Consider the following 136,838-nt stretch of genomic DNA (forward strand, 5'->3'; position numbering starts at 1 on the left):
CAATGTCGATTTTAGAATTTGGTACTTTTGGAATTTTATACGTGTGATATCATTCAGCCAACAAGTGTAGAAGACCGTGAGAAAATTCTGAGTGGTGTAAGAATGAAGCCTGGCCTTGCCCCCTCCCGTCCCTAAATCAGTGGATTAAGGTTTGCCTGTTTGGCCTTAAAGTCGCCAATTAATCGAAATGGACAATTCTTTTTTTTTATGGAATATTGCAGTTTTTATTATAAATTTCAGACCTTCATTGTGACATTCAATCCTGCTCAGCTACTTCAGGATGGAGAGGTGAGAGAGCAAGAAAAGAAAAAAAAAAAAAAAAAAAAAAAACCAGAGAAAACTAGTAACCATGTGACAGCTTTGTTATGTTTTGAAATCCTCTCTTATGCTTCCTTTCTTGCTTTCATCCATGACTCCCTTGCTTTTACCAGCACAGTCCAATATACAGGCAAACAAACACACACATTCGCAGGTACAAGTACTCACTATACAGCCTAGGGCAGGCAAAGGGGTGTATTGGGTTTCGCCTGTCTGAAAAATAGCCTGTTTACTTATAGAATACTTCAGACATCAGACAAAAACTGTGATGGATGAGAAAGACAGTAGCCTTGCCTTACACATACAGCAGTCTCTGTAAGACACATACCTTCCAGACAAACAGAACAGAGACATTATTTCATAGCGCTTACTCACTCCAGTCTTCAGACCATTGAATAAATAGGGTTTCTGATCCACACTGCAGCTTATACTGGCCAAGAACTGCCCACTTAGACAGCATGAGACTGTCTGACCAAAATGTAAAGCGACCAACCACAGTTCAGTTTTTACATATGTGACCCTGGACCACAAAACCAGTCATATGGGTCAATTTTTTCAAAATTGAGATTTATACATCATCTGAAAGCTGAAAAAAATAAGTGTTCCATTGATGTGTGGTTCGTTAGGATAGGACAATATTTGGCCGAGATACAACTATTTGAAAATTTGGAATCTGAGGGTGCAAAAAAAAAAAAAAAAAAAAAAAAAAAAAAAGTCAAACTATTGAGAAAATTGCATTTAAAGTTGTCCAAACGAAGTTCTTAGCAATGCATATTATGATCAAAAATTAAGTTTTAATATATTTACAGTAGGATATCTTCATGGAACATGATCTTTACTTAATATCCTAATGATTTTTCTTATTGAATTTTGACCCATACAATGTATTTTTGGCTATTGCTACAAATATACCCCAGTGACGTAAATCTTGTATTTACCTGAAATAGATAATATCACAATAACGCTGGCACTGAAAAATGTATCCATATTAGCACATGGATTTACCTGAAATAGATAATATCACAATAACGCTGGCACTGAAAAATGTATTTAAATAATAATAAAATCCACATATATATTTAAATTATTATTATTATTTAACATTTATTTTTCTTAATTAATACTGTCCAATAACAACACTAGAAGATAAAGTTTAAGGACGCAGGATCAAAAGAAAAGAAAATAAATTAAAAGAAAACTAAAGAAAAAACACAAATCATCTTTGAATGAAATGAAACAATCAGATTTTGAGAGTAGCCTAAATGCTGTCTTTGACGAGAAAACTGTGTGAACAACATCAAATGAAAACTGAATATTCAGAAGTCCACCACACGCCACTGCGGTGGATCATATCCACTGCTCACACGCACGAATGCACACCTGCACATATGCACAGGAAATCCCCCTGCCAAGTAGGAAACTCAGACTTCTCCTTTCCCCTTTCTGTCCCTCTCACATTCAACCACAATCTGAGAACACACACATAGACAAAAGAGAAAAAAAAAAAAAATTATAACACTTTTTTTTTCATCTCACCCCAATGGAGGATTTTAAAATGCAGAGCGGTAAGTAAGCAGAGTGAGGTTTCATGGTCACACTCATATTATCACAGAGACAAAATACAGGCAGTGCATGCTGGTCCGTCTGACGCCCCTAGTTACTGCTTGAGCGAGTAAATGGGGGCGAACAGTGTCTATCCAAAAAGGAACCAAATCATCAAAGTTGCACTATATTTCATGTCTTCTGGAGCTATAATTTGGCTATATGTGATTAACAGAGCAAAATAAAACCAAAAAAAAAATTATTAAAAAAAAACAATTTTTCTTCTACATTATTATCCCAAAAATTAAATTTAAATCAATGATTAACATAGCCAAATGTCATTAGTACTTGCTGGTTCTTCAAATCTATCATATGGCTTCAGAAAACTTTTTGTTTGTTTTATTTATTTATTTATTTATTTATTTGTTCCTTTTGGAGCTTGAAATTGCTTGACATGAATTGAAAAAATAGTAAAATGAAATAAATATATTGTTTAAATGTAATAAATAATTAAAACAGTGCAGCATCATTTACACATGGTGATCCAAACTTGCATTACCTTCTTTCTTTTGCAGAACACAAAATAAGATGGCTCAAACAATGTCAAATGTCAATGGGCTCTGCAAAATATCTTCTATTGTGTTTCAAAGAAGATTGAAAGTCATGCAGGTCCGTAATGACACGATTAAATTAAAACTGAATGTTCATATGTAGGTGACCTATTCCTTTAAGAATAATAAGCCTATATGCATTATGCTTATGTGGTTACTTCTCCAAGCAGAGCTACTAGTGTCTCTCCAGGTGTCTGCCCCAGTTAACACATGAGCCCCTTCCCCCTTGTTTCCCCTGCGTTGTCTCTGCGGGCCTTGGACCTTCTGCCTGAGGGACATGGGTAAATCTGCATAGCTGGCTTGTCTGACAGACAGAGATGTGTGTGTTGTATGTGTTGTTTGGCCAAAAGAGGTATGCATGAGAGTGAGTGCTCTGTGCCATAGCTGCGCTATTGCTGCCCAACTCTGCCAGATCTTCCCTTCCTGCGGGACGTCCACCTGATTTACAGCACCCTGCAGGGATCCCCAGCTGCTTGGCGCCCACCCTGACACCAACACACCTGCCCGGGCTCCATATGTAGGAGCAATGCACCTGCTAACATAAAGTCAATGTAAAGATGAAGTAGGCATGATGTTTACAGCAGGTGGATGCATTATATTTATACATGCTTTTTATTATCAGAGTTGTTGGCAGCAGTAGGAGTTATGATGGAAACCATACTGGGTGCGGGGCGTTTAGAGGGGAATAGTCTTGGGTTCCTGATGGACACTGTGCAGGTGAAAAACCAGTGTGGTTCGAGCACAAGCATTCGCACACATACTGATAAATTACACTCTTGGTCTTGCCAAGAGTCTTACTCTGCCTTGGAGACAGCAGGTGAATATATATTTATAAAGACAGACTGCAAAAACTGTCTGCCTCACACTGACACATTCACCAGCTACATCTTAAAAAAGATTTACAGGGTGTGGATTCAAATACACCCCCATAAAATGTCCACAGTAAAACTGGTTCACCTGGAGTCAGGCAGCATTGAACCGTCTATCAGATCATTTTAGGCAGCTTGACTCTGGACCCCTTACACTGTTTTAAAAAACACACCCCTCTCTTTATATCACATCTACACACAAAAAAAAAAAAATTCCCCCCCGGTTCTTCTCAACTGGTAGGTCAGACTGGGCAAAAAACAAAGTGAAATGCAATTAATAAGATAAATTAATAGTGACTTGTGGAACTTGTAATGTTAATATAAATATATATTATCGTACATAAAACTGAAATACAGTTAAAAGTAATACGATTTTTTGATGTTTTTGAAAGAAATCTCTTCATGGCTCATAATATCTGCATTTATTTGACTGAAAATACACTGATTGTAATGTTGTGAAATATCATAACAATTTAAATCAATTTTGAAATGGAATTTATTTCTTTGATGGCAAAGCTGTTCATTGCCTCATGATCCTTAATATGCTGCTTTGCTGCTCAAGAAACATTTCTTATTATTAAATGTTAAAAACATTTTTGTTGCTTAATATTTTTGTGTAAACTGTGATATACCATTCAAAAAAAATTTTAGTTATCACTTTAATTTTAGTTTAAACTAACTACACTGTTTGGTTATGTGCTTTTAAGTTATTGATCATTTGTTTTTTCCCCTAATATTCAAATATTAGTTTTATGTTATATTTATTTAAGTTTAAACAACTTTAACTTTATTTGATATTTCTAACGTTTACATTTTAAAAAAGTCTAATATTTATATTTTATTTTAATTCAGCTTTTTCTTTCTTTCTTTTTTTTTCTTATATAATTTTAAATTGTTTTATTTAACAATAACAATACTGGTTTTCACTCCAATTTAAATCTCTATCCTAAACAAAACCTGTTCAGAACCACTGCTCTATCCCGACTTGCAAGCAAATCTCATGTGAAAAACTCACAATGGCATAGCATTATCCAAAGGGGAAAAGATAGAGACAAGAAAAAAAAAAAAACATCAACAAATGCAGTGTTGCGCAAGGGCAGAGTGCAATATAATCGCTGGCATGTCGTTCCGCGCATTGACCTGAAAGCTCACACTGAATGTGCTGTGGATGGATATGTTTTGTGCACAGGGGCCCCGGCTGTAAGAGGGATAGATGGGGTGAGCTGGACGGGTTCCATGCCCTTAATCCCCCTACTCAACCTCCGCGGCATTGGTCTGGATCACCATATCCAGCACTTTCATGCAGCTGACAGCCATTCATTTACACACGTGGCTCATAGAGTGATGCATTGAATTTAGAATGTAAGTGGGGTTAGAAAAAGAGATGCAGTGTTGGGAAATGTTACTTAAAATACACCAAAAACACATTCTACACAAAAAAAAAAAACAACAAAAAACATAAAAAAACATGTCCTCCAGCTGGTCTTTCATCCAGGCCATTTTAGACTAAATTCCATTTAAATAATAATCTTTAACAAAACTATAACATGTACACACCTTTAAAACATCCAAAACCAGTTATGAGACAACCATAAAACAATCATACACCAGAAAACAAGCTTAGGCTGGTTTAAAATGTTTTTCAGAAGCATATGGTTTAAACATAAAATGTTCTTCTTTCTTATAAACGCTGGTGATGTACAGCTGAAGACATCTTGTCCTTCCCAAGCATTTCTGTTGGGTCAACAAAACGATCCGTAGATAACACCAAGTATTTACATATCAATGTGACTGCCAACATAAACTAAAAGACAGTAAAACTAATTTACAACAGTAGTCCCTCTGTAACTGTGTTAAAGGGGTCATATGATGCTGCTAAAAAGAAGATTATTTTGTGTATTTGGTGTAATGCAATGTGTTTATGTGGTTTAAGGTTCAAAATACACATTATTTTCCATATAATGTACATTATTGTTTTACCTCTATGCCCCGCCTTTCTGAAACGCGTCGAGTTGTCTTATCAACAAAGCTCATCGTCCTGTACAAGCGAATGTGTGCTCTGATTTGCAGTTATCCCAGTGCGTTGTGATTGGCCGAATGCCTCAAGGTCACAGTCAAGTCAAGTCACCTTTATTTTTATATATCGCGCTTTAAAACAAAAAGATTGCGTACGCAATAGCAATCTGAACAACATTAATTATGGGAAACAGTGTCTCAATAATCAGCAAAATGAAAGTTAAAGGCCGATTCATCATTGAATCTCAGTGGATGTAACATCATGCAGCTCAGTTCAGTTTAAATAGTATCTGTGCAATATGTTGCAATCAAGTCAACGATATCGCTGTAAATGAAGTGTCCCCGAACTAAGCAAGCCAGAGGCGACAGCGGCAAGGAACCAAAACTCCATCGGTGACAGAATGGATGAAAAAAAAACCTTGGAGAAACCAGGCTCAGTCGGGGGCCAGTTCTCCTCTGACCTGACGAAAACCAGCAGAGGCCAGCAGCACTAGACTCACATCTTTTTCCTATGGTCCTCAACCTATTGACCTAAATCTTACTCACCTAAACATTACACCACTCAACATCCAATACCACCACCACCAGACCAACGATATGTGGGCTATGCCGTTCTCCCCAGGCCAGCCAGCACTAGACCTCAGTCCACAGCTGATTCTACTCGTGCACATCCGGATTATCGGTTCTCTTTTAGCAGTTCAGTCAATGTACCGTTAGGAGTAACTGAATAACTCAGGATATTGGTTTATTTTGCATCAGAGGGAGTGTAAGGCACGTTTATAAACCGAATAACTTAAGTAATTTGTGGATTAGTGTGTACTGGAGATGCGAACCATTTCAAACGATTCATTTTGATTTGGTGAACTGGTTCGACCGGTTCACAAATGATTTGAGCACGATCCGCACATCACTAGACGAGACAAAAACAATAAAACCCACAAACGAGGCATTTGTTACATCCAGTGGGGACATTATCATTGATTATAATGACTTATATTTTCTTTTTACGTGTTGCATTGCGTATCGCGCTGCATAAACATAAAACCATGTCTGCATTTGTGATCTGAGAAACAACAAACAACAAGCCTACTCTACTTATTTAAATATAAAAAATTTACTTACAGGCTGTGAGTCAGAAGCGCCAGACTGTCCTTGCAAAGTTTGAACTGCCCAACTTTATAGAAACAGCCGTTGAGCCACAGATGCATTGCAGGCTACTGGTTCAGGAAACAGTCCTCGTCCTCCATAAAATGTGCAGCACACATCTAATTATTTGGGTTGAACTGTTCTGGAACAGTGTTAAAATACAACTTAACCATTGATTTCTAGTTGTGTCCTTGGCTTTCACCACGAAGCACACAGCGACTCCACAACATTGCAGCAGCAGCAATAGAGAGACTAAAAGTTACACCTTTTTTCTTTGTGTGAACATTTGGGCGGTGTTATGCAAATCTTCCCTCATAGTGACGTAGAGGTGTTAAAACGAGCCTTTTTAGGGGTGTGTGGTTGACTCTTAACTTTGTGTTAAACTTAATGTTAAATATGAGCAAATAGCTCCAGATCATGTATTACACCATAGAAAGGATGTCTATTCCAGCATTAGAGAAGATTTTGCCAGTATATCTGTTTGGGAAACTGCCTAATCCTGTGTAATTCCAGGTTAAAGCCATCCTCAAATCCAGTGCATCAGAAATTCAGTAAATGTCAGAAGTGATAAGTAGCAGGTGGATAGTGGATTTATATACATAGCAATTAAATGAAAATCAGTTAATCTATAAGCGCACAAAGACAATCTATAATCACCTACAAACAAAACTTATATCAACCTATACAGATGTTTTTCAAGCTATAGAGTGTGCAAAAAAAAAACATAAAAACATTACACTAATACACCAATCTAACTAACTAACATGGTATTTTCATGCCTTTGCAGACTGCTAAATTCAATTCTTAAATCCCTAAATACCTAAAAATTTCCTTGATTACATGATTACAGGAGCCTAATGGCATAATCTATACATAAATCTCATTTACTGTCTCAGTGTCTGCTTTTGTTTGTGTTAGCTTGAGCACTGTTATTTATCTGCCTAGTATTTGCACTTATCTGGATTGCAACAAAATTAAGCAGTATATTTTATAAAAGCAAACCAAACAAGTAATTCCAGCTAACGTGGCAGCTTTCAGAAATTATTAAAAATTATTAGTCTTTTATGCACAGCAAGGCTGCATTTATTTGATCAAATATTGAGAAACACTAATACAATTTAAAGTAACTGTTTTGCATTTTAATATATATATTTTTTTAACTTATTCTTGTAATGACTATGGTAAGCCACTCTTCCAATGTTCAGTATCATATGATCCTTTAGAAATCATTCTAATATGATGATTTGTGTTCAAGAAACATTTCTTACTATTTGTATTCTGGAACAGAAAATTTACAAACAAATTCATTCATGTAAAAAACAAAACTTTATACATAAGAAATAATAAATAATAATAAAAAAAGAAATAAATAACACAAGAGCAAATTTCAATTTCTTCTTTTTATATTAAAAGTAGGCATCCTCCTTGGCCTGGCGAAGCTAATTGAGTTTTGCACTGAACCAAGGTTTGTCGTTGTTAAATGTAAAATAAGTCCTGGTTGGAACACACATGCCCTCACAGAAACTGATGTAGGATGTCACGTGTCTGTGAGCACATCCAGATCAGTGGCTGCAGGCTCAACAATCCAATCAGTGCAGTCCAAGCAGGCTTGTAAATCCCACTCTGCTTCAATAGTCCGTCTCTTTACAGTTCTTACTACAGGTTTCGTAGATTTAAGTTTTGTGCTTGTAGGCTGGTAGAAGATGAACCAAACAGTGATCAGAGAGTCCCAGAACCGCTTGGGGGGCAAAGTGGTATGCATCCTTTAAAATTTTGTAGCAATGGTCCAGTATATTGCTGTCCCTGGTAGGGCATGTGATGTGCTGTCTGTATTTAGGCAGTTTGCGAGTGAGATTAGCTTTATTAAAATCACCGAGAATGATAATGAAAGAGTCCCGGGTTGTTCTTTGTGTGTGATCTGATCAGCCAGCTGTTCTACCGTCATCCTCACACACGTGTCAGGAGGAATATATGCACTAAAACTGTGATTTCAGAATTTCACAAGCGCTTCCTTGGGCTCTGGTCAGTGTGTGTGCACGGGCGCGCTCTTCTGGGTGAAATGCCAATTCAAGGAGTTCCATCCTTCATTATGTCACGAAGAGCCAAGCTCGAAAAAAAAAAAAAAATCGAGGAGTATATCTGTCACAGGAGTAGAACTTTCATATCGTTTTTTGAAACTTTTGCCATGTTTAGCATGAGAATCCAACTCTTTAATAGTGTAAATAACTCAACATGCATGAAATAGCATTAGACCTCCCCTTTAAAAATATACTTACCAAAATATTATAATACATAACTTAAGAAAATGACAACATATATGTATATACAAATATACAATATATATATAACAATATATATATATAATATATAATAACCCATTTTATTGTCCACCAGGTGTCCAGACACAGGCTGTGCTGCTAATACACAACAGTCCTTGATTTCCATTAATAAGGACAAATCTGTCTCTTTTTGTTTCTCTGTACTTACTGGTATGGTAAATGATGGTGTATGTGTACTGCTAAAACAGTATCAGGTTAGACTGTCTATCTCACACACAACTCCATGTACAGTATGTGTCTGCTCTCTGCTCGGGCCTTTCATACACTGACAGGTTTGGGACCCTAGAGCAGCATGACATTGCATGATGTATGAGCTCTCGGACCTTCAAACCAACCCCACCATAGGAGGGGTCTGTGTGCGCTCTCCATCTCCTCACCAGCACCTCATTCAGAATGCCAAACCCTCACCCCACCCCATCCCGCTCCACACAGTCTCCTCTCATCCTCCTGAGAGCCACTCAGCAGGCGGGCCAGAAGAGGTCATGCTGAGGGCAGGACATTTATGAGGTGTAGATATTTGCCTTCCCTAAAAAAAACACACTGTGGCATTGAGACGGTCTGGCTTCTGCTCTTTCAGCTTTTCAAGTTTCAGGTTCAGCAAGTTGCTGGAATAGTTGTCCGTGTCTGATACACCTAGCAAAAACAGAATATTTGTTTATTTGTGTCAGTATTCGTGTCAGTGAACAAAAAATGATCGAATCCTGGAGTATTGCCCAAAAGATACTGTAAACGTAAACTGCCTTTACAGTTAAAAAACTGCTAAAAAAAAAAAAAACATTCCACCCTCAGTGTTCACATGCGTCTGATGCATGAACGGGCCTCCGGCTCCAGGTTTGACTGATGTGCACTCATTAACTCTGGTTCTTCGGGTCAGCCTCTCCCTCCAGTACTGAAGTAGTCATAAGCATCCCAAACATTCCTCTCTCACCGAGGTGACATGGCAAACATGGAAACCTTGCCTGAAAATAAAGGTTAAGAGAAAGTAACTGAAAAAAATATACATCAATATTATTAAACATTAACATACATCAATTATTAATGTACTCAATTACATGTTGAAAACAGTTTTTGCTGCTTAATATTTTTGTGGAAATCATGACACATTTTTTTGATGAATAGAAAGGTCAGAAGAAATGATTTTAAAATGATAATAATAAATGTTTATTAAGCACCTAATCAGTATAATAGAATGATTTCTGAAGGTTCATGTGACACTGCAGACTGGAGTAATGGCTGCTGAAAATTCAGCTTTGCTAGGAATAAATAACGTTTTAAAATATATTACAATATTTCACAATAAAACAGTTTTTGTTATATTTTTGACCAAATAAATGTAGCCTTGGTGAGACTTCAACAACATAAAAAAAAGAATTTAATTATTCCAAACTTTTAACAGGTAGTGTATATAAAATGTTCAAATTAAGAATAGTTTTTTTTTCTGACTTCATAACGCATAAGATAACACTTTGAGGAAACACAATTAGACATGAAAGGGCAGCAAAAAAAGGAATTGTTACAGAAGTGTTCCTGCTGTGTTTTAAATATTAATGTGCTGTTGTCTCCAAAAAGATTAATAAATTTTGCTTAGGAAAAAGCCCCTTTTCAAAAATAAGGAGTTATGAAGAACGTGAATCACATACAGGATGCAGAACAATCTTCTACTTGTTACACTTTTAGCTTTGTGCACAAACCATCTTCTTCCTGCATTGTGAAGGTGCATAATACAATAACATTACAATTACATCTCTCACACACACACACACACACACACACACACACACACACACACACACACACACACACACACACACACACAAAACCTTTCAAAATGGTTTTACTGCCTGATGCGCATGAAAACTTTTTAAATGGTTCTTTTGAAAGCCATCTATAATGCGTCAAAGAAATTAAAGAGGCTTAATTTATCCGGAAACAATACACTGAAGAACCTATAGCCTAATGCAACATCAAGACCTTTTTTTTTTAATCTCCAGAAAACCGTAAAGCCAAGTCATTAATGATTTTTGTTGTACCTAAGGTACTACAAAGAGCCTTTATTTTTAGTGTATTAGTGAATCCATACAAATACTCTGTCCAGGTCATTTTTCCCAACAAATTTAAAACAATGAATTAAATTTTGCATAAAGCCTTGCATATAAAAAAATATGAGTAATTGTCATGATTTATGTGTAATTTATATGAATATATGAACATATAACATATTCCCAACATTCACCCGTCTATTCTTTTTTACTATTCAAGCTTTTTTTTAAATTATCTTTAATAACCTGTAAAATTTGTAGTGTACCATTGTTTGCAGACTTTATATCTCTATATTTTTCCATGTCCTCTGTTTCTCCTTTCTACATCTCTCTCTATTTATCTCTCCATTCTCAAAGGGGTATTGGAGGAAAATGACCTGCATGTGTTCATGACCTTAGTTAGTCAGCTGTCTGCTCTTGCTGCAAAACTGCTGAGCTCAAACTGAACAACAATAGATCAGTCGATACTCTGGATGACTTTTCAGAACATAATTTTTAACATTTTTTGGTGTTTGCAGATAGTTAATCAGGTTGAAAAGTGAACATGTAAATAGAAAATTTAATATACATTCAAGTAAATCAATGGTTTCAATATACATTTAGCAAACAAGCTTGAGTAATATACACTGAGCCATGGTAATTTAGATTTTTTATTTTTTTTATTAAATGCAACACGAATGCAATAAAATTAAGATAAATAACATGTTTTAACAGTGGAAATATCTTAGAGTTATATTCCCCACAAGGTCAAAAAGAACATCCACCATAAAAATCAGTTACAAGTGGGTCTTAAATTCAGGTTACACAATGATTCTATTTCCTTTGAGGCTTGGCCAACTTTCTGGCATGCTGGTGGTGCCAGTGCTACCATATCAAGCGTTGAATCCAGTGTTTGTTTACAAAAATACAATTTTTCTTTTTCTTTTTTTATAGACCCAGAAAGTGACATTACATTTATATTCACATCAGATTCCTTAAAGCTTTAGCTTCTGCAGTGTAACAGCAACAATGTCATTAAAAAAGTAAGTCATCCTTTAGGATTGAAAGGCATATCTGTCCTTTTTCACAATTCCAACACGGAACAATCTGTACAGGCTTGCATATTGAACAAATAAGAGTACAACATTGACAATGGAAAAAAAACAAACAAAAAAAACAAAAACAATTTTTGGCAAAGCAGAAGAAAAAGTGACAAGAGGCAATATTTTAGATTAGATCTGTTTTAAACTGCCCTCACTTGCATGTTATGATTGTCCTTCATGATCATGTGACACAGGACAGCAGGAAACTTCAAGTGCTGGAAGCATCTTTTCACTCTTTGCATTTCCATACCCACTCCTTGCAGACATAAAATCCTTGGCCGACACTTTGCTACAACATTACTGAAATGTTGTGAGAACATTTCAGCAGTTTTCAAACACAAAAGCATTTAGAACGCTATCTGCAAAATTAGTTGTCAGTCATCTAAAGTACATCAGGCAAAACATTGCAAGTGCCCCTTGTTTATGATTCAGTCTACATATTTATTGCAGCTGGAAGTTTAGTAATTCCAAGGAAATACTTTGGTTTGACATTTTGGAGGCCAGATTCCTTCATATAGTATTTAAAAAGAATGTCCGGATGGTAAAACCACCTCCACATGTGCTATACGGATCTGGGACTTTTAACTACAGAGTGTTAGCTTTTTACACAAATTGTTACCAATTAGATCACACAAAGACGATGAAATGCAATAGAAACAAACCATTCTTTCAAAGCCAAAATCAAACTCCAAGAGAAAGATGAAAGAGCGTACACAGACAGCCTGTTTCCACTGACTGGACTGCATTGTGTCAGCTCTACTGTTTGCTCCGTGAGCAGAACATCTCCCAACCCTCCCTTCTCTCCTATACAACAGTAAAGAGGGTATTCAGTAACTAAGGTCTCACAAATCAAGCCTGTCCCTAAAACAAACCTCTCAATCACAACAGTTAATTCATTATAAAAAAATAACACAATCAAGAGCAATAAAGAGGAATAGAGTTCTCTCTTCATTTATATTATATTTACAGTTTGTAGTTTTTAATATATATATTTATATATTTACATACATTAAATAAATCAGTTGTACAACTATACACCTGAATGAGAAGATAAGCAAGAGGTACAGAAGTGTATGGCTTGACTGGAAAATCATTCCTTTTGTTTTTGTCTTTGTTTGTTTTTGTTTGCTCATAAACCGACTTACTAATATACTGATAGTAATCATTAGCGCCAAAATAAAAATAAAAATCCCTGGTATTGTCAAAAGAGGTCATTAGACTGTACACATGTGAAAGCATCATTCAATTTAAAACACCAGTTAGGCCTCTAATCTCCAGGTTAACGCCCATTCCTGTTGGTTTTGTTTATCTATTTTTTGTGGCTGATCTCTACATACAAACATGGTTGTTCACATATTTGCATACAGCAAAAAATTTGCCCTCTCATTCACATCTCCTCTCACGCAAAGACGCAAACAAACAAACAAACAAACAGATCATACCACAGCTCAAAGTAACAGTGTATTTGGTCCTGCTGGGATATCAAAAAGTCCTGGGAACATCAGTTTGACGTTTAACCAGTGAAGATCTTTCTGAAAGAACTTTCCACAAATCCAAAAACACAGTCAGTGTTTTTCAGCTCTGATTCATGTTCGTCAGTCTATATATCCTACTCTGAACGAGTCCAGTGCCTTTTTCACTAAAAGATAAAAAAAATCATTCCATGTCTGTGGAACCTACATAGAGTAATCACCACGAGTTGTCCTCACCACAATCCATTCAATAATCTACTGTTTCTCCAAGAGCAGAGATGAAAGAGGTTGCAGAAACCCATGGCTGTGGCTTAAACTCACTTTCCACATCATGCTAGTTTTGTAAGAGGGCCCTGATTATCAGCCATTTCTTTCATCTCACAATTTCAGTAGTGCATTCAGCCATTTTCTAATGTTAACAGATGATCGACTCTCCCTCGGCTGTCACCAGCTGGCCACTGGTGGGGTCGTAGGTTCCAGCCAGGTAGTAAAGATTTTGACTGTTGCTGTTGGGTTTCCTGATACGGCTCAGGCGCTCATATTCAGCTCGGCTTACCACCTGGCACTTATGGGAGATGGTCTGGACATCATTTTCATCCTGATGGGAACTTTGGTACAGGGCATGCTGTGAAGAGAGAAGAAAGGTAGGTGTAGGTGTGCAATATCTACTGTACCTAAAGTCAATCAAAACCAAACAAGACTTCTGGTGACTACTGTACCTTGCCATCCCGGTGCCTTTTTCCAAGCTTAGTCTCTTCAGGGTGGTAAAACCACTTTACTTTGACTACCATGTTGCTTGACCAGGATTCCCAAAGACTCTCAATGCGACCAATGAAAGGGAGATGGGGTCGACCAGCTGAGAGGAAAACTGCACAGTCGCCAACTCGGACGGTGTCTTTCCCCCGAACAATGGCCTTGTAGAAGAGCTTCCGGGCTTTTCCTTTCAAACCCCGTCTCTGATGACAGAAAAAGTAAAGTTTAAGGGACTCTTTCAGAAACTACAACCATTTTAGACTGGCATTAAAACAGAAAAATTGGGACAAGAAATTACCTGAGTGGGGTTCCCAGACCACCTCCACAGTTGCCGTCCTGGCATGAATGAGGATGAGTTGGGTGGGCCCTCTGAAGATGGTATCTTCTGTTTTTTAGGGAAATCTTTGGAAGATTTGGACTGCACTACAGAGGAAGAGTTGTTGGCAATCTCCTTTCTCCTCTGAGATTTTCCTGTACTACTACTGACTGCAGTCTTTGAATTAGAGATAGTCAAAGTTTTGGCTCCGAAAGTATGTCGTGGTGGGGCGGTCGGAGGTTCAGGATGCTGCTGTTGTTGTTGAAGCAATGTGTGATGAGAAGAAAGGCAACCCTGAAGCAGAAGCCGTGATGCCTCCTCTTCATCTGAACTGTAGGATGAGTCATTGTCAGATGAACATATACTAGAGCTAGACAATGAGCCTGAACTAGATGCACTGGAGGACCCCGAGGATGATGACGAAACAGAAAGACGAGACAGAAAGCGTCCCGATGTGTGCATTGCTGCCCTTCTGGAATCTTCATCTTCATCTTCATCCATATCTGAACAGAAGCTTAGGCAGTCGCTGTGGCAGTTTGGCCCATAATCTGCATATTCACTAAGCCTGAGACTCTGAGGGTGTTTACGCATGTCTGAGGAACTTTTGAGAAGATGGCAACTGTTCCTTTTGGCATCTTTGACTAGAAGAACAGACTGGGAGTAGCCCATTGTTGAGCTTAGTTCTCCTATTCCTTTGGCTCCAAAGCCCTTTTCCATTCGTCCACCTCTTTGTGCCTCTGGGTTTCCAAGAAGCAACAATGCTTTTCCGTTCTTAGTCTTGGGGGACGTTACCCCTTCGTGGTCCAGTTTGACAAGAAATTCCTTCCTGTCTCCTGACTTTCTACCTCGTAATCCAGGGACGCCCTTGTGACCAAGAGGCAGACCTGTTGCCAACTGCTGATTTCCAAAGGAAGTACAACCATTCGCAATGCTGCTGAAGGAGTCCACCTCAAAGGAAGTGCTGAATATGCCTTTGGCTGGAGTGGTCATGGTGGAGCTAAGTAAGGGGAACATGTCTGACTCCTTTCCCCTTAGAGCTTTCTTTGTTAACCCAGTAAACTGGAAAAAATCCATGGAGGGTTTCCTCCTGGACATGGCAGCAACCGGCCAGCCAAGAAGAGGGGAAACAGTTCCAGGCACATTCTCAGATGCACAGCTCTTTGATGATGCATTGACGGATTTGGGCCTTCCTGTTGAGGGAGACAAACAAAGGTATTGCTATGGGGATGCAGGAAAACAACCCTTCATTCAGTGATTACTTATTTGCATTTTCCAAGCTCCACTTCCTAAGATACTACCTTTAGCCCCTTAGAGAAAACAGATACAAACAGATATGGCTGACAGGGGAACGTCTGATGACTCCATGTTGTTGTGTTATTGCAGATAACATCTGATGAGTTAGAGCTGCTGGACTGGTAGTTCAGGGCTTTAAGTAGGACTCTATAGTTAAGTGGCGTTCAACCTTGATGCCAGTTTCCCTCATCCATTTGTTCATTCAAATACATCTCATTCCATTAATCAACCAAGCACTGATCTCATCAATGCAGATGTGTTAATTGCACAGAGTCATTAAATGTAAGGAGCAAATAAAATGTATACAGATTATCCAACCTTACATCTGATAACACTTTTATGGCTCTTGACAAACATTAAAGAAATATTTTTTTGGGAGTGTTAGTTCCAGGAACAAGAACTTAGGGACAAACAGGTTGAGAAACATCTACCCAGCAAGTTTCTTTGACAGTCCCTGTGATTACTGTGTAAAGCAATAAATCACAAAAACCTGCTATGGAAACTTGTTTAATAGATATTCCTTAACATGCCTTTTGAAACAACATTTTTATTTCTTTCATTACAGGTCAAACATCACACCTTAGGGATGTATGTGAATTATGAGAGATTTTAATCTTAGAATGCAACAAGCATCAGTTTAAAACATGTAACTCAAAATAGTTTTAATCCAATCAATGTGGAATGTGGGAAACTGTAAGAATGTGAATGATGCAGCTGTCAACTCGCACCTGACTTGGCTTTCATAACAATCTTCCTGGGCTCTGTGTTAGTGGAACACTCTGAGGACACATCAGCCTGTTGAATCATCTTCTCTAGAGTGGAGGTCTTCCTCCTGCGGCAGCTAGGTGAGACCAGGTGGACTGGTGATGGCTCTGCACCTGCAGTATATCAACAATGCCACAGGCTTAATGACAAGCATGGAAACTTGGCACAATGTCTAGCATTACTAAACACTAGACTCTTTGTTTATATTGGAGATCAAAGGTGTTTATCTGCAGAAACGTACAGTGGATTTGGTAGCCTGGTGGAAGCAGGCGAATATTCGAAAGAGAAATCCATCCCCGGTCTCCATCATCAAACTCTACCATGATGCTGCCCTCCTTCTGTTCCTCACCTGGACCACCTGTGAAAAAAAAATTTACAGCTCTAAACCACATACATAAAAAAACAGTAATATTATCTATCTATCTATCTATCTATCTATCTATCTATCTATCTATATAGATATAGATATAAGTATCTAGGTTGCTTTTAAACATTGATGGAGATTTGTTTCGTGTGTGTGGGTGAGAATGATCTCACCTTTACGGACATATCCAGGATACAGACAGCGGGACCGTTCACTCCAGTAAGCACACACTCTTGTTCCAGGCGTCAGAATTTCCACCGTATCTGGCTGCACATCTAAAACCTGAAACACATAGATGACTTTAAAAATTAACCTACATATCTCACAGAGAGGCAGCTTATAAAGCATAACAAGTTGATTTAGCTAAAACACACACATTCAGAACATGAGATATCTTTGCAAAAGCATAGATATCTTTGAGGCCCTCCCCTTAAGGCAGTTATAACCATGGGTATACCTTTCTCAAGAGACTCTGTTGTTTGATTTTGTTCCCATAGTCAGTTTCTCATACTGAACCAGAATAAAAAGAGAGGAAATCAGCATCACTGAATGGGGCGTCTGCTTTGAAATAATAGAATAAAAGAGCAGAGAGGTGAAAAAAGCCTAAATCGATGACTTTATTGTGAGGCTGCCAGCTCCCCTCCCACTATACAGAGCACATGCACCAAGGGCTCTTTCAGGCCCAGTTCAAACGGGTCTGCTGTAGATACGGCCTTTCTGGCAGACAGAGCAAATGGCGATCTGGGAAGTTTTTGGCTGGGATATGCAGGAAGTGGTGTTGGAAGCAAACGACTGATAAGAAGTCTTAAAAGCAGCACAGGAAAAAGTAGGTATCACTACACTGGGGGACTAATGCTAGTGGTTATATAGCAGTGTCTCAATTAAAGTTTTTTTTTTTTTTTGTAGCTTGATTCCCCTGAAAACTATAAACAATTGTAGTCTCCATCAAAACACTGCTATTTGAGAAGACCAGTTTGAGTATTTGAGTGTGCAATCTGGCCCAAATTGCTTCAACCAATGACATGCATTTGGGACATCACTGTTTATCTGTTTATCTGACTAATGGCAATGCTTAGGCAACCTGTTTGAATACAGTCATTATATATGTAATTCATCTGGTGCAGAAATTACAAATTTCATCTTGAACTCCAGAGAAAATGCTCAGTAATACAGAAGGGGAACATGGGTGTGAAATCCAATGTAAAAAATAACATCTGTTTGTGCATGAAAATGTGCACATTTCACACCAAAACAAAAATTCTGTCATCATTTACTCGCCCTCAAGTCATTCTAAACTGTATTCTTCTGTATTTCTTTCTTCTTTAGAACGTAAAATATGATATTTTGAAGAATGCTGATAACTAAACAGTTTCGATCCCTATTGACTTCCAGTGTATGCACAAAAAATACAATGGAAGTCAAAGGAAATGCAGAAGAAAGATATGCATACAGGTTTGAAAACAACAGGAGGCTGAGTTTCATTTACATTTTGGGTGGACAATCCCTTCAAAGTCAACATCATCAAGAAAAAATAAAAAATAAGTTTTTTTAACGGACTGGACTGTGAAAAGTGGGATTTACACACCAAAATGGAGCCAGACAAAATGACTTTGAATCAAGGAAATAAATAAGGAGAATTTTGGTTTCATGTTGACTTTAAGTTTATGTAAACCTGAGCTGTGCTTACTTCGTAATTCCACACTAGTTCCAGTAATGCTGATACACAACCATACACATAGGAACAATGCTGAAGGCTTATGGGCGAGTGAATTGTGTTCAATGTCAAAGCTTTTACTGTGTTAGCCTTCAATGTGAATATAGCATTAGCTCTCTTGTTCTTTCTGTTCTCCCAGCTTTATCTTTCCCACAACTATGCACAAATGACATCCAACACTGACACAAATGACAACCTCCTCTCTTTGTTTTGCAGCTTGTGGATTGTATCAAGAAGAGATATCTTCAGATGTTTTGTGTACTGTACTGAATTTGAGAGTTGCACAGAGCATGCTCATTAATACATCTTTGAGGGAAATTGGGGATGGGTGGGGAAAGCTTGCAATAGGCGGTCTCTAGCCAGCGAGACACTTTTTTTTAGCCTGTGATTTTGAGAGAGATGAATGAGAGAAGTAATGCAAGTAATGTATTCAAATGAATGCATGCCGACAAAGAGCTGTTGGTTTACGGTGTGTAATCAACTCCCTTTTCCCCCGTCGGCTTAGATAAACTATGCGTGTAAGTATAACCCGCAGTTCAGCCCTAAAGATGTTCCTAAATAAGAAGATAAATAAATAAAAAGGGATAAAACATGCTCTTCTGTACATCCCCCAGGGGGGCCACGCAGAACTAATAAGTAACAGCTATATACAGTCACAACGTGAAACTGTATATGCAGGAATCTAATGGACTGCTGGACCGCATTGGGAGCAGCTAACGAAGGGTACTGCCTAAAAAAAATGCTATATTAGCTAGTTCCTTGTGTTGTCTGCTTCCCTCTATCACAACCAGATGCTGAAATGCTCCTTTAAAGATGAATTTGATGCTCAATGAGATAAAACAATAAGCAATAAAAGACACAAATGTGAAAGAATGCCTAAAGTTGGACTATAGTCCCGCACACACCCATCATAGCAGTTTACACGCTTCATGGGTAAGTAACTGCCTATCGGAGGACAACCAACTCACACACACTCACACAACCCCAGATGCTATGTTCTTAACTGCTTTTGCAGAAAGTCACAGAGCTGGGCTGGATCCAGCCTTGAGCTGATGGGGCTCTGGGGGAGAACAAGGGGTCTGTGAGAGCCTGTGAGGGTGGCCTGAGGAGCTGGTTTTACCCAAGGCCTGTATGGGAAGATGGAGGAGGTCTTCGGGGGAACGAGCCACTGAAGAAGCTTTTTAAAGGGTCTCACCGCTTGCTGAAGCAGCTGCTCCAGAGAGTAGATCCTCTGCCTGTTTCTGCGCTCTCCTTCAACAACAACACTAAAGCTGAAGAAAGATATAAATAAAGACTTTTTAATTATGTTAAATTCTGAATGTAATCAACCATCCATCCATCTCTTCATCATTCCATCCATCCATCGTTTCATCCAATATCCCATCCATTCATCCATCCATCCATGTTTTATTGAAAATACAGGGTTATTGCCTTACATATCAGGCGGGTCCAGTGTATGTACATAGGCAGCGTACAGTAACTCGTCCTCTTTTGATATTAACACTTTCAGCCCATCCCTCAGGATTTCTTTGGTGAGAATGCAGTTGGGCAGGGCTGGTTGTGACAAAAACAGATTAAAGTGAGAGGGCATCCTCTTTTTACCACATGCATATCATGTCTCGACATGCATCCAGTTGCATGTAAATGTAACAGCATTATGCATGTCTGTTTCTATATATCTTACTCAGTATTGCACTGCCCATCGGCTCTGGTTCCTCCTCCTCTTCTTCTTCTTCCTCTCCCTCTGAAAAGCTGCTGTTGTCATCTATCCGGAATCCCTCATCGGAAGCAAAGCTCTCCAGCAAACGACTGACTGCACGCCCCTTAGCCTGCTAACAGTCACGAAATGGCATGTGAGTCTCTTTCTCTCCCTCTCACACACACACACACACACCCATAATGGCCCCGGAGAAAGTGATTCAGGGCTCCAACATTCATTCAAACTCCTGTCCAAATATATCATAACCTCTTGCACCTTAACAGGTCCATTCTTGTGCACAGCCCTTGGTACTTATATATTGCTCAAAAAGCTGTCATATATTAATGTGATGGAGGTTTCGTCACTTGGGGTGATGCTGTTCGGTTTTCATTTTACAAGCGTGTCTCTAGGGTGAGGTCTTTGAGCGGAGTGTCAATTTTCCCTGCTCGCTGATTAGGCAGGCAAAGTCCGCTCACATGCCTCGCTGATGACCTCACAAAGGGCCGACGGTGACAGCCTTGATGCCTATGGTGTAAATCCTTTCAAAACTATTGACTGTTTTATTTAAACAATGCATGATTCAGCCTGTGAATTAGCAGGCGGATCCCATCTTATCTTTATTGTGAGCAGATTTATGAGAGCCCCTGACAGGACAAACCACGCAAGATTGCATAATCCTTCTCGGAGGGGTGACTTTTTATGGGTGCCAAGGGGGCAAGGCAGACAGATCTAGGCCTCTAGGGGGGTAATTCGCTATGTGGCGCTGCAGCCTTGCTACATCACACCAACTTTCAGTAAAACTCTAATAAATAAGCTCAGAAGTACCTTGCAATGCTGTTCACCAGTAAATATTGTGTTTGGGCTGCAAACTAGATGTTTTAACTACCTTAGACCAACCAAAGAGACCATGCTGGTAATCCAGTTTTCATGGAAAGTGAGCACATTCCATACCTGCTTGTTTCTGATTCGTCTGCTCCATGTGATGTTATCATACTGAGACGACAGCGCTTCTAACCAACAGCTTTTCCTCTGAAACAACCATAGGGAACATGTTAGCACAGTAAGACCTCCACAAGGCCTTGTTTGTAGCTTATTTACCAAAGTGTTGCGAACAAAACATAGATATACCTTTCCAAGAAACACAGCGCTCTTCCTGGTGGTCTTTTCTCGTGGAGTAGGTGAGGTCTTGAGAACCCTAGTATGATCAAAGGTGTTCTCCCTTGACCCCTCTCTGCATTTGGGGCCAGTCAATCTCCTCTCCACCTCCTGTCCTGAGTGATAATGGTCAGCACTGACCAGGGCCCGCCTACAGGGGGCCTGCCTTCTCTTCATCTCTTCTTTATTGACAGACACATTCATAGACCCTGGAGGGAACACAAAAAACATTAAGTGTGACAGTGAAAAATTAGTGTTTGTGAACTAAGGTGATATCTGTCAATCCCTACTGTCTAATTAAATAAGGATGTAACATTTACCGAATCCTTGTCTTTCCATTTTGTTCTTGGATTTGTGATTGGCATCAAGCTTCACGATGGAGCACTGTGAAGGACGGCCAAATCCAGACAGTTGCTCTTTAGATAATAGATTCCTGATGCCCTCTGCCCCTTCCTCGCTGACATAGATGCCATCATCTTCCCCCTCTGTGAAAATGATAGATCGATTGAATGCATTGATATCTTAACTGGACTACAGTTCACAGCGGGCATCTGAATCAGTCATGGTGAATGCAGCCTGACGATTTCTCTCACTGTATGATTTGTTCGATATTTAGCAAAGTTCATGAAATGGGTGCCAAATGTGGCTGTGACTGTCAATGTTCACAGGAACTGTGGCGGTCAGAGAAGCCTAGTCACTGACAGGTTTGACCACCAGACCTCTGCTTCCCACAAGTGTCTGATTCCTGTTTACAGCCACACATACACGACAATTCACAGGTTTGGAATCACTACAAAACTATGTTTTTGAAAGAAACAGCAAAAGTCAGCAAAGCTGCATTAAATTGATCAAAAATGGCAACTGATTACACTTATTTCTATTTCAAATAAATTCTGTTCTTCAAACATTCTGATGAATTTTGGGATATTACACACAAATTGCTAAATGGAAACACAAAGATGAAAAAAAAAAAGAAGTATAACATTTTCTGAAACTTGTACACTGACTTGAGAAGGATACATTTTTATTCAGTAAGAATACATTAAGTGATTTATATACATTTTTAATTATAAATACTAGATGAAAACCTTAAAATTATAAAACTGGAACTTGGCAACTACCTGAAATAAAGTGTAAGTAGAAGTGCTAAAATTACTAAAGCTAAAATTACAAAATGACTGAAACTAAAATTAAACTGAAAACTGAAAATATAAAAATTAAATAAGCTAATTCAAAATATTAATAAATACTATGATGGTATATGAATAATCTTTAAAATAACACTATTTCCCGAATGCCTAAAAAATTCTATTTCAAGCTTGTACCAATTTCCCCAGAAGTGATGATTTTGCTCTCTTGATATAAGTTTGTAACATGAACGACACCTTATGCATTCTAACTGTCAGTTAATTAAGATATTCAGATAAAGTTATATCTCATGCTTTCTGTGGCACTGTTTTTGTATCATTTTGTAATTTGTACTGTATTTTTGATCACCTAAATTTGAATTTTTTTCAAAAAGATATTAATAGCTTTGTGATTCAAATTTTTTTGACTTGCAGTGTATGCACACAAAGTCATACACGCATGCTTCGGTGTCACAGATACGTATTGGCAGATGCCGTCTGTGGGCTATGTGTCTCGCATAGAGCGGAGATGGCACGGTGGCAGCAGTGTCGAGTGTCAACACAGTGCTGACACACTTGTCACTTACAAGGCGCTCGTCAACACTCTCGCAAGCTCGTGAAATGTGAAAAGGATAACTTTCAGGGCAATTAACAGAGCAGCGTCAACAGCCTAGCTCGACCGCAGGCATAGCTCACATTAGCGTTCATTACCACCGTTATTTCATCTCCACTTTGTTCACTTACAGAAGTGTGTTTGCAGGGAATGTGAACTAAAACATGTAGCGGAACTGGGGCAGTGGAGGGAGTGTATCTCTTTTTTCCCTGTAGGTGTGGCATTCTTGAACACAGCATGACGCAGGCTAGCATTACGGATTAGGTTTTGCCCAATGCATGTCTGAGGAGTTGTCATTAATTTTTTTTTAATCCCATGACAGTTGAGCAGGGAAATGAGAGGATCCGCTGATTGTCATGGTGAGATGCATCTCTCTCAGCCCATAACTCACCTGTGTCGCTGTCGGAGGGAGAGATGCCCTTCTCGGTAGCTTCTAGCTTGCTATCGGTCACAGCTGTATTGCATAGCAGCTGCTGAGTTCGGGTTGGCAGGAGTGAGGAGCACAGGATGGCCTTTGACATCGCACCTCTTCTCATCACAGTCCCCTTCCCATCTGATTCCTGTTGGACTGCTGCCCCACTGCCTGCTGGGACAGAAAAAAAAAATTCATCAAAGCCTTTGTACAGCAAAAATTTCTAAATAATCTAAAGTCATCTACATATTAATGCAATTAAAATACCTGTGTCGCATACATCTAGCATATATTATTGTTTACCTGTGTCACTGTGCTCTCCAGTTTTACTATTATATGTGTGTTCTTCTCTTTCACTGTGCTCTCGGGACAGATGTTCTGTAATAGTGCATGGTGTATTGGTTTCTCTGTGACACAATAAGTTCACCAGTCTCGATCCACGATTGGCTTTGGCTTTCTGCTTCAGCTGTGAGCAAGCTTTCTGTTTAAACTTTGTGCTCAGCAGTCTTGGCCTGCCTCTTGGTCTACAGTGAGCCTTCATCTGAAACAAAGATAGGAAGAGAATTCAACCACACGCAAAATTTGAGTTGACAAAATTTGACTCATAAACTGTGATTGGTGTCTTTCTTGCATTGATTTGAATGCTAAATTGTGATGGGTCTTTATTTTAATAGATATTTAACCATGGAAGATGGGAGATAACTGACCAAACAGATAACAGAAAACAGTGTGGAGTTTCATGATAATAGCAAAGTTAAAGGTTACATTTCAAAAAACATCAAGAATTCACTTTACTATTTAAAGAAATTTTAAATTCAAGTTTGAACATTTAGAATATCTGACATTCAAAATCTATCTGACAGTAATTACATAATTGTGATTTTACACACAATAACAACATATTTAAGACTAGGTTTTCAAAAACATAACACATTTTTTTCAGCATTATAAAAGCAATTAGCTACAAACCTGTGTGCTACTGAGATGGTGGTAAGGGCTACTGGTCATCCTCCTCTTCCTGTCTCCGCCTCCAGTCAAATCCTCTGCTGTAAGCAGGCCCGGCCCTGGCCCCACCCCCGCTCCAGCCGACCTGTCCATCACAACAGAGAGGTATTCATGAGGGAAGAGAAGAACGAAGGATGAAAAGGAGAGATCAGAGGCGAGCGAAGGGCTTGCCTTCCCTCTCTGTGGCTCTCTAATAACCTTCTTTTCAGGCTTTGATGAATGGAGAGGCAGGGGCCTGGTTCCCCGCTGCACGCTTGAAAAATAGGGATCTGATGCCAAACCGAGAAATATCTGAGAGAAGTGCTGGTAAAGCAACCTCCCACTCATAATTTTGTTTGTTCTTTTTTCGCTCTCCCTCATCTAAGTCTCTCTGTCTCTGCTTACTCCTTTTCCACTCTGTGCCAATGGTTTCGGGGCTGTGAATTCCAGCATTACATTAATAAAAAAACCCTTCTCTTTCTTATTACCATATCAATGCATCTGTTCCTGCACAAAGCAGCACAATGCACAGGCCTTCAGGAGGGCAACAAGAGTGAGTATGTGTGTGCAGCCAACCATCTAGCAGACCTATTACACTGAAATAAGGCTCATACACTCGCTCTGCGGCGATCAGCCTCTGTTTTACAGTGTGTAAGCATCAGTGTTTTTACTCTGGAGAAGCAGACAGCTACTTCAAATCCCGCTACAGGCTGCCTTAGTCAGTGCTCGGGGCGGGGGGATGGCAGAGCAGACATCAGCTGGCCCGTCAGTCACTGGGATGATTGGCAGGTGAGTGTCGGAAGCCGTGTCGACGTGTGCTTGGTGAATTCCAGCCTCCCTTCAGTGTCCTAGTGACAGCTATAGTCAGTCACTCGCAAAGTGACTCCCGAATCAAGCCATGAAGACATTTTTAATTTTTCTTGCTAATTAAGGTGCCACATCACCAACTTGACCCCATGATTTCTGCAATGTCAGATGCTGGAGTGTTTCCCAGCATGCATAAAACAGTATGCATAAATCAATTACTGCCTCATTGTTTACTGTACTTGATGTTTACTGCATTTTGCGCAACTACATTTAAAATGTATTTTTTACCTTAATGATGTGTATGATGTTAAGGGCTATAAGGTTGAAAACATATTTTAATATGTTTTAGGGTGGAAACATTTTAATATACACTTGTCACAAGGTGTCATGTTCCTATTCTGCAGAAATTCTGATTTTAAGAAATTGCTCATGGCAAAATCTCCTCATTTATATATCATATAATTCTGCACCATAAAATTTGCACGACATGTCCCAACTGGGTGGATTGTTTACTTGCGTGACCCACTAATAGTGCAGCACTGGCCAAATTGATCCACGCAGAACAGATCTGCACTGCCCACTGGGTCACACATGGATAATTTGTCATTAATAATTTATACAAAAATAATTAATTAATGAATAATGAAATATTGAATAATTTTCTCAGCTGAATAGCACAGTCTCGTCCCACTTTTGGAGCATTTGGCTTTCCATACACCTCGCAGCTAAATGAAAAGGCTGCTGAAGAACAAGAAGAAGAAAAGTTTGGCATGCATACGCGAAGGATAAATACATCAAACCAAAATCAATGCATATGATATTTCAGGATTACTCATCCAATTAGAAGAAGACCTGGCAGAAATGTATGATTCATATACACGTGTGAAGACATTTGCTTACATAGACACACATTCATATATACATTCACTGCAAAGGCCCAGCACTGCCTGTGTTGTGTTCCACTCTTCCTTTCAGCTGTCTGAACACTGGCTGTCTGCCCTTTACTCTGGCTGGTGCTGTCAGAAAGAATCAGTGTCCCCAACACATAGACTCCAGCCCTCCTCCTCAATACAAAGAGCTCCTGCTTTATCTGGAGATGGAGGGAGGATCCCGCAGAGACAGAGAGGCACAGATACATGACCAGGACAGATGGGTGGAAAAACATAGACCATGATCCAAAAACCTTAGCAGAAAAGTTCTAGTCTACAAACATTTTGGTTTGTAAAAAGTCATTCAGATTTGTAGACTTTCTTAGAATGCATTACAAATTCAGATATAGAAATAGGCTTTTCAGACCTAATATAACATTATATTCATAATGCTGACCAAAGTTGCCAAATACACATCTACAAATTTAGATATTTAATAAATACACTTCTTTGAATAAATACATTTCTTTTATGATCACCACACATTTACTTGAATCAAAAATACAGTAAAAACAGTATTACTGTGAATTATTAATACAATTTAAAATATCTGAATATTTGAGTTGGCAAAATTTTCCAACGGTTAAATTTTCAGCAGCCATTACTCCAGTCTTCAGTGTCACATGATCCTTCAGAAATCATTCCAATGTGCTGATTTGGTGCTCAAGCAACATTTCTTATTCTCATCAAACAGTTGTGCTGTTCAATAGTTGGATTTTTTTAGGATTCTTAGATAAATAGAATGTTTAAAAGAGCAAAAGAGAAAGAGAAATGCCTCAAGATCAAAGTGGACACAAATTAGAACAACTGAAGTGAAAGAAAGAAGAGAAAGAGAGAGCGCGCAATCCAGAGAGAGTCACTCTACTGACCAGAGCTAGATCAATGGACACTAACCTCTATCGACCAACCATCACATGCAACGTGAACATGCCTGTCTACACCCCATTCTCCACATCAGCATCCGATAAATTCATCCAAAAACATCATATTACCATATTACCCACAATCCCTATTCCAAACCCCCTTCAGAAGACACCTGGAGATTAATTATTGTTTTTTGAGAGACAATGCACTGAGCACAACAAAACTGAGGGGAACTGTAGAAAATATCTTGAAGAACAAAAGCATTACCAAGAGTAAACTCTTCAGCTCTGAAGGAAGTAAAGAGAGTGTTGAGTGCACTTCCCTTTCTCCTCCTTCTCCTCAAATACAGCCTTATGAAGTCGTTAAGGGCCTTAATAAAGGCCCTGTTTTTGTCAAAACAGAGAATAAAGCTTTGGTCTGTAGCAGAGAGGTTTTTTTTCTCCCAGACCGTGTGCATCTCAGATTCACTTCTACTGCATTTAAATGCCACAGAGTCTCAAAAACCCCCAAAGCTCGGGGGACCAGGTAACCGTGGAAACCTGATTAGTAACCCGACACCAGGTCTGAGGCAGGGTTTGGTGTGCGGTTGCTTCAGCTTGATGAGGACTGTGGATTGGGCGTCTATTAAAGAGCAGAGCTCTCCGCTCTGTCTGTCGCCACCCAAAGGTAACCTTCTGACCTCCTGACCCCGAAAGGCCCCTCTAGTCCTTGTGTCAACTCCATGTCACATTCCTGCTGTTGAGAGAGAGAGAATGTGTGTGTGTGTGTGTGTGTGTGTGTGTGTGTGTGTGTGTATGTGTACTTGTGTGAGTATGCTGGTAGGAGAATTCACAGTCCTCTAATCACAAACCCCTTCCACTCAGAGAGGTCAGGATTACACAGTAATGCTATTCAGGGAAGGGCATTGATTAGCAAGACACAATCATCAAGAAGAGAGAGAAAAAGGGAGGGGGAGACAGTAAAAGAGAGCAGGAGAAAACGGTCATGTGTGTGTGCGTGTTCCTATCATGGTCTCCTTCACAGCCCAATAATCAAATTCTAGCATTCTTTCACTGGAAAAGATGCTGAATGTTGCTACCATCGAAACCCTCAATCATTCCAGCAAATGAATATATATCAGCATAAATCCCAGCATATGAGCACTCTGCTGTGTTTTCATATGCAGGAAACCATTTGACAACCATTAAGTGACCAAATATGATTTGTTTTCATTTTGAACAGTATATGTTTTGTAATTTTAAGCCAAACAAACTTGCTTATAATGTATACATATCCTAATTTTCTTTAAATTCCTATAAATTTAATTTCCTTAAAATAAAAAGTCATTTGGTTTAATGTTGTGTCAGCTAATGGAGCAATATTTACAAATTTTTAAGTGTCCTAATATATTTGTAGTTCATGTACCATTTAAAAGATGGTACAATATTTTATATATTTTTGAAAGAAGTATCTAATGCTCACCAAAGCTGCATTTATTTGTTAAAAAAAATACAGTAAAAACAGCAATTTTGTGAAATATTATTGCAACCTAAAATAACTGATTCAAATAAATAAATACATGTTTTAAAATAAATAAATAAGAATCTTTGAACACAATAAAATTACCTGAGATGCAACACTACATAAGACATATGACTTATTTTCCGGGAATGTACTTTTAATCTAATCTAAATGTGCAGCCAGACAAAACACACTTACATTCAAGATATAATCTATGAAAAAACAAGTCTTAATATTTTCACTAGGGTTGCATCTTAAGAAAATTTGTTTTTGCATTTTCTATTTGTTTGTTTTAATGATTTTTAGACATTTTTACTGGAAAAGTGGTCAAACAAGCCTACTCCCATGGCCTCTTGGGACAGTAAAGTGTCTTTCAAAGGAAACCAATGATATTCGGACACATGGTTAGGTGTGGTCTGGTCTAAAATCTGCAGTACATGCAGGTCTCCAACACATGCTCCCATGATGCTCTGGTGCAAGATACCCAGCGTGCTCCCAAACACATCACTAAACAAGTCCTCTCCTAACACTCAGATGGGATTTGATCCTCTTGGCAATGCCACAACGACCCATCAACACCCTTAACCTTGTCTACTGAACTTTGACCTCAAACAGATTTGCCCTGACACCGAAGGATGTTACACGTTTTAGTAAACAAATGTGAGAAGTGAGAGACTGAAAAAAAAACCACATACCAACACATAACCTCAAATCGAATAATGCTGACAAACATCACAATAAAAGTTATCGTTCAATTGTTTGACAATTCATGTTATCTGCCATCAAACTGATGTAAACCATGATGAGAAAGTCAAACCTCTGCGTCTCTCTGCCATTCCCTAAAGGGACTCTAAAAATTACTTTTTATGACTCGGATAAATTTTAGTGGCGGGAAGTTGTCATTTGTTTTATTTGGCAGGGGAGCTTTATTAACGACAGGGATAAATGTGCGCTGGGTATAGCATGTGTAATTAAGCTCTGGCTCCTGCTTTTCATTAGCACCCTGCTAATCAACCAGGCTAGTAATAAAATGGGAGTTTTGTTAATCAGGAAGGGTAAACTTGATTTGATTGAGTTTATCAAAATGTCTAAGGCCTGGCATAAACAGAGGTGTATCTCAGGGGAAAATGCTCATCCATCAGAGTGATAACTTAAAGCCCTGACTTGGTGCAGGCAATTGGTCTCTGCGCTTTATCAAATTAATATCGCAGACGCGTCAGAAGGGAGTTGCAACACTTGTAGATAATCAATGGAAGTTGTAAATATGATTAATGACAGCTCTTCGCACTGATTAAGTACTTAGTCTGCCTTGTATGAACTGATAGGAGCCATCTAGACTTATTTACATACACATAATACGTGGTAGAATCGGACTGCGCATACACGTACAAAATGAGTTCACAAACATAATCTTTCAAAACATCTCCTATCTAGACTGTTATTACAGGTAAAGAATTGTTTCCTGAGCTAAGCTTATTACTGGTCCCAGTAAAGTTCTAATTTAATCCCAACTCTCTTGCTCCAGAAACTGTGGAACTGTTTTCATTATTACTGTAAAAGAGCAATAGAACAATAACACTTTATTTACTGCTCTGCAGGATTATATGATTCTAAATGTAAACAGTACTCATAAAACGTATACATCTATACTTGTGAGAACCTCACATATACTTATATAGGACTTACATAAAGCTAGTTATAACAACATTCTTGTTTACTAGTAACGAATACTCCAGTATTTGCTAAGCCATTGCTTAAAGTCTCAATAAAAGTAGTGGCAGATTTATTTTATTTGTATTTATTTTTTGCTGTGTTGTGATGAATGTAACAGGTTATCCAAAAAAATAAAAAAATGTAAACACATGGATACAGATTATAAGATGTATATATCCTGTTCTCATCTCTAGATATGGCCCTCTGTCACTTTAAATCTAAGTTCATTTTTATCATTTGCCAGGGTAAAATCTCAAGTTCGACTTCTTAGAAATATGAGGTATCAATACATTAAATTAAAACAAAATCTGGCCAATTCATGAACCTTTCTTCTATCAAGGAAGGTTTCTGCAAGTCACTTGTACTGCATTTCAGGATTTTGGCCCGAACAAAAATGAAAAAGACTGTAGAAAAGTGAAACAAGCACAAAAGGAAACACTCACTTGACTTTTTTAGGGGCATCATTGGGGACAAGGGGTGCCAACATGGATTTGCGCTTCCGTGGCCTTCCGGGGCCTCGACGAGCTGGACTGCGTGAGGTCTCTTCTTTCCTGTAAACACACAAACATGCACACACACAGCCTGTCAATCACTCTAATTCACATTAACGATGCTGAATGGAACAAAACACTAAGCCATCCTAATTGTGAGAGTGGACTAGAGGAAAGACTTAAGCACAGCTCAGGCTTATGCAAAAAGGACTCAGCACATACTGGGTGGTCTCAGCAGAGTGTTGCGAGGGGACAGAGAAAGACCTCGAGAGAGACTGTGAGAGTGTGTGTCCTGAAGGATCGAAAAGAGTTTGATCTCTCCGTGCATGTGTGTAAATGGGTTTTGAAAGGTGCATGGTGTGCATTTATATGTGGAGGCTGTGTATTTGTGAAAGTGGTCTGTGGTTTGCTCACTGGTGGTCATGTTTTCTCTGTAGCTTGGCCAGCTCCCTCTGTTTTTCCTTGTAACGCCGCTGCAGTTCTGCCAGCTGTACACGCATCGCTAACTCCTCCTGGTCCAGCGTTTCCATGGTACCCTTAACAGGGCACACCTACACATGGAACGAATAATCTCCAGTGAGTTTAGAGTATCTAAATTGCAGTCAACTTTGTGCCTTTTCGTAGGATTGTGTTTCTTCCGCAGAATCTAAATAGAGATATTTTGAATATTCACAATGCTCTTTTCCATACAGTGAAAGCATACAGTGAGACCTTTAAAAAGGCCTAAATCACATCAAAAAAATATCATATAATTGTTCCATACGACTAATGCTTTGTTTCAAGTCTTTTGAAACCAATACAACATTTTTGTAGTTCTTAAATTATATTGCAATGCAAGTAGGGCTGAACAATTTGAAGAAATAATCCAATTATGGAAATGTTAATAAATGAACACGAGTTACGTGTACCGGTTCGGGACGTGGCGTCCACTTGCACTTCCTACGCAGATTGAGGATTCTGCGAATGGGTGTAGTTGAGTCTGTTGGTATGGGTGGGGCCAGTTCCAATGCCCGGGCGGCAGCTAGGGTTGCCAAACTTTGGAGGTCAAAGGTCAACATGTCTTCTCTGCACAGAATGAGAAGAAATAAAGGAATTCAAGGATAAATCACATCATCTGATCTTACAATGACAGAGAAGAAGAATAGATATTTATCTAGGATGGGATGTCCGGGCCTGTTCCTAGAAGGCCAACTTCCCACAGAGCCAAGCTCCAACCTGGAAGCTTCTAATAATTCTGAAGACCTTGATTAACTGGTTGAGATATATTTAATGATATTTAGAGCAAATTTGAAGTTTATTTGAAGCCAAAGTTCCAAACCCAAAGCACTATTATTCAATGGATATTTCACTTATTCACCTTCATGTCATTTCAAACCTGTATGACTTACTTTCTTCTGTGGAACACAAAAGAAGATGTTTTGAAAAATGTTGGTAACCAAAAAAAAAAAAAAAAAAAAGAAAAAAAGAAAAAACACTGAGACATTTTTCCAAAAATATAGTTTTTTGAGTTCCACAGAAGGAAGCAAGTCATGCGTCTGAGTAAATGATGACAGAATGTTAGTTCCTGGGTGAACTATCCTTATGGTGTCACGTGTTTTTTGACCCTTATAAAATGTGTTAATGTCAGGTGTAAACAGAAGCCTCCGTCTCTCTATGTATATTAAAAAGTGACCTAGCAAAACAGACACCAAGCCTGTTCCCAGAAGATGCAAGCGGAAAAACCTGTAAAGGAGCAAAAATAAAAAGAGATTGGAAGAGAGAGAGAGAGAGAGAGAGAGAGAGAGAGAGAGAAAGCCTCAAAGAGTACAAAGCCGCCTCTAAGCACGCCGCTGTTTCCTGACAGCACTTTGTGCTTTCAGAGGCTGAATGAGCAATGATGATAGCTATTAACCAGAGAGCTTATCTCTGTACATGAAGCTTAGATGCCAGGAGCCATGTTACAGAGAGAAAGAGAGAGAGGGAGAGAGAGAGATGAAGAAGGGCGAATTCTCAACATTTATCACTGTCATTAGGGCAGGCCACATGCTCAGTCTCCACTCAGCCAATGAGGCTTGAATATTCATGACAGCCAAAGCTGGCCTGGGGATACTGAGAAGACTCCATGTGTGTGTATGTGTGAGCGGCTGTGTCTGTGTCTGGGCATCCACAGCTCGCTATTTTGTTGCGTCACAGCAAGGCAGGGGCACAGTATGGGATCGGCGAGGAGAGAGACTGAATAAGGGGAGAAAGAGGGAGGGAGGGGAGACAGGCAATAAGAAGTAAAGTGTTTATTGAGCTATCTATTTATTCGCAAACATCTCCTCATTACTAACATGGAAAGAATCCAATCTTCTCCTCCGAGGGGAAATGCAAGGCGCACGAGCAGACCTGCGCGCATAGGGCAGAAAGCAGAGAGCAGGAGGAGATCAAAATCAAATGAGAGGACAGGAGAAGTGAGGGGAGAAAATGGTAAATCTCGCAAAAATCATCAGATCACATTTCAACACAAAATAAAAAAAAATAAAAAAAACATTTACAAAGAAAGATGTGTCTGAACAGCCCCTGAAGATTTTTTTAATGACAATTGAGCAGATTTTCCCCACAAATTCTCAGTATCACAACTTTTCACACTTTATGTTTTTCCCCATTATTCTCAATGGTGATTCTATTTATAAACAGTGATATATGGAATCATCAGGGTACAATTTCTTTCATTTACACTTATTTAATACAGACTGAATAAATAGATGTTTTTTTTCATGACAATTATACACATTTTCACCCAAATCTCACATTATAACTGATATATTTATATATTTAAATAAATAAACACTTAAAGGCAAATACTTTATATTTCAAAATTTTATTATTTTCCTTTAATTAACGCTGATTTAACACTTTACATACTGAATCATTTATAATTAAAAATAATAATAATACATTTTAGCATTACATTAATGAGAACTGAAGGAAAATATTCTCAATTGTCATAAAAATAATGTAAAATGTTAATGTAACCAATGTTTAAAAAATGGTTCTAAAATAGGCTTAATTTTATAAATTAATTTGAGACAAATATATATATATATATATATATATATATATATATATATATATATATATATATATATATATATATAATAAATAAAACACTAGTACATTTTTTTCTTTTTGAGTTTGGTCTCTAATGTGACCTAGACAAGTTCTTGACAAATTCTGTGAGATTCACTTAAAAAAGGAAGAAAGACAAGTTGTACAGGCTTTAAAAGAATTATAGCTGCATGAAGGAAATCTCTCAGCTGAAACGGAAAGTGAGAGAGACAAGTGAACAGAAAGAAAAAAAGACAGAAAGACAAGATGAGGAAAACTGGATTATGGTGGTCTGAGAGAGTCTTCGGTATCCCACCTGGCTGAAATCATCATGCCACTTTTAGTCCTGTGGTGGTCTTTTTGAAATCAATGCCCATCGGCCTGCCGTAACGAGGCCAGTGGGGACCGAAGCCACGGAACGGTACATGGATAGAGTGATAGCATGAAAGCAAGACGTACAAGGGGAATGGAAAATCTGAGGCCCGAAAAAGAATTGAAAATGAGAGATGGAAGAAGAGAAGACAGATAACGCTCTCTGAGAGCATTTAGCCTAGATCTGTGGAAAAAAAGAGCAGGAACGCTGTGGTATCACTGACCAATCAATAACAACTACCAACAATACTTCAAAGAACCTTCCAAAAATCCATATGATTTTATCACACGTTATTTGTCCATACTTCACAATGCCCAAATCACCACAAGGAATGTTAGAAGACCGCTTGAGACGTCTGCTACAGATAACAATGCTTGAAATCAAATCTGTAAATCACTGAAGAGTAAACCCAATCGCATATGAAATCTTTAGCCGGCTAGAGACCCTGTCCTGACAGCCCGCGCGGCCGCCTCACCTCTGGTTCTTTAATAATTCAGCAGCGGGCGTGCTTATTGATGACTTCGTCCCAGCTGCAAAGAGCGTCATCCTATTCTCTTATTAGTCCCTTTAGTGCAGCTTGCTTAGACAAGAATTACACAGCATATTACATCCCTATTTTAATATGGGTGGACAACACACACACTAACAGCTAAAACGATACACGCAGCCAAATGTGGTTAGATTTGTTTTTCCCCATGTGGTGTGAGCGTTGGGGATTTCTCAGCTGCTAGAGGATGCTGGTGTAAATAAAAACATCCTTTGGCAGGGAGACTCTAAACGGTTCCTGGAAAAGCTTCAAGCCTTTAAAACAGTGCTCACAACAATAGGGCCTAATTAGCTGACAAAAACGCTATCGTCCTGAGAGGAAAAAGATCCGCTGTTTTTACTATTTCATCAACTTCACACTGAGGGACTCAGAAAGCTGTGGGAAAGCGCCGGGGCTTTTTACCATCTAAAATGAGGCATATAAAAGTGATCAAACAGGTTTGAGGAGCAGGGGCAGGGGAGCCGTCCCTCAGGATGAGTGAGTGGACACAGTCCAATCCGGAGGACCCGGGGGGAACTAGCTATCATTAGAGCTGCCTTTTAAGACAGGCTAAAGCCCTTTAAAAACACAGCCCCCTCCTCACCGCTCCATCTTAGTCTCTCCCACAGGAAGTGCTGAGCCCCAAAAGGATGGGAAGCATTTGATCTGTAGGCAGGAAAAGAAGGCAAGAGTGCGAGCTTGTGGACAGTTGAGTGTGTGTGTGTGTGTGTTCCTATGAAAGCTGGACAGTCAGCTGAGAGTAAGCATTTGTGTGTATTTCGGTTTGTCTCTGCACGTATTGTGGGGATGGTGGTATGGGGGGGAGGCTTTGTTATCTTTCCTTCACACAAAGCCTGGAGATCTTGCTGGGCTGAAAACCCTATTTTTTGCACCTCTTTTTGTGAGGAGAGAAAAAAACAAAATGAAAGCCTCTGTTGTGGTCTTCCCCTGCTGCCTGTATCACAGCGCTACAAGACCGCTCATGCAAATCACTGATGAGGAATTAAATCATGTGTGTGATTGGGTGTGCTTTCTATTGTGATAAGAAAGAACAGAACGTCTGTTTCACTGTCTTTTTAACTACCTTTTCAAAACCTGTTGGTGCTGGAAATGTTACAGGATGGACAGTCTTCTTTTTCAACACATTTCAATAACCACAAATGTTAGCAAGCAAACTGTTAATTTTACTATCTTAGTAGCATAGAACTAATTGGTTAAAGCGGCATGAAATTAAAAATCTACTTTCTAAATGCTTGTTAGTGATCTTATAATGAGCGATTCATCCATGCTTATGTTTCATTTTTGCATACATGTAATTTTTAATCAAAATTTCATAACTTGATCTTTCAGGGGAAACAGCAGACTTTTCTCTGGTGACGTATGCTAGACTTATCCTATCATTTAGTCTGCCTAAACTCCCTTTCTTACAATCCACAGCAAACTTACCTTCAGATCTGAATCCATCCCATCAACAACCAATGGGTATAATCAAGTCCCAGTCCTACATTTTTTTTTCTTATTTAAAAGTCATTTCACTTGGATGTACATAACAATATGTAAGAAAAGATCTGTTGCTACTTCTGTTCTATAAGCTAGAACATAATATTGCAATCATATGCTTTGTTTCAGCTATTACAAACAGCTTCCACATGGACAGGATCTTGCACAACAGCAGTAAATAGATGCTCATGAACAGAAATTGTTTACCTGAGGAGGTAACCGTAGCAACAGCTGACCGTTCAAGAACTTTTTGTTCTTTTCAAAAATAACTTCTAAAGGGAATTTTTGGGGATTCATCTTGTGCAACTCAAACAGTCTTTTGGCACCTCAAACACTTTGTGTCCTTTTCAAATTATTATTGGATGAAAAACATTCAAATGCATATTCACTGACATTATCACTTCATAAATGATTTTCATAAAACTTCAGTTTAAAAGTCTTTCATTTAAATATTTGGCTAACTGTGTTGGGACAACACAAGCCATTTTGCCAAGATTAACCTTAGCATTGCCAGCCAAATATATCCTATACCAACTCCTTTACAAAAGCTGACATCCCCTGAAAGTCATTGAAACTTTGCACAGAGAATGAAAACATAGCAAGAATCTATGAATTTCCCATTGAAAACCTTGATCAACTGGTATCCTGAATAATGGGGGGCTCATGCTTACCTCTGTCCTCTTCTGTGTTGCTCCTCTGCTGTTGGCATCGCTCCAGCTCTGCCAGTTCACTCAGTAACTCTATACCATAATTTGGGGCCACTGCGTTCCCAGACACAGGCACAGGGGCCGCCATACAGGCATCTCGAGTGGCACACAGTGCTGCTGCGATGAGCAGCTCCAGGCTCCAAATGCAGCTCCCAGAGTACTGACTTCCCAGGGCAGAGGGCACGGGGCAGGGGGAGAAAGATGGCGAGGATGAGTCAGTTGGTGACGTGCACTCATCCTCAGCAGTCCTCTCTGGATCCTGCTTAGTAGGTTCCACAGACTGAGAATCCGAGGTGGAGGTCACAGCTGAGCCTTGTAGCGCCTCAGCCTGCTCCTTGTTGTCTTCAGCTGTTGCTGGACTCTCCATTCCACTCGCCTGTCTGTTGGGGATCATAGTCGCTCCTTCTGGAAGGGGGTCCACTACGGTAGAGTCAGTAACAGGGCAAAGGGAAGTTTGCGAGAGAGTGGCATCCACCTGTCCGTCCGATTCTATTACTCCTCCCACATCCTCTACATCATCTACTTCCTGGGACGTTCTAGAGGGAGAATCCACTCCAGTGTGGCACACAGGCTCCTCCCCTTTGGGGGAAAGGAGGTGGGGCTGGGGCGCAGGTTCAGCAGGTTCCGCTTGCTCCGCCTCCAAGTCTGCATGCTCAGCCAATTGGACCTCTTGAGGGGAGGGGCCACCTTTGTAACCCATGGCGATGGCGGGGTAAGTGTAGCCAGGAGGGAGATCTACAGGAAAAAATTGGAATAAAACTGATTGAGTGTTTCCATAAACATTGATGTTGGTTTGGGCTCCTCAACCTTGTTTGAAATCACTCTATTACAAGCATAAAGATTTAACTGCTCCTGAAACACACGTCAGCGCACAACGAACCAGCAAGCCATTACCATTCATTTGTAATACACATCACAATATGACCTTGTCAGTTAAGGGGCATGGCCCCCTGCTGCTGAAGTGCAGAAAGGGGTGATATATATGCTGTATACAGAAGCATTAGCGACAGTGTGTACCATTCGCTGCGTTTATCTAGTATAACTCACACATAATGGAACCGGCGCCATAAAGGCTATGGTGCAGGCATGAGCAAATTTTCCATGAATATTGAATTATGTTCAAGTTGTTATGGATGCAGTGTGTGCAAGAGAGGGAAAGAGTGCATGGAGGAATGTTTTTGTATAAATTAGTCTTTAAGTGAGAGTGTGTATTCGTCTCGTCGGCTGCGTGAGTGAAAACGATAGCGCAGGACATATTGCTTGCATGAAAGGGCGAGAGTGTGTTTGTGTGTGTGTGTGTGTGTCTATATGAGATCTGTAGCATAGCCGTGTATATTGATGACAGCATGGTATCTGGGTGTGATTGCACAGCCAGACCTGTCACCTCAGTGCTGTATTATTGATGTTATTCATCCGCCAGATGAATGCATATCCCTCCGCCAGCCAGCACTCAAGGACCTCTGAAGGATAAGATAGGCCCTGTCTGCTGTCTCACTGACCTTCCTACTGTTTTCTGTCTGTCTCTCTCTCTCACACACTGTACGGCAAGCTGCTCCCTAAGGCGTCTATGCTTTCTTGCACATACAAATGTGTCACAAATGGATACAATGGTGCAAAGACTCAAACACAAAGTGAAAAGTCAGTGCCTACTCTTCCATTCACATTAACAGGTTGATTTTCTTGATTGTAATCAAAGGGCAACAAGTCCTTCAAAGGCCCTGTGCATCTTATCTGCAGAAAAATATCTCTGTTTTCTGTTCACTGTCCCTGTGGTCAGGGTCTTTTTTTCTATTCGACCATCTCTTCTCTTCTTTTTTTTCCTTCTCTCCTCCACTTCACTCCCTCTCCCCCAGGGGTTTGTGGAGCCAGACGCGATGGCAAGATCCTAACCTTGAGAATGAAATGAAATGTTCCAGCCTCTTTCCTCTAGTCACTGTTTTTTTTATACTCAAATTCGAGGGCATTGGGATAGGAAGCGTGTTAGAGAAAAGCACTATTCTGTTCACCCCTTTTTTTCATACTGGATTATTAGTCCAAATAAACCAATCCACTGCCTTTTTATCATTGGACTCATGTTAGAATGTGTTCTGATTCAAATACTAAGCCCATACAGGGGCATAGCAAACATTATTTTAGCCATTTCAAAGTATGTTCTCCGTCTTTTTGGGGAAATAAGCAGGGCTGCATCAATATGGAAATTTTGTCAGAAACTGATGCCAATAATTATTAATATTTATATGTCAATAACTGATTGTCAATTGGCTGATATTAGATATAAATCTGTTTTAAAATTACAGATTTCTATGTGATGATCATTTAATTTTTGTTTTTACTTTATACAAGTCAAATAGAAAATAGAACTTACAAAATACTAGTGAACCATGGGTAAAAAAATTATTACAGACTCTGAGTAAACAACAGCTAAGCCAATTAAAAATAGTTGAAGTCCCATTGTCTGTTGGCTATAATTTATTGGGTTGTATCAGCAAATTTATCAAATGATACCGATATGACCATGAGCATATCCTGCATGCCCATAAATAATCATTATTTTTTTTTGTTATATTTTATATTTTGTTATTCTATTTTTTTTTTTGTTATATTTAATTTCATTTAATGCTATGATATGTTATGGCTAACGTTAACTTACTAGCATTTGCCTTTCAGTAAATAAGTTGTGCCAACATAACAAAACCTAATTAATATTAATGAGCCCAGCTTATAGGGCTTATATAATGAGTCTTCCTTTCACTTTTTATTTAATTTCTACATCTCGGTCGCATTCAAAATTGCACTTATTTGAGGTAGAAACTACATTTCTACAGGTACAGGCTTCTACAATGCATGTTTGTTTCTGTATGTACACTAAATACATTTACCATTCGTCCTACTGAAATAACAGACATGAATGCTGCCATTTTCGCACTCACCAGGTTCCAACGACTGAGGGTAGTCCTGTGGTGGCTGGCCCTCGCTCCTCTTGTCCTGGGACTCTGCAGGTTTTGGCAGGTGGCGTGGGGTGGCGTGGGGGGGGCTGAGTGCTGGGGAGCGAGGGGCAGCAACAGCCGGGCTGGGCTCAGGGCAGGGTGTGCATGGGGTACTCTTGAGGTGGGACCGTGGGGCGGGCGAGCGACAGCAGGGTGAAAGGCGAGAAGTGCAGCCCCCTGGGGACGAGGAGGAGGGGGGCAGTTTAGCAGAGGGGCCAACAGAGAAAGGCTTAGTGTGCTTGGACCTGCGGAGCTCAAACGATTCCTCAACCAGATCGATGGGGGGATCCTCAGGTTTCCTCTGCAAAAACACAAGAAATTCAAACAGGCTTCAGAGACTGTATAACACAGAGTCCTATACCAACACTGGGAAGTCAAACATTATGCATATCAATATTATTCCCAGTTTCCTCACAACTGAAATGCATTTATAGTGGAAAAAGGATGCTAACATGGAGCTAGTTATGATTTAGTCATCTCAGGTTTCTTGCGTAAAGACATGCATCAGGAAAGCAGTATAATGAGTGCTAATGATCTATCGTACACTTGCATTCTGCTCTGCTTCTTTGTACAAAAGCAGTCAGATAAAAGCCTGAATCCTGCCCTGTTCCTGAGAAGAATCCCACTCTTTCAAATCTTCCAACATTAAAATGTGCTTTGAAAATGAAAGCCGTCCATTCTTTGGCAATAACTGCTATGAATTACTGAGAGCAGGAATAACAGGCCTTTCACAACCTCAGGCACCCTGGGTAGGTCTGCTGAAAGACGCCGGGCTTCTGTAGAGAAATAGCTGTTGGGAAATCACCTTGAGGGGTATGAGGAAACGTTGCTAACCAGATGTATGTGCACTTTTTCCTTTATGTGTTACCTGCGAGTGACTGTGTCTGTGCACCAGCTCCATTGCCTGTGCCGCGCGGTGTTGCTGGTGCTGATGTTGCTGCAGCGCATAGAGTTCCTGTTGCCGTAGAAACTGGGAGCGGGAATAGACAACAGGATGCTGCATGTGTGAGGCAGGCCCTCGGGCTCCGTAAACAGGGGGCCACAGTCCCTGCTGCTCCATTACATCTACAGAGAGCAAAAGAGAGAAAAGAATGAGAAAAGAATGAACAAAGGTTTTTCTTTTGCCTCAAGGCAAGTCTCACTTATCACTCTGAAGGCCTATTGATTTACGGCTAAAAGATTCCACTCCTTTTCTGTCACTCTATTCTTCCACTCTCATTTTTCTTTCCAAAAGTCATCCTCCATCCTCAGGGCAAAAAAGCTTCACATTTCAACAACCCTTTCCTCATCATGTAGCGCACTCAACCCATGGGCAGAGAATGAATGCAAACTGCCTCCTTTTTACATTGTCTGTCCATTGCACTCACCGTTAGCCTGGTCATACCTCAGCGGATTTACGCAAAACGACGGTCACCAGTGAGCTCACCAGCCACACTTGCCTGATCTCTGGCTTGTGCACACCGCAGTGCCAGTCAAGACGATTCAGCGCTGCTGTCTCAAACTGTCACATGAATGTGGCTACTCTGACAAGACCTTCCTGACAGCCTGCTGAGAGCGGGCAAGAAGGGTCTTCTCCCAAATGGCTCACTCATTCACAAGAGCTGAGGCTGAGTTATTATGCCTGGAATAAGGGTTAGGTGATGGTGTTGGCCTTAAAAAGGAGCAAAAATGTTATACCCAGAGATTAACTCTTGAGGAGGGGAGATAGACACGGAAGCGCTGAGGTCATCCGTTGTTTCAGTCTCACAAGGCAGTGCCCACTGGTCACCTGATGCATATTGCATGCATGCTTTAACTTTAAATAGCCAGTTCTAATCTAAATTAATGATGCAAAATAACTTAACTGGAAACAGAGTTGTTTACAGGGTACAAGGAGCATTTTTGTTTTGAGGATGAAATAAATCATTGGATTTGGCAAAATTTGCCATGTTAGTGACATCAAATATTTGAAAAATTCACCAAAAATTTAAAATCTGCCATCATTTACTCCCCTTCATGTTGTTCCAAACTAGTATGACTTTCTATTGTGGTACACAAAGGAAGTTATTTCGAATAAATACAATGAAAAATCCTTCATTATATGGATAAAAACAGTTCTTCAAAATGTCATCTGTTTTTTGGAATGACGTGAGTGTGAGTAAATCATGTCAGAACTCTCACTTTTATGTGAACTATCCCTTTAATTAGATAAGCTAAAAGGTGGAACAGACTTTCAAAGTCTGCCTACATGTGACTAGGCAACTCACAGATGCACTTTTGTGCCATTTAATCGCTAAGTAAGCAGGATATTTGAAAGGAGTTGGCCATTTCTGAAACGAGTTGATCAGATAGGAAGGATGGAGGAAGAGAGAGAGAGAGGGAGAGAGTGTAGAGGGATGAAGCGCAGCTGTGCAAAGCACTTAGTCTCAGCCTTGAGCCTCAGCCCACAGAAATTTCAACACAATATGTTTTTCTTTCAGCCATTCGGTTTTGCATGCTGCATATTCTCTGCCCCTCCTTCTCTGATGTATGGCAAGGACCTTTGTTTGGGAAAGATTACTGGGACAGGGTTATGTTTCCCTAGGGAGGGATCCAATGGATGCACTTCCCTTCTTTGTTGTGGAAAGGGGAGTGTGACGCTAAGGAGCAGAGAGCTAATTAAATTTCACAGCCAGTGTGGGGAGGAGAAATGCCGAACAGAGGCGCACAGCACAAGACAGCAGAGCACAGCACAGCACAATACTGCAAAAAGCCATGTGATGATGCACCACACAGCAAGGCACAATATAATAGGGTGGAAAGACATTCAGAGATGCACAACAAATCAAAGCACAATGCTAGAACTGTGAAGACACGATAGAACAACTGAGCACAGCATGGCATGACAAGGCACAGCGCAGTATAGTTTAAAACCATTAAAGAGATGCTAAGAATACCACATCCAAACTTTGCTCAGATGGCATTGCGCATTAGAGAATGACACAACCTGCTGGCATGAGCTGATTATATTCCTCTGGTTTTAAAGTCCATAACAACTTATTCAAAAAAAAAAAAAAAAAAAAAAAAAAACCTTTGCCTTCATAATCTTTCTAAAAATGTAACTACTGTAACGACTAAAATGATTTTCCTTTTCCATTGACATCATCTAGACCACTCAGGCTATTAAATAATGTTAACCAAGAGGCAAATCCAAAATCTGAGAAAAATAAAAAGTAAAAATCTGGCTCTATTTCAGTTTGTAAGCCACTTTTCAGGTAGAGTAGGTATGCATTATAAATAAAATTCAGTTTGAAACTGATAAGCAAATAATTAATTTCATATTATGTCTGTTAATCAATAAATAAAATTATAATTTTGTCTAAATCAATAAAAAATAAAATTATAAAAATCCATTGTTTAACTGTAATAAGTGAATTTAGGCATTTAAGTAATATAGGATACAAGATCACATTAAGATTACAGATTACACTTAAGAATACATTTAACAGTGTTATTAAATTATTTGTGCTTTTAAAAATTAACTTAGTGAGGTTTTGATGTCTGCAAAGGTAATATAAATGGAAAATAAAATAGAAGAAATGAGCATGCACTATTAAATATGAAACGGCCCAATACAAATAAATCCATAATGTTGGCCAATAACAAATATATTGTGGCAATATATTGTGTGTCCTTACCATAGAGCAATTGAAAAGTAAAAACAATGCTGTGCCATTGTGCATAACGAAAAAAAAAAAAACAGTTTGATTCCTTTAATTGTTGTTTTTTCCTGTGCTCCTTACCTCCTCAGGTTCCACACATTGACACAAAGTAGACAAATTCCTAAAAACCCACCTGGGCCAATTCTGCTGCTGTGCGAGCACTAACGTATTCATACAAATTTAATCTAAACAGTCCCTGAAACCTACACCCACACAATGACTTTAGATCTCCATTTCTCTCACTCGCACACGCTTATCTATGCATACGCCACCCTCCTCCCTTACACACTCAAAGTCAAATACGCAAGCTATCTACTTGAAATGATAATTTGTTTAAACAGTTTGAATATTTCCACTTTGTGCTTTCAGAGTGTGCATTAGGGCTGCTTATGAAACTGTTCCCATTAAGTCCATACTACAATGTGCTGTAAATGCCTGCTTGGCTTAGTGAAGCGTTTCACAATAATGATTACAGAATGATACAGGGGCAAAAGGGGATGAGATGGAACTGTACAGAGGGGGAAGGGACATTAGACCCAAGGGGAAGGGAATTCAGTGTCGAATTCCAGAACAGAAAAAGTGGACATAATGACTATGGATTAAATTGCTGTAACTGTCTGCCTGTAAAAGTAAAAGCTCACCCAAACATGAAATCTCTATTTATTTCTAGTTATTAATTGATCATTTTATGGGGGGAAAAAGCCTGGTGAAGATTCTTCAAAAATCATATTTTGTGTTCCACTGGAAAAAAAATTGACTGCACCAAATAATTAAAAAATATTTCAGAGTGAAAAAAAAATCATGAAAATGAATATGAATATGTCATTGAATATGTGGAGCTGACTTTAAATATGCTATATGATTGTGCTCAAATAAATGTTCACAATAAATATAAAATGGGAAAAAAAAGAATATCTGGAGCTGAATACGCTCCATACTCCTCCATACTTTAACCTTTTAACATTGTTTCTACAACAGCCAAATAAAAAGCAGTAATTTTGGCCAATGTACCAAGGTGATGGGTGGCAGGGTGGGCTGCTGGCTCAGTAGGCAATACCACCAGGGCGGCAGAGGGGTCCTGAGGCAGGGGCAAAACTGGTTGCAAGGGGCTGGGCATGGTTGCAGAGAAGCCCGGGGTCAAGTTCTGGTGCAATGCTGCATGACTGAGACCTGAACAGAGACATGGAAAGCTGCTTAATGATGAAAGATTTTAGCTTATGTTTCAGTACTAATGGGCAATTCATTGATTATTTAGTAGGGTAAAACTAATTAACCAACACATGCAGAAGTTCCACAATCCAGTGAAGTATATTGTAATCTAATATCATCAAAATAGCAAAAACAGATGGCATTTGCTTACCATAAGAGTGTCCCATCCAGAGGGAGGGACTTCCTGTCCGAGGCATCCAGTGATGATGGGCGGGATGGGCGTGAGCAGATGGCTCAGTGCCTAATTGGCTACCGCCTGGCACAATAAGGTGTGAGGTCAAATCTCTATGGCAACTACTGGAGGGGTGGATCCTGGCAAAGTCGACTCTGTCTTTGTTTTCCCTGAGGGGAAGCCATCAAAACGGTACAAAGTTACTCTCTTTGGCATTACAACTACAGTGCAGCATGCTTACACTTCAGGTTGGTCTTTGTTTATTTTCAACTAATTGTGGTAAATTCAGAAATTCAACTGAAAAGATTAGTTTGACTAACAGCCATACCTGAGGAGGAGTTCTCGCTCTCTGTCGTATGGAGGCATTCCAAACTGTTCCTCACAGACTCTTTTCATGTCTTCATCCAACTCCCGCTCCAGCGGGTACATTGGGCGTCCAACACCTAACACAGAATAGTTCAGCACCACAATCTAGAAACCTGCCAATGATTAAACTCATTTATTTGCTAATTTGACTGGTGCACACACCATTTATATTCTTTTTAATAAAATGCTAAATCAAACATATAGGACAGCGGGATATCAAAGGTACAGAAAGATACACTTATTAGATTCAGATGCATGCCTTGTTGCCATTCTGTCTCTGTATACTGCCTGAAAAAGCAGCATTTTCAGATATCAGATACAGATTAGGTGTTAGCTACTCAGCTACTTAGCTAATTTTAAACAGGTGGCTATAAGAGTATAAGAGCAATTTGGCAGTCATGGTAACACCTAAAATACCCAATCTGGTAAAGTTATACCTACAAAACATCAAGGGATGACAAATAATTTGTATAAACAACCAAAAATGTCTTGTTTGTGACCATTCTCTTAATCAAAAGCTTGTTTTCCTATGAAGTTTCCAAAAGTTCATCAAGTATATCCAGTAAACTGAAAATTTATATATAGCTTGTTAGAACACACACACACTCTCAACCTCCCGTTGAGAGTCGCTTACCCTTCATGCTGGGCATCACTCTGCTATGATGGCTGTGGGTGGGATGCCCGTCTGGCAGGCGGCACGGGGGCTCTCTCTGCCTGGCAACGGCCACTGCTATCCCTACAGGGGGCTGTCGCACCTCTCCCTCCCCCTGAACTTCCCCTGAGTCCTTGCCTGCCCGCTCCGAGCGCTCATTCTCCCCAGATGACGAGGCTCTCCTGGGGGGCAGAGTCTGCTTCACCTCTTGTAGAGCACAGCTCAAACCACTTCCACTTTTGTCATTTCTCTCATTCCTTTCACTCCTCTCCCCAGTAACTGTCCTCTGCTTGAGGCAGCCAAGGCCACCAAAGGGGCTCTTCTGAGAGAACAGCAGTGGTTGCTGGCTGCTATATTTCATCAGACTCCTCATGGCATTGGTTTCAGGTCCCTGGGGGCCCATTGTGGCCTCCTGTGGGGCAGTTAGAGAAGGAAGAGGCCCTTGGTCCCCATGTGAAGTCTGGGAAGCAGCACCCAGAGAGTTATAGGCCTTGTGCGGTTCTTCATCCAGTCGAGTTGGGTGTCCTCGCACCTCCGAGGAGGTATAAGTGCCGGTCTGATGCCCACTGTATCCCTGTGATGTCGACTCCATGTCCATCTTCCTCTTGTCTTGTGTGCCATTGCCAGGCTCCAGCTCTGGACCCTGTCCACCAGTGTTAGCCCTGTTATTGTGCTGCTGATGACGTATCCGTGCAACTCTCTGACTGTTCCTTTGAAGAGTACACTCAACATCTTTGGCACCTTTACCTTCAGATGATGCCCTGTTTGACGGACCTGAGTGGGAACAGTCCTGGAAAGGTGGAGTGCTGGCATAAATGCTACTCTTAGCTTGGTGGCCACCCTTTGTCCCCTGTGGCAGAGAGGGACGGAAGGCATCAGATTCCTCACTGCTGTCCAAGCTACACGAACGGGCCGTGTGGGGATGCTGATTCTGACTGTGTTGAACCTCGTTTGTGTGTGAATGGGGGCCTGGGGGCCAGTCTGGGCTCTTGTCTGCTTTGCCATATCCATGTTGCTGCTGGGAAGATATTCTTTGGCAGCTACTCGGAGGAGGCAGTAGGGTAGCTGCTTGACTTCCACTGCTACTCCTCTCAGGAGTTTTCGTTTCTTTCCCCGCACTTCCCCCAACCGCAACCATCCCACCTCCCACACCTCGACAGTGAGGGTTCCCCAGCCGGAAAGGTCCACTGGTTTTGTCTCCCTGTGGCCCCACAGAGGGCACAAAGGTAGGCCCCGTCACCTCAGAGTCCCTGCCAAAGCTCTTTTCCTGAGCAGTAGGCATGGTTAGTGGAGCAGGGGGTGGTGGGCAGAAAAGATCAGGGTGGGGATGATGAGGATGGGGATGGTGTGGATGGCTTGGGTGCAGCCAGGATCCTCCCATGGCAGAGCCTAAGCCCAGGGGAGGGGGCATGGAATAGGGCACTGGGTGGACATGGCCCATCATGGCACTGTGGCGAAGACAGTCTGAGGGTGGCTCGCTAATTCGCATCTCTCCACTGACCCCCTCCTTGCAACAGTGACCCTCTCCACTTGTCTGCCTGCCAGTCCCCAGAACAGAGGCCCCCGGCCCCACACAACTGGGCAGGGAGCCCCTGGTGGTGGCTCCTGGATCAGAGCCATTCTGGGTCTTGGTGCTAAGCAGGCAGGAACTAAGGTGCTTGGGGTCGTCTTTGTGCCGGAAGTCCTCTTCTAGGCCTTGAGGTTGGTGCTGAGGATGGTGCTGGTGCTGGTGCTGGTGGTGAAGGGTGGAAGGACCATGATGATGCCGATCCTGCTTGGACTCTTGTTTACTCTTTTCTTTTTCTTTTCCTCCGGGTGCTACTCTTCGCTCCGCTACACCTATCTCTTTGGAGCTCTTTTGGGCAGCTGTGCTCCCAGGCTCCCTCTCACGACTGCAGGAGTCCAGCGAGTGGGCAGGGGCAGTCCTAGATAGTGGCGGGAGGCTGTGATTTGTGGAGAGGAGGTGGGGCTGCGACGGGAGGCTTCGTAGATAGAAATCTAGAAAAGAAATACATTTACACAAATACTTTTGCGAAGTCTGTTGTTGCTTGACAGAAGAAATGGAACCTCACTCACCTTTCTGAGAATCATAAAAACAGTGCTGTCCATAGAGTACGCTGCTGTTGCCATGGTGATCCAGGGGGCTCATGGGCAGGAAGGTGGGGGCTAGACTCCCTGAAAAGCGGGGATACCCTGGGGCCGAGGGAGAGAAAGTAAAGAGGGGAGAGAATATTGTCAGGATAAACAAATGTAACAAAAGAGAGTGACAGTTCTGGCCTTTTGCTGTGGCTGGATGCAGGTTCATGAAGCCCTACAGCACGGTACAACCTTTCCCAGAAACCCCTGCACAAACAAGTTCAATTCAGTTTTACTCGACATTTATGAGTATTTCAACTAAACAAGAGCTTTTAGAACTTCCTTTTTACAATTATTTAATATTACAACCTTTAAACAGCTATGTATGCACATCCCACTGCTTCAGATGGAGCTAAATGGCCACTCAGTTTGACTCTGCATCTTCAAGGACACTGAACTGTAGATAGTGAAGGCTACAGTGGGGTGTATTTATGTGTAAACTAAGCACATGGCTGAAACCCAACCACAGAGCAGCAGAGGTCAATGGCCAGGCACACAAGGGTCATCGCTTAAGCAGCCCACAACACAGAGCTATTATAGCCATCTGTGTGTGTGGGGGGGGGGGGGTTGTGTGTGCTTCTGTTTGTCAGTAAAATAGTAGTCCAAGTAAGAGTAGAGTATCCTGGTGTCTTTTTGAGTGTGTGTTCCTGGGTTTGTGCATTTATTTGTTTGAGACCCTGTCCTTGCACACAGTTTAATTGAATGCAGTTAAATTTGTCTGGGGCCAAAGTAAGCAGCAGTCCATAATGCTCATCCTCAGCATTCCATAGAGCCATTGTCCCATAGCCTACAATACACACACACTATCATGAACCTATCTGTTCTGATGTCCTGACACAACAGAGAACTTTGGAAGACAAATGGACAAATGAATGCACAATATATCTGTACCAATGAATCTTCAGTCAATATTAGAGATTATTATTATTATTTTTTTTTTTTGTAACTGTCAATATTGGATAGTTAATTGTGCATGTTCTTTTATCTTTAGTATTAACCAGCATGAACCAGTCTAGGCTGACAGTTTTGTGGTTGGTGATACTGTTGAATGGACATGTTCTGAACCTTAAGAATTTCATTACAGTAACAAACATTTAGCTCATGAATTAAACCTTTGTGTAACACATATATCAATAATGAGCAAGAGGGAAAAAGTGAGAAAGAGAGATGTGAACAACGAAGTGCGAGTGTGATAGAGATGGAGCATATAATATCGAGAGGCAGATTATGAGACAGACAGATCGTAAGTGTCTGTAGGTACATGTGTGAGTGTGTCTGAAAGAGAGAGAGAGCGACTGAGAGACAAAGGAGGAGGGAAGGAGATCTCCCCCTCTCCTGCCTCTCTTACTAATTGGCACCAGTGGAGCGTCCTGCTGACAGTGACATCACAGGGGAGTCCAGATGTGTAATATCAGGCCTTCTGGCTGCACCTGTTTCCTACAGCCACAGAATTTCAATTTAATCAACACACAAATACTTGGTGCGCACACACATACAAGCTCCTGCAGTATGTGCAGATACAGAAAGACGCACACATTAAACGTGAACATGCAAGACGAGGGACGGTTAGCACAGTCACTTCTAAATGTGTGTGTGCTTGCGTGCATATGTGTGTGCTAGTGTTCAAACATTTGGGGTAGATAAGATTTTTTTAATGTTTTTGAAAAAAAGACTCTTATGCTCGACAAGGCTGCATTTAATTTACCAATAATACAGTAAAAACATTAATATTGTGAAATATTATTACAATTAATAGAAAAGGCAGAGCTGAATCTTCAGAAGACAATTCTCCTCTCTTCAATGTCATATGATCCTTCAGAAAACATTCTAATATGCTGATTTGGTGCTCGAGAAACATTTCTTACTGTTATCAATGCTGAAAACAGCTGTTTAATATTTTTGTGGAAAGGATAAATAGAATAGAATAGATCAATAGAAACTTCAAAAGAATAGAATTTATTTGAAATAGAATTTTTTTGCAACAATGTATTGTAAAGTCTTTAATGTTATTTAATGCATCGTTGCCGAATAAAATTATTAATTTCTTTCAAAAAGAATCTTACTGACCACAAACTTTTGAACGTATGTGCAGTCTTAAAAAGGAGACGGAAAGGAAATGAGAACTGAACAGACCAGACAAGACCAGACTACCACAGTTGAGGTCAAACCAGAGGAGAGAAAAGAAGAGGAGGCAACAATCACCACAATCCCTCGCTTCCACAATTAATTTAATGGCAACAATTAGAGCGGAGCGGCACGCTCTGAAAGCAATCACACTCTAATGAAGAGCTATAAATGCAGTCCAGCACAGACGATTACAGGCTAGAGAAACGAGACACACACACATAACTAATCAAACACACTTATTGTAAACTACAGCTCCTCAGTCTGAATGAAAACTGTATTCATCTAAATGAAGACTGATGGAGCCACAGGAGCTCAGTGTGCCAGATCAAACTGAGATTCGGCTCAGAAGCCAAGACAATGTTTTTGTTCTGTAAGACTGAGAAGCAGTGAAAAGTACAGGTGGGGAGTGTTGGACAGTATCCCAAACAAAGTCAAAGAGAATCTATGGGTGTGTGTGTGTGTGTGTATGAGAAAGAGAGCGAGAGTGAGATAGGAGAAATGGAGCCACACAGAACTACCCATTCAATCATATACCTACAGACATTAACACTGGTGAGCTGAGCAACAATGTTTATTTTAGGGAGGTCATTTTCTTTTTAATCTATGAGAAATTATTAACAAAATATTTGCTGCCACTCCATACCTCATCTACCTCCCCCTGCTCTCTAAAATATTTAAAAGTTCTAATTTTAATTTCAAAATATTTTATTGCCATGACTGTTTAATATAAAGGTTCTAAATCACTGAAAGAAAAAAGTATCAGTAATAAATAAAATAAAATAAAATAAAATAACTAGTCAATCTATTCCAATCATTAAGAATCACTCTGTGTAACTAAATACCAGCTCTACTGGCACCCATGACACAGTTATACACCTTTACATGTAAGGCACAATAAATCACATCAGATCACAGCCTTTCATGTGCATGACAAATTCACCATCCATGTACAGAACAAACCCCACTGCATGTCATGCGACCTACTGAAGAGGACAATAGACACACACACACACACCCCTCTAATCATATATATGTGAACAAAGATTCCTGGCAAAGAAAAGGGAGTGACACAGATACATTTCACTATTACAAAAACCACTATTAAAACAACTTTTCTTTAACTTTCTCCATTTTATAGATATTTATTTTTTGTTGTCTTGATAATCTATTTCTTGCTGATTATTCATTCATTTTCTTTTACTTAATTGATAATTGTTAAATAAAAATAATTTAAAGTAAGGTATTTACTTTTATTTGTTACAACACAAATATAGTTATTGGCATTTTATTTTGTGCATTACAAAATTTGTCATGCAAATAAAAGTTTGTCATTGAAACTGATATCAAGAGAAAGGAAGGAGTACAATATAAAAAGAAAATAGGACTGACTCTAACATGCCCATCTAACCCTCTAATTGAAGCAAAACGGCAAAACGAAGCAGGCAGAGGGAGGGAGGAGAGAGCAGAACAGAGAGGCGAAGAGGAGGGGATCTTGTCAGCTCCGTTAATTGTGAGATGTGCTGAATCAACGGCTGCAGAATGTGGCAGCTGTGGTTGCAGGAAAAAAAAATTGCAATAAAGCCACACAAGGCCACTTTACTAAAATCTACTAAATCTGTGGTAAAACCACTGTAATGTAAGGCATCAGGTGCCTTATTGCTTTAATAAAATGGCAAGAACAGCAACGCAATAAAATATGCCAATATTAAATAAATAATTATTGTTACATTATAATAATGATTATAAGTGAAATAAACAATTCTTTTTAGCAAGTTACAGTATAAGCCTAAGTGACCATTCACCTAATAAAAAATCTAGTTGGAGAACAATGGAATGAGATAACATGCAGCTGAACTGATTTAACAAGGCATTTCAAAACTTGGTGCTCACTTTTTTCTTTTTCAGAATAATCTAACTGTATTCTAGCTTCATATATTCTAAAATGTAATTTATTCCTGGGACAGCAAAGCTGAATTTTCAGTAGCCATTAACGCTAACTTCAGAAATCATTCTAATATGCTGATTTGCTGCTTAAGAATAATTTATTATTATTAATATATGAAAACAGTTATGTTTCTGAATAATTTGGTGGAAGTTGTGATACGTTTTTTTCAGGAGTGCAACTTAAAACAGCTCACACAATCTACATTTTGAGTCAGAAAGAGACAACAAACAAATATATAATATATATAATATACTGTATATAAATCTATAAATAGTATATACTGTGTGTGGGTGTGTGTGTGTATATATAATATATAAATAAGCTACAATATATTGTGTACAAAACACTAAAAAACCAAATGGGGTGTGTAACAACACCACACGTGTGTTATCTAAAAACAATACACAATATATATATATGTTATATAAATGGATAGCATATAAATATATGGATATGTATAAAATACCTATATATATATGTATATATCTATATAAACCATATAGAAAAAAAAAAAGTATAAGACCTAATCATATATATAGTATCTGTATATAAAACAACCTATATATATTATAACACGATACGTAATATGTACAAAACATATGTCACTAGCACAACAGAGATCGCTAGCAAAAAACGCTATATATAGAAAAGAACATACATAGATATATATATATAACACAGTATATATAGCCAAACTATATACTAGATACATAAAACAACCGAAAACCCATTAGGGATATGTTTATATATATAGCATCTAACATCTAACTATACAGGGATACATACATAAAAATACGTGTATAGTATGATATCAATATACCTATCATGACGCCTATAGCATATATAGATATATATAATATTACATAATATCTATATATATATATAATGTGTATATATCTATATATAAACTACATATAAATATACACTATATAAATATAGAGAGATAATAATCAATTAGTATGACTAATATTATACTCATATAATATATATCTATATACATATATATAGCTTTTACTATATATATTAATCGATACATATATATATATATCGCTAAACATACTATAATATATAACACTATATATATAGGAAAGGAGATGAAAAAAAGATAATGAGAGATGATGGGTTATCAATAATCAATAGTAAGAGAAGGTGTTACAACCTCAAAGTAACAAATGTTGAAAAAAGTTTTAAAAGAGAAGAGGAGTGGATAGAGATAAAAGAAAGATGGACAATGAGATGGAGGGAAAGAGAGTATGCGTATGAAAAAGAGAGAGAGTCTCGGGTGGCAGATCTGTGTTTTGGCTGGGTGCCCGACACTGGAGTTTGGCCAGCTGGCAGCATGCCGATTGGGGCTTCCTGGATTCAGTCCTTAAAAACAATCATTTGGACAGAGTGTGTGTGTGTGTGTGTGGGAGAACATATATTTGAGCAGGTTTACATGAGCTACTGTAACCAATTATTTTCCTCGTACACTCTCATTTATTATGAAATATACAAACTGTCTCCATGTCCTTTCCCAGGCTAAACACACACACACACACACACACACATTCACAGTCACTGCATGCAGCATGCCAAGCCAAGCCTGGCTTCCTCCACCAGCTGGGACTTCAAAGGTGAACCCCTCTCTGTTGCTTTGAGCCAACTCGCTTCTCTCTCACACAAACGTAGTGCACAGACCTACCTAACACCCTTACACACACTCAAAGTATAAAATCTTAGAGCTTTTGCTCCGACTTCACTTCTACTGCTCCAGGCATTTTACATTAACACCCAGCAAAGCACTCAGCTGTGTGGTTAATGCCTCTCACAACACTTGTTTAGAGGATTCAGAGGGCACAATTGTATGTAAGTGTGTGCGCGAAAGAAACAGGGATAGAATAAACACAAGCATCCTTTGGTCAGGCACAATCACAACCTGATGTTTCTCAGAGGGTTCACACAGATGGGAAAACAGGTGTCCAGGTTGCTTTTAACTTGATAGTGATGTGTGTAGCCTTTTACAGGGAAACATTTATGGAAAGGTTAAAAATAGCACTATTTAAAATCTTCATTCTAAATTCACTCTGACAAGCATGCATGCTTAGAATTAAAGGGACAGCTCACCCCAAAAATTTACTCATCCTCATGTCATCCTAAACCTGTATGATTATTTTTCTTTTGTGGAACCTAAAAGAAGAATGTTTTAACAATTTCCTGGCCACTATTTTTAGTATAATGAATGTAAACGGAGCTGTCAAGTTCCAAAATCACAAAAAGGAATATTAAAGTATTATACACGTGATTCATATAATTCATGAGCTGTATTCTATATAATTTAAAATCATATGGCAGCTTTATGTGTAAATAAAACCAAAAATCAAGTCATTATTCACTGAAAATCTTGAATTCTGCCTTTGAAAGTTCATGACAGACAGAATGCAAATGCATTATTCTTTCTTTGAATTGTTTTATTTAGTTTGTAAAACAAACAAAAAAAAAAATCTTTTTGAATTGATTCAATGAAAAGATGCAACTCAAAAAACTATTTTGGGAAACTGAATTCGGTTCACGAATTCAACTCACTGATTCAACTCAGTCACAGCACTCAAAACTGCCATGAAATTAAAATAAAAATGTGTATTATTGATCTAACTGTAAACAGTTTATCCATGCCCTTCTTTTTTTAACTTCAAAACATTTAATTAAAATATCTTAACCATCATCCAACCGATAGAAGCAAGTCCCTGCCCTACATTTTTTTCTTTTTTGTTTCATTTCACTCGGATGTACGTCAAAACATGGAATAAAAGACTTGTCACTACTTCCACAACAATGTAACTTTAACTGCTCACCTAAGGGGAAAATTATCAGTGGAAATTACTTAAATTTCAGTCTATTTGCCACAAGCTATCATATTGTATAGCACAGGTGTCACATGAACCACTTTTGTTGTTTTTATGTCTTTTCTGGAGTTTGACAGTTATTATATTTACTTTGCATAGAAAAGATCATTGTAAATAACGCTAATTGTGCTCCAATGTTTTGAACATTTTGAGTCCACTCATCCATATCTTGTGTTTTCTGTTTGGAAAACACACACCTTTGACTGATCTGTCTGCCATGATGCAGTTGGGCGTTTAGTTATCTGGTTATCAGTTAGGTTGAGCCAGCATGTCTCATCGTTGGCTCATTTCTATGATATGACTACAAACACAAATTTTCTCAGATACACATTTACACACACATGCACACACACCTGACCGGGGGAGATAAAGGAGGCACTGAAAAGTGGTGCCTGACCACAAACTGTTCATAGCCAAAAGAGGAGCCTTGGGGCCAAAAGGCAGAGAAGACACACACACTTGCTTAACAGAGTCCGGAAGCCAGCACCTCCCTGTGGTGATGCTTCTAACCCTCAGCATCTCTCAGTTAAAACCGCATTCACGTACCCACACAGATGCACACCCCATGTGTGACTATCAGTTGTATGAGCAGGAAGTAGACCGTTGCTGTTGAGTTTAACCGTAAGGGTCACGAGACCCCTGGGTCTGGCTGAGGAAACCCCACATCGACCCCCCAAAATAGTGAGCCTTTAATGTTGAGCATCATTGCAACGTCTCTTTGCAGTCAGGTGGCCACACAACTGTAGCGACCAGCCCAACTTGCCCATAAAATCCCATCACAATGATGCTCAAATTGCATTTCCTCACCTTTCCTTTCTTTTCTTTTTGCTTTTAGGGTAATTTACTAAATTGCCGACAGACATTACAGCACCATGCTCATAAAGTTAATGAATATTAATTAACAATTTCCCGGACCACAGAGGAGATCCCGCTGCATCCAATCAACTAACGCTTTTCTCTCCTGTCCTCCCCCTTTCACCCCCCTGGCCTAATGGGTCAGGTGGGGCATCACATCATCGGTAGCTGGACCGTCTCCAGGGGAACGAGGCAGGGGTAATTGCATGACTCGTTTTGATGACATGCTTTTTATGCAAATGAAGGAGGGAGTGCAGGGACATGGCTGGGGGGGATGGAACAGAGCCATCCAATCAGCTGCTTCGAGGGGCTAAGCACAATTAAAGACTGATTCAGATAATGAGCTCTTATCATCATGATGGGGCCGTTTGCATCATTATAGACACATTCTGTTATTAAAATTATTGTTATAAGTTTTATTATTATTATTTTTATGGTGGTAATCAGAAACATCATCATTATATTTATGATTATTGTTATTGTTGTAGGGTTATTGATGGTTTATATAAAGCTCTGTGTGCAGCAGAATTTGCACTAGATTGGTTATGCTGCTATATTTTTTACCCTCTAACTCTCTCATTCCGTCTCGCACGCGCAGATTTGTTCAGTCATTCAGTTACAGTAGCGCTGGGTGCCAGCAGTAACACCACTGTGTTAGCTGCCAACCACAATTACTGTTCCATTCTGCCAGCTGCCAAGAGCTCCGCAGATACAGAGCAGTTAACCCGCACCGATACACACACACATACACTTGTACGCGGTCGTACATGGATCTGTGAAAATACCAATAGCAAGTACTCAGCTGTGCATACTATTTAAAAAGAACAGCCATGTGCGCATTTTAACACAAATACACGCAATGATCACACACACACTTAAGGCATAAACATTTATATAAAGAGATATATACATCCAAAATAATATATTGCACATTATGGACAGTCTAAAATAAAATTAAAAGCAGACTGAGTTCTTGTAAGTGGAAAAACATATTCAAGATCATATATAAAAATAGAAATGAAGAAAGCAGTGCACTAATATAGCACAGCACATTCTCAGACATACTCTAAATTGTGTTAGGTTATGACCACTATAGAAAGCATGCTGGGTGTTTCTACAGTGCTAGTATAGAAGAACAGCATAGTACAGACTGACAGAAAGATATGGATGGATGGATGGATGGATGGATGGATGGATGGATGGATGGATAGATGGATGGATGGATGGTACTACAGATACTAAAAAATAGATAATACACAAGAACGATGAATAGAAAGACAGAAAGATGGATAGATAGATAGATAGATAGATAGATAAAAAGAATGAAAGAACTATAGATACTGCAGAATGAGCAAGCGAGATAGATAGACAGACAGACAGACAGACAGACAGACAGACAGATAGATAGATAGATAGATAGATAGATAGATAGATAGATAGATAGATAGATAGATAGATAGATAGATAGATAGATAGAGTGATACTTAGAACTGTAGATAGAATGAGATGAAATGATATTAAGAATGACACACAGAATAGAGAGACGAATAGATAGATCACCTTCATGTGAGTGTGGGAACCAGATCTGTGACGGGGCTGTAGAGTGAGGTCCAGAGCGATAGGACGGAGAAGAGGGGGATGATGGGGGTCCGCTGGAGTGGGAGGGGGGAGATCCCAGACTGCTGGCCAGAAACGTTCCCATGAAGGAGGCAGAGGAGTTCCCTATCAGTCCACTGCCTGCAGGACAAAATTAAAAAATGGTTAAAAATCAGGCCAATCCTCAAAATGACAGTATTATTGAATTTAATTATTGAAAATGATAGAGTGGACCTCCACAATTACAGTGCAGCCATTATAAAGAGACACTACATGAAGATTTGATAAATGTACCAAATTCTAACATCCAGCCTAAAAAAATCATTCTAACTAAATTAGACAGAAATAGAGTGCAAATGTGGGGAAAGACTAAACGAATTATAAAGAATAAAAGTTAATGAGAGATACAGACAGAGATACAGAAAGACAGAAAGTGGGGTCATGAGACGTTAAAAAGAAAGAGAGAGAGAGTTTTGGAACAAGCACGCAGTCTACTCTAAAACATTGTTCATTAATGAAGTCCCTGTGATCTCTCTGCTTCAACCCTCTTTCTGTCTCTTTCTCTCAGACACACACACACACACACACACAATTTCCGTAATATACTCTCATCCAAATAATGATTACCACATGAAATCCAAAGGTGTGCTTCTGTCTGACAAGCCAGCAAGGACAAAATAATGCTAAATACTAATAACAAACTGCAACAAACCACAGTTAGCACAGAAAACAACAGACTCTTAAAATGGACTTGATCTGAGTCCTGAAGCAAAACCATGTTGAGAACCACTGACCTACATCACCCAAAACACAGATGCAAACAAAAGAGAGAGCCAAAAAGAGGGTGATGGAATGATAATGAGGAAACCCTGGATCGAAGAGCATCAAAAAGATACAACTTTATTCATCCCTGAAGAAAAATGTGCAAGACTTTATACATTCAAGCCAACAAGGGTTAAATTAAATCCATTTAACCCTTGCACAATACATGCATGCACAATACATACAAACCAAACAGATGCTCATATTTCCACTCACATCTTTTGTTTTTCTCAACAGCGAAAGAAACTAAGCGAATTTGCAATGCTCCAATAAGCTTGATTAACCTATATGCTACAGAGGCATGGCTTTAATAAAGTTGAAACATAATCTAATTTAAAGATAAGGCAGCTCACCGGAGACGATTCGCTCTTGGTCCCATACAACATATAGAATCATCAAATCAGCCTATTAAACATGGAGCTTAATAGAATGATTTGCTCTTAAAATGATGTCTGCACAACATTTACAAGATTAACAACACTGAATTATGAGCAGATGAAAAAAAAAACACCACACGTGATGTTAGTTTCAGTTCATACCGCTGTGGTTTCCTGTGTGTCTCCCCTGACAAAGACCCTGCCCTTGTGTCCTCTAAAACACCACCAATTAAACAGCGAGGTGAAGGCAAGTGTGGTTTCATTTCCTAAACTGATAAAAGTTAATTAACGTGGGTGAGAGGGATGAGGTTAAGGAAGACGTTTATGGGTGTGAAATTACTAAATGACTGCTCTCACAAGATAAACAGAGCACCAGGCCACAGCTCAAGCCCCAGGCAGAAACAACAGCAAGCAGGGGGGAAAAAGTCAAGAAAGCAGGAAAAGACCAGTGGAATTACAGGTCTGGAAAGACGTTAGACCGCTGGTGCCAGGGTGGATGCTGGGATCACAGCCGTCAAGACACTTTGTCTCCTCTCACCCACTCTCTCGCCTCAGGATGAAAGCTGGCTTTTTGTGCTGGTCTAGGAACGGTTTCCCGCTACATGAAACGGTATAATCGAAGCTACAGAATTCCCAGCACATTACAGTCATCTTCTCCTCCCAAATGTCCCTACTACCTTCCCACTGGCTTTTCTACCGAAATGAAAGGCCTGTGTTTTCCAAGAGAGCTGCAGTCACTATTCACCAATGCCTTATGGGTGTGGTCTCCTCAATTCTGACAAAATTCACCACAAGGTCTTTTCCAGTCGACAGTTAGGCAAAAATATAAGACTGTGTTAAAATGTGTTTTTGTTTTAGTCATAGTCTTTAATTTATTCAATATTTCATCATATCACATTTATTAATTAGAGTCAATTTCACTCTGACTAAAACGGCATCTAATTTTAGAAAAAAAATTCAACAAAATTTTGTTGACTAGAGAATTGAATGTTTAAACAATTTATATTCATTTAAACTAGAATAAACTAGAATTTAAAAAAATCTTGTTTTCACCTCATATCTTCACAAACTGTATATTTCAATTAAAATTGATGCATATTTTTAATTTCAATGAAATTTAAAAAGAAAAAAAATTTACAGTAAATTTGTTGACAAGATTAACGTTTAAAAAATGAATAAATCATTTAGTTGATGAGAAAATGTAATATTTATACAATTTACATATACATTTCTAAAAAATAATAAAAAACTGAACTAGAACGAAAACTGTATATTTTAATTAAAATCTAATTTTTTTTTATCCCAACAAACAAACATTGCCTAAACTAAAACTTGACTAAGTTTGTTGACAAGATTAACCCTGCATTTTATAAATACAAAAATAAATACATTGACAAGTAAATTAAACTAAATATTTAAACATTTTACATTAAACTAGACTTTAGACTTTTCACCTCATATTTAATGCATATTTGAATGAAAATTTATATAAATTTATTTAAATCTTGATGAAAAAACATAAATTCTTAGTAAATAGGTCAAGATTAACACTGTATTTAATGGAAAACACTGAAAAACCACAGCAGCCGCTCATTCTGCCCTCCTAGAGACTTGGAAAAGCTAAATATTAGATCTATGATTAATTCAATGAAAATGAATGAAAGCAGAAAAAAGGGAAACCTGATCCACCGTGGCCTGGTTTAAGACCATACGTGAACCTGCATGATTCAACTCTGCCGGCCGGCATGGATAGCCTGGCAGTCTCTGCCTCAGACAGCACACTCACAGATTTCCGACACCGATGGATACTGAACACAAAACTATAAGCACTCATGAGACTCATAGCAACACAAGGTCGGTGCACACAGGTTCATCCTGTAGGGAAACAAAACCGTGTTTACAAGGCACCAGGTTAATATTATGAGCTTGAGAGGATGAACTAATCACTGGATTCTCATCTAAATGGCACAGAGACAAAAGCGAACTGTATGCAGAGTGGACCAGACTTTACACCATAAGTCAAAAGTCTGGTTTGCACTACCCCCACTGTACTGAACAGCATATAAAGCCCTCGCTCCTCCTCTCATCTACGCCCTTCGCCAACTTCCCTTTAATAAAACGTTTCCTCTTGTTTGCTTTGCTTTATTGACTTTTTCCTCTCTTTTTTCCTCTGTCTCGAGCATCTACTAACTTCCCCCCTCCTTCCACCATCTCTAATAAACCAAACTGCGGAAATAAAAAAGTTGTTGATACATGAACAGAGGGATTGGAAGATAGGAATGGATGGCGGGGAGGTCTGAAAAGAAACATAGTTGCCAAAAAAAAGTCCAAACGACTTGTGTGGGGCGGCGCACTGAACATGGGGAACCCCATTCGCTGTGAAAAAACAGCAGCAAAGTCATTGCAGCAGGAATACAGTGAGCTATAAAGGATGATGCTGTCTTGTCAGGCAGATCCCCAATGGGAATGTGTGTTTATTTACGTCCGTTGTGTGAAACACCGCTGAATGAGAGAGAGTGACTCTTGTGTGAGCACTTAAGGAAATCAGGTCATGTGCATACTAATCGCCTGATTCCAGGCTCAGAGCGACATTAATCCAATTAAGGAATTAAAAGGAATAATCCTGAAGAGTGGGAGTCCCAAGTGTGTCTGCCACACACAAACACACACTCACGTAACCGCCAATTGCACAAGTGCATGTTCAGCCTTGTCATCAAATGAGAGTCCCCGAGCACTGCCCTTCAGTGGACAAGACTTGTGTGAGAGACCAACAGAGAGAGAGACAGAGAGCATGATGGGGAAAAAAAGTCAAGTCAGAGGTTTGGATTATGTGTTACTTGTTTAAATCAGAGATCCAAATGAAGTGCAATCCATCAGCAGACACAACAGTTCGAGGTTTTAATGGCTCTGTGTGTATACATTACAACAGCTGTCTCTCTCTCTCTCTCTGTGAGTCTCACTCTCTTCACAGGAGGATGTTTATGTCTACTGGTGCTGAGTACTCAGTTGAACATACAGAGATAACACAAGTGCTGCTCCAACTGCAGTGGAAAAAAGAATAGAGATCTTCCTATGTAAAATTCCCTAATTTTATATTGTTAAATTAAAACAATAAACAAGCACACACATATATAAATTAAACAGTTTATGTAAAATAAAAAATTAAATATAATAAATAAATAGATGTTTTGTATTTAAAATTTTACTGTAATAAAAATGAATAAATAAATATATAAACAAATAATTCATAAAATGCAATATAAAAAGCTAAATATTACTTAAAACATATATATTACAAATTTATAATTACTATTTTTTATTTAGTAATATATTTCTGCATACATGCATACATACATATTTGAAATAAATGTGTTTATACATTTTATATTTTCCTGTAATAAATAAATGAATAAACAAACAAATAAATAAATACATTTATAATGTATAAAAACTACATATTTTTATTGTATATAATGAATTTTTGTAATATGTTCATGCATACACACATAACAATATAAAATATAACAGTTTTAGATAGTTGAGGCAAAATAAGTTGGTATACATTCATTTTAATTATTGTCAATAGATTTGAAAATATTACTGGCACTAATAAACAGAATGGGAAAAAATTTGAAATACCTGATTCTGATTGGTCAGTCTGCTGTCATTTATTTTATATAAATACTGCTAAACTACATAATTTACAGCACTCAGTTTCCAATGTAGCTGTGCCAGTTTAATGTCTCTTGTATCACTCTGTATCCTCTTTCTCACATCATAAAACAATTTAACTCATTCTCATCAATATTGTATGCCCATTATTTTAATCAGTAAGTAGCTGGGCAATAAACGGGATGATATATGGTCAGCCAGTCAATATTGCAAAATAATCTCAGATAGGATGAACAGGATCCCGGCACATATGGTACATGAATCCCGTACTTAATTTAAGAACAACAGATATCTCTGCAGAGATAACTAGGTAAGCATGCAAATGTGAGTGACCAAGCAAGCAATAAAGCAACCTCCACAAAATCACAAATACAAAAGTCCAACTGTAAATATCATACACACATACACATTGTAGCTACATCAGTGTGAGAGCTGGAATATGTCATAGATGACAGAGCTAGTGGAGGATGGGCATGAGAGACTTCATATTAAGGGTTTTGTCAGGGGAGTGGTTACCGCATATGTGTGTGTGAAATGGGGGAGTGTGAGACTGTTTACACAGCTGGGTTCCACGCTCTCACACAAACCCACATCTCGCTGTCCCCCAAAATATGTGCCACTCCAGAAAACCCCAATATTTTCTCTCTTCACAGTCATAATAAATCGCCTTTGGGAGGGAGGAAGGGCAGGGTCTGCAGAAACAGCACACTTCTCTCACTGCCTGTTTGTTTTGCGTCTCTATACCGTGACTCAGTCAGTTTGGGATCGTGCCGTACGAGAGGATATTTTTGAAGTCGTTTGGTTTTGGCCCGATCGCTTGTGTGAATGAGTCTAAACTGACAAGGGAGTATTTAGAGTAATCCACATGTAAAAGTAGCATTAGTCATTAATCATTTCTGTTCCTAAACACAAAAATGTCAGAGACAGGAAGGATTTAAATGAACATGACACTGAATATATAACCCTGCTCTCACTGGAGGCCTATCCCCAGGTTGCGCTCTAAAATTACACTCGTAGGGATGTTGCTGGAAGAAATATAATAATTTAATAGTTTTGCATGATGAACGGACTGAAATTTAAGTCACTGATAATCTTCCCCTCCAGTAAACTGGTAACTGCTGCGACCAGATCACTGAGTTAATAAGTTTAACTCAAGAATCAGATTCAAGAATCTGAGTCAACTGGAACAAATGATTCATTCGGATCATCGGTTCTCTCATGAACTTGCCAAGGAAAGCTAGGGCAGAGGTTTCAGTGATTATAAAGTCAGTTTCTCACAAATGATTTATTAAATTAAATGTATTTTGTGTTAAATAAAATAAAATAATAAAAAGAACAAGATTAAGATCATACAACAATATAGAGGAGCAGATCCCTCAGGGATAACTAGTTTCATCCGAGCAGGGCTTTAGAGAAATCCACTTAATCACATCACAACTCCACATCGTACTCTATGACAGGAAGCAAGAATCAGGGTCAGCTTACACCTACAATCTGCTGCACATTTCTCCTTTAAAAAAAAAAAATTCTTGGCGTCAACACCAAAACAGGCAGGAAATAAAAAGCGGACCGATTAACAGCTCACATTGCGAAGAACATGCTCCATTTTTCCAAGAACCACTAGAGATGGGCTGCTGTTTTGGAATTTCCTCCCTGATGATGTAATTTGTGAATATTTTGCCAAAAAGGCAGCTTTGCTATTTTTTAGCATTTACATTTGCCATCTGTGGTATTCACTGGTCGTGAATTAAGTTATAACTCAGAGGAAGCATCTTCTCCTGGGAATGAGTGGGTGTGTGCAACTCTGCCTCTGTGTATTTTAAAACAGGAGGTCAGACTGGAAGTGAGTTAATTCCCAGAGGATTGGGACATGCCACACCCCAGAACCGCCACAAAGTTTTGGCAGCAAGCAGTCGCAGAATCTCAATGGTGTGTGTGTGTCTGTGTGTCACATGTGGGTCGTCCTATGGCAGGATCATTAAACATAGCTATGCAGCTTCTCAGGATGAGATACGTCAAACCACACTAAATAACTCACACAGAGGCATGAAATAATATGTCGTAGAAAAGGAAAGGCGATTTGAGAAAAAGACAAATAGGAAAAGGGGGAATTTTAAACCAGCAACAATGAAAGAAAGGAGTAGACAGAAAGCGTACAACACACAGTAGAAAACCAAAGGCCTAAAGATCTATAGCTGAAGTCCGACAGCCAGGTCTGCGGGTCGGAGTGTTTGTATAGGCACAGACAGCACAGCTGGCGGGAACAACGGAGCATCGTTTGCTGGACAGTAAAAATGCATCGTGCATATAAAGAAACAGAACTGCACACCACCCAAAGAGAAAAAGAAAACAATGACGGATAGTCTAGAAGCAACACCATGAAGTGAATGAGTAATGCAAATGTAAAAAATTTAAATAAAATAAACAACATTTGTTTTCTGGTAAGATAAAAGCTTAGCCCTGTTACACACACTATGCAAGTATGTGAAAACACTCCTAGCTATGCAAGCTCTATTTCATACTCAAATTTGACCTGAAATGTGTCAAAATACAATTCATAATGCTAAACAAGTACATGTTGCGTTCTCAAGTTGGCACAAGAGGCACTATAGTGGCACTTCTCTGGTCAAATTTCTCAAGTCAAGTAGTTATATAATGATGCACTAAAATCTCAGCAACATAAAAATACTTGGCAGAAACTATTTATTTACTTATTTTTTATTTCAGACAAATATTTTCGGTTGCCAACATTTTGTTGTCTAAGCAGTTTTGGAGTGCCAAATCATTGACCGAAACATTGACGTTACGTTAGCATTTTTGGTGTTTTGACTGTTTCAGCATTTTGTTTCACATACATGAAAAAAAAAATGGTGCTAGAATAGCAATATGTAGCAACATTTATTTGGCTGAAATATTAAGAAGTGGCTTGCTGCTAAAGAACTTTACTGCGACTGGTTTAATTTATCACCTGAGAACGCGACAAATCGAACAGTAATCACAGTTCAATCGTCGAATTACCCAAATGTGATCACCGAAAAGAACTTTACGTTTAGGTTTTTTGGTCAAATGAAAATGTTTAAATTTGGCTTTTTCATAAAAAAAAAAATTAATTAATTAAAAAAGACTGTTAAACTAACGACAAGCTGAGATTATTGGAGCATGTTTTTACAAGAAAATAATTTCTATATCAAAATGTCATGTTTAAATCAATGTGTAACTAGTAATTTCTTTTTCACAATTATTTGTGAAATTTACTAGCAGTTCTGAGTGGAAATTGTTTCAAAGTAAATCCTACACCAACAGTGTGACCTTCCAATGTCTTAAAGCACAATGCATTTTCAGAATTGCCACAAGAGGCACTATAGCAAGAATTAGCATAAAAGGTCTTCTATGGCAAGTTTTCTCTTTCAGGTCAGCTATTACATGGTGGAGCAGTTTAACTGTAAACATGTTACATATAGCTAGCTACCAGATGAATAACCCATCCAAGGTTTATGCCACAGACATCTGAAGGTAACTCTATCGCCCTTGAGTACTAGCCTAAGATTATTTTAAGAGAGACGGTTACAGTGCTTGGCAAGAACAGTTCAGACCTGGCAAGAAACTCAATCTTATTTTCTGATGAAAACCACAAGGACAAAACATTAATAAGCCAGTATGGCCACAAAACACTGGTGAAATTGAAAGGCTGTTTTTTAAAAATTAGTACGTGCTATTCATCACCTCCAGATGTTGGATTCAGACTACATATAATTTTGGTCTGGAAAACCAGGAGGACGTGTCCAACTGCATTTTCAGATATGACAAATAGCTGTTACGTCTCCATTGCGGATCAATTAAAAGCATTCACACAAGCCAGCACTCACACAGGGTATCACTTTAAATCAGTGACAGGTTTTCAGCCCCCTTATTAAGAACCCAGTCAATTCAAACAGTAGCTGTCAATCAAAAATCACACCCAGACTACAGTAAGTACACATCCTGAGAGTGTGTATGTGTGGAAGCGTACATGTGAGACTCAGAGATGAGAGTCAAACAGAGCAGACGAAACAATAGCGGTGATGAGCAGACGTACACACACTCCAGGACACAACACACACCCCGCTGGCACTGCCGTCCTTCCATTTCCATGTATGAATGTTTGAATCAGCCCCCCTGGGTGTGAAAAAAACCCTTTATGATCAGCAGGTCTCTAAAATCACTCCACCTTCAGAACAAAACAGAGAGAGAGAGTGCAAAAGGGGATAAACACAGCAGTACAAGGTCAAACATTAAACCTATTCACACACATAAAAATCACACACACAGTGCTTTACAACACAAACACGGCAGTCTGGGTCAACTCGGGGTTCGCAGATAGGACACCAGCCTCACACACAGACAGAGCTTTGTCCAAAAATGAGTTTGCACAAACAGAAATAAATGTTTTCACTCCTAACCATAGTATCACAGGAACACTGGGTCAGGAGGGGCAAAGTCATCTTTTCTGCTATATTCATGCTAATCTACCTTTGCTTAAATGACCACCATATGTAGCGTTTTACGTTTGCAAGCGTGCTGGTGTATGCATCAGGTTTCTAAAGTAGTATAATGAGTGAGATTCATCAACTATCAGATACGTGGTCTGGTTCAGAGTAATAAAAATAAAAAAGGTAACTCTAAGATGAAGTTTAAAATATAAAATAAAATCACTTTTGCAATTGCAAGATTATTGCATGTAAGATTATAAAGTCACAATTGCATGAAATAATGCCGAAAATGTTAGATATAAAGTCACATAGTGTGATATAAATTTGCAAATATGAGAAACAAAGTTGCAATTATGCAATGTAATATGATGTATAAAGTGCAATATTACATGTAAAGAGAACAAAGTTGCAATTACAAAAGTCACATTGTGTGATATAAAGTTGCAAATATGAGAAACCAAGTTGCAGTTATGTGAGTCACACTGTGCGATATAAAGGTAATTTAATGATTGTGAAATGTAAATATTTGTAGTTCTTTTTATTCTTAGGCAGAAACAGGCTTCCAGGCTTATCACTTACATTCACAGGTTGGGACAAAAAAAAAAATCATGCCAGGCTTTTCAGCTGGAACATTTTCTTCTTATTTCTCTCCTAATACTTCATGTTTTTCTACTGTTTCGTTGCTCTTTCTTTCTCCGACACATCAATTTCATCCTCAGTAGCCATATTATCTATATGGATTTCAAACTGGCCAGATCACAGGTCCACTCACCTGTCACCCTCCCTCCACACCACCCTGGACTTTAATGAGGAAAACCTGCCCTCATTCCCCTGGGATCAGCATCTTTCTGTCACCATCACTTCATAGTGTTATCTTAGCAAACATGAGCTATGTTGAATTGTCATTTTTCGTGCTCTCTACCTCATTAAATTTCTCTTCCTCCCTTTGCCGCTTCCTGCGGCTCCTCTCCTGCTAAAGATTCTGGACTAGTGGCTAGCGCTCTACGCTCCAGCGCTTACGGTAAACTCACACACGCTCTCGCACCCTCTCAGACATATGGATGCTGTCAGCCCACCTCGGCTAGGCTAATTACATGCAACAAGCAAAGCCACCATTTGTTCCAAACAGGGAACGATTCAATTGTCTGCTACAAGCATTTGTTTTCATGCTAATCGGCCTGTTGTCAAAAGAGCACTTTGGCTCAGGGGCCGAATATCATTCCATGTCCCCCCGATCCACCCTCTGTTCAATCCTGAGTGTCGGCAAGGGAGAGGAGGCAAGGACTTATCCAGGGAATATCAGATGGAGCTCTCAGTATTAACTAATGACAGGACGGCATCCAAAACCTGGGGCTCAGCAAGAGACGCTTCCCAACCCGAGGGGCGAGCGCGGAGCAACCGGGCATAGTGCATGGAATTAATATGGAGTCAAGCTCTTCTGCCCTCTGGATCAACCGGCATGCCGAGCTGGAGGCAGAGGCCGAAGCTTAATAGATCTCGGTGGGCTACTGGACGGACCTAACAGATTCTGGACGGATGACTGAATGATGGTTTGTGTGTTTTCTAACTAGAAAAGACCCGTTAACAACCGTGCTATGGCACTCCCAGTATGGGATTCCTGATGTAAAGACCAGCAAGTTCCTCTTTCGTTCTCTTCCCAGTATTCTTCTCTCTTGTTTTGACTCGAGTTCTTCTTTTCCATTGGCACTGTATGGAGAAAATCATATACCCTTTCCCACTGGGCTCATGCAGTTGCACTGATATGGAAAATTATTTCAGAGGCAGCATGAACCGTAAACGCTATTTTGTTTTCTTTCTTTTTTTTCTCTGCTTCTCTCTCTCTCTCTCACACACACACACACACACACCCCTCATTTTCCTCCCCCTCTTTCGGACTCTTTCTCTGTTTCTTTCATTCTCGGTAGGGAGGATATATTCCAAGGCCTTGAGAGCGCACTCAGTGAGGGTGATTTGGCTGCTCTGTCCATTCCACAAAGAGCGAAAGGTGAGAAATCCATTTAGCATGTACAATACCCTCCACACACACCTGAATCACACCAGGTGCATGCTTTCAAATCGACCGGCTCGGCTAACACTCCTCCATTCAGTCCATTCACAGAGGCAAAGTCAGACTTGCTGCGCCTCTCTTTTCTGGATTATGTTTTGTATCATCCACACCACTGGTGGAGAATTTGACCCACTGTAAGCAGAGATTCTTTGCCAGGTCAGAGCCGTCTCCCGTGGGCAGCGGGTTTCTGTGAGCTGAGTCTGGGGGAAGAAAGCCACTCTATTTCATGGGTGGAAATTCACAAGGCATCCAGCGAGACTGGAAAACAGGCCCAGTGTGAGACTGATTCCTGTAATAGATGACTAATACATTGCTTATCCTCACGCCACTGTGTGTTTGTGCATATTGGCGGCGTCTCTTTGGTTTTAGCTCAAGTGTGTGCGTGCATTACAGTCTTCCTTCTGGTTTTCTGAGCATCCTTCCATTCCACTTTCTCCGCCATGATCCTGACAACAAGTTGCCACGTGGCATGGCAAAGAAAAGTCCAAATGAGATCTTAAATGCGCAAGTGTTAGACTGCAATGAGATTACATAAGTTTTCTGCTTCTCCTTTAAGAAAAAAAATAGATCCCAGAAATCTCACACAGGTCTCCACTAGTTTCCAAAAATATTTCAGCTTTCTCCAACAGTGCTCAGATTGGTCAAAATACCAAAGTCTGAACTCAAAAGAGATTTCAATACCACGTTGTATGATCTAGCAATAATATCAACATGAATTTTACAGCTTTATTACACTTTTGTTTCTAATTTGCTTCTATTGTTATTTTTCTTATGGAAGAAGAAATGATATCTGACATTCCAGTTAGCAAATAGGAAGTAGAATTAGTAGAACAAAGAAATTCATATAAACAAAAGTGTGATTTTTGAGATTAATTTTGATTATTGGCTTGAGATATAAAAAAGTTTGAAATGCCTTAAAGTTTGAAGAATTTATAGGTGTACAGTGAGACAGATTTATGAACCAGGCTGGAAAAACCCAAAATTCCATGTCTGCTGAATTTATGTGAATTGTGATTTACTAAGTTCCTGTCATTCCGATTCAAATTCTAATGAAACTTTCTGTGAGCTGAGGCCTATTAAATTCAAATTCCATCTCTTGAATTGAAAAGAAGACATTTTTTTATTCTGAATTTTGTGCATGCATAAATATGCATAACAAAAAAATAAAATACACATGACATATGAATACCCACATGAGCCCACTGCTGTTTTTGAAGAGTCCTGGGATCAGGTGGCTGGGTGATCTGGCTGGGGAGGATGGGGCTTTGGGCTGGGCTAGACTGTCAGCTGGGTGGGCTCCCAGCACAAAGCTTTAGGGGCCAGTCAGCTAGTACACACACAGCACACAGTATGTCCGTTGCACAGGACTTAATTCTTCCTAAGGAACAACACGTTTCACAAGCAAGGACACACATCGTCTGAACAGAAAGAGAGAGAGGGAAAACAAGTATGAGAGGGAATGAAGAAAATAGAGTAGAGCTGGAGCAAATTATGCAAAGTAAAAGTGTTTTGGTGTTGGCAGGCTACAGTTGGAGGATGATACTTATCCATCTTTCACTCCCTTTCTTCCTAATTCCCAGATCCTGTCTTTTTCATTATCATTTCAATCTTTCATTTCATCCATTCTTTCCCAGAAGCCCTTGCCCTTCCCATCAGGCTGATTCTAACGCACAAAGCACAGCATCATTGGTTTTAATCAATGTCCATCTTGATTATTTTCAACGTCTTCACCAGCCCTACCCAGAGCATTCAGTGCATGCGGTCTTAATGGTCATTAGACATGGATTCTGCAGACATTTTGTTGCATTTTCTGCACTGTAGAATTCTTTGGGATGCATTTGCAAAAATACATTAAACTGAGCTGAGAGTATTAAACTCTTTATTGTTTAGACGAAAGCATAATTAAATGAACCATAACATACATAAAATCTCTTAAATTAGGAATGTAAATTTTTTCTAGTTATTTTCATTTCAAGTCTGTTAAACTGGTAAATGGATATAAAATTAGGCAATATTTTTAATAGTAACTAAAAACGGAATCATTTTAAATGTATTGAAATAAAGTGAATTTAGGCATCACAACATTATCATGTACAGTATGAAAAATCAATATTAATAGAACTTTTCATATAGCTGATATCTGATAAATGGCGGATATAAAAAAATTGCATACAATTTTGTCTAAATAAACAATAAATAAAACAACAAAAATCAATCGTTTTAAATGCTACATATGAAAAATCTATATTAATTTAGAAATTTGCTGTTTATCAACTTCAAGTGAGTGTTAGATGAAAGCAAAGGTAATTTAAATGTTAAAAATAAAAAAGTGGGGAAATAAGCATGAACAATTACATATTCAATACTGACTTAAATAAATGAAAAAATCTGGTACCGATATATTGTGAATTCCTTTTTAGAGAGATGGGTCTAAAATGAGACATGCCAATGTGCAGGCAAGTGATTTGTAACAAAAATAAACAATAATTTTAATCAAAGCAATGATCTATAAAGCATATTCCATACTTTTTCCAGTTTCCCAGGCTTCTTTTCCCTGACCCTGGGCGACATCATCACTCCAGAGGCCTTTTTGCAAGACTGCAGCCACACAGAGGAACCAGAGATCCCACACAGTACTGACAGCTCACTGAGAAGTCATTCCTGCCCTTGAATCACAAGACCTTCTAAAACTTTCCATAAAGCTGTAAAGATTAAACCAGGTCAAAAATGAATCTAGGGAGTCGGTACGCCTGAGGTTCAACTCTTGACAAATCATCAGTGGTCAGTATTTACACAAGCAACTCAAAATGCATGTCATAGATTTCAGGCAGATGCAAAATTGCACAGTCACCTCCAAAAAGCCAGATGATGAAAGTTCATGAAAAATCTGCAGCCGCTGTATCAAGAAATAAACAGCACATGAGACAACTTTACTTACTGAGAGAGTTTTGCCAAGCCAATCATCCATTCCCACCATTTAACTTAGTGCTAACATTTACACAACTTTGAAGCATGGGCCAAATCAGTTTTTGGAACAACAGCAAACATTCATATGCCCTGCGCTGGTATCAAGACCTGAGCTTTCTCAGGGCCGCACTCCCACTCCTTTGAGTGAGAAGATCCAGAGCAGGCCAGCAGATGCAAGACAGAGCTGACCACGACTCGACACCCGCCTGTATCTGCTCAGAGCCCAGTCCTTGGTGGAATCTCCCCGGGGGTTAGCAGAGCGCTCAGATTGAAAACAGAGCTGAGAAGATAAGCCTGCCGGCTGCACCAGCCAAGGACTCTCCGCCCCACGGTGCAAGGCCTGGTGCTGGCGTGTACTCTGGGGGAGGCGAGGGAAGATTCTTTTGGGGTTGGAGAAAGAAAGACAGGAAGAGCAGAAAAGGAAGAGCGAGTCAGCGAGGTTAGAAAGACAGAGGAAGCAAGTAAAGGTGAATGAGGCACAGATGAAGTCCAAGAGTGACCACTGGCTTCTGTGTGTAAATATGCTCTCAGAGGAGGTTTGTATGTTTCCATAGGAGGAAAACAAGTAAACAAAACAAAAAACAAATATGATCTTCCAAATATCTAAATTGTTTCTCCAAGACCACAATGAGATTAAATGTAAGTCTCAAAAATTATTTTTGTTATTTTTTACTCCAGTATTTACAGTTCACACCCACTACAAAATAATGTACTTTTATATTTACTATAAATAAAATGTATATTTTTCATTACCCTATATATATTTTCCATCATGTTTTTTAAACATTTTTCCATATACTCAGTTTTGCTGGAAAACACATAAAATAACAAATGGGTTCATGGGACATTCCTAAGGCCCGTTCACATCTTAGTCACTTCTAAGAATAGCGAAGTCCACACCACAGAAATAATGACACTATTTTTCATGACACAAAATTTTTCAAAAAAACAAAAGCAAAAACAAAACCTTGAGCCAATCAGAATCTACCAAATTTTTAAGAGCGCAAGCATTTAAAGTGACAGATGATAAAACTGCAGCACACACTTAATAAACAGAACATTATTGTGTGTTGGTGTAGAATATAGTTTATAGTTAGCATTTTTTATGTGAATAGGTCTTTACTGCTAATTTCAAAACTATCAAAATAGAATTTTTGCAATTATGGCAGAACCCCATCTATGTAAGCCAATTAGAAAATATTATCTTGGCTGAAAAAACAGCAGAATTAGCAAAAAAACATGGAAAAGGTTTTTGCTTGATCACATGCTTCTCAGATTTTATTTTTGGAAAAAATAAAGAGTTTCAGATAAGGGCTCAGTGTCACACACTCTTAATGTACGTCAACTGTCTCATTGCTTCCAAGAAGGTTCCTGAGCCATGAAAGAGCAACCTCTGAGCAATAACTTCCTCTGCTTGTGTTTGCATGTGAGAACAGGTGCTTTGGGAAACCACAGGGGTTAAACACATGCAGATGAAAAGGTTCATATACAGAGATCAGACAGTCGTCTTATCTTCCTCTCCTCATCATTGCTCTACTGAGGCCTAAAGATTACACCCTTATTCCTTACAGTGAACCTGCCCAGGGGCTTCTTTCATGTTTTTCCAGCCTCTGGATTCCACCAGTCAAGGAGCGAAATGGAGAGTCGGAGGCTGGTAAAGCACTACCAGAGACGCATCTGAATCTGACTTGCACTAAAGTTGAGTTATGCCTTCCATCACACAGCCGCATTCATCCGTAACATTCAGATGTCTGCTGGACATCTGGTGAAATAAAGCAGCAACTCTTCCCAGCTGGGGAGTAAAATTAGGGAGCGCTTCCTGCAATCTGTACATTTGCAGCAAAGGTCATCTTCACAGGGAGGCGTCATCTGACATCATGACGTTACTGCCAAAGAGATATCAGCCAATACCTGCTCTGCTCAGATGTTGCTCTTCCACAGCTCAGCTGGAGACATAATGGAGCTCTCAGTCACATTTAAAGGGACAGTGCACCCAAAAAATTACAATTCTGCCATCATTTACTCACCCTCATGTCATTCCAAACTTGTAAGTTTTCTTTCTTCAGTGGAACACAAAAGAAGCATGTTGGGAACCATGTTCTTTCAATTCTCATTGACTTCCATTGGATTTCTTTGTACATACAATGACAGTCAATGGGAATCAAAACTCTTTTGTTACCAACATTCTTTAAAATATTTGATTTTATGTTCCACAGAAGAGAGCAAATCATACTTTTTTCCTCCTAAAGTCTTAAAAGGTGATGTATGTGATTTTTTTTTGAGTGTAACATTACTAATGTTATTCTCTCAGCCCCAAAATGTGAAAAACTAAAAATTCCATTTGCGCTCTTTTTAATCCGAGTCTAGGAGGGAAAAAAATATAAAAATTAAATTAAATTAAAATTAAAATGATAAATTGAATAATTAAATAAATTAATAAATTAATAATTTAAATTAAAAATATTAAAAACTAATTATATATTTTTTTTTCTAAAAAACAAATTTAAATGCACTAGCAATACTGTACAACATAATAAGACTTATCATAATTTGTCTTCAATAAAAGCCAGTTTGGTTTATTTTAATCTTACTACATCAAACATATTTGTAACTTGTTTATAGTTAAAACAACACAAAATCTGACTGTGAGAAAATACATTTGTATTAAAATGTCTAAATTATCTGGTCCTCAAGAAAATGTATCTTGTTTCAAGGATTTTTAGAGGTTTTAACTGAAAAACAAAACCAAAAACCTATTTTCTGCAATAAGGAAAGCTTTTTATTTATTGTCAGGAAAAATCCCAATATTTTCTCTATTTAATCTAACTGCTATTTAAGAACAATGTGGCAACAATTTGGTTATTAAAGAGCTTCCTTTAGCCTATTTTCACTGATTAAAACCAATGAATGTACTTTCACAGGCCACACACACACACACACAACATGCACTCACAGTGAGTTCAGTCATGATGTGGAGTAATGCTCTGCATATTCGATCCCTGGTCGATCTAGAATCAATAACCGCCAGTGTTCTATTGTCACAAATGCCAATTAACAGGGTCTCTACAAATGCTGACTTGTTGATCCGGCACTCCTTCTCATTCTCACTTTCTCTCTCCGTCTCTTCCGTTTGGTCTCATTCTCTTTTTTTTCACACATAAAGTCAGCATGTGCATGCACACTACCTGTGTTGAATTACTGCATGCTTTCAGGCTTGTGAGGTAAATAAATCTGTTGAAATAAAGTGGGAGGACCTGAGCCAGTTGCCGTAATGGAGAGAAACTGCTGCCATATTTCAGCAAAAGAAAATCTCAGAATCTCTTTTACAACATATAAAAAGTTAGTTCAGAACACAATAAAACGGTCCAGCTTTCCTTATGTACCTGACCACAGCTGTGTGCTTTTGCGTCAAGAGGTACAGTAGTAAGAGTTGTCGCAATGCATCCTGGGATTGCCTTCTCTTCAAAGGCTACATGGAATCTGGCAAAAAGAAGGCAGCACAATTAAGTTTGGACCTTTTTGAAAAGCATTCGCTCTGGGAACGCACCTATGATTGCTTAAAATGCGGCCTACGTAGGCAGCTCACTGTGTGTGTGTGTGTGTGTGTGTGTGTGTGTGTGTGTGCTGCAGGCTGACAGGAGTGCACAGGACCTCTGTGCAGTGTGCTCAGATCAGCACCTTCCCAAGAGTTCAACCTTTTAACGGGTTGAGCTCTGTAACCACCTAGAGACTTGGCAGCATGCTACGTACCGACAGAGTGTGTGTGTGTGTGTGTGTGTGTGTGTGTGTGTGTGTGTGTGTGTGTTGAGAGTCAGAGCGCAGTCCCTGCTTTGAGATGTTTTGACATAAAGCAACAACACAAGTGACAGGGGTACTTACTCAGACAGGAAGCCTGATCTCATATGCTTTCACACATATGCAAACATGCATGTAAGCACACACACATACGCAACAGGCTCATTAATTCAGGACTGAATTCTTATTAATACCAGGGAATCCCTCTGTTCAATGTAATTAGGAAAGAAATCACTTATTTTCACTTTTTATTTCGTAAGTGCGAAACAAAAAGCATTAGAAGAATTATATGACATAAAAACTATGCGCCCTCAATGGGTTTTCTTCATTTATAATTAGATAGGCACATAAATTTGTTGTTTCTTTTAATATAATGCTGATGAATCTGGAATATTCTAAATGAAGGAGCACATAATTAACACAATACATGCCAAGATCATCTGCATATAAGGCTTTTGACATGACAGCCATGTCTACAAACATATCCTTGAAACACAATAAATATTTTAGTTTTTCTGAAATAAGCTATTGTAGGATCCCTTATTTATTCAATTTCTGAAAATAAAATATACCTTATTTTAATACATATATGTGTGCATGTGTGTGTGTATATATATATATATATATATATATATATATATATTCATGAAAATAAATAAATAAAAAAATATATATATATATATATATATATATACACATTGACACATATGCATTCATGAAAATAATTGATTAAAAAACTATTGAAAAGGTTTTTCCATTTAAAAAAAATTCTACAGGATCTTGTGACACTGGACTGGAATAATGCATCACAGGAATAAGTTACATTTTAACATATAATCAAATGGAACAGTCATTTTAAATTGTAAAACTGTAAAATTGACAACATTTTAAATTGTAATGATATTTTACAATATAACTGTTTTTACTGTATTTTTGCAGACTTTGAAAAACAATAAAAAATCTTACCAACTCAGTGTATTAAAAGAAAAGAAAATATATGAAAACTTTATATTTCTTTATTTTATTTGACATATTTCTATATATAAAGGGAGAAAAAATCTATGAAGCAGATAAAATGCAAAATTATTGATGAATCATGATATTTGCTTTCTCACACTGGTTTACTCAGGACACCCATTGTCAAGACAACATCAAAAGCTTCATGCGGTGCTTTATTGCCAGCACAGTGCGATAAAAGAGCTGGTCCTGGTCCAGCATGGTACTGATCTGTATAATGTTTGTTATGTGAAGCTATTTCAAGGGATGAGCTGTGGTATCAGTGTGGTGCAGGTTCAGAGCATGTGGATCTGGCTGGGTTGGCTTTGGCCTGCAGCCCTGAGCCCTTGGCTAGATCATTAACTTGTTGTTTTAAATCTGCATGTGACTGCGCAGGCTGTAGTAGCATGCTGTACACACTATATACGGCCAAGTTAAACTCAGTATTTCCTCATTAGAGTTGTGCACAGTGACAGGCACACAAAGGACTCCTGTGTTAGGAATGTTTATTCAGGGCTGACCATGTGCTGCTCTCTCTGATAAGGGAGCAGTTAAGTCAACAGTGGACAGCGGGTCTGCCGGTGAGCATGTTAGCCGCTGTTTGTTCAACAATCTGTTTACAGTAAACACTTTGACCGCAAGTCTGATCCCCTTCACACCTTACTACCTACAGCGCCCTCTTGCAGTGTCGCCCCCTACTGATAGCAGCCTATTTTTGTTAGTTAACATCCTCTCACTACTGTGAGTTTTTACTGAAACAGGCACACAAAAAAAACCTTTGCACCTGTTTTTTTGTCATTTCCATTAGGATGACTTCTACCTACTTTTTCACTCTCGTCTTTCTTTTGCTAATGTTTCTCACCCTGCTTTCTCATTCCTCTTCAGTCTCACAGTTATTGAGGGAATAACAGAGAAAAGCAGAGAGGCAAGGACGCAGAGAGCAGATCCCCCAAGAGAACCAAACCAAGTGATCTGAATCATCTTAAAGGAGCAGCAAAAAAATGGAAATGGAGAATAAATTAAAGGAGGAAAAGGATAAACCATTGCAAATTACAGATTTCCATGGCACAATTCAAGAAATGCAGACTCTCAGTCATGAAAGATAGAGGCTCCTTAGAATTTAAATGTTACCACAACACAACCACCAAACGGGAACAGTATTGGTCCAGAACTAGCGCTCATAAAAATCAACGACTGGCACCACATGGGGCCCAAATCAGCCTGAAGTTTCAAATCAGTTTTCTGCACTACCATGGGCCACCATAAACCCAGTAAGCAGCAGGCTCCCATGCTCAAATTAAACATGCAGTTAGCACAGAAGTGCATCTCTAAATTCACAACGGACACCAACATATCATGATTTTCATGTTCCATGTCATTCAATTTGTTTCTAAACAGTAAAAATTTTACCTTAGCAATGGTAGAAGCTGATACAACAACACTCGTTTAACCACGAGTTTGAGGCAAGACTAGACTAGATCAAGTTCTTATTTAAAGTTATTCAGTTACATTTTGTTCCGTATCAGTTCTCGCACTTGCATTCTTGTGTCCATGTTTTGAAGAACGCAGTAATAAAAATACGCTGACAGTGTCTCCTGTAACGCAGCACTACAACAGAGGTACTTATATAAAACGTGAACAGTGTAGTCCGATTCCCAAACGAACAACTCTTATGAATTGGTTCTTTTTAGTCAATCAGACATATACAGTATAGCGTTTACTTAATGCATTTGGTACAGTGTAGTTGAGTGGGTGTCCATATGACGTGTTACAGATAAACATTGTCAATAGTATTTTATTAAAATTAATGTATGAATGTATACCACGTTTTTGTTAATCTTTCCCCAAATACTTCTTCATTTCCATCTCTAGGCAGGATTTGGATCTTAGCCAATGAAAATTCCATGTTTAAAGCAGTCTTTATTTTTGCAATTCAGTTTGGTGTCACTAGTGATGCAAAATTATACACTTCACCTTTAACACTACATCTTTACAGTTCTTTGTTTCTATATTCACAACTCTCGGTAAGAGGTTCCACATTCACACTCTCTCTTTGGAGATTTGTATAGGTTCAGCAGCTGTCATTCAAACCCTACTGGCACCAGACTGGAGGTTTCTGAGAGTTCACTCCAGGTATCCGCCCCTATAGTCTCACACACTGCCACAGAAATCACGCAGCAGTCCTTCAAGCGCTCATCTGTCTGCCTGTCAAGAGACCGAAAGACACCCCAGACTATAGAGCTCAGAATCCCCCAGAGATGAGAATGACAGAAGAGACAAAGAGAGAGAGATGAGTGTAGAGGAAGGGATGAGCAGAGGGTGGATGAGTGCATCTGGGGAACTGGGGGATGCTCTCACATCATCAAGGGCAGAGGTGCATGCTGCATCTCTCACACACTGAAAAGGTGGCTGTGCATCTAGACTCACGCACACATACATATACACATTCAAGCATTTCCACAACATAGAAATGCAAAGTTATGCACTTACAAAGACATCAGTATGCAGGAAATGGGCACGCAATGCATGAGAACCAACACACTCTCTATACAAATAGAATAAACATAGTTCATGCAAAAATCAACCGACACACACAGTGGTCACAAAGATAGCTGAGCTGATGATTGGCTGACAAGCCAGCTGGGGTTTGTGTTCTTCCTGTGATGGCAGAAGAGAGGAACCAATCAGAGGCAGCCGCAGGGGTCCAGGCGCCAGGCTGATTAGATTGTAGTTAACATGGTGGTAATCATAACTAGTAAACACAACAAAATTCACTTCACATTAACACATCCATATAGAAACAACTGTGAGATATAAGTGACAGAAAGCAAATGCACTTCAGTTGATTCTTTTGTCATGATGATATACATGACTTGATCAAAATTTGTAACCAAATGTCAAATTTATGCAGTTTGTAACTTTAACATATACTGTAAAAAAATATATTTTTCAAAGTTGTAAATAAAAGAATAATGTAGTTCATTTTACACAAAAATACTATTTCAGTTAATCGAAATTTAATTTAATTCAGTGTGACATCATTTCAGAATAACGTTGATATTTAAAGTTGTTTGTTGTAGTACTTGCAATAACAGGCTGTCTGAAATGGCAGTTACGCATTCTAACTTTAATCACAGATGCTGGATATGTAGGTGAGCCGCACGCCTCCTTCCTGGAGAAGTAGCGAGTCTGGTATAATCCAGCAGCCTAATTACACTGACTCGTCTGAACATGCCACGAGAATCAACTATCAGTATTTATACTGACACAAACAGACATTGGCATATGTCACAGAGCTGACAAAGATGACCAATGAAAGCATGACTCACATTTGAAGGGAGTCGAACAAGCAGGATGTGGACCCTAAAGAGATGTACCTACAACTCATTAGTTTCTTGTACGGAGACTGCGGGAACAACAGGAACTGTGGGGGAAGCCATGTTCAGCATGCGTACGTTTCTCTATGTGTGTGTGTGTGTGTGTGTGTGTGTTATGATAAGGCTCTGATGGTGCTGGAGGCAACCAGGGGTCAGACACCTCATTAAGCCAAGAGGAGGAGGAGGAGGAGAGGGCAATTAACCATGATGGGGGAGAGAAAAGCAAACACACTTCATTCACTCATACTCACACACAAATATGCACACACACACACATGGACAGAAACCAAACAAAACAGGAGTGGCTGGATGGGCCCTGATCATTAATGAGTAATCACAGAGACAAATGACTTTTTCCGCAGCTCTAGGTACGTGTCCACTTACGCACACACGCAGCCAGAGCTTGTACAAACAGACAAGCAGAGACCTGCAAATGAATTACTCAAACTATTCTCTACTGAACTTCTTTAGACTCACTCACTAATTCCTTCAGGCTGCTCTTTTTCTTTTCTTTTTTTTACCCATAATGATATTTCTGTGCCCTGCCATTGTGTAAGTGTGTATGTACAAACCATGTGTATATATGTGGTCGTGCTTCTGTTGTCTTTCTTGGTTTGCTAGAGTGTTTTTGTTAATCTGCTTAAGTTTTTTTTTTTTTTTTTTTTTTTTTTTTTTTTTGTGTGTGTGTGTGTGTGTGTGTGTGTGTGTGTGTGTGTGTGTGTGTCTGTGGGTTTGCTTAGCAATACTTTGGAGACTTATTTGTCCCCACAAGTTAACAAAACATGACAAAACCTCCTTTTGAGAATGTTTGGAGATGTCCTTATAAGTAAAACTTATTCTTAAATAAAGTATGTGTAAGTTTACTTTACTATACTTGGGGAGGAAAGACAAAACCTCCCTTTGGAAAAAGGATGGATAAAGAAACAACCTTTTCTACATTTTTTAAAATAATATTTTTATTATTAGTTTTTATTCTTAATCAGAGATTTTAATAAATAAATACATACTTTTTTCTATCAGTGCAAAAACTCTTTCTTTAATGATTTATTTACAACAAAAGTCATACGATGTCATCACTTAGATAAATAAGCAATGAAAAAAGTTTTAATTTAAGCAATAGATGTAGATGGTATATTACCAATAGCAATTAAATCTGATTTACATTAACATTCAAAACTTTGAGGTTGGTAAGATATTTTTGATGTTTTGAGAGAAGTCTCCTATGTTCACCAAGGCTGCTTATATTTGATCAAAATTACTGTAAAAACAATAATATTGTGAATTTTTTTTACAATTTAAAATAATTGTTTTATATTTTAATATATTTTATAATGTAATTAATTCTTGGGAGCAAAATGTAATTTGATCCTGATCACAAATTATTCTAATATGCGCATTTAGTGCTCAAATAACATTTATTGATATTATTATTATTACTATAGAAAAGAACAGAATTATTCTGCTCAAAAGAACAGAATTATTCAAAATAAATATATTTTGTAACATTATAAAGATCAATTTAATGTATCCTTGCTGAATAGAAAAAAATGTAAAGGTATCTAAATGTAAAAGTGCAAAAATGTTTCTGTGCTGGCTAGGTTTAGGGATAGGAGTACGTATAAATTAGCTCAGTTTAAAAACAATAGAGGTTAAAGGAAAGTCCTCATGAGTTGTACATGTGTACACACACACACACACACACGCTATACAGTGGTCTTTTTGCAGCTTTGCAAACAATGACAATCTATTCTAAGAGTAAATGAGGAGGATGAGGAAGAAAGCAGATACAGAGGAGCACAGGGAGTGACATAGCTTCCTGCTCTCTTACACCCATTGGTAACTGCTAATTACATCTGATATACACACACACAAATGTTCTTTCTGTCCAACATGAGTTTAACCTGCACATGCACGCATGACATTAAAACCCTCCTTCCGTTCTCTTCCTCACACACACAAACTCAAAAAGCCCTTGCTAAGCTAAAGCCACAAAGCTGGTTTCCTGTTTGAAAGTGGAAATAGCAACACTTGTTGTAGAGGGGTCTAGTCTGGTTGGTCTGGCGGTGTCTTGCACCCACACTGGAACAAGCCTCTATATTTGGCCTCTGCAAGAGAGCGTGAAGCACGCCTGAAACCTTAAAGCAGAGGTACAGCAAAACCCTAGCCCTCCCATGTTTAAAATAAGTGATGGGAGGGAGAAAAGGCAGCAGTTTCCTTTGGGGGGTTTTAAAACAAAAGTAAAAAAAAAAAACACATCCTCTTCTCTAAAACACATGCAGACTCGAATAAAAAATAAAAAGATCCTCCTATAGAGAAAATTTCAGCATTGTGTCTTGGTCTAAAAAGAGATATAGAGAGAGACAATGACAGAGGGAACGTGTTCACACCGCAAACCAAAGCGCTCAAATTACGATTTTCTGCTTAAGTTCAGTTTTTCATGTGGTTGCTTACATGACTTTTTAAATGTAACCCATATCAGACATGAGTTTGAACAGGTGATGCTCTTAAACATGCATGCATAAAACACTTTTACACGATAGACTACTGTTCAAACGTTTGGGGTAAATTTTTGATTTTTAATTTTTTCGAATTAAGTCTCTTATTCTCAACAGACTACATTTATATGATTAAAACAATATTGTAAAAACCAAAATAAAAGTTTTTTATTTAATATATTTTAAAATATAATTTATTCTTGTGGTGGCCAAGCTGAATTTTCAGCAGCCATTACTCCAGTCTTCAGTGTCATATGATCTTTTAGAAATCTGATTTGGTTCAAAAACATTTCTTATTTTTATCAATGATTTGTTGCTGCATATTTTTGTGAGTAGAAAGTGCAAAGAACTCAATTTATTTGAAATCTTCTATAAGATTACAAATGCCATTTTTGATTAATTTAATGCTTACTTGTTAAATAAACATATTAATTTCTTTAAAATTATCCTATTAGTACATGTTCAACAGAAATATACCAAAACTTTTTGGCTACATTTACAATTTTCCACAATCCAAAAACAAATCATTAAATTGATTAAAACATAAAAGTCATAAAATATATATATATTTTGAATTATATTTCTTAAACAAATATATATATCTACTCTAAAACTAATATTTAAGAGTGTATGTGTAGAATACAATTTGCTTGTGAGCCAACATGAAACATTATTCAGTGCACTGAGGATCTGGATACATTTGTACACTAAAAAGTACAATAACTTACAATGATTGGTTTTAAAGATGATGATCTCATACAAATAGAAACATAGTTTAAATCTGTGGTTGAGAATGTAATAAAAAAAATAAAGTTTAAGAATTTATTTATTTGTTTATTCATTATAAGATAAAGTTCTAAACAAGTAAACCTGAACAACTAGAAAGGTCATGGAAAGTGTAGCAATGAATGTGGTTTTTGCTGTTCAGACATTGTGTCAGATCTGTGTCACATGAAAAAAATCTAATTTGAGGCACATTCAACTACAATGTGAAGCAAGAGAGAGACAAAGAGAGAGAGAGAGAGAGAGAGAGAGAGAGAGAGAGAGAGAGAGAGAGAGAGTCAGCAGTCTGTAGTGTGATCCACCCCTGATCATCCTGTGTTCATGCTTCTCTCTCTGTGTTTGTGTGTGTAGTAAGGGTCATGTTAAAGTTGAGTGTAGTCAGTGAAAAGGTTCCCACGTTAGTCCACCGCTTCATCTAACAACCCAACACTATCCTCCTAATCAACCCTTTTAGGACACACAAACACATGCATGTCAACATGTCATACAGTTCTCACTGTCTAAAGCCATCTCTCACTCTGCTTCCTCTCTTTCACAACTTCTTTTTTCTTTTAATTGTTTAACCAATTTTTAAAAAATAGTATGAAATGCCATTAAAGGTTAAAAAAACTTCACAAGTACTATAGATGACATTGGACTTTTAATTGATGTTCATCAAGTAATCAATGGGAATGTGGACTTTTTTTAAATTAATATTTTCTAATGTAAATTAATTATAAATGAATGTAACAATATAATATCAATGCAATTAATAACTTTATAAATGAAATCGATAACTAACAGTTCAAGTTGATAAACACAAAATGTGCACATTTGACCAATAGAGGATCTAAACATCAGTGTGCCCTTTCAATTCAATACAAAATGAATTTATTATATATTATTATTTGTGATTTATTATTATTTCAAGTTTGCCAGATACACGGAAAAGCAATGCAAACTGCTCCATTTTTCAGTGTGTGTGTCACAATGTTCCCTCTCTTTCCTCCTCCATTCCCTTCTGTTCATTCCCCTCCCTGTCGTCCACCTCCATCTATCTGCCTTCTAAATCAATGTGTCTAATAAAGCCATCAGCTGTGCTGAAATATTGGGCAAACATGCACTCAATCAATGCATGCAAATGCCAGCCATCCATTCAGGGCCCTTCTGAATATTGACGGCGCTGCATGGGAGCATCGTTCCGGGGGTTTGTGTATGTGTGTGTTCGACAAATAAAAGCAGAAGGAAGGACACATGAAGGGTTGAGAGAACAGGGAAACCCAAGATAAATGTGTTTCATTTTCTTCTCTCATGGCTCCAAAATGGAGAGAGAGCAAATGGTAGGAAAACAGACTTCCTCTCGATCCGACCTGGAGGCCTCAAACATGCCCCTGTTTCAACTACTGTAGAAACGACATTCACTGTATGAGGAAAGGCAAGGTTGATCCCAGATCTGAGGTTAAACGCCTCTGAAAATGAGAAGATTGGAGTGCTGTTGTAGCATTGTAACCTTGAGAAAACACAATGCAACAAAGATGAGACTCTGTGTGTTCCACTAAGCTCTAAAGAAGCGATTTCTCCCACAAAACATAAGCCAACTGTAAGGAAAAAAGTAAGGAAAAAGTAAGATTCATTAGGAGCAAGGGTGAGCTCAGACCCGAAAGATCTGCAGGAGAACCTGAGTAAGCCACCTGCAGACAGTCCTTCCAATCACACGAACAGAAAATAACATAAAAGAGTAAACACAGCCGATTTACTGACCTCAACCTAACCTTTGCATTTCCCTGTTGTATGATAAAGGCAGTAGTAAAGACTCTGCCCAGTGTGAGAACTCTCTTCCGAGACCCTGACCCAGAGTCAACAGCTGAGCATTTAGCTCTTTCTCTATCTAACTCCACATCTACACTTGAATTGACCATGAAAACCCGACCATTAAATATCTAAAAAATAACACACTATACACAAACATGTCAAAAAGGGAGCTCATTTTAAATTTGTGGTTGGTAACACTGTCCTAATTCATCAGGCAACAATTTTCGTCCACAGTGCACACAGCAAATTCTTGTGGTTTTTGAGACGGGTTTTGCCAAATTACTATTTTTACTTAGCTTCTTAAAATGCAGTGTTCACAGTGAACAATAGACAAAGACATCCATCAAATGTATGTGCACATGAACCAACAACTGCAACAAATAACACAAATTTGCTCAAAAAATGTGCAAAAAAAAAGAAATAAAAAAGATTGTTAAAGAATATAAAATGTGTGTTTGTGAAATGTTGTTTTTGCTCACTTGCTCTAACAAACAGCTGCCATGTTGAAAATTCTCTGCACAAGTGAGGTGGGGTGGGGGGGTCTCTGAAGTGCATGACTTACAACTCTTACCAATACTCCACAAAGAGGATAAAGAGTTACTGAAAGAGTATAAAGTGCAACAACTCAAGGAGACATATACTGAAAATAAAGGCACAGAGAGATGGAGGAGAAACAAAGTGAAAGTCATGAGCAGGAATAATATTAGTAATATTCAGAGGGGAGTGAATGTGTGACTATAAAGGAAATTTAATTGCTTCTGCAGATTATAGGTTAAGGATCAAGACTGCATTACAATGGTGTGTTTGTCTGCACATGTATTAGTTTGAAACAGAAAGTGTATTGAAGGTGCTGTAAGCAATACGATGCATGAAATGTGATTACCTCTCAGATTTAGCTGAAATAACTATCCAAAGAAGTCATACCTGTCTCTGTGACAGCCCTAGGCTGAAAGGAAGTCCTTTTTTAGCCAATCAGAATCATTTCTGCCTGTAAATCATTTAGTACATTCAAGTAGTTTTGTTAACAACAAGGTGGATATTAGCAAAACAGCACCTTTAAATTGAGTATCAGACTAACAGTTGGACGTGACAGAGAAAGAGAGCAAAAGAGAACAAGAAGTGAGTGAAAGAGAACTACAACTTGCAGAATCACACGGAGAGCTGAATCACAGCCAAAGGGAAGTGTGTATCAGCCAAAGTGTAATCATAGGCCGGTCTCACGGCTATTAGGGGAATTAAAGACTGATTGAATGGTCTTTACATTGGAAACATAACATTGGGCCGCCTCACCATGTTTGTCTATTCACTGCAACAGCTGGCCAAAACACTCTTCTAACCCAATGAGACGAGCCAATTTATGAAAAGAGTTAAAACATTAAAAAGATCTGAATCACTAACTTTCCTGCAAACCAGCGCTTGTTCTATCCATAGACATCCGTCAAGGAGCGAAAAAGTGCTCCTGGCACCCAAGATGAGGAATCACTAAAGCCTCAATTCACGCCTCACATCTTCCCCTCTTTCATCAGGCTGGACTGGCTCCATGTCCTGAGCGTATTTGTGTGTGTGTGTGTGTGTGTGTGTGTGTGTGTGTGTGTGTGTGTGTGTGTGTGTGTGTGTGTGTGTGTGTGTGTGTGTGTGTGTGTGTGTGTGTGAGTGCGTGCGTTTGTGTGAGGGGGAGATGATAGGGGAGGACTGTGGGACTTTGACTGCCTCTGTGTTGTGTCCACAGCTGTGTGTAAGGCTCCTGACCTCCAAGCAAAGCCCAGCACAGAGGAGCCACTATCTGGCAGGCATGATAGAGGACAGGCCAGCCCAGCCAGACATGCTGAGGGAAGGACCGTAAAGCCTGAGAGACAACACAGCACCCGGCCACAAGGCCTTTGATAACCACCGGCGACTGGAGCCAGCATGACACGTATACACTCATAGCATTAATACAGACAGACACACACAACATACATCACTGAGACAAACATACACACAGACAAACATGTATTTTCACAAGTTCATGCACATGTACAAGAAGCAGAAAAGCCCATACAGGTTTAATATGGTGTTCATAATGACCTGTAGGAAAGAAAAATCATAAATGAGATCTGTTTAGCATCTCATTTGTTTCTCCCTGAAAGTAATAAGTTTAGAGACTGTATTCTACAGTGAGCATAAGAGACTTCTTTCAAAATCATTGAAAAAAATCTTACCGAACCCAAACTTTTGAACAGTACCATATGCTTCATTCATCATAGCTCTGTTCTATTAATTTATGTCAACAGTTCACTCAATAACTTCTATTATATATATATATATATATATATATATATATATATATATATATATATATATATATATATATATATATATCTGACACAAAGTTGACACTTCAGTGAAACCAAACTGAGAACTAAAATGAGCTAAAAAGGCACTGAAAAGTTCCTCTGGGAAGAATAAACTTGAGCTCAAAGACAAAACTATGAGGAAAAAGGTAAGCGGATGAGTATTTTCTTTATCGTTACAAACACAGAATCTCTAAACTGTAGGCAAATTATTTATGTGGCTATTTTATTTTCACCTGATTTCCGTCAGCTCCCTGAGAACTGCTTATTTCCTTCATAATCAGATGCAGGATGTTGATTTGAAGGACAAGAACAGGAATACAAGAATTATCGAATCAAAATATGCCTGATGAATGCCATAATCTATTGCGTAGCATGCATGAGGCTCTTGTTGCAGCAAAAGCACTGTTACATTGACATGTCTCATGTAAACGCATCTTATAATTACAGTACTGTAGTGAAAACAATGCAAATGCTGTAAAAGGAGAGAAGAAGGAATGGCAAATCCGTGATCAGACCTCTTCGCATTAATGAACATGCACTGCTGCTCATTGCTGTGAACACTTTAAAAAAGTCATTACACAACTTTCCCTTTCATTAATCAGACACTTTTTCTTTCCCCACACTTTCACTTTCTGTGACTCATTTTTTTTTTGCCATTTCTATCTTTCTCTGTCAGCATCTCTGTCTTTTATTTACATGGTTCCCTGTACCCTGTCCCACTGTCTCTCTCTCTCTCTCTCTCTCTCTCTCTCTCTGCAGTGTTTAATGTGCCAGCAGTGTTTACACCCCAGACAGCGGGTGCAGCACTTTAATCTTGGTAGTGTCTACATGACATCAGCACTCTCGCTGAAGCATAAAACATAGTGGAAAGAACACACACACACACACATTCACGTATACATTATATTCACACATATATTTTTGTTTCCTTCTTTCCTGTCCATCCATCCCTCCTCCCTTTCTTCTCAATTATTCTTCCTTTCACCTAATTTCTGTTTGGTTACCTTCCTTCCTTTTTTCTTTGTTTCCGTTCTGCCACTTTTCTGACTCATTTCCTTTTATTTTCCTTAATTCCTATCTTTTCCTTTCTTTGTTTCCTCTTCATTCTTTCTTTCTTTCCTGTCCAGTCTTCCTTCCATTTTTCTACCCTTTCTCCTCATTTACTTTCTAATCTTCCTCTCTTCCTTGTTTTCTCCTTTTCTTTCCTTATTTCCTTTTTCTTTCTTTCTATTTGCTTTCCTTCTTCCTTTATTATTTCCTTCTTTTCTTTGCTTCTTATTTTCTCTCCTTCTTTCAACCTCCTTTCTGACTCCATTATTTTTCTTTTCCTTTGTTTCCTAAATATTCTTTTTCCTTTATTTATTTTCTCCTTCCTACTTTGTCTTCCTTCCATTGTCTACCTTTTCTTCTCCTTCCAGTTTTCTTTCTTCTTTCTTCTTTCCTTTACCCCACCTTTCCTTCACCCAGTTTGTCCCTTCCTTCTTTTGTACTTTCTTTCCATTTCCCTAACTTTAATTCTTTTTTTCTACTTTTCTTCCCTTCTTACTTTCCTTTCATCCTTTTTCTTCCTGTGTTAGTGTTCTCCTGTTCTTTCCTTACTGTCTTTTTTCTTGTATTTTTCCCTACCTTTCCAGGTTTTCTTTTTTTTTTTTTCTTCTTCCTTTTCTTCTCCTTCCCTTTCTCCTTCTTCCCACCCTGATTCATACCTATATTCTTGGGTCCGGTGAAAGATGAAGTCCTCTAATCCCCATCTAACCAACCAGTATCATTGTGAAAGCGAGGCTCAGAAACTCCAAACCCAGAGAGGGATTACCAGCAGCCCCGAGTCTCATTCTGCTCTGCAAACTATGACTCGGAGAGACTTATAACAGCATGGGCTCTCATGTGCACCAACCCCATAAGCTGCATCATCTTTAAAAAATCAACTTGTTGTATAATTGCATACTTGTCAATAAGCAGACACTTTCATTTAACGCTGTTTACAGTACATTAATTACAGGGACAATTCCCCTGGAGCAAGCTCAGGTTAACTGCCCTGCCCAAGGGCACCATGATTCTCAGTATCGCTGCAGTTCAGGGGTCACCCCTATCTGGGATCACACCTGTTTGGGTCGCCAGCCCAGAGCTATTATCACCAGCCAACAAATACCAACATATATGTGTGTGTGTGTTTCTGAATGTGCATAAGTAATTAAATAAACAAGTTTACTGGCGTTAGCCAATTCATTTTCAAAGCTAGAGGTCTGTTTTTGGGAAAAAAGCGATAATAAGGGTCGACTCATATAGACTTTTACACACACTCACACACACACACACACATCAACACACTGACACACCACTTTCCCTTGTCAACGGCCCCTCTGTATGTAATCATGCATTCCTCTTCAATCCAAATCACAGTTATTATGTTGCCATGCTGATAGCCGCTAAGCATATTTGTGTCCTAATTGAGCCGACTGTGAGCACACAGTACACCTGACCGGTGATCAGCTGCCCAAGCTGGACAGAACAAAGCAGGCAAGCCAAGCCATACTGCATCCGTTTAAGCAGTTTAGTGTTAAATCAAAGCATTTTAGGAGCCGAAGTGGTGCGGAGAGGGAGGACTCTTTTAGATTATTGGAATGATACCCACATGTTTTGACATGTTGTTCACTTCACAGAATTTGAATTGTTCGAGGAGTGAAGCTGAGAATTTGTGTGGTCAAATAAGGCTTCATTTTCTGTGCATTCTGGGTAAAAATGGCAAGGCCGGAGTCCAGAAATAGAACAGGGGCTATTATGGGATGCATGGAAGGCTGGCTCCGTGTTCAGGCATGACTGTGTGGTCACGGTGGTCACGGCACTGTCTTCCCCCACAGCTAGCCAACCTCCTGCTGAGTCTGAAAAACACTAATCAGAACCAGAGAGAGACAGACAGAGAGAGAGCGAGACAAAGAAAAAAAAAACAAGCAAGTTCTTGCCTAAAAGAAAAAAAATAATAATAATAAAAATGCAAAAAAAAAAAGATTCAGGAAGACCATTAGGGAGGGATGAAAGTGAGCAGGGAAAACTCTACAAGCAATCAAAGCACAGGCCAAAAGACAAAGGCGACGTATCAACCAGAGTTTTGTTTTAATCAGAGAACATGAAAATATTCAGACATGCGTCTCGAAAGCAACAAGTCACTCTTGAATTAAAGCCTTCTCTATAACGAGAGAGGGGAGAAAGAGAGGAATACAGAGAGAGAGAGTGAGAGAGAGAGTGTCCCTCGAGACTGATTAATATTGAATTCCTGATGCTAATCTTTGTTTTGTGCTTTTTTTTCTTTACTGGTGTGGAAGCCGACGTGTCCTTAAAAAGCATGCTTTATGTATATTTAATGAAGGCTCTGCATACATTTGGAGCGCTTGTCTTGCTGTGTGGTATCCCACCCTCGCATGATCACATACTGCCACATACTGCTCAAGATACCCAAATATCGAAATATACAATGTGCCTTTTATAATAGTCACATGAACCATAAGATAAAATTTTTAATAATGCAAAATAGTGAGAAGCATAGACAAAAGGTATTAAATGATAACTGCATAAATAATGTAGTCAGTGTGTGTGTGTGTGTGTGTGTGTGTGTGTGTGTGTGTGTGTGCGCGCGCACTTGGTACATACAGGTGTCTGAAGCCACTGCAGCATAACATCCTGATTTCATCTAAGTATCTGATGGTGATGAGCTCAGCACAACTGTGAAATTACATGTGCCAAGGCGGGACGATCTGACCTTGTTGAGAACACACAGACTGATTGATTATTGATTACTGTATGCACACATATGCACAAACACACAGAAATTATACAGCATCCATGATTCAGAACACACGCACAATCCAAAATAAAAAAGGGAATTGGATTTCCCTGTATCCTCATGCCTGGCTGTCACTAGTTTCCTCGTCCAATAACACATCCTCACCACAGAATGGAAACACTTTCAAGGTTTTGTTTTTGCAGCCTATTTAAAATGTCACTTTTCTCTTACTATCAGACATCAAAGCCAGTGTGGAGGGCTTTTATTTTCTTAGCCAAATCCCAAAATTGTTTCTTATTTACAAATGCTGGCTGCAGGCCGAGTCAAAGTTTGGACTTAATAACGACAGCAGTGCATGAGACAGTGCGAGGGAAAGAGTGCGGGAGGAGAGAGAGAGATTCCCCACATGGTTATAATATGCTGTGGTGGTTGAGTCCATCAGTTGAGGTGTCACAATGAAAAGTAGCTCACATGATGTAGCAAGCAGCATGCAGGCACACACATGTACACATGAAAGAAAGAACACATTCTGCTCAAACTCCGCACAAAACTGGTGAATTTACAGGGCTCAACAAAAAAGATAGTCGCTTTTTCAAATACTTGACATAAAAAAACAGACATAACAAATTGTTTGTTGTAAATTGTTAAATAAAATAACAAATTAAAATATGAAAATATTTTTTCTAACAAAAATTTATATTATATATATAAATATAATAAAAATTCTAAATAAAATAAATATAAGGCCTTGATTTAGATCAGAACTATTCACACAAATGTAAAACACTTAAACATGGCTGTTTTGATGCACAATCAACAGTGTATTTTAATCTGCAGTATAAACTAATTTCCAAAGCACTGAAGAAAGCCCTTACAAGTTTCAGAGAAGAAACCTGTGAAATAAAAAGTGTAAAAATGAGTGAGATAGCTGAAAGAATCACATACACATATAATAAAATGAAAAGAGAAAAAAAATTGCTGGGTGTTAAACTGATGAAATCCAAACAGCAATGTTGACGAGTCAGGAGAGCTATTTTCTTGTGAAAAAAATGTAAGCCAGTAGGAAACAGAAAAGGAAGAGGAGGAGAAAAGAAAGAAAGAAAGAAAGAAAGAAAGAAAGAAAGAAAGAAAGAAAGAAAGAAAGAAAGAAAGAAAGAAAAGAAAGAAAGAAAGAAAGGAAGAAAGAAAGAAGAAAAAGAAAGAAAGAAAGAAAGAAAGAAAAAGAAAGAAAGAAAGAAAGAAAGTCTGACAGCTGTATAAATGAGCTCTGTAGCTCATGGTGCCCCAGAGTACTGTCTCATTGTTGTGCTGATCCAATGCACAGCAGATGAACCCAGGGTTTAAAAGTTGAACTGTGTGTGTGTGTGTGTGTGTGTGCGTGTGTGTGTGTCTGTGTGTGTGTGTGTGTGTGTGTGTGTGTGTGTGTGTGTGTGTGTGTGTGCGCGCGCGCGCGCGCCTCAGTGTCTATTGACTCTTATTTGCTTGCATCCGTTATTAAGTTTAGCTTATGTGTGTTTGTGTGCAATTGTATCTGTGTGCATATTACAAGCCCTCCCACTGAGCATTTTTTTTACCCAGTCAGTTCTCAAGTATCAGTTGCAGAAATCCAAGTTGGAAGGGTGACAATTTTCAGATTATGTGTGAAAACAACATATCATATGTCAGGTGTATAATAGGTGCATGTCTGACTTGCCATGCATGCATTCACACTTCCTCATTTAAACCCTCCTGCTTTGCATTAAAAAGTATTTGTGAATACTTTTTGTAAATCTACTGTTTGTACATGCTTTGTCAGCATTTAAAGAAAATCAGATTCACCGAAGTACACCAAAGCTAGATTTTAAATAACACATTCAATGCTTTAAGATTTTAATTCTATCATAATTTCCTCACTTTAATTTTGTTGTAAAACTGACTTTCACTAATGATTTTGAAGAACGGTTTTTTATCCATACAAATTAAAGCCAATGCGCTGCAAAACAAAATTAGACTACACTGACTTCCATTGTATATGTGGACAAAAAAAAAAAAAAAAATCATGTCATAAAATTTCATAAATGCAATGACACAAAGGAGAAAATTATAAAAGATTAAATCATGACAGAACTATTGAATGCAGGTGAGCCGCTTCAGCGTCTTTTGGAAAGCACACGTTGGCCTGATCTCATGACTTTAATACTGCACAGCTGTGCTTTTGAGAACGCGGTCCTGATCAATAGTCACGGGCATCGAAAGTGATGATATTCCGGGCGCTGAAGCGGGTAATACATATTTTATAGGTGCACATAAGAAGGTGTACGTATCAAATATTAATAAATGATTTTCTGCCGACATTGATAACGTGCAGATGCATTGTTTGAGGGGGCAGCGGTGATGGGTGCAGTTGGACCAGGGCGTTGGGACTCTCAGCCTACTGAGGCACATCAAATAATGAAAGAAGAGAGTGTGGGGTGGAGGGGAGGGGGGCGATGTCGCTTCTGCCAACGAGGCATCACACACACATACACAGAGCGCAGTACACTCGCGCACAGCACTCAGCTGGCAGGCATGGAACACGCCAGGCTCTGTGCTACCAAGCAGAGGTAATTGGGCCAGATTACCAACCAGGTGGAAACATTCAGCCACTCTTTTTTCCTCTTCTCCCTCTTTCTCTTTTAGTCCCTTTCACTCTTTTACTCTATTTTGGAGCAGTCTAAGTTTTCGGACGAAGGTGGAATCAAAAACACAAACGTTCAAGCCAAATCAAAATCAAGTCCAAAGACGCTGTAATTAATTTAGCATTTACGTATAAAAGTGATCCGTTACAAGTCAAGAATGCTGCAGAGACAGACACAAGTGAAACGGAGAGAGGAAGGAAGAGAGATACTAACTAGACTCAAGCGAACGCACTAATTTAAACTACAAGCCCTATCAAAGGCGAATGGCCTGGGGGCAGCAGTACCTCAGTGCGGAGCAGGGCTGCACCGCGGAGGAACGAGTGGACGGGGAGGGTGAGACAGGTTAGGATCAACAGCAGCGCAGACACAGCATTGTTAAATCAGGACTCAAGGCACACAGAAGCGAGACGAGAGAGGAAGTGATATGAAAGAAGGCCGACCAATGTTTGACAGGGCAGACCACTGCTTTTGCAGAAACATGACTGCTATGGCACAAAGCTACAAAATCACTCTGTTACGCCGAAGGTGAGGGCAAACGAACACGTGGATGACTGTGACAGACGGGTGCCACCTAACTGAACTGCGGGTTGCTATTGGTTGTAACCGAGAAAAACGTAAATCATTGTCTCTCAGTCTATATTTGTATTTTTGTGATTCAGCAGTTAAAGGGTAGCACTGCAGTACCAGAATGCATTTCTTACGTATTTTCACAATTATTAAATTACTTTTACACATTCCTCCCATCCTGCATGTCTGCACTCTTGGGAATACAGTTTATATGTGTAATTGTCTGAAATAATACATTTAAATTAAGAGGAATATATATATATATATATATATATATATATATATATATATATATATATATATATATATATATATATATATATATAATTGATAAACTAAGCAGAAATAAAGATTAAAAAAATAGGCTATACACAGAAAAGGGGAAGGAAAATATATACTAATATCTTATATAAATGCTTAGCCTATATCCCATGCAAACAAAAAAAGGAAGATCTAAAACTTAAATATAAATTACTTTTCTCCCAGTATGATGTAAAATAATACACACAGTATCATCGTAGACCTATACTACCTATTCTGTATGAGAAGAAAAGGCACCTGTGTTGATTAAAAAAAGCCACAGTGGATGAACAAGAAATTGATACGCGCGCGCGCACACACATACAAAAACACAGATAGAAGTAATGATGCACCTGTATGGCATGAGCTGGCGTCCGCCTTGAGGTAGACGTTACAGACATCTGCTGAGGATATGGAGGAAAGAAAAGAGAGAGAGAGAGAGAGAGAGAGAGAGAGAGAGAGAGAGAGAGAGAGAGAAGGAGGGGGTGAAAAAGAAAGAAGAAAAGGAGATCCTACTGTACACATTAGCCGCGCGCACTGCCGCGCAGCATTTGATGTGCACGCGAGCCCTGAGCAGCACAACAAAATCCATCAATCTACTGGCGGTGGGGCTTTTAAAATGCATTCAGCTCGACGACAGTCGTCGAAGAAAGAGACAATGAACCGATTCAATACATTCGAGATGAAAAATAACGACAGGAAGATGTACATTTAGCGACTCGAAAGCAGCTATTGTAAAAGAGGCTGTATGTTTATTATAGAGTTTATCTTGCGGACCTTCGTAGTTTGTGTCTGTGTGAGGAAAGAGGACGGAGTTATTTGTGTAAGGAACAAATAAAAATTACTTTAAGAAGGCAGTCGGTGAAGGTACAGCAACGGGAGGCCGGAGAGAAAGACAGCCGCTAACGACCCCATCAGTACCCGCGCGCATTCACCTTGCGCCGGGGACCATCAGGGTCAGCGAGATCTTGCTGTTGAAATTTCATTTGAGCCTACAACACAGCAAACGTTATGCATCGAATACGAATTGGACTGAAATACTTCAGCTGAGTCTAAAGCACAGCCAATGTAATGTCTCATTCGAATTCAACTGAAAATAATTAATTCACACATACACACACCAGATAACAAGCCAAGGGTTAATATGAAAAAATATAAATGTTAAGCTATATAAAAAGAAACAATAAAGGGGAGAGGGATATATTTACGCATACTGACTTCAACCACACCAAAGGGAGTTTAATTTAATTCATTGTTCAGAACTATTGAAACTGCTGAACCCATTCTTTAAAAGAACACATCAGCCAAAAGGGTGGTTATGTCAACCATAGGAAATATTATAAAATAAAAAATAAAAACTGTGGAATTGCGTATATACTGTGATATTCTCTGATTAACAACAGAGAAGCTGAAGCATTCACAGACTGATGCATTCATGTGCACATATATGAACTTATATCTCATTAATAACCAAAATGTGTACCTCTATCCCAAAGGTACTTTGAATGCTGGAGACACTTGTTAAATCTAATGCATGCACTGTCAACTCATTCGCACCCCGTCACATCACTGCTCAATATAGAAACCGGATTTTCTGGTATTACAGACGCCTCTTTTAGTGCGCGCGCGCGCACAGACACACACACACACACACACACACACACACACACACACACACACACACACACACAGAGCTACTGACCCTAATCTTGGAGAATTCTCGAACCATAGCTCACACACACCAAAGCTTGTGTTAACTTTAAGCAGCTGTGGCAGCAAACCGCTCAAATATGCACCCTAATAATTAACAGAAAATCATGGGGCTTTACTAGAATAGATACTACAACTTATTTTGTCAAAGAAAACTAGATGTCTGAATGAGCGCGAAACAAAGAGGGCAATCCAGCTATAAAGTAACTGTTCATTATTAACAAAACAGTATATTCATTTAATCATCAGAAATAAATGTTAGACCAAATATAAATTACAGTGTCCAACGATAATGCTCTAAATTGTGATATTTTATTTTCTTATACCGTTTGCACTGCTTTAAACTAGAAACAACCAGCTTTTCAGATCATGTCAGAGTTTATGCAAGTAAACTGTTCAATAAAACGCTAATATTCAGTCAGATTTGACTATATGGAGTCCGTAGCAATTGTTTATTTCCAAAAATACCTTAATTTCCCAATAAAATTAAGCATATGTAGCCTAATTACACGTCAATGCGCTGCTGTGAAATTAAGCAATTTTAATCTGCTAAAAGTATGTTTTAAAGGTACTGATTTATCGACAGGGTAAAACAAACATATCACCTACCTGAATGTGGAGGCATTGGTATGTGTGAGGTGTAATATTTCCCAGGCTGAAAGTGACCGGGATGCTGCACAGTCGTGTGCCCGGCAGGAGTGATCCTCGAGGCGCCTCTGTGAACCAGCGCGCCTCGCTCTGTCAGAAGGTGCGGCGGAGGAGCGAAATCCCGACCTTCCATCCTGATAAAAAAACGATAAATCCGAAATCCAGAGCGGGAAACCACGAGAACCGAACCGAACGCCGCCCAGATGTTATAATCCCGTTAAGAGTTTCGCTTAGGTCTTGCATTCAGCACAGTTTTGGCTCTGACGGCCAAAAAAGTAGGCTATGTCCCAGTCATGTTTTCTGCAACACAAAAATCATAAAATGTAGTTTAAATTACAAACCAGTTACACGAGTGAGTGATGCAAATCCACAAGATCGTATCATGTTAGTATCCTTTAGATGTGTAATGGTAATCCTTCATTGAAAACACCATGAATGTACATCCATTGCTGCGACTGCTGCCTAAACAGATTCTCCGCTTGTTTCTCTCATCTCACCACAATTGAGCGAGCTTGCAGCACACCTCCACTTTTACACAGAAGACTCACTGCAGGCTATACACCATTCACAGAGAGATGCCAGGATCAATACATTTTTACAGTATCCTCAAGCCTATATGGAAAACCAAGGACATTTTAAGCAAAAGAAGAGGGGAAACTGACAAAGCAAAATCATCCAAGATCTTTCTGTCTTTCACTAGACGAGATGGAAAACATGAAGAAAGTCTATAATCGCTGACGTTTGGTATGACTGCTTTCATTATAAACATTAATTTATTTAATGCATCCAACTATAAATGTAATTTATTTACACATTTATTTAAATGTCATTTCAGTTAATTAAACTGCTTTGTTCATCTGAACTAGGTTTTCCATAACAGCACGGGGGTAACAGCACACGGCTGATGGCGTCTATATTTCACCTTTGGCCTCAAGTCCTTAATTTTCCTAAATCACGGGTACAAGCAATATAGTATGATCTTGTCTTGGTAAAATGGTGCATGTAGACACTTGTCAGACGTTGTTACTAATGCACGAGATTTGTTTCAAAACATCCTCATACCGTGCTTGCAAAAAGGTATATTTTTGCCAGACTATTGAAAATTGTGAGATAATAAAAGAAAGTCTGCAGAACAGAATTACAAAAGCTCATGCGAATGGTCGTAAGCGCTGTCCTTATCACACTGAATCACAGATAAGGAAACAAAGACATTTTGTCAAGTTTGAATCTCTAGCTGTGCTCTCCATTTATTCTAAATCACAAAATATAAACGAAAGATATAGGTCGTATCTCCAGATATCTGACGTTCAGAAAGTTGAACGTCTGTTGGATGTTTCAACTTATTTGCTGATCGAGGCCTTAAAACGTCGGAAGTTCCCAGTTTCGAGTGTAAGGATATTTGCAGGGCGAAATTGAAATTGCTGTAGCTCTATACTGCTCTCATTAAAACACAAAAACTGAAAATATAGAGAGAGGTTATAGAATAGTGAATGAATTGATGAATTGACACAAAATTAAGTTATATATATATAATGACTCAAATAATGACCATAAGATGAATTTCCTAAATAATAAGCTCTCTGAAGTCCAGATTTAAATGTAGGCTAGTGCACCGTTTTTGCGCTGGACATTTCAGCAAACATGTATCATGTCCGGGACATTACTTAATTTAAAGAAATTGGGCACAAATTTGAAAGCATGGGGTATTTGAACTCAGTAACCTCCCACTATTAACCAAAGCCGAAGTTTTAACATTTATTGGGATCTGAGATCTATTAGATTTGGCTCGGCGGACGAATGGGAGGTGAGGAGGAACGCGTGAAAGAACAGGCAGAAGGATTTGAAATGTCTTTTTAAGCTCTGATAAAAGCCAGACAATTTTATGAATCATGGTATAGCAGTGTAAAATATGCATATATAATAAAAGCCTACAAAAACTAAGATTTACTTAACAAGCCTGATCAATTATAATTTCATAAACAATTGCCCAATATTCATTCTGTAAACTGTAGAAAGGTAAAAGCGCTTATAGGCCTATGTACTTCTGCCAGATTCACGTCCATTGCATAGCAGTTTGCAAATGCATGTCTTTAAAAAAAAAAAAAAAAAAAAAACATGTAATTATTCACACTTGTATTTCATCCATTCTTGGTCAATAAGACACTAAGGTCTTCGCACTAAATACAATTCCTTCTTTATTCAGAATAATGCGGTAAAAAGCAGTTTAGAATTACACAGATCTTTTATTATTATAATAATGATTATGATGATTTTTTTTATTATTATCGTTTTTGTTGTTGATGTCAATACTATTGTTATTATTAGCCTATTATTGTTCAAGGAAAGCAATAGAGTCGGATGAAAATTAATGCATTTTTTTCTTTCACCCCCTCAGCAATAATTTTGTACAACGCCAGATGTTCTTAAAAAAAAGTAAGAGCAGCTCTTGAAGGCAAATGTTTATTATTGCACGCATATAAATGTATACAATATAAACGAATTACTTACTGGTAAGTTATTCCTTGCAAAACAATAAATGGGTTTAAAAAAAAACATGACAAAAATTACGTAAAAGAGCAGAAGCAGAATAAAAACATATGGAAATGGTTACATCCTAGAGTCTGCAGATTGCAGTACTTGTGCAGTGCAGAAGTTCGGAGATGCACCGTAGTAGTAAGAGCTTCTGCTGAATCGAGCCCCGTACAAGCAGTCAGAGGCTCTTTCCTGAATCTGCTAGTGCCACTCAGGAAGAAGAGGGGGAGGTGACTGGGGGAGCAGTCGCGCCCATTGGTCTAATACCTACATGTCAATAAACTCGTGCAGCGCGCCCCAGGATAAACAGTGGCTCCGATTGGATGGCGCTCTGAGCCAATGGCGTGTCAGCTGGATCAACTAAACAAAACGGCGGGTGCTTTATATGAGCTTTCCTGTCTCGCGACGAGTTCAGTGTGAGGCACGACCACGTGGTTACTTATGCAGCCTAGAGTACCATTATTTAAATTACTTCTAACAAAGGAAGAAACATAATTCACAATATTTGAGTTTCCACCCTGCTTTAAGATGAGGAAAAACAAGCTTTTATGCAGACATGACAAATTATAAGTTGCCACCCTGTATTGATGTAGCCTAGTAGCTAATGTGGGACATCCGGTATGTCATTTAGTGTATAAAAAACCCAGTTGAACAAAACTAAACATGCAATTGAACATCTCACGAGCCAAACACAAATGAACTCCACAAGAGCAATGAAATCTCTCCATTTCCTTTTTTAACCAGTTTCTGAATTATATAGTATAACTGAATGTTAAGCATTTCACTGCACATTAGGTCTAAGGAGATAAGAAACAAAGCACCCGTCAAATTAACAATTTTAACCCAGAACACATCATGATGCTAAAGCTAAAGCTCAAACTGTGGTGCAATGGCAAATGAAGGGTTAAAAACCTGGGCCTCGTTCTGAAAATTGTTTGATTGGTTGGCGTGTTTCCAGAGCGCTGTCAATCATAGAATGTAAACAAGGCTCTGATTGGCTGATGTCCAGTCCGCACTGGGCTGCCTGAAAAAAGCAATTACTGGCCTTGCGGTTTCAAGGCGGCCCAGAGCTGAATGATGAAAGGAGATAAAGAGGGGCGGTTTCAAGTCCTCCCCTAGGCGAACCTCGTTGGCCCCAGAGCTAAAGGAGAGTCAAGAGTGACTTAATCAAAGGGAATGCGTTAAAAAGGGGGAAATTACATGTTGTATTAAATTTAAAGTATAGATTCTCGGATTAATATCGCTCAATTCAACAGCAACATGAATTCTAATATACGGAATCGAATAGACTAAAACAGGAGAAGGCTGGAAATGAAGGCAAAAGCGACCAAAAACGAGTGTGCGTATTGAGGATTTTTTACGATGTAATGTGAAAACTTCACACTGACTGCGACTTCTAATTTTGACGGGATATTTGATAACAGTAAGTAGCTAGTAAATGGCCGTAAAATATAAACTAACAATTACACGCTAATACGGAAACTGTTATAGCCCACGCCGTTTTTTTTTTTTCGGTACAAATGCAATTCAGCAAACCTTGGTGAGTGAAAAACTAGAAGATGACTATTAACAGAATGTATGCAATTATTAAAGTAGTTGTTTATATTATAATGTTTGGAGGCCTATTAAAATGGATTATGGATTAAATTATAAAATGTTTTTTATAATAACGATGTTTTTTTCCCTTATATTTAGAGAGAGAGAGGGAGAGGGAGAGGGAGAGAATGTTAAAGAGATAATGAAGAAAGGAAAATAGAGTATGGAAAACCATATAAGAACAAAGACAAAACATTACAGTATATATATATATATGTATATATATATGTATATGTATATATATATATATATATATATATATATATATATATATATATATATATATATATATATATATATATATATATATATATATATATCACACAAACCTAAGGGCAACTTCAGCTAGGCCACTGGAAGAACTGTAATTTCAGGAACATGTACTATACGAGTTTTTGTTATCAGCACACTGTAACAGCACGGGAGAAAATAAAAAAAACTTTATAGTGGATGTTGATAATAATACGTTTTTAATATTTGCTTAATAAGGAAACACATGCATGTAGCCTAATGAATAACTAATACAGAGAACACTGTTATATTAGATAATATATTGAAAAAGGCTTCTCCTTAAATGAATATTTTACATTTAGGTCTACAGTTCAGTCTACATATGCCTATACTTTTTATAAAAAATATAGACATAGGCTAAAAAACTATATAGGGACTATAAGTTTAAGCTTAGATTAAGTGCTAAAACATTTCACAAGGTGGAACCAATTAATAATCAACAGTTCAATAAATTTATTGATTTATTTATCATTCCATTAATGTTTCAATTGTTTATGATTTTATAGGCTTGTGGCTTGGAAATACAAAGACAGATAAATAGAGAAATAAGGCCAGTCATCAAAGAAAATTGCCACTGTAAATCAGATTCAATCAAAAATTTGGCCTCAGAAGTATGAAATCAAGTATGCAAACGACTCATGAGCAGAATATCTTAATATGACAAAGTAGCCTCACCGTGTTAACCAACTTTACAGTATTTGTTACAGAGAATGTGCCATGCCCTACCGCCGACCCTGTTCAAAAAATAAATAAATAAATAAAATAAAATAAAAATGCTGGAATAAAGCAATAACAGTGAGACAATAAAGAACTCTGTTCTGCAATATACAAAGAGGTGCAGCGCTTTAAGCAGATATCGGCACTTAATTTATTTAGTGACAAGAAAGACCCTTTTATTGTTGGGTTTTTATTGGCTCCTTTTCGCAACTTAAAAGGTGGGGGTGGGGTGCATTTTTAGTGGTTTACGAATAACACACACACAAGAAGCCCATGCAAACACAAATTAACAAACAAGCAAAGGCACTCTTATTCTCGCATACAGGCTCGTCTAAATATGCATATACATATACCTGATTTTTTTATGTCTCTCTCTCTCTCTCACACACACACACACACACAATCTCCTCTCCCCACGCGCGCACTTACACACAATCTTTCTTTTTTTCCTTTTCTTTTTTTTTTCTTTCACTCACGCACACACAAACAGACACACACTGTACATGTGCCAGCGCGAGCTGCCCTACTGTGGGACGCGGGGATAATTAATGCGGAGTGACTGATTGCTCTCGAAACAGACCAGTCCCGCGAACGACATTGTTCGCGATCAATGAAGCATCTTTGATTGACACTTTCCCTCCATCTTCCAGCCACATTCAAACTACCGGAACGGGGCGTTTGTCACCAGCGTATAGGCCAAGGGTGCGCAGAGACCCAGTTACTGTCAGGCCTAAGTTGCACACCAGTTTTAGATAGTGCGAGATCGCCCTGGTCTGCCATTGGCAACAGAATAATCAAGACAGGGCGCCTGAATTCAGACCCCACTCTGATGCAAATGTATAAACGGTGCTTACATGCGCCTACACGTCCATGTAGGTTAGGGGATTTTGTGTTCGCGTCCGCTGGATGAATCATTGTGACAATGCACTCCATAGCTGGTAATGAGAATGAAGCATGTTCAGTCAAGACGTTCATTTTGCTCAGGGCCCAGGAAAACAGAGATGTCTGCTAGAAAGACTGCACGATTTTAAAAAATAATCAACTGTATTTTATTGAAAACCACAATTCATGAATTATTGTGGTAGCTATTGTTAATGATATTGTATAATTTAACACGAACATATAATTTAAAATTACACGTTCATGTTCAATGATACAATAACATAAAATTATTTTATTCCTCAACAGGACTCGAAAACAAATAGCTTTTTAATTTCAGTCTATACACTGGCTTTATAAACCCACTATACGTGTTCGAAATGAGGTTGATTGGTATTTTGTGACCTCTCCTCTCCTTTATATTATTAAGTTAGGCTACTGCATTTGATGTTTAAGTGAAATATACTACTTCTGAACATTTTGCAATCATTAGAATTGCAAAATTCTTGTGAAATTACTTGGCCTCTGGTAAGTGTCAGGCAATAGGGACGCGTAGCTTACACACACGGCTTGGACAAACGGTTTAGAAAGCCCGATGTCTGCAGTACTGATAAAACATTGACATTATAAATAAAGCATTGTACGCATAAGAATATCTAGATTGAATTTAACTGTATTTGGGTTCATCGTCGCTGACCGAGGCGTTATTTGTGTCGACGATCAGAACTTTACAAGCAGCAGCTAGTTCTTGTGAAAACATAGCGCTTCAGAAACTTATTGCGCAGATCATTATAGGAGTCCTATATTAGGGGTCATGATAGACACAGTTGACACTGAAGTCAAAATTCTACCTGAAACGATGAAGATAAGTTAAATGTAGTCAGAGGTTGAAAATCTCAACCTTAACCCTATAAACCGAAGCATACTTTAGGTTTAGAGTGGTACAGGCCTAGGGGTAGATTGTGAACGACAGAAAAACAACTCCCAATAAGGGTGGATACTGACTAGCTGCCCTTTATAAATTCCAGGGAATGGTGTTATCGATAGAAAAAGCCCATCTGTGTCCAATTAAGGGAAGTACTGGTTCACCCCCATAAATGGCACAAACCTATCTCATTACGACCTGTTTTACTGTAAAAGCTAGAAGTCAAACTAAATACAAAATACAAAAATCAAAATAAAAACACTTAAACAACGTTGCATTAAAACAAAAACGACTCAAGCAACTTTCTGCTATAACTGCTATTAGGACAACAGAAGCACAAAACTGCGCAGATGAAGGGGAAATAAATATCTATGCCATTGTTACGCACCAATTCTTGACTGACCCATTTATAATGAATAAGAAACAGACGACTGCCCCCCATAGTGCTTTGTTAATAAGATTGTCTTACAAACACCTCAGTTTAAATTCTTTGATAATTCTTAAAATGTCTCCTTCGAGCTTATCTCTCAAATTTAACGTGACTAAAGAAATAGAAAATTAATCGGATGAGTGGTCTAATTAGTAGAAAATTAATGAATAAAATTAATACCCATTTCAAGTAATCTTCGTATATACCGTTGTTCAAGATACAGTTGTAATAGGTTTCCACATAAAAGGGGTAAGTGAGCTTATATATTGCTCTCTGCTGCCATAAATCTAAAACAACCATAATGAGATACATTATATGAAAACTTATGAAAGTTGTAGCCACATGATGCAGTATTATATATCTACATCGCTTGTCCTTAGAAGATGGGTCTATGTAAAAATTAAAGTAAAACCTTAAGGTTACGGCTCAGCCACATGCTTTTAAGGGATTGTCAGTGGCCCACTCGGGTTTGACATGGGACACGGTCCTGTCTTGATCCGAGTGTAGCCTATATGTATGTAGAGTATATGCTTGTATCACAGCCTGGTGGGTGTCAGATCTTCACAGTTCCTCTCACAGGTATGTATTCAAAGTGTTACACGTTGTTATCGATCAGCGACACAAGAATGGCTTAATCCAAACAGACTGAAATAATATAAAACCATCCAGCATCACTGCATGTTTCGTTCAGCACCAACAATGTTTTGACCTTGAGACCCAGAAGCGTTGGTGAGCAAAGCAATAATACAAATGACTAAATTCGAATGAATGAATGACTTAATGAATGACTGAACGATCATGGTAAAGAAGAATACGTCGCTGCTTTTATATATATTTGGCATACATGCGAAAACAACATGGAAAAAAATTAAAATAAAATATATTTAATATATTATAATTTCTACCTGTTAGAAAAAATATACATTTGTGTTAAGTAAAGGATTTGAGAGTTCAGCACGAACGATGAAAAATATCCGGTCAAAAGGCCCTGTACACAGAATGGCGTGTCTTTTGAACCCCAATAAACAGTGAGAAAATCTTCTGATATATAACTCATCATTAGTATCTTTATAAAATTCCCATATCAAATGTACATACAAGTACATAGTCCAAGCTTTGAACCTTTGCATTCAAACTCAGTGTAAAACTGGTTTTAGAAATAGGCTTCACTTATCAAAAATGCTATAAAAGAGACTTTTTACTGACCGCTAAATACTTCGAAGAGTGCATCTGACATGAAGAGTGTATCTGTTAGTCAGGAACAACCTTGTATAAAGCCGTTATTAATTTTGACAACCCATATGCCCTCTTTGTAATGGACACAAACAAACATGTATTCCACGATCTTCTAAATACTTCTGCAAAAGTCCTGATGGCTGCAATAAATCACAATCAGATGAGTAGAAAACACCTACCTATAAAAATGGAAGTCCATCCAGATAGAAAATATTTTTTTTTGAATAAGGATTGACTGATTTATGCAAAAATTGGGTAAATGCACCAGTGATCTGGATTCAGATCTTTGATAAAAAAGCCGTCTGAAGTGTTCCTTCCTCGTGCAGAGCCACCTAACAAATCTTAACAGCCTTTGGAAAAGGCTATTTAATTTATCATGACTACTTAATCATAGTCTAGTCCAGTAAAAGTCTTTAAAGCCTAAACGGTATTTAAAAGACCACTTGAATGGTTTCTGGTTGTTGAAGATCTGTCTGAAGGTACGGAGCAAATCTGTCCGAATAGAGCCAACTGCCTCCTCGAGCCTCTATAATCACAAATTTATGGCTGGATGACGCGTCCTCTTCTCCCACAATGGAGCTCAGTGACATTAAACAGAAAATTGATGGAGAGGCGAACGAAATTTAATCTGCTGTCATATCCAGACCATTGCATTTTGCCTCATTTAATTAGGGGAGAGGGCACGTGTCTCTTGAGCATACCCAACTCCTTAACACACCATGAACTATTCTACTTTTTTTGTTTGCAGTGAACGGGACCTTGGAAAAGACTGGGAGAAAAGCGACCGTTTCTTCCGCTTCGTATAGTCTCTGGACGCACTTAATCAGATCTTCTCAACCATACTGGACTTCTCACATGGTCTGCAAAAAGAACCTACGTTAATCGTACTGAAGTGAAAACTGCATGCGCTAACTCGAGGAAATTTAAAGAGAAACCACGAGCCAATCGCAACCGTGCGAAATTCTAAGACACCGTACAGACAACTTTACAGAATATTATTATTCGGTTTTCCAAACGGATTTTAACTATTATTTCTTAAAATACATTTGTGTTTTGTATAGGAACCCTCTGTGTGTCGATACAATACGATAAATCCAACGTGTCTGCGAACAGAACATATGTAACGTAACGTTAGAGGTGGTAAATTCAGAAACACCACAAACACACATTCGCTTCAATATGTTGTTTACTTGAAGAACTACAGTTTTACCTTGAGGAAACACAGGCAATCCATTACAAAATACATATGCTGTCCTGAAAGAAAAGCAATGCCCGACTCTTACAAACAAGTTATGTTTTTACGTCCAAAACAGGCTATTTGCCTTGAAAGCGAGGCGTATTTCCCACTCATTCCCGGAGCAAAAATTTTCCCCCAACTCTACCTTTAAGGTCACCGCCCCGGGAAAGATGACGTCAGAAAATTAACCCTTTCAGTCCCGAGAGCGCTGCTTGAGTGAGACCTTTACAGCGATGCAGCCAAAGCTTTACCTTTACACATAGCCTATATTGATGTAATGGATTTACAAGTTAAAAGAGAAACTTTTAAACCTGGATTACAACTATGGTTTAAAGGTACATTCAAAACGAAATAAGTTTTACACAAATAACTAAAAAAAATAAAAGAGAAAAAACACTTTTGAGATTATTAATAAGTGGTGAATAATACGGGACGTATCGGGGGTCTGAGCCTCCTAAAAATGTATTCCGAATTAATTTAACAGCAAAATTTATAAAGTTACCTTTATTTATGTGTATAAGCATATACAAAATATTTTATCTTCCATATACAGTAACCTGTAAGAGTTTTCATCTTGCAATAATATTACAGAAGGTTGACAGAATGAAGACCAATAGTGGATATTCTAATAATATTAGTTGCTTCTTTCCAAAATGAATCCAGAAAAGGCAAAAGGGAGATTAAATGAAATTTGTGATTGGGGAGATTATAATCTGTCAGACTAATATCAAAACTTTTTTTTTGAAGGGTATATCATATGGGAGAGCAACTGTCAGCAAAAATTAAATAAATAAATGAATAAAACATGATGCAGTCTTCTATTGGTTTTATTTAAATATTAGCCTCCCTGAAAAAATTCCCTAACAAATCACCACGGTTTATAAATACCTTTTAGCCCATATGTTTTAGAAATTATGAACACCCAAACTTGCTCATGAACTTAAGTTTGTGGAAGAGCAGAAATGTGCTGAACATAATATTTTTACTCATTACGGTTGTCATATCATATTTATCAGACATGGACCTACCCCAAATGACAAACAAATCAGAGACTATCTGCTAGCATGCTTACGTGTGCACACCCATAATTAGCAGTCAAAGTGTATTTAAACAGTTATGCATCTAGGCTGGGCTCAACAGCAAGCTGACAGAACAGACATCACCGCACATCTACATATACTGCACAGACAATAGATGCTCATATACGTTTATGAATACAATTTTAAAAGGTATCAATCAAGAGAGGACAAGAAAAGTCAGTTGCCTAGTGCTTTTTCATGGACACAAACTCATTATTCCCAAATGACCCTGACTGTGCCATTAAAAACAGTGTCATTGGCATGACTGCAGTGACAGAAATTATAACCATCATTAGCTTGTGCTTTGAATATTCTTAATAACTGTGTGTTTTTGGGCATGTTTTTGTTTGTTGCATAGACATTTGTGAATGTTAAGTGTTTGAAGGAAAGAAGCATGGAATAATTAACACTATTGTCTGGGCTCGGGGCAGCTAACAGAAGATTAAAGTGGTGGAACTCAACCTCTCCATATTCATGAAAGCATGAATGATGGTATCCTACTACAAACTCCTAACCTTTCTCTGTCTTGTATGTATGTGTTAATTAAAATTGCAGTGTGACAAAACTTAAGATCCATGCTCCTTATTTGTTCCATAGTGCTACCAATATAAGTGTCAGAAGATGCAAATATGTGACTGATACTGGAATGCTTTAATGCATGTTCCATTTATTTCAATTGGAATGTAATCTAATCAGTCCCTCTGTACAAAGATTTTTCTTGCCCTACCCTCATATATTACATATTTGAAACAAAATGTATAAATCTACTTAAAAGTGTCATTTAATATAGTAATTTTCATAGAAGAACAAATCCTCATTGGCCTTTCAATCATCATTCAGCCCTTCCAGACCAGCTTTGAGATGATGAGATTAAAAGATTAATCAGAATGGTGGATATAAGAAAACAGGCAAATATCATGGGACTGAAAAACAAGACATGGACAAGCAAATTCAATTTTAGGTAAGGGTTCACTAGCCTAAATAAACAAACAACAACAACAAAAAATCACTAGGAGCTAAAGAAATGTGGGAAAACCAACAAAAACTGTCCTGGCTTCAAGAGGTTTAAATCTAAGTAAAAAAAAAAAAAGAAGAAGAGAAAATCTACAGATTATACATATATACAGATATACTTTCCTTCCTTGCCTTTGGACAGACTTATCACATATTAAGGGCGTATTTCTTTCCCCACTGGAGAAATCACAGTAAACCTGTCTGTGCTTAGTCCAGTTCAATTCAACTCAATTCAAGTTTATTTGTATAGCGCTTTTTATGATACAAATCATTGCAAAGCAACTTTACAGAAAATTGATGTAATGTAAATCCCGTGGCAAAACAGAGAAACAAATAAAGACATAATTAGCGTAGCTGCTGTTCCAGCCAAGTAAAATTAATTAGTTTAACCCAAGCTAAAGAATAATAATGAGCATTTGATCAGATATAACTGCAGTCCAAAATTATGAGATGCATTATTTGAATGCTTGGCCAAAGAGGTGTTTTTAATCTAGATTTAAACAGAGGAAGTGTGTCTGAACCCCGAACATTATCAGGAAGGCTATTCCAGAGTTTGGTAGCCAAATGCGAAAAAGCTCTACCTCCTTTAGTGGACTTTGCTATCCTAGGTACTATCAAAAGTCCAGCGTTTTGTGACCTAAGGGAGCGTGATGGGTTGTAGCATGGTAGAAGACTAGTTAGGTATGCATGAGCTAAGCCAATAAGGGGCCTTATAAGTAAGTAATAATATTTTGTAACTGATACGGAACTTAATAGGAAGCCAGTGCAGAGACTGTAAGATTGGGGTAATATGATCATATTTTCTTGACCTGGTAAGGACTCTAGCCGCTGCATTTTGGACTACCTGTAATTTGTTTATTGAGGATGCAGGACAACCACCTAGCAGTGCATTACAATAGTCCAGTCTAAAGGTCATGAACGCATGAACTAGCTTTTCTGCATCAGGAACAGGTAACATGTTTCGTAGCTTGGCAATGTTTCTAAGATGGAAGAATGCTGTTTTTGTAACATGGGAAATATGATTTTTAAAAGACAAGTTACTGTCTAATATAACAGCCAGATTTTTGACAGTAGAGGAAGTAACAGTACATCCGTCTAATTGCAAATTGTAATCTACGAGATTCTGTGTAATGTTTTCTGGTCCGATAAGTAATATCTGTCTTATCTGAATTTAATAGGAGAAAGTCCAGTGTGATCACAGCTGTAATATGTTAGAAAATAAGACTCTAAATTCCTCCCTGTTTTAAATCTAACGTTGTGGACAATCCAATAAATGGAAAACTTTTTAAAGGAGCCACGATTTTCAAAACATTATGATCAATTTTTCTGATAGGTGTGATTCCATTCTATGCTTCAGCGGACAAAAGAGCAGGAACTTCCATGAAATTAACCACTTAAAGCAACTCATAGGCCATGTGTAGACTGCTTTTAAAGTGACAGTCATATTTAAACATATGTGAATCGTTTTGTCTGAGTTCGGAATACACAAGTCAAGTCCGAAACATTGATGATTGACTCAAAACTGTTGACAGAGGCCACGTGTTTTCAGCGTCCAAACTAGAACAACGTCACTGTTGCCAGCTTCGACGCGAACCGGGGGTTTCTGGGATGCATGGAACGATTCAAAACACTACGCAGATTTAAGAAGTAATCACTAAAAAATTGCAGCTATATTCAGCTGTAGTGTTTATGTGGCCAAGGCGATAGAAAAGTGCTCTCATTCCACTCTGTCATGTCAAATAGACAAATAGAAAACATTGCACTGAGGGAATAGCTCCATGTGAACATAATTTTTGGGAAAATGTAGAAAACATTAACATGTTAATTCTCTGATTTATCACGTTTAAAAATAAATAAAGAGAAATATTCAGTGTCGAATCCACACCAATCCACAGTTCCAAATCCACAGCAGTGTGACTTAGGGAAAGGTTGATAGATGTTGAGCAGTGCTCATTCTTTTATCTTCAGATCAGAGCTAGAGGTTTGATTTAAACACTTGTATACATATGCATGAGGCATTAGATGTTGTAGTACAGAGAGAAGACAAACAGAGCCATCCCTTAAAAAGTCTGAGGCATAAAATTTCTTCTTTTTTCAGGTTTTTCAAATAAGCTCTTTATTGCAGCTGTTAAATACAGCAGCTGTGAGATAGATACAAGGACAGTATTGTGACCCTCGCTTTGTTTCTGACGCATTTGCTTTTTGCTCTGGCTGTTAAAGAAGTTCCCTCACCACATCTGTAGCGCCATCACGTGGCAGGGCAGTCATCTTCTGTGACCCCTGAAGCCATGGTTGTTGTTAGGAAGAAGAAAGACAGTTTGTGAGGACAACAGAACCCAGCTGCAGGGTTGAGGAGTGCCACAGACATCAAGTGATGGGACTGCCCACCCAACAATGAACCATCTCTTTTCCTCCCTCTCCCCACTATCCTTCATTCCTTTCTTTCTTGCATTCTGCTGCCTTTTATCAGTCTCTATCTCCAGGCCTTGGGCATAGCTTTCTTTTAAAAGATGAGCAAAGAGAACGAGACGACCCTGTGTTCACCCTTTGATACACACCAAGGTCCCAAGACCACTGCTGATTTGATTTTATGAGAAGAATGAACAACCGACTCCATCAGCCACAAAATGGATGGGAACAGAGTTAAGGAAGAGAATGAGAGAAGCAGAAAGAGAGGAAAAAAAAAAGCGAGTGGGCGAAAGGAAGGATGAAATGAGTTTGTGAGCCTGCAGACCTCCTGATCTCTTCGTTGACTTTCACATCACATTCACACTTTTAATTATCCATTACCTACAGAATTATCTTGACAACAATACTTCCCAATAGAAAACTAGAAGATATTAAAAGAATTTGATGATTTTCTTATGAAGGTCACTTAAAGGAACAGTTCACACAAGACAAAAAAGGTTTGGAACAACATAAGAGTGAATAAATAATGACATTATTTATTTTATTTATTTATTAACTACTCCTACAAGTTTGCATATTTGCTTATATGTAACCCTTTAGCACCAAAATGGTTTTCACGTGTATTAAATAGTATGGCTTATTAACAAAATGAGGACTTATGTGACATAATATTATATATTAATGATTCGTGCTGTATCTCTCTTGTCCTCTGCAACAGGTGGCCTCTTCTGTAGATCAGTTCCAAATCCTGTTGGCTCTTTTATCGCTGGACAGCAAGAACACAAGTGATATTTCATAGGGAAGGCTTAAAGGGTGCCCAGACATTGAGTTTTACAAGCTACATGAGCAAACGCCCCCCCTTGCCAAAAGGCAATAATGCTGTGATACACATATTCTCTCACACACTCAAGCACTCACACTCTGTATCCTGACAATGTTAGCTGGAAATAAAATTTTAGTACTCCTGGTAATAATGTGCTAGTCGTGCTGAAGACCAGGGAACAACTGAACACACATACTTACACACAGATATGTATTGCACACACTTTCTCAGACCTTTCTTTCTATTTGTTGCTTTATTATCAATTAATGCTCAACCCTGGTGCTACAAGTTTCAGCATGTACACTGTTAGAAATGTCTGTAAATTGAACAGTATTTAACTGTAAAATGAACTGTATTTTACTGTAGGACAGTTATACAGCATGTTACTGTATTTTAAAGTTACGTTTTGGGAAATATCCCCTTGGCGCCACTAAAATACAGTATTTTTGATTTACTCTAAATCTAAATACAGTAAAAAAAAAAAAAAAAAAAAAAAAAAAAAAAGAGCGCGAAACCTGACCAATCACAGAAAAGCTTTTATTTCCCGCTTGGAGAAAGAAGACGAAGACACACAGATGCGAGGAGAAGCAGTCAGATGCAAAGGTGTGTACAAATATTCCTCCTTTTACTTTACATACATTATATCTTTGGTTTAACTAAAAAAAAATAATAAACGCTGCCACTTAACGGCCCGCAGTCACCTCACATTTATGCTGTGAAGAGAACTAGATAGAGTTGTGGTGACACTGTGCAAACATTCATATTTCTTTCCTTTCTTTCCCTTTTCTGAACGTTTCACCGTCAAAATATGGACATTAACGGGTCTCTGCCTTAGGTTTGACCACGTCAGGAGCTGGTGAGTGTTCACGTGAACTGTTGGCCGAACAACAAAGCTTTTGTGGATTTAGTTTAAAGTCAGTCGGTTTTTTTCCCGCTATTATCGCTTGCGTTAACTGATTACCTCATATAAATGCACGTCATGCATATAGTACTGGAGTAAAACCCGCAATGTTCGTGTGCAAACACTGTGGCGTCTGTGGAGACATTATACGCCTTTATTAATCATGCCAAAGAGCATAAATACACGGCGAACTTCAGGTTTTCGTGTGCAGTTCCTGAATGCCCATACACTTTCCAAAGCCTCTCCGCCCTTCAGTCTCACATTTACCGCAAACACAGAAAGGCCGCAAAAAACCCCGAACAGATTAGAACAGCATGATCTGAATTCTAGATGCAGTGTTGAAGGCTGCAAGTTACATTCGTGTCGACCAAATTCGCCAGTCTTTGTGAACATCTAAGTCTAGAACTGTTGCAAATAAATACATTTTATACAAAAAAAGTTTTCATAATATGCTTTATTTATCTGTGTGTGAGTGTCTCAACTTTAAAAATTGCTGTTTCATCTTTGGACCCTACATTACCTTACATTTCTTACCTATGAAACTTATTTAAACATAACATTATTATTATTATTATTATTATTATTATTTTACAATGTTACTGATATATAGATTAATCTTACCCTCTGTTCTTTTTACATTTTGTATATTGTATACAAAGTTGTATGTCATAAACATGTCATCTCTGTATGTTTTACAAGAAAAAAAGCATGCCCCATCCAGGTTCGTCACTTATTGGGGTCCCCTGGAAATATTTTTGTTGTGTTCTGTGCCATTTGCAGTGCATTTCTGTATTTGGTTGTGTTGTGAGTATTTGGTTGTGTTGTTAGACATTTTTACACATCAAATGATCTAACAATTTTTTTTTCTGTTATGTAAAGGTTCATTGTGAGGATTAACCCTGACAACAGCAAGTGCTCCTCAAAGTTCCAGGTCACCAAAAGAAGTGGGAAGATGCATGGTGCAAAGGAAGAACTCTGGCCTGAACCCTCATGTATCCTCCTTTATTAAGGAGTTTCTGGATTTCAGCTGGCAAAACTATTAAGCTACTAAGAGCAAATACGTTCTACACAGGAGTTGAATTTGTACATTTTTAAGATTGTTCTTATGACTGAATCTGTTAATGTCTGTTGTTTTAAAAATGCTCTTAATATGAAACTTTTATGTATAAATGAAATGTTTTCAAGTTTTTGGAAAACTGAAAGTACAATCTGCAAGAATATTAAAATGTTATTTCAAGTATCACAATTGAACAATTAAATCAATAAAAGAAGTTAAACAGTATTTTGTTTCTTTTTATAGTTTTTACTACTGAGACCTGTTGAAATACAATAATTTGTACAGTTTTACAATAAATAGTAAAAGTGGACAACAACTTACAGTCAATTTCACAGTGTAAAGTAATATTTTTATTGTATTAAAATATATCAATGGAGAAAAGAACAAAGAACATAACATTGTGTTTTACAGTAAAAAATATATTATATTGTAAATAAATTTACAGCAAGTTAAGTGGTGCTGTAAATATGAATACAGTATCTTTACTGTAAGTTTAATTTACAGTAAGTTACTGGCAAACTGCTGCCAGTAAGTTACTGTAATTTCTACAGGAAATTTTTTACAGTGTATGCAATCAAATACATTACACAAAATACAAAACACAAAGAAAATTAGCAAAGTGAATTATTCTATTTGGTAAATTGTGCCAATACAAGTCAAATGATAACTGACAAATAAGGTTTCTGCATTTTTAGAGCAGGTTTAAAAGTCTCTAAAAATCCACTGCATTCAAAAACAGATCTACTGTCTGATCCTAAAACTTCAAATCAAATCCAAAATGCCTCCCCATTCCCCTCTCTGCACGCACTGCTGTGTTCTTTATAGCTTTTAAATGGGCCTCCTTACAGACCACCACAGGGGATCTGCAGCTAGCTCAGGGGTAAATGACAGTCATGTCATGTTTATCAGAGTTAAAGTTGGAGATTGCATCCAAAATTCCAAATATTATTGGCTACTTATTGCACCATAATTAATGCTGACATGCAGAACTCTCTTAAAAACACCAGCCAAATAAATGTAAATAAAAATGTAGATAGATAGATAGATAGATAGATAGATAGATAGATAGATAGATAGATAGATAGATAGATAGATATTCAAAGTGGTCCAGTTGATTATTAAACCAGTGCGGGAGGGACACTGTCAATTCAACTCGACCGTCTAGAGTGGTAGTAATTCGCACATTCAGGGGGTTCACCAAATGTGCGTCAAATGATCAATTGTCATGTAGCTGGTGACAGCCGGACTACGATGAAGGCAGATCAACCCGAAAGTCGAGTAATCACCCCTCTACGGAGTTATCCATTAATTCAGGCTTAAAGTCTATTTGCATTTAGACAAAGAGAGATCGTCCATCCATCACCGAGTCGAGGGTCAGAAGGAGGGGTAAAATAGTTCTCTTGCAAATAAATCTGTTGCCCTCCGGGGTGCGTTTACATAGGTGTGAACTGCGACTGTTGGAAAGCCGAGAGTAATTCATTTGAAATGCGAAACCTCAACTCATAATACTTTCCAAATAGCCATGTCACCTTTTTTTTTTTTTTGGTAACGCTGTACAAAAATCTTCATCTATAACATTGGCAAGTGTTTTTTTACATTAAACTATGTTTAACGCATCATTGCGCAGAAAAGTTGTTAGAAATCTTATTTTATTAATATTTTCACACACACACAAAGATCACATAAAAATCACCAATAGATTGCGAGTGATCTGTTAATGACTTCATCACCTAATTTATTATTTTTACAAATGGATTAGCTATAGCAAACGGCCTTAGCTTTCCAAAAAGTGGCCAAGCAGAACATCTGACCAGGGCATTACCAACATCATGAGCTCTCTCTATTTGAAAGTGTGTGCGCACAATGTTTTAAGGTCGACATGATGTTAAGCTCCATTATAATCAGTTTTCTTTGAAACAAAAAAGGCTCGAGTCGAATTTAAATTCTGCTACATTTCAGTCAGTTCTCAATGGGAATAATAGGCTATGCAAAGTATGATCGCCCTGATCTATTTGTGGACAGATCGCATTCATTTCCAAATTACTTTAGGTCTAGGCTATCTATAAACGACTCACACAGCTTTTCCTGTATCTTAGAACAACCTCTCCAACAATTTTATGAGGTCTAAATAAAACTGCGCCACGACCGGAATACATGTATAACATGGCAGTTGTTTGTGTCTATCGAGTCTACGGATCCCCCTTAAATCTGGGCTACGTTTGGTGGGAATTCCTTTTTGCTCGGCTTGCCAAGGGCTCCCTCCCGTAGATCCAGCGGGTTTCCCCTCCCCCTCTCCACCTCAGCGGCGGGGTTGGGGAGGGGAGATCCCCTTGCACGAATCCCGACTCCAACCCTGCTACCTAAAGACGCCTGTGAATTTGCGTTAAGAAGAATGGCGCGCCCCCGGTGCTTCAAACCCTGTTGTGGAAATAGACGACGGTGCACCTACAGCGGAGGATATGCAACGCGTTTTTGATACGTCTAGATCGTTGCAGTGGAATACAGTAGCGAGGAAGATTGCAGAGCGGACTGTATCGTCTGGAGCAGAGGGAGGGCTAGATAGCCTATTTAGCAGTCTTTCCAAGGGCGGTTTTTTTACATGTAACTTTAGTCTTAAAAAAGGCAAAAAAAATTGGCACTTGGCAAAGCGCGCATGTACGTTGTTCTCCGCGTAGCGCTCTCAAGGGTTAATGGAACATGGTCACGGATGGCGACTATTTGTAAATGTTTCCAAATAGCATTACTAGACCAGCACGCGCTGCAGCATTGGCGCGTCATCAGGACCTTCAAGAGCTGGGGAATTTGGCGCGAGTTTCGAATGTCGCGCTCGTTTGTTTTCTTCTGCTTGAGTTCGGATTTTAGTCGCACTATAGTGTAATGTTGAAAGTAATCGCGCCAATCAACAAGATTTGAAAAAAAAGAAATTTTGTGTGATTAAACAAATTCGTCGTTTTCACGTCAAGGATGTTCTCTTTGCAGGAGATGTCTCAGAGGTCACATTGCCATTAAGGTGGGATACAGAGATTTATTTATTTAGCTTAATTTAAATAATATTACAGACCGTTGTCAAAAGGACATTTATGATTTATTTATTAGGCATACACTGATTTCTTAGAGGACAATTGTTTGAATCATTGGGAATATAGCCTACAGAAGCCGTAAACTAGGTTTTATTAATTAAAACAACGCGATCCACAGCAAGATAAGCGATTACTGGTGTTGTTTTCATAGTCGTCCTACAAAGTCTATAGATAAATTAGCTTATGTAAAAATGTAAACATAAAATTGTATTTGAATTATCTGAGCCGAAATATACTGAAATAACAGTACAATCTACCTTGTGCAATTTTATTTTAAATCCACGCATATACAACTGCGAATCGGATTAAGGAATTGAAACTTATCTTAATGGTTATTGATTAGTCTATAGCCTATTGTTTATATATATATATATATATATATATATATATATATATATATATATATATATATATATATATATATATATATATATATATCACGCTTTATTTACATTTTACTGTATTTTTATTCATTAACTTATTTAACCTGTGCAAAGCATGTTTTCTGTTACAAAAATAGTGTGATCAGATAAATGGTTTCCTATTTATTGTTTCTTCATGTGAAAAATAAAAGCCATTTCCCTGTTAATTTAACGTATTTTTGTTACATTATTTCGACATTTAACTAGCAGTTATGAGTCATATTGTTGCCTGTCTATTACACACACACACACACACACACACACACACACACACACACACACACACACACACACACACACATACATATAGCCCTATACAAAGTTTTTATGTTTCTTAAGACCATTTTTTTAGATCTGGCATATGGATAAAAAAATGAAAGGGTTGAATAAGAGTTTGTTGGTGAAATTTTAGAAGCCTATTAGGAGTTCAAAAAATAATAGTTCTATGATGGCGAAATGTAGCTACATTTTGTGGGTGACAACTGCCGGACACTTAAAAAGCTTTGTGTGTGTGTGTGTGCGTGCCGTAATTAAACAGATTTGTATATGTGTGTTTTTATCAACATGCACAAAAGCAAATCCACTTATACATTGTAGAATAGGCCTAATTCAGGAAAAAAATGTATCTGGCCCCGAATCTAAAACAAACTACAAGCCTTTTTTTTCCCGACCTTATCTACTATTCTATTTTGTAGACATATTTATATGTAATTGTTTTAGCCTATACCACAGTCCATATTATATATTTATTTTTATATTATGTTTTTACATATGTGCAGGCATATATAATACCGTGTGGACTTTTGCTTATGTGGGCTGGGGTTGATATGAATTTGGTAATATTTTTACATTAAGCCTATATAGGCTACTTGTTTTTATGTTGAGATGAACCGTTCTTTAGATAATTAATAAACTGGGTATCCATATGAAGGACATAGCATAACTAATTTACCTCAATAATTTCACACAAAAAAAAGAGAATACAAGAACAAATAAAGCATATTTAATTTGCCTCGTTTTCTTCTTTCTGTAGCTATAACAATAGACTTAGCCCTGCAGCGAGCTCATGACGAGTTTCTGAAGTTAATTCAAACTGACTCGAGCAGAAGGGTTTTTATCGTATTAGCGGTATATTCTTAGAGGAAAAGACTAAATTTATAATAAATCAAGACAGTCAATTTGCGCATTTTTGTGGTATCATGTTTAATGGAACACTGTGTTTTACAATTACTCAATCTTTCTAAAAAAAATTCTTCACGCCAGACAAACAGCCAAAGCCTTACTCCGAAGACGGCCAGTGGAGTAGGAAGGCCAAATAAGCAGTATTTCCTCGATGTTTTTTTTTATTATTATTATTATTTTCAAAAGACCAAAGACACGTCTGTGTTTTGTAGATTCTCCAGATTGACGTGGAGACTTGATGTATAAAACAATCATTAATTTATGCAGGCTGCTGGCCAGTAGGGCCTCTCATATAGGCCTTGTTCGTGTTATCAGTCTTTTCACTTCATTGACAATGTATCGCGCTGCCAACTGGATATTTATAGTGTAAAAACCTTCCGAAAAGCTTTTGCTTAATATTCCTAATATTCTAATCGAGTAATATTTAAAATAAATTCAAGTGAGGTGATTTTATACGTAGGCTAAACGTAAAAGATGGGCAGATTTTACAATTAGGCCTATCAACGAGTCCACTTTAATTTATTTGTTTGGTTGTTTGTATGCTTGTGGACTGTTAACTGCATAGAAGATGCAGAGGAGTTAATGTGTGACATTTTATATGCTCATATAATTGCTTTATGTGTTATTATGTAAGCGTAGTTTAATGTAGTTTACCAACGATTCAAAGCAATACTATAAAAAGTAAAGTACACACTAAATAATTAATATGTATTTATGCATTTATTGTTATTTATTTTTTTACTATATATATACTTTTTTTTATGAAGTCCGTTTTCAAAATTTCTTATTTAGTAGACTGAAAAATATGGCTAGGAATTGGTCCACGAACTTATTAAATTATACATGAACTGTATATGTAGAATTATAAGGCCTATGAAGTCGCTAACATTACGATCAGCTGAAGTGTTCAGGGCAGCCGAATACTTACATACTATTGAATACATTATGTAAAGCTCATATAGGCTAGTTTGTTGATGTACATTCAATTAGCTAAAGACAAATGTCATGAACCACTGATTTATATATACATTAATAGGCTAAATATTGTAAATTTAATGTACACGAAGTACCGATCTGTGTTTGTTGATTTAGTATTAATAAAAGTGATTTTACCGTGTTACCCATATATTTACATGGAATTTAGTGGGCTGTCCGACGCGTATCAAGACAGAATGTCCATAATCGTGCTCTATGGAAAACTCTGAACTCAGGCAGGAGACTCTCTCGCCCCCCTGAGGCAGTCTCACCTTTCCCTTTGTGTCAGAGGTGCCCCAGCTGAGAACTAAATTATCACTTTAAAATGCCTTCTAAAATTCATTATGGATTTATATGAAATATTGGAGGCCAACGGAAGACAAAGAGCTTGCATCTATTTAAAGTGGAGACAAACCTTAATTAAGCAAATGCTTATTTGAAAAGTTCAAAAACAGTCGGTGTTGATGGAACATTCTAAGTTGTTAAAAAATAATGATTTAAATAATTTGTAAATATATTCAGTAAGTTTTCAAGGAATGCCATCAATGTAGATCATAATAAATATTATTATTAATAACAACAACAATACAAGTAATTTATATAATAATAAAATCATAACATATTTATATAAATATATATTTATGTTAATCGTTATTAATAACAACTGTCATCGCATATATAATACGAGATCTTTGTATGAGGCCAACTGTTTTATTATATTAATTATTTTTTTTTAACAAATTTTTTTTTTTTCTTAAAGCTCACAAACTCGATGTTTTAAATATATTACCTGAACATTACTGAACGTTTAGAAGCACAGCGGCTATCAGTCGACAGAATCCTGCGCTGTAAAACACAAGAGAGCCTGTTAAACAAGTCTGAAGCCGCCGTGCTCATTTGACCGGCTATTTAAAGTAAAGCCTTTCTGGAAAGCGCTTCTTTCCTTTGATTATTTTTGCTTTGAAGCAACGTGTCTTATTATTTTATAAAATGCAAAGGTGTTTGCATTCTTTCTTTTTTTCCTTTTCTTTTCTTTCTTTCTTTTTTCTTTTTTTTTTTTTTTTTTTTTGGACAAACAGGGTGTGATTTCAGATTAAACTACTAATACATAAAATGGCTAACACATGTTAAAAACATTACAGAATTAACCCAAACATATTATTTCGGTAATGAAATAAGTCAAACCAGAAGCATGTCTGTTTTAACCTAATGTTTTTCGCACAACTTTTTCATATGTGGTTTTGAATGACCCTGGCTCCTCACTGCAAGGTCCTGTTTAATTTTTTCAAAATTACTCTGTATCAGTACGAAGCAGTTTTATAAAAGTGCAAAACAGAATTCAACTGAGTGATAATGTTCCTGAACATGTTTTATCTTGTGTGTGTTTTCTGTCTTCAGTGTTCAGTTTCCTGTGGTTGTCTAAGCTCTGCATGAAATGACCAATGAGGATGTGAAAAGACTAACTGCAGATTCTAATGGTGCAGTGGCCATGATAAGTGTCCATTTATTAGCCTTTAAGACTTTTATATTCTTTCACTGAATTGATATTTTGACTGTTGATCAAAGACTGATCTGGGGAATATTTCATACAATGTTAAATTCTTTCTTTTCTGTTTCTCGTTCCAGTGTTTGTCTTTTTTAAGCCCTTTAGAAATGTTTTGACAGCAATAAAAATATTCATAAAAGATTGGCACAAACAGATATACAAGTCACTTTCTCTTTGTTCTTTTTGTGGGTGAGTGATCATGGAGAAATTTTGTTTTATATAAGATCAGAAATATTAAGGCTATCCAAGAAAATTCAGTTTAAAGACTGATGGGATGCAAAGCAAAATTACTTTGTTAATTCCGAATACTATCTTCTTCTCCTGTTCTATCATAAAAATGTGATGGGGTCAATCAGTTTCTCCATCCTTACAGGTGTCCTGGCCAATGGCTGTTTTTTTTTTTTTTAAGCCAAATTCTTCCCTGTGCTGAACCCCACCGAAAACACCCCACAGGCTTATAAGGTACTGTACACATCTGAAGACTCAATGGCCTTTCTCTGCTCTTTGGTCTATCTGCTTTACCTCCAAGGCCCATGGCTATGACTGACAGACAGTGATGACAATAGAGATCTCTCTTTCTCTCTGTCTCTCACTCCCTAGTCTCTCACTTTTTCTCTGTATTCCTCTCTGATTGAGGTATGAGTGTTGAAAAGGAGGTGCAGGGGATCCTGGAGTGAAGGGTGGGAGGGGGTAGGGTGGAGCTGGATTGGTGCTTATTTAATTGGCTGTCAGACCTCCTGGAGTTTTAGCATTTCCACAAAATGGGATGAGCCTCCCTCTCCACCCCTACCCCCCCAACAAACACATGCACACCCCTGACATCTTTTCAAACTAATGTAATTATGATTCCTGGGGATGTATTACGATACATTGACTCAACATGCACAGAACAGAGAGCAGCACAACAGAGACTAAAAAGCAAACCAGAGTTTGAACCTCTCCATTAAAACTGATATGACTTTTATGGTAAATGACAATTAAATTTTTATCCAAAGAATCCCCATGAAGTCTCACTGCATGTGTCTCCATGGATGTGGGAAGACAGACATCATCTATGTGTCAAAGAATGCTTACATGAAATCCGTTTCTTTCTAACTCCATAAAATTCCCAATATATGGATTTATCTGTGTGTGTTACAGAAAGTGTAATAAATAAAACATAAAAAAAGGTTTGGGCCTCTTGTTTATTAATTGTTTTTTTTTTTTTTTTTACACTGAAAGTTAATCCACAATTATATATATACATTCATACAGTATCTAATTTTGTAAAGTCTTAGATCATTTTTAAAAATGTTATCTCCCATTGTTTACCTTACAGGGGTAATATCATGAGAAATCACAGTTTTACTTGATCTTTTCAAATAAGGGTATGACAAGTTCGTAAGTTCTTCAAATTTATTAACAGACACCCCATCCACATTTATACATCAATAACGTTCTGTGTTCAGAAACAAGGCCAGACGAGTATTTATGGAACAAAAAACTTGACCAACAGTATAAACCAAAGGCAAAAAAATAAAATAAATGTAGTGTAATTTAATAAATTAAATTAAAGTTTAAAGATGAAGCTGATGCAACACTAATGTTACACAACACAATAATCCATATGGGTGTGTGTGTGTGTGTGTGTGTGTGTGTATATATATATATATATATATATATACACACACACACAAACACACAGACACACACACACACACACCCATATGGATTATTGTGTTGTGTAACATTAGTGTTGCATCAGCTTCATCTTTATCTCAACTTTAATTCAGTGATTGTAAACTGTTCTCAATTATTACAGCCTCTCTGTGAGATTCAAGGTACAGAATTATGGTTTAGTGAGATGATCATTGTTGTATGGCGAAAGTTGCGTCACCGTGTGGTGTGTTTAGGCTGAGAAATAGCAGTGTTATTGTTGACAACAAGATGGCTGAAAATTAACCCCACATTGTCTTTCGAGACAACAGTTAGTTGATGTTTTTATTATTCACAATGACAGGGCAATGCTCATTCCACAGAATCATTACAATCCACTGCACTACTGAAAAAAAATCTAATGACAAAATACATCATCTTGAGACTTTTTTCTACTGTGCAACCAAAGCGGTGCAGCATTTATCCTAATGAGCTTTAAATTCTCAAAAATTAACTGCATTTACTGTAAGATGCTGTTTTTGGAGGCACACAAGGCGGTAATGGGCTTCTGCATGTCCTGTCTCTAACAAGGCTTCGGCTCAGATGCTTCTAATAAAAGGCTTAAAAACTCCTGCCTGTAAACTATTGTGACATATAAGGAGGACAGGTGTGTCTCTCCTATTGGGAGAAAAGGGTTTCTGTAGAAGAGTGGGGTCGGCACAGCGGGGTCCGGCTGAGGTTGAGGTTCTGCTCGACTGTCGTTTCTGTAGTAGAGCAGCTCATACATCATTTTCACATCTTGGGTTTACTTTACCAATCACAGAAAAAGCAGAGGGCATGATGTGGCTGATACGATTAATGGACAGAGGGCAAGAGGTGGCGCGCATGTGTGTGCTTGTGTGTTTTGTTGAGGTAGTGTGTGTGTGTATGAGTGGGATCACCGACAGGGATAGGGATAACCAAACCAGATGTTGAGGTAGAGGGAAAAAGGGGTTGCGGAAGGTCATGTGTGTCGTCTTCCTCATGTCCTTTGAGCATTAAGTCCCATCTCATCCTCTCAGAACTGCACAGACCTGGTGTGTGGAGGACCCCAAAGGACACCATGTGTATGTGTGTGGTGTGTCCACGTTTGCTTGACTGTGAATGCCTTACAGGAGAGAAGGAATAAGGCAGTGTATGTGTGTTTAAAGATGTGTGCGTCAATCTCAAGGCAGACCTGTCAGTGGGGGTAACCTATGACTGATGAGATCTGAAAGGGTAAGTTTCAGTAAGAGAGATGTTCTAGTGGAGGCCATAGGGGAATTGTATAATGAGTCGAATGGTGAGGCCTGCAACATTCAGTCGCTCTTCTTAAAATTCACTTTCACATATTAAACATACTTTTATTAAGCAAGAAAGAAATAATAATAATTGCACTTTCAGCTTAAAATACTCTTAATTACACAACAGCAATATTATGCAAGATAATGAACAAATGTCTCATAAAACAACATGTTTAAAATTCTTTTTTTTAAATATTTCTGAGATAAATAGGATATTCAAAGAGAAAAATTTAGTGAGGGAATTGATTTTATCCATCAAGATCCAACATTGGACATTTGAATGTGGATGTTTTTATAATGAAGGCAGGAGGAGGTGAAAAACAGGGATGTCAACCAAAAAGGAAGGTTGTTTTAAAGGTTGTTGGATTCCATGTTCACTTGAAAAAAATATCTAAGATCTAAAATTATTTTGTAAAATATAATTTAAAATAATATCAGAAATCATATAAAAAAAGACACAGTGGCGACCCCACCTACTGGAATAAAAGTATAGTGCAGGTTAAAACAACAAATACACAGTGGTATGGATTGGTTTGTGTCCTATTTACCTGTATAATATGCAAGTGAATGAATAAGGAATTGGAAAAAAAAAAATTGAAAAAAGGAGCAATAACGGATAAATAAAATAAAGTGAAATACAATGTTGATTTATTAGTTAGAATTTTCATACAACCATTATTTTTGTTAATTTGTTCAGTAAACTTTAGCAGTTCATGTTGTTTTTCCTTTTTGCAGGGGGTTAAAATGGGATCAGACTGTAAATGTATTTTCGTCCGTGCCTGAACTGAGATGATATTGCCACGCCTGTGATGTATAACCCAGGCTCAAGGCTTAGTGGTAAACAGTAACACCTGCTGTATGTATAATTCATACAAGACCTTCTCTCTCTAACACACACACACGGACGTATACAAGCCTATGTATGTGGAAGAGAATTGCAGTGACAAAAACATCTGCAAGGGATTTGTAGAGTGAATTGATACCTAATCATAAATAACATGAACATTTGAAACTCATTTGGTAGGCTGGCTGTGACCTCAGAAGAGTTGAAGGGAGCAGGAGGTTTTGTGTACGGTGCAGAGAAGTTTTAGGCATGGAGTTAAATGACTCTAAATGAGATGGGAGATGAGCGTTGGATGGCTGCTGATTGGTGCGGGATGCTCCACCTCACACTGATGAGAGGATCACAGGGATCAGTCATGTACGCAGCCGGACCCGGATGCAATTCAAGCTCTCCTTATGCCCCCCAATTAAGTTGAGTTCAAGATTACACAAATTGGAGCCAGCAAAAAAATGCAGAAACTACTCCAATTTTAATAAGACACTCTGTGATTGCACAACGTGATTGCATAGATTAGATTAGATTTTTCACTACTGGGTTTACCTGTTTCCAGACAATAAGAAATAAATATAAATCTGCAGTTATCAGAAATCACAATTTAACAATTGTGAAACAAAGTCACATTTTTAGATATTAAGTCAATTCATTATTCATACAATAAATGAATTTGCATTGTTAAAAGTATACATTTACAATTTTTTAATATAAAATCTTATTTTGAGTTTGTTATTGTGAGATGCAATGTCAAAGTCACATTCTTAAATAGTCGCAATTAAAATTACGCTGCAGTTATGAGAAATCACAATTTCACAATTGTGAAATATAGTAACTTTTTTTAGATATAAAGTCACAATTACAAAAAACAAATTTACAGTTTTAAAGTATAAAGTTTTAATTTTAAGATATAAAATCATGTTCTATGAGTTAAAGTACAATATAATCACAACTGTGAGATGTAAGGTCACATTTTAAAACGGTCACAATTACAATTAAGCTGCAACTGTGAAATATAGTAACATTTTAAGATATAAAATTATAACTGCAAGAAACAAATATATAATTTTATAGTACAATGTTACAATTTTGGGTTACACTTTATTTTAAGGTGTCCTTGTTACAGTGTAATTATACATTTAAGTACTAAGTAATATTAATTAACTACATGCACTTACTATATGGTTAGGGTTAGGGTTTGGCATAGGGTTACTTGCGTGTAATTATGCATAATTAATTGTTATTATAATAGTAAGTACATGTTGCATGTGTAACAATGGCACCTTAAAATAAAGTGTTACCTAATTTTGATATATAACATCATATTGTGAGTTAAAGTATAATAAGGTCACAACATAGCAACAATTACAATAAAGTTGCAGTTATGAGATATAAAGTTGCAAATGTGAGATGTAAACTCACATTTTAAAATATAGTCACAATTGCAGCAGGTCATGAGAAATAGAGTTGAAATTATGAAATACAAAGTCATAACTGTGAGATATAAAATATAAATTGTGAGAAATAAAGTCACAGTTACTTTACTCTGTCAAGGTAATAAAATTCATAAATATTATTTTCTGATGCGGAAACGGGCTTACATGGCAAATGGTGTTTACAAGCCTGTCTGGGAAAGAAAAAAGAAAAATTGAAGTATTTGTAGCCCTTAAGCATGTTGTATGTCAGTGTGCAGAATACACTTTATGTGACAGGCTTGGAAAAAGTATGTGCATTTCAATTTCCAAAAAGCTTCCAAGAGCTTTTCAAATCCGAGGCTTGTAAAAGGTTGCTTGTCCATACAGTTAATCAACCCCAGCATGAATGAAACTTGTCAGCAAACAGACATTTTTCCTGCACACTATTTTTATTAGTAAAACACTTTAGCCTCACACGTGATAACTGTTTGCCTCTGTAAATGGTAACACAACACATAATGTTCTTCGTATGAAAAATGCATGCATTATGCGTGGAGAGTAAAAATGCCAGTGACCTTTAAACAGTAAACGTTTAAAGTATGAAATGCAGGAATCATTCTCTACCTGTCTACATAAAATGCAGTGCATGATTTGAACTGCACATCAAGGTCATTCGAACGCATTTCTGATAACAAGAAGGTGATGGAAATCTGTCATTTTTTCGAACTCTTTGTAATCACTTTACTGTTTTATCTCCCCATAATACAGTTTTCATCACTTGCTTCTGTTGCCAGATCAAAGAGTCTTTTTTTGTCAAGCATCTAGGCTGGTATCTCAGAAGGCAAGGGTCTTTTTTCTGTTGAAATCACTTCAGCCCAGGTTGGGTGGGTTTTTAAATATTTTGACAGTGGCTTCTTTAATTTGAATCGGCTTGTTTATGTTCTCACCTCAGCAGAGGGAATCATACAAGAGGAGTCTCTTTGTCCGAATTGCATGTGTTTCTTATCAAGGCAGCCAGGCATAGGCATATTTCCAAACACACAAGGATCCTTTGGGGCCAATGAAAAACCCAGACCATAGAGCGCCACCTACCTGCACAACTTGTCCGCTTGCACTTTATTAGTCTTGAAGTCTTAATTGTTCTCTGTTAACTTTTAAAGATTATTTTCCTTTTGGATCCATCATTAATTATTCACTACACGCCCTCTATCAACTCACTATTGTTTTTCTCTCTCTCTCTTTCAGTGCCTCCCTTCCTCTTGTCAGTGTGATTTGCTGTGTTTCTGTCAGTAGCTGACTCAAGGCAGGTGGAGGGGTTTCCATGTGCTTTCCATTTGCCCTGGACTGAAACGGCCACAATTAAAACCAAATGTGCAACCTGTGGCTTGCGCATGCAGTGCCGCTCTGACACACAGACGTGTACTTGCAAATAGTAGGCCGAAAAATAACAATTCAGATTTATTGCCTTGATACAAAATGATTGGCTGAACTCTGGAAGTCTGTGTTGTACTGGAGTCTCTGAGCAAGAAAGAACTTAACGTTGTTTTGGTCGGGTGCTAGACGTGCGGAGGCCAGGGTGAGCGAGAGGCCAGGCCGGGGTCACTGGCAAGATTCATTTAAAAAAGGAGAAAATTATGCGGGCAGCTGAAGTTTCTCGGCTGCAGCCAGAATGTCTGCTGACCACATCGTGTAGCTTGAGGACATGGAGACTATGATTAGAACCCTGGTAGGCAGGGCTGGGGCGACTCTGGTAAGGTCGCATTTAAGTACACCCACATGTTGTAGAAGTGCAGGTCCATATACCTTGTGGGCATATGCGCCCAACCTCTGACACCCCAAGGCCACTCTTCTTTCTGTAGCATGACCTCAGCAAGCTGATAATCATAGTTACTGACAGAATAGGCTCCAACTGCACTAAACAGTCTCTGTGGACAATCTGAGGTCTGATTTTCTTTTTGTCCAGATATAGGCTATGGAAGTGGTTATGTACAACTTTGCTTTAGGGTGTGGTTGAATCAATTTTGGGATGCTCAGGGCACAAATGTTCACTACATGCTTACTGGTTTTCATAAAAATCTTTTAATCAATGTGCTAGCCATAGCACCACTACTACTATCACTCATACTAAACCTCTAACCTCAAGTATTAAACTTCGGTATAACTAATTACTTGCTGTGTGTTTCAAATAAAAAAGCTTCTCAAAACAGACATTTAAAAAAAACATCCCACACAGTTTGTGTTACAGACAAGAGTAACTCAAACTGTGTGGCTTGTTGAGGAGAGTGTTATTACTTAAAAAAAAAAGGAAAAAGAAAAAGAAAATCTATTGAACTTGCGATTTCCATCTGACAGATGATAAAATGGATGGAACATTATCATAGCCTCTGGAAATACCCTAGCAGCCATCTAGGTTCGCCGACTCTGTTCCTGGAGAGCTACCATCCTGCAGACTTCAGTTCCAACCCTGCTCCAATACACCTGCATGTCAAGTAACCCTGAACACCTTGATTAGCTGGATCAATGTGTGTTTGATTGGGGTTGGAGCTGAAATCTGCAGGACAGTAGCTCTCCAGGAGCAGGGTTGGAGATCCCTGATCTAGAACATCCTAGCAACCAAACAGAAATGCTCTTGCAACCACCAGGAACCCTTCAGAACCTGCATAGAAATGCCCTAGCAACCACACAGAAATGTTCTTTCAACCACCCAGAACATTCTAGCAATCATATAGACTTTATGTAGCCCCACCCCTTTTCATCACTGTGCTCGTTGTCTTCTGTTTTCAAGTTTGTAATTTCCACAACATTAAGGTAAGATCTTTTGATTTTATTACTGAACAGCTCCTTTAAAAATCTTCCAGGTCTACTGAAATTTGTTATGACGTCCGCTTCAAACATAACAATGCTTATGATAACTTCTGTTAATGCTACAATAAGTAATTTCACTTCACTGGCTAATTACTCCAACACAAAAACGAATGTTCAAACACATAATTATAAAGATGGATGCACACTTGTTTCTCTGACAAGATCAAAGGCAAAAAAACTATTATTTTGATAATTGATTAATATAACAGTTATTGGAATGATTAATCGACTAATCGTTGATTATTCCACTGATTAACCAGTAGGCTTTGTCTAATTATTCAACTTTAGCAATTTGTTAAAATATTGAATTATACATATTCATATACATTTAGAGCTGCTTTATAGCAGAAAATCAAGTTTTAATTATAACTGAAAGCGACACTGACACTTTTTGTTCCTCCATGTTTAATCCTGTAATGCTGCTTGCTTTAAAGCAATCTATTGCATAAAGTATTATATAAATAAATGTGATGTGACCTTACTGGAGCACCTGGTGCAAACATATACTCAGCCCTATGATCAGATGCTTTCTTAACTGCTGTTTTCTCAGCACTGTTATTTTTGCTGTGTGTTTACTCTGTTATTGAGAAGAAAGCATGCAAATGACTATCCGTTTTTTTTTTTTTTATGCCGACTTATCATTTCAGCCCTACCAGCAAACATGTAGATATGCCTTAGCAACCTCCCAGGCCACCCTAGCAACCACACAGGAATGCCCTAGCAGCCACCAAGAACACTGTCATGTTGGCAAGTTGAAATGTAAAAATCTAGTTTCATTCTGCCTGACTAGACCACCTGTTTGTAGCATCTTCAAATACAGACAACAGACCTGATCATAATATTGAGTCACCGCAATGAGACCCAGAGTGCTAGTTATTCCCCTTGCAGCCTATCTGCAGGCTTCATCTAGTCATAAGAGCTAATAAAGCAGTGAAGGAGAGTTGGGTAAAGAGTTAGTTCCTGCGCCAGAGCACAGAGGGGAACGGTTTTATCACTCTGTGTCCAAAGGCAATGCCACTCCTCTCTCGTGAACACAAAGTGCCACCCACTATGTGCTCCGTGGCCAAATATTTACACTCACTGCAGGAATGACCCCCATCCCATCCCTCCTTTGATGCGGTTTACAGCTCAAAACTTGCTGGAAAATGTGGCTTTGGCATAAAGTCAATGACTCACAGCAAATAAGCAGCACCATTACAGAAAATAAAGAGCCACACTGTTGTTTCAGGACACTTGAAAAAGAAAACAAATGGGGAGGAGGATGTAATGACAAAGGGAAGACACAGCTTTATTCCTCAACCACTTTCCTCTGTCAACACCAACGCGTCCCCTACAACCGCCAAGCACATCAATCGCGTGGGCCTCTTTTTTCATTTACCTGGAAAAAGGCAAGAATTACAGAGCTAAATTTCAGATAGAGAAGAAAGCAAAGGAGTAGATATGGAAGAGAAATATCCCCTTGAAAGTGCACGCAGACAGGGCACAGGGAGCTCACAAAGACTGCCCTTGATCAGACCAGCGTAAGAACAAAGGCGAGATTGTGGGGACAGTGAATGCTTTCATGTGGATAGCCACTGTCTGTGTTCAGTCTGCTCACTCATGGGCAGGCGAACACAAAACCAGGGCCATTTACAACTCACAAGCAGCATACAGAAAATATACAAGCGCAGCAGCCCCAAAAAGTATTTGGACACTTAAGCTACACTTAAAAATGCATGAAAAATGTAATTGCATTATATGATAAAATATCAAACCAAGTGGCATTTATTTTAAGTCAGCATGAAATAAAAATTCACCATAACTATTTTTAAAATCTTATAGATCTTATTGTGAAAGATTCATCCATTAATTTTTTTGACCTCTTCCGATTGGAACTTCCCGGCCTATTTATTTATTTATTTATAAATATATATATATATATATATATATATATATATTTTTTTTTTTTTTTTTATAAATATATTACACTCATATGTACAATACAATGCCTAAAGATCACTGCAGCTACTAGTTGAAAAATATGAGCATACATTTAAAAAAACAAAACATTTGTGAGGATCTGTCTGGTAAAATATGGCATTTTAATATAATACATATTTAAAAAATATTTCTATACATTTATATCAATATATACTTATTAATTATTATAAAACTATAAATATATCACAACATTCTCTCTCTCTCTATAAGGTACTATTGCTATTTTTATATTCTTTATTATTTATTCATATAACAATATATAACATATAAAATCTAGCATTACTTTGTATTACTAGCATCAGTTTGCTATCTCATGACATGTATACATTTCAAAAGTTTAAAGGTGTCCAAATACTTTTTTTGGACACCTTTCCAGGTCACAAATGTTCTCTCAGGACATATAAAAGGCAGACTGTGAACTAATAACTGTTTAGATTTATGTGTGATTATGTTTACATGTGCTGGCTTTCGACATGAAATAAAAAATAGTGTGTTTCCAGGCCCAACTGTGAAGTGAAGCCTTTACTTATGGCTATTTAAGAAGACATTTCCTGTTTAAAACAGGATAATGTGTTTCTCTTTGGCCTGAACCTGCAGCTCTTGCCAGCAGCTGCTCTGTGGCGATCCTCACACATTTCTGCACCACGGACCGAGGGAGGAGGAGGAGGAAACGGGGCAATAAAAACTGAGAGAGCCAGAGAATGAGGAGGGGGCCTGAGATTCCAGAAAGCCTGGAGCAAGTGTGACACACTTTCTCTGGATGAGCGTGTACCTGTCTGTGTTTGCTTGTGTTTGTGTGTGTGTGTGTGTGTGTGTGTGTTCCTGGGCATGTGTTCGTGAAGGCTGAGTTAGAAGCGGATGCAGAGATAATGGATGGATGTTGATTCTACACTGTCACCACTGTATGGCCATTTGGAGCCATTAAAAATCCCTAATGTCTCTTTGATTCCTGCTCACTTCAGCTGCTGTGCTCCTACTGAATTTAATGTATGTATGTGTGTTAGTGCGTGTACGTGCCTATTAGATCTGACAAAAAGATCAAAAATGAAAACAATGATGGAAAGCAGAGAGACACTGAATGCAAGAAATCCATACAGAAGTTTCCGGATAAAAAGAGAAAGATGACATGGATGTGATGCAAGAAGGAACGGACTGGCCATAAGAAGCACTCAGACTTTTTCCATGGGGCTTAAGAGTTTGTTTTATGAATCTAATTTTATTACACAAACATTTTATATAAGGGAGAAAAAAATGAATTCTCAAATTGCCCATTCAACTAAAGGCCAGTAATCATCCTTCAATCCTGTATTATTATATAGGCTATAAGTGTACATTTTAAATAAAGTTAGATTACTTCTGTTTTGAACAACATGCTAATGTATGTAAGATACATAATGCATACATTATAAAAGTTAAAAGTTAATATAACAAATCACAAAAAATTACTTGTTAGTGTTATTGTCAAAACAGGTAGGCTACTTTGTTAACATAATGTACACTCACTCACACACACACACAATATATATATATATATATAATTAGCAATTAACACAGTTGATGGAGAAGAGAGAGATAGGGGTCATAGTCCATAAAAATGGGGGGTAGGTGTTTATATGGTTAGTTGATTGAGGGGTAGAAAGACTGTAAAGCAGGAAAGGAAAGGGGGGTATTCCTGTACCCCATCTGTTCCCCTCAGTCACTACTAAGAAGATACGTGGCCAAGGATGAGGTCAATCAGAGGGCAAGGGCTGGGTAGCTCACTTGCTGCATGTGAAGCCATGAAAGTCATCTAAAAGAGATTCATCATTAGCAGGGCCGTGCACAGACCTTTTGAGGGGCATGTGCTGAAACTGAAAAAGGGCACCCCCCTCCCTTTTTTATATCAAGATTATTTAGTAAGCCTGCATAAAAGGAAGAAATGGTCACATCTTCATGACAAATTCAATAACACAAAATAATAGTCTCAAAAGCTTTAGATTTATTCACAATAAATAACAACCATAATAATAATATTAGATAATTAGATAATATAGATAAACAGGGTTTCAAGGGCTTCTTTAAACCTAATTACAACAGCAACCTTCTGTGAGCCATGTGCTTGAAGATGTTTATGACTTCACTGTGATCCACTTGGATGTCCCTCTCCCATATATATTCTCTTTTTTAGCTATTCTGTTTGGTTTTATAAGCTAATTTGTATTATTTGGCTAACATGATTATGAATGACATTGAGAAGAGGGGAAGGTGAGCAATGAGTCAAGTATTTTTGACAAACTTTTTTGAAATATAATATAAGTAATTATGTCCAACTCAATTCCAGATTATAAGAAACTATAGCCATACCGTTACTATAACATATCCAACATGTATCCGCCTACCTGGCAAAAATTTGATACTGTGGTGGATCAGGGATGTTGGTCTCTTGAAGGTTTCTTATTCACTACACTTTCCCTAAAATAAGCCAGCAATGAAAAAATAAATAAAAATAGTGTGAAAAGTACAGTTGCAGTGAAAAGCATTTCTGAAGGATCACGTGACACTGAAGAGTACTAAACTGGAGTAATGATGCTGAAAATTCAGCTTTGATCACAAAAATAAATTACATTTTAAAATATATTCAAATAGAAAACAGTTATTTAAAATTGTAAAAATATTACACAATATTACTGTTTTTGCTGTATTTTGGATCAAATAAATGAAACCTTGGAATGAATCATGAATTACATTCTGCATGATAAAATATAAAGATTTCACAGTGATCTTCTGTAATTTTTTTTTAGTTACTAGTACATTACTGTAGTAAAACCATGTTTTACTACATCTTATACATGTGAGGACGAGCGGAGAGTATACCATAACATGATTAGCCTAAATGTTAATAAATTAAGTGTATCAGCAATCATAAATCAAAGAAGAAATTTCTTATACATGTTATCTAGGTGACGAGGATCACTCGTCGCTTTGTGTAAGTTCCAGTACGAAACAGCGCGGGGGCGCACCTGTTATGATTTTCCGATGGTAAAAACAAATTATATGTTGTTGTATTACTTATCAATATATAGTATTTGACCAGCGAATGTGTGCAAATGTGAATTTTGTTTTTTTTTGTCCGTCATTAAAACGGCGACGGCGCCTCACATTACATGTTCATCTACAGGTTACAAACTAGTTTTTGTAGCTATATAGACGGAGCGCTCAGTTTTTCCTGTGGTAAAATGCATTTGGCCAAAATCGCATTTTATAAAAGATGAAATGCTACTGTATGCACAGGCTATTTAAGTGTTGGCTATGTATTGGCTTTGACTAGATGGCAAATGCTAGCCCTCTCTCTCAGGCGACGTCCCACATGTCTCAGTCAGTGAGTCAGTCAGACATCAAATAAATAAAATATGAGCCTTTATAGACATATTGTTTAGTAGTACTTATTCAAACAACAAGATATTTATTTACCCTTCGCAAAACTTTGTTCAGCTCAGCTGTTGTCTACTGTGCGGCTGCTGTGGAACTTCAGTTGATTCAATGAATATAGAGGGGGCGGAGTTATCAGCTTACTGACAGCTTGAGGATCGAATAAGATTTACACAAGCTCGTTTTAAGAACTTTCATTTGCTAAATATTTGTAAAACAGACAGACAGACGGAAAGGGTGACCAATAGCATTGATAAAAAAAAAAAAAAAAAACACCAAAAAAAGGGCACTTCGGAGTGTAAGGGCAAAAAGGGCATGTGCTCTGCACAGGTTGAGCCCTACCTGTGCACGTGCCTGATCATTAGTAATGTTAGGGGAGCACTGGCTGTACCCCACTAATTCCTCAGCAGCTGTGAGCCACATATCTGGTCTGAGCAATGTGCCTGTGATTGGCAGTGTTTCAGTGGGTGGGGCTGAAGTGGGAGGAGCCACTAAAATGATCTGTGATCTATGCTTTTCTCTTTTAAGGCACTGAGCTGCCACTGTCTCCTCTCTTTTTACCATGAGGGATATAATTAGTGAGAAACAGCCAAAGCAAATTTCTCAAAGAATTATTGAGAGGCCCAAAAGCGGCACAGAAAGGTTTCCAAAAGCATGCGGCGGCCGTTGCTTGTGTAAACTGAGGTTCAATCAAAGCATTTATGGCATTATATATTATATTTAGAATACACTTTCATCAAGGAAGCCCTAAATGATCCGTTAGTTTTACAGAAACCCAAAACCACCCCAGTCACTCCCCACTGCCACACAGGAATGAGGTGCCTTCTTTCTCCATGCAGACACCCCTACCAAGACTGTATATAAAAAAAACAGTCAAGTGTTGGCATTCGCACATAACCATGTCTCAAAAAAGGATTTTAATTGGAGGTACTCTGTGGGAGCCGACACAGGAGCCCTTTCTGTGTGGGTCGCATGTAACAGGCCCCGCCATTGACCGGACCCTCCAGCCCCTGTGGCTGATATACGGCGGGCTTGTATGAGGATGGCTGTGTGTAACTTAGAGAGGAGAGGCTACATAGATCAGCCCATCAGCACAACTCTTGTCACCCTCCTTTTTTACTAGTCTGAGGTTTTTTTTTCCTGTGTAAAGATTTATGGTGAGTTTTTTTCTCTGCTATTTCATGGCTGTTTAAGTGGGGTTAGTTAAGCCCAATTCAACTTGAAGACCTGATTGAGATGTACTAACAGACGCTACTGTAGTTGGCAGTCATTGGGGTTGGGTACAGCAAAAGACGAAGAGGCAGAGGAATGTTTCAGGCCTATAAAATAGCCGCCTGTCAAGCTGAGATGCTTGCCATGTTTGCTGGGAGTGCAGCTTTTAATGGGGAAAGACAATTTGGAGCTCTTTCTGAAAGGCTGACATTCAGTGAGTGCTTCACAGACATCAAGCATCTGTAAACATGTGGTCAGACAACTGATAAATGGACAGGACAACTAATCTGAAAGGAAAACATTCTCACTTTAATTACCCCCTATCTTTAAGCTGTGTGAAAACTGAAATTATAGCTGTCAGGCCAAGTAAATACTCACTGCACAGCTTTTCCCTTTACAACTGGCATCTTGTGTGTTTGATTGTGTGTGTGTGTGAGAGAGATTCGTCCAAAGCCATAATAGCAGTATCTGTAACGCAGAGAGATTTAGTCGTTCTAATGGTGTAAATG

General features: G+C 38.3%; 1 protein-coding gene and 1 long non-coding RNA gene across 2 annotated transcripts; one reads left to right on the forward strand and one right to left on the reverse strand.

Moving 5' to 3' along the window:
* Window positions 1-11,517: 11,517 nt before the first annotated feature.
* Window positions 11,518-107,325, reverse strand: LOC109099305 (BAH and coiled-coil domain-containing protein 1-like). The gene is made up of 29 exons (XM_042767953.1): window positions 106,112-107,325; window positions 97,288-97,626; window positions 57,683-57,859; window positions 48,251-48,367; window positions 46,157-48,172; window positions 45,485-45,599; window positions 45,136-45,326; window positions 44,787-44,945; window positions 40,964-41,160; window positions 40,039-40,396; window positions 37,073-37,843; window positions 31,842-31,996; window positions 31,348-31,484; window positions 30,886-30,993; window positions 24,615-24,735; window positions 23,949-24,186; window positions 23,625-23,819; window positions 21,814-21,978; window positions 21,467-21,702; window positions 21,290-21,367; window positions 20,324-20,471; window positions 20,076-20,193; window positions 19,835-19,910; window positions 17,099-17,207; window positions 16,803-16,919; window positions 16,525-16,674; window positions 14,486-15,693; window positions 14,154-14,390; window positions 11,518-14,059 (listed from the first exon to the last, which is right to left on the reverse strand). Exons 2-29 carry the CDS (start codon window positions 97,457-97,459, stop codon window positions 13,850-13,852), a joined length of 8,079 nt encoding a protein of 2,692 aa, XP_042623887.1. The 5' UTR covers window positions 97,460-97,626; window positions 106,112-107,325; the 3' UTR covers window positions 11,518-13,849.
* A 5,471-nt stretch (window positions 107,326-112,796) lies between these two features.
* On the forward strand, window positions 112,797-114,677 carry LOC109112802. The gene is made up of 3 exons (XR_006161386.1): window positions 112,797-113,097; window positions 113,330-113,350; window positions 114,275-114,677. It is a non-coding gene; the product is annotated as an uncharacterized LOC109112802 (long non-coding RNA).
* Window positions 114,678-136,838: the final 22,161 nt, after the last annotated feature.

The sequence above is a fragment of the Cyprinus carpio genome, chromosome A12, assembly GCF_018340385.1.
Source record: "Cyprinus carpio isolate SPL01 chromosome A12, ASM1834038v1, whole genome shotgun sequence".
Lineage (NCBI taxonomy): Eukaryota > Metazoa > Chordata > Actinopteri > Cypriniformes > Cyprinidae > Cyprinus > Cyprinus carpio.

What these genes read in the sequence shown, in the direction of transcription:
- LOC109099305 (XM_042767953.1), bottom strand. Translation starts at nt 97,459, where the DNA reads ATGGAAGGTCGGGATTTCGCTCCTCCGCCGCACCTTCTGACAGAGCGA. An exon ending in TCCCTCCGACAGCGACACAG is followed by an intron (nt 21,979 to 23,624) that starts GTGAGTTATGGG and finishes TCATTTTCACAG; the next exon opens with AGGGGGAAGATGATGGCATC. An exon ending in ACCAGGCTACCAAATCCACT is followed by an intron (nt 16,675 to 16,802) that starts GTACGTTTCTGC and finishes GATATACTGCAG; the next exon opens with GTGCAGAGCCATCACCAGTC.